This window comes from Zootoca vivipara, chromosome Z1 (genome assembly GCF_965207765.1).
Source record: "Zootoca vivipara chromosome Z1, rZooViv2.hap1.1, whole genome shotgun sequence".
NCBI classification, from domain to species: Eukaryota; Metazoa; Chordata; class Lepidosauria; order Squamata; family Lacertidae; genus Zootoca; species Zootoca vivipara.
This window is the reverse complement of record NC_142583.1, coordinates 43379474-43523652: the sequence shown is the minus strand read 5'-3', so window position 1 is coordinate 43523652 and position 144179 is coordinate 43379474.

Below are 144179 nucleotides of genomic sequence, written 5' to 3'. Positions count from 1 at the left end.
GACTCCCTGTTAGACACAATCTAATGTCAAGAGGGTACAGTCAGTTTGGAGGCAAACACAGTCAGGGTCTTGTAGCACATTAAAGACAAACAATTTCATTAAGTGCTATACTCAGCTCTCTCTCTCTCTCTCTCTCTCTCTCTCTCTCTCTCACACACACACACACACACACACCACTTGTGGTAGAGGAATAATGCAAAAGGTGGAAATACTGGAAGTGAAATAAAAAAATGTACTCTGTGACAATTCAGTTAGAGCTCAAAGGTAGGCAAAATACCTATGCATAGTATTAATCCACAAGAGCAGTGAAAGGTGAAAACACAGTCATCCTAACATGTCTGAGTAAATTAATCACTGTAATAAGCCTAGAAACCACTGTCTCTATTCATGCCCAAACAAATGGAACCAAACTCAGTTATAATTCAGCTATCTCATATTCTTATATCCCTATGAAAATCCATTGTTGGAGAATAGCAACAGTCAGGTCAACAGCAGAATGCCCTGGGAAACCAAATAGATTTAAGCTTCAACTGAATTTGTCAGTCTGCCTCCCCCCACCCCATTACATTGCCATTACTTCCTATTTTTACTCACTTTAAATTGGTATACATACTGTATACCCACCACGTGAGGATATCACTTCATGTACCTGATGAATGGGTTCTAGTCCACCAACAAGTTTCAGGCCTACTTAACTTCAGGAAGGTGGTGATATGTACCTAGAATAGTTTGGATTTGATATCCCGCTTCATCACTACCCGAAGGAGTCTCAAAGCGGCTAACATTCTCCTTTCCCTTCCTCCGCCACAAAAACACTCTGTGAGGTGAGTGGGGCTGAGAGACTTCAAAGAAGTGTGACTAGCCCAAGGTCACCCAGCAGCTGCATGTGGAGGAGCGGAGACGCGAACCCGGTTCACCAGATTACGAGTCTGCCGCTCTTAACCACTACACCACACTGGCTCTCTACCTAGGAACTCCCAAGTGTGTGTGCTTCACAAAATCACAGAATTGTGGAGTTGGAAGAGATACCAAGGGTCATCTAGTTCTAGGGTTGCCATATTTCAAAAAGTGAACACCTGGACACAAAAATTATTGAGGTTTTCCCTCTCTTTTGGTGGGAGGAGGGGCAAAGCTTTTTTCGGTTTTGCCCAAAAACAACATTTCCAACATGGATTGCCATACATCTGGATTTTCCCAGAAATTTCAGAGAATTCCACCTGGACACTGTTTCCTGGAAGTATGGCAACTGTACCTACTTCTACTCCTGGCAATGCAGGAACCACATCTAAGTAATCACTGACGAATGGCCATCTAGCATCTGTTTAAAAATGTCCAGTGAAAGGTTTGAAATGAATCAACACCTATGTGTGAAAGTGAGACTCTGGAAGAGGTTACTAAACACTCTTAGTTGCCCTTACCCCCTTCTAATTCACCCCACTCCTCCCAATTTATATTACCTCTGCATGTAGAGAAAAAGCACAATTAATGTGCTGTCTACACACAAAGATACAGTTAATAGAACCTGCCAGGGGTTGGAGGAGATCTATCAGGGAAAGTTGTTTCACAGTAATCTTCATAAGGTCGAGTGTTTTGTTTTGCTTTTTGTTGTTGTTCTAAAAAAGAGGAGATCCTAATTGTTTATCCCTTGCTTTCCATCTAGTTTGGTTATCATGTGCTTTGTCTTTGGAAATCAAATTTCATTCAGATGTGTACAGTTAATTAGCCAATCTGAATGTTCAGCTAACAAATAAGAGTGTAGCTTTTAATAACTAGGGAAACAGCATGTTTGGGACAAATTGGAACTAACGCTTTCCAGCATGTTTTGTCTTGTGCAGGTTTCTATGTACTTTTCTCATCTTCTTCCTTTCCTGCACTAACCTTATCAGTATAAATTATGTGTTTAGTTTATCTGTATATTCCAGATTGAATTGGTGGAGAGTTATAAGCTTTATCGGGGTGTTATTGCTCCCATGTTGATGGATCTGCCTGGGATTTTGTGGGATGTTGGTATTAGTTGCTGGTAAGTGTTATGGGGGCCGGGGAAAGTGTCTGTGGTTGGATTTTTAATGGGTGTGTTTGCTGCACCTGCTCTTTTCTTTGAATTGTTTTCTATTACACCTTTACTATAATTTAATGTGGTTTTTTTGGGGGGGGATAATTAAGAATAAAGGAGAGAAGCTATGTTGTATCCATTGCCACAGACACTTTGTCCAGTGTCTATGATTATAGCTGTACATGTGAAATCTTCCGTGCAAGCTTTTGCATGTATAACTATAGGCATAAGGCCCCCCCCCCCTACAGACATTCATGAGGTATGTACAGTGGTACCTTGGGTTACAGACGCTTCAGGTTACAGACTCTGCTAACCCAGAAATAGTACCTTAGGTTAAGAACTTTGCTTCAGGATGAGAACAGAAATCATGTGGTGGCGGCACGAGGCCCCATTAGCTAAAGTGGTACATCAGGTTAAGAACAGTTTCATGTTAAGAACCGACCTCCAGAATGAATCAAGTTCTTAACCCAAGGTACCACTGTATGGGAAATGAGAGTGCAGCCTTAGGAGTTGAGCTACTCACTTTTGCCTCCTTCCTTGTTCCCATATTCAACATGCAAGTGATAATGTCTGCACAGGGCTACAGTTGATTACTGTTACAGATCACCCCAATCTCTGAGCAATAAGATACAATTATAATTTTATAATTATTCAGGGGTAACAGTGCTTACTCAAGGCTCTGCTTGCTTGGAACAAAGGTCAGCAGAGACTGTGGTGGTTTTAGGATTTTATGGTTTTATTTACACACACACATATATAACCTGAGAATAAGATGCAGGGGCTCACAGCATTAACAGCCCAACAGATCTTGCTTCTTTGGATCCAGCACAGATCAAGCATGTATTGTCTCCAGCTTCCAGACTGATTCCAGCTCAGCTCTCTCACACAATCACTGGCTGTTGTTCTGCTACATAGCTGCTATGAGGTGGGTAGAGGGAAGACCCACACATTGGTCTGGATGGTGTATCATCACTTAGCTATATCTCTTGCAACTTACCTGTAGCTCATTCTTTTGGAATGCTGATGAGGACACATAAGAAACTTGTCCAAGCAGTTCAGCAGAATCCTATATTAGATTCTAATCCTCATTGTGCACAGGAACCCAGGAATTGGAGGAGACTCAGCTCATCATCCAGACTGCCCCCCCCAACTCACAACATCATGTTTCCTGACTGTGTTGACTGACATGCCTCATTTTCATACAGTTGTAACCAAGATAATAAACATATTACTTAGAAGCCTCATTAAAACTCATTGCTTTTCATTATGTAGTAATAAGTAACAATACTTTTTCATGTTCTGTATCTGTAAACAGATAGCAATAAATTTCGACCTAGAGCTCTGCTAATATTCTTTGAATTATGCTGATAAATTTGACAAACACCTGGCCTTTTAATCTCATGAATAGCTAAATACCATCACACTTCTCGGTAACAGTCTTGCTTGAACTATCCTGCTTAATTATTAGTCCAGATTAGTTGCATATTACATCTTTGCCCTTGTGATGAAATATGACAGATACAAAATGAAGAATGGATTGGAAATCTCCTGCTACCCTAGGATATAGGTTTTGAAAACAATATTAACATTCTCCTACCACCAAGATGCCCTTAAAACCAGAACACTGCCAGTCTTCTTCATTGGATTATGTTTTCCTACAGCTCATATCCAAAGAGAATTTATGCTGAACTGCTAAACTATGTAGCAGACTATGAATAGGGAAACCATCAGAAAAGTAGTTGGCCTCATAAAGAGGAGAAACCACAGAAATATCCCCAAACCAGTTTTCCAAGACTTCTGACCTAGCCTAATATCATCATATTATGTAGTCAAACACTCTTAAACCACTTACTGTAGGGGTGTTCATATGTTTTATTCAGCGAGTGAGCTGTGTGTATCTGCATATACAAATAGTTGAGCTGTACACTTATTCACATGTAACAGTCAACATGGGTACAGTCTGTACATGTGTACACAATAGTTGAGCTATACAAATGGACAAGTATATTCTCTTTCACACAGACACTTTCACATGTATAGTACAATACACCTTTAGATGTTTTAACACTCCTCTGTTTGTCGTCCTGGTCTCCTTAGGGAGGAAGGGTGGGATAGCAATTTGTTTAATTGTTTGTTTGTTTGTTATGTGTAATAGTAGAGACACTTTCTACCCCTTTTCACTACCCATGTTAACTGTAACAAGCCTCGTTACAGGGAAGTGGGGGAATCTACTGTGATAATCTGTGTTTTGTTCCTAGTCCCAGAAGTGATGTGATTTATGGATATGTTTTTCTACAAATATGCCTCCCAAGAAGATCATCGAGGCAGGGTAGAGACCAGCAGAACCCCATCATTGGCTAGAGGGGGAGAAGCTGCAGAGAGCTTGCTACTCTAGTTCCTGTCAGATAGAATAGTTTGGTCCAGCTGCAATTACAGAGCTGATGGGAGGAACAGTCTGGCCTCTGCCATGAACTGGAGAACACTAGGGGTCTGCACCTCTTGACTCCCAGGAAGAATGACGGAAAGGCCAAACCGGCATCATCCATTAGGCAGTGAAGGGGTAGCTGTTCTGATGGTTGCTTTTCTCTTCCTTCCCCATTACCTTTTACTTTTTGTGTTTTGTCTTAGAAAATTATAGGCATTATAATTATAATTATAGGTATATATTCAATAATATATGTATGAGTTCCCCTCACTTTTAAACCACAAACCTCTTGTTTAACTACTAATCTCTTGTTGAATAACTGCTTGTCTCAAAATAATAAAATATAGTTTTACATTGTTTTATATAAATATAGTTTTATATTTATATTGGAACTATAGTTCCATTATATAAAGTTCAAATGGATCTTGGACATTCTGTGCTACAACACAAAAAGACAGATCTTAAATTAACAAGAGACAAGAGTGCCTGAATGTTTTTAGAAGTATTCCCCCCCCCCAACTCGAACTTAAAATGTTCCCCACCTCTGCTAATCCTGTGGAGACTTTTAGCCTGTATGCATTTCATAAGGTTTGTTGCCAATTTCAAAAATGCTAGCAGTGTTCTGAGGGTTACATTCAAACTTGGCAAAAAAGCGAAGTATTAAATGGCTTGGATATTACGGAAGTGACTGATGGCAAAAGCAATAATGAAATTTGTAATGTGGAATGTAAGTTGCTTGAATGCTACATCCACATAAAAATAGTTGGAAAGAGAAAAATGCTGATCTCATCTTTTTAAAAAAGAAACTCACTTAAGGGAACAAGATGGTATCAGTGCAAAATCACCTTGGGTAGGAAGGAGTCAGCAAAATGGTTATACATAGTGGAGAGATATTTTTAAAGCATGTCAAGGATCTGAGAAGATAAGATACACAGGATACAACAATTTTCTCCTGTGCTGCCATGTGAATATGGAAAAATAATAATACAATAGAGGTTAACACATTACATGGGCTTTATTTCACCTGTATTTGCTCTGCATTGCATCGTGCAGTTCTCCTAACTAGTCACTTAAAATAATACAAAAACCATGCACATCCGAGCTAGCAGACCAGTGGTTTGATTTGAAATAATACAATTTCCTATGTGTTTCTCCTCCTCCTCTTGTTCCTGCACTCTCCTCTCCCATTGTGTGCCAACTCCATCACAAGAATCTAGCATGCATGGAGCCACACTTACCAATCACATCTGAACTGGGTAACTGTGGTTTAATGTTGATTAATGAACCAGGAAAATGAGCCAGGACAGATCAACTGCTGCTGCTGTTCTTGAAAAAAGTGGATTTGAACAACCATGATTGAAGTTTATTATTGGTATGCGCAGTGTGGTGAACACATGGTGTAGTGATATAGAATACCCTATATACTTGAGTATAAGCCGACCCGAATATAAGCCGAGGCACCTAATTTTACCACAAAAAACTGGGAAGACTTATTGACTCGAGTATAAGCCAGTTCACACCACAAACCGAAGGAGGAGGAAGGAGGAGGAAGAAAGGGTTGCTTTCAGGCTGCTCCTTCCTCCTCCTCTGCCTTTGCCACTGTCGGAAATGCGCTCAGGTGGGACCCTCACTCGAGACATACGGTATTTAATACTTGTGAAAGTTTGATATTTTGATAACTCTGTGACAAGATCAAAAATAAAAACAGCAAATAAATTTAAGATTATTATTATGCATTAGTACTCTTTCACAGTTTGGGCTTAGAATAAATTACTTTTGAATTAAAACAGCGATGTGCATAAGAAAGGTAATTTATCATTTAATTAACATCCTCAGCTTCAGAAGTATTAGCAGATTTGACTATTTCTCTTTGTTAATATGGATTGCTGTAATCTTGTTCCGTGCCCAAGAAGTGTGCCTGGTTTGGCAAGGTTTTGCCCAGTATCTTGTTTGTGTGATGGGCTCATGGGGAAAAGGCTGTCCCATGAGTCCTTGCAAAGGGGAGGGGAGGTTGCTTCCCCTGGAGCTCAGGGCCATTTGCCTTGAGAGCTTCCCACCCTCAGGTTAGGGTCTTCACTGGGCAATTTGGAGTCACTAGTTGACGGGGTCTGAAAGGATTTTTTTTCTCTCAACCTGATTGACCCTTGGTTGGGGTTTCTTGGCCTTTTTCCTATTGAAATTATGACCTTCCTTTGTTAAGTGAAGACCATTGTTTGTATGAGGGTGGAAATGACAGGATCAACATAGTATATGGGGGCACCCCATAAGGGGCCTGAGGGGAGGATAGACCACGACACCCCCAAGCTCTGGTTGGGGTATCTGCTTGGTTGGAATCTGCACCCTGGTCCCCCAGTGAGACATGGATGCTTGCTTGGCTTGGCTTGCACCCCAGCAAGGTTCAACACTGGCCAGGTTCCATGGAACAGGTTTGGGGCAGTCCAAACCTGGCGGATGCTTCCATCAACATTACACTTGTGGAATGATGAACTGATCCTGGGACACAATGCCGTGCCAACTCTTACCTTGCCTGCTGCTGTCAATAAAGATTGGGCCTGATGATCAGCCATGTGGTCTCCGCGTCTGCTTCTGGTGGCCATTTTGGTGGAACAGCGGCTAACCTTGACAATCTACAGAGTCTGGGAAGTGTGTCCTATTGAAGTGAGTGGTAGTCTCCACCCTGAGGTCCTACAAAAGCTTGGACTGAGTTGTTGTTCCAGATTGCCTTGTAACCTTGGTAACATTTAAATTTGCAGGGAGTAATTGCTTCAGTTCCCCCTTCTACAATTAGGTCATACAGGAAGGTTGTGACTGAATTCTTAATTTTCTCAGGATTTTATTTCCGCACACAGTTCTTGGCCTTGATCTTGGTCAGCCCCATCTAAAGATCTTGCACTTCAACACTTTGCACATTTTTTTTTACGAATTGGGCACACAGCAATGAATCTGGAGTCAGGTTGCTGCAATCTCATTTTCGGGGAATTCCTGTTTTCTCGGGACCCTTGTTCGACAGGAAAGCTTGTGAGGGTTGAAGCAGACTTCAAACCCCTAGCGCAGTTGATCAGAGGCTGGTCACATTGATCCTCTCAATATTGTCCATACAAATGGAGATCACTTAGTTGGTGTAACTGTCAGAGCCTTTTCTGGAATGCCTATGGAGCATCTGACTTCCTGACTTCCTGACTTCCTGCAAAGGGGGAGGAGTCTGATATAGTCCTTTGCCAATGCCTAAACCAATACCGCTCACATTTCTGTAATCAATAAAGTTGTGGCCTAAAATTTTGCCCGATAACCTTCAACCAAAATTCTGTGTCAGTGTGAATTTTATTCTAACGAGGGGCTGGTTGGGGGGCCTTGCCACACAACCATTGTACAGTCGGGTTATTTTGCTGCTCTCATGATTCGCATAATGCATCTGCCTGGGCAAAAGATCCCTCCCTCCATGCTTTAACAGCATTGAGTGGGTCCGTGTAGAAAATTTGACAACTATAAGCAAAGCTATCTTTTCCATTTTGTGCATAAATAATGTACCAAATAGCTTCCTACAAATTATTTCAGAAATACAGTGGTACCTCTACTTATGAATAACTCTACTTATGAATGGAGCTCCGTCCGCCATCTTGGATGCGGTTTAGATAGGATTTTTTCTACTTACGAGTTTTTAGATAGGATTTTTTCTACTTTCGATTTTTTTCTCCCAATGCATCCCTATTGGATTCAACTTACAATTTTTTCTACTTACAAATGTGCATTTGGAACGCATTTAATTCGTAAGTAGAGGTACCACTGTATAGACTCTGCAATTGTGCCCTTGTCAGATGTTATTTGCAAACATCACTTAGTAGCTATGCATCATGGAAGTGTCTCTGTTTTTGCACTGTATTGATAATGTATTGGAAAAATAAATCAGAAAAGAACTTCAGGACTCCTACCAAAACCTTTTACTGTATATCTATTTCTATATATTTTTTAATATATATATATATATATATACATTTGAAGCAGAAAGCATGACTTTGTTGTTTCACAGAAGATCTAATATTAGAAGAGGCATTTTCTTTAAGATAGTCCTTCCCACCTGCAACTTATATGAGTGTGTTTGTGTATATATATATTACTGTCTGTATTATTGGGGCATATTTTAGCTAGTAAAAGGCTTTAAGACTGAAATCCTTAATAGGGTTGCCATATTTTGAAGAGCAAAAAGGAGGACACGTTTTCCCACTTCTACTTTTAACTGTGGATTGCTATGACGACTCTCATGTTACATACCCATGAAAAAGAGGACGTGTCCTTGAAAATGAGGACATATGGCAAACCTACCCAGTAAGCCTCGCTGAATTCAGTGGGACATACATTGGGTTAGATCAGTATCATTATGTAGCAGACCAGTGAATTATTCCCTCTCACAGTGAAATTGAGTGCTCTTATCTATATTACTTCTGCTATAGCATCGTACACAGCACTAAGGCAGAGAAGGCTTGTACCTATCAGACGTCTTATGTAAGAATAATCTACCTCAATAATACTTTTGGTCCCAACATTTAGAATCTACACATAGTGCTGTATATGGTTTGCTCTATAAGAAATTATTAGTTTCTGATGGGGAGCATAACAACTCTATACAACTTTGCTAACTAGGTGCAGTACTAATTTTAAGCAGCAACACATTCCTCCTAATTCAATTTATTGTTAGAAGCATAAAAATGAAACACACAGAGACAAAAAACCATCATTCATTCAAATCATTTGGATAAAGCCTAAATTCTCATCCCTTCTCTCTCTCTCTCTCTCTCTCTCTCTGCATAGCTAATGTTCGGGTGCGATGGGTATTTGCTGTTAGATTATATTCGGACCAACTTGCTCTTTGTTTGATGCAGATGAACTTACACCAACATTTACCCTTTCCGAGCCTTAAACAAAACAGCAGGACTCAGGAGGGCAGAAATATAAACTTTGCAAATGCTAAAGGAAGGAAGCATCTGGCAAAAGTTTTTTAATATGATGCAATAAAAAAATGTCCTTCTAGATTTTTTTAAATGTGAGGAAAATATTCAACCCCCCCCCCCAAATGTGGATAAGTGTTTACTATAATGAACCACAGCAGGACACATTGGTTTTTCAAGGAAAACTGAAACAGTACTCAGCTATATTTTAAAATAAATTCTTTTTGGGCCACATGAGTCCTACATTGTCCACTTACAATTATCCATTCGTACCTTCCAATCATTGATATACACACACTTACTGGAATCTCTTGCACATCATGTCAATCCATCATACCCCCAGTTTTACAGAATTCAGAGAAGACCAAAGAGCCACACAATGTGCTCTGTAGTCTCACAAGGACACATGGTTTCAGATTGCAAGAAGTCCATTCCCGCTAGTCTCCCACAACTCTGGAGCTGGGTGCATTGCTGATTCCAGTCAAGGATGGGAGGAGGCTAGGCTGCTTGGCATGCTCATGCATGCACACTGTATGTGTGGGGTGGCCACCACAGCTTTATATGACTTGACTGCACCCCCAAAGAGTCCCTTTCTCTGTTCTATTACATGCTCAAGGGTGGAATGTGTGAACCGAGGAAGCAACCTGAACTCTTGTGCTTGGGTTTGTAGGCCCACTATCACCAAACAATTCAGACAGTTGGCCCATCTATCCTTCTGACACATAGGCTGTGGACACTGTTGCAGCTATGTGGGAGTTTCTCTACCCTGTAAAGAATAGGTAAAGGTAAAGAGACCCCTGACCATTAGGTCCAGTCATGACCGACTCTGGGGTTGCGGCGCTTATCTCATGTTATTGGCCAAGGGAGCCGGCGTACAGCTTCCAGGTCATGTGGCCAGCATGACTAAGCCACTTCTGGCGAACCAGAGCAGTGCATGGAAACGCCGTTTACCTTCCCACTGCAGCGGTACCTATTTATCTACTTGCACTTTGAGGTGCTTTTGAACTGCTAGGTTGGCAGGAGCTGGGACCAAGCAACGGGAGCTCACCCCATCGCGGGGATTTGAAACTCCAACCTTCTGATCGGCAAGCCCTAGGCTCTGTGGTTTAACCCACTGTTGCAGCTATGTGGGAATTTCTCTACCCTGTAAAGAATAGACAGATGCACTTTTGCCTGGTATTGCCACTTGGGGACATGCAATGATGAGGTTGTGACTGGCTACTTTAGCTTGTCCTGCAATCAGTGGTTGGGTTGCAGTTCCTGCTTTGGAAGACATTCCTTTTGACTGTTAGGGACTTACAGTGAACCCCCCAGTAGTATGTTTTCAGAATCCTGTCATCTGCCTCCCTTTCCACTCCCATTTGGGCAAGTGACCAGAATTTCAACATTCCCTGGTTGATCTATATTATTTTAGTCAATTTCACACTCTGTGGCTGATCAATGTTGTATTAGTCAATTTCACACTCCTGTTGCTCTATATTGTACTATACATTTATTTTTATATAGACAAGTTCACTCTTCCCCTTCTGTGACCAGTTATTTTTAGACTATCATTTGCCCCCACCCCCGACCTTGATTCCTTGCGCAGGCATTATTTGCATTGTTCATCAGTAAATCTCCCCTTTTGGAGGGAGGTGTTGAATGAGTCCACAAATTGATCAATTTAATACAGTTGCTTGGGTGTCAGATTTCTTTATACAGTACATGGATAAATTTTGATTCCACTGAATGATATATCTCTTTTAATTATTTTATTCATCTCTTGATCATATATATTTCGGAATACCAACTGGCATCATAATGGTGCCAATCTCAGAGGTGTGTCTTCCTAGGCAATAATATACCCAGGCAGTAATGTGAAATTCAGGGGAATAAGCACCCAAATATAATTCAGTTTTCCTGATTCACGGGACTTCTCCTTATCTTCCTCACTAGAGGCAAAGGGCCCCAACTCTTAAGATGAAAAGATCCTCAAATGAGAGGTTTCTCTGTTGTGCAATAAGTATATTCAGATTTACACCGGAAGCTTGAAAACATTAACATCTCTCTTTCACTGACATAAATCCCAGGTGGAAGATGTTTGGAATAGAAAAGTCTCCTGCCTTTCAGGGCTTGGCAAGTTCTGAAAGGTGACAGCGGGTTTTCTTTGCACTTCTCTGCCAAAGTGACTTCGGAATATATTAGCAACAGATCTGAGGAGGCTTTTGTAATGCACAAGAGTAGAATAGGAAATGAACTGTAAATATCTCTATTGTTGTTAACCGGGCCACAAAGAAAACCTACCGTACAAGTCCCCTTTGAAAGCCTTACAGATAACATCTACAATGCTTCTGGAGGCTGACAGCTGAAATGTTTTGTCATTTGGGGGCACAGATTAATACTGTATGAGCTTAGCAACCTGGGTTCATTTTACAGAATCAGCCAACTCCATACACATCAACTCACCCACTTGAAATCAACCAGTCTCCAGGTGAAAACAAACAGTATTTAGAGTCTTGCTGGAAGCATATACATGCATTTTGACACATGCACAAGAAAATAAAGGTGTCTGTACAATGCAAAACCTTTTTTTAGGGACAGAGTGAAAAAGAATATAAGGAAAAGCTTTAGGAGTGTTCAAAAGGCTGGGGGTGAACTTTAGAGGCCTTAAAAACTTGAGAACATCTGTCTAAAGGAATGTCTCCATCTGGAAACCCAGCCAGATGGGCAGGGTATAAATAAATTAAAATTATATTATAAATTATAAAATTATTTATTTATTATTATTATTATTATTATTACTACTACTACTACTACTACATGACCCTGCCCATTCAATAAGAAGCTTTTGCTTTTCCTGGGCATTAATGACAGTTCATGGTGCCCTTAGTTAGTGGGGTGTTTTTAGTTTTTACTGTGACTATATTTTTTTATTGAGTATTGTTGTGCATTTATTGTATGAAACACTTTAGTTTGTGTGTGTGTGTGTGTGTGTGTGTGTGTGTGTGTGTGTGTGTGTTTCTCTCTGTGAGTATGTACATGGAGGTTTACTAGATTCCAGTGAATTTATAGGCACAAATTCAAAATGCTACCTTCAAATCACATATGTTTTAGGTGACTATCTAGGTCACCTAAATAGTAAAAGCACAGCCTGGGTACCTGAGGAATCACCTGTTCTGAACACTACAATAATCTCTGACAGTGGTAGGTAATCTTTTTCATCTGGACAGAGAGGCCAAGGGGACACATTTGGTCATTGTGTCTGTGGTTCCCCATCCTTGATCTAGGTGGCTGTGCTATCTGAACCAAAGCAGGCACTGTGTTTGTGGGAAATGCCTTCTCAAATGGGATGACCCATTTACGGAATGTTCTCCACAACAAAGCTCATTGTCTTTTTGACCAAGGCAAAGATTTCTTTCCCTCCATCTTTCAATCTGTGATGTAATTACTGTTTTTGTTTGATATCTGTCCACCTTGGGAATCTTTTTTATCCCTTTCTATTCTTTTCTTTTCTTTCTTTTCTTTGTATACTGAAGTGTCAGATATAATTGGTTGAAAAATAGATCAGAATGCAACAAGACTGGTGAGGTATGAGATAGACACCCATCCAAAGAACTGGCACAGACCAGAGACAAAGTGAAACTTTGCATCCATTTTTAAATTTAATTTTTAAAAAATAAATATAATTTTAAAATTTGAATGTCAGTGTTGGAATGTTGAACATTTTGAAATGTTGCTTCTGAAATTCGACTTTACCTTTGACAGGAACGCTAAAAACAGAAAACTTGGGTTGAAGAGAATAATTTGGGCACTTACAAATTTAGTCATGACCCCCAAAGCATATAAATTGTAATCTGAAGCACCTGCCTTAACATCTACCCCATGTAAGTAGTAAACAAACACATTCTTCAGTCTCTGTGCTAATTCCCAATATATCTTCTAATGCTTCCATTTTCATTCAGCCTTCAGCCTAGCCTGCTTCCCCTTACGTTTGGGAGCAACTCTGATGCTCAAGGTATTATGAGGCAATGGCCATAATAAACACTGACCAAGTGTTTTCCGTATATGCTGTTATTTAGGACAGGAGATTGATACACATACTGATTTAACATCTATTCAGAGTTTCCAATTGGAAAGGCACCTTTTAAATAAATAAATAAATAAGCCATAAACTAGGTCAATCCACTGACACCGCTCTTTTCTGCTCTTGAGCAAGTGATGAAAAGAACAATCATTCCCAGAGGTCATATCTATATCAAAGTGTAGCATTTGGCACCTGCCTTTATTGAAAAGTGTCAGAACAGACTAACACAGAGTGGTGTTAACCATCTGCTCCATGTATTAATGTGGAATTGAAGTTCTGTTTGTGAAGAAGAATTAATAATGGAGAAAGCAACCTCAAGTTGTCCCTTCATTCTCTGATCCTTTTAAAACCAGAATATAGTGAGTGCTAGAGGGGGGGGGGGGATATGCCAACCTTAGAATTTAGGCTTATTTCTTATTTTAGTCTTAACAAAAATGGCACCGGGGGTGCTATTGCACTCATTTCTGCTTATTGAGCTTTCCGTCGGTAACTGGTTTGCCATTATGAGAACAAAAAGCTAGACTAGATGGGCCTTTAGTCTTATTCAGCAGAACATTTCTCACATTCTTGTGTTCACAATAGCTGAAGACAGACTTCTAATGTTCACTTGTGATATCTTTATGACAAAAGATGTCATAAGCAAGCATTCAAAGCAGTACCTTCTTTAACGAAGCTACTTCTTCTTTTCTCCATTAGAAGGTGTCTGTAAGATCAAATAGCCTTAAGCAAGTGCATTTAAAGAGTCCCCTGCGAAGCAATGTAAAACAAACAAGTCAAAGGGTTTTGGTTTAAATGTCTTCATTTCCAAATAGAGACACAACTCACACTTTTTGGGTGGGTGATGAAGAGCACTTTACACTGAACTGGGTGGCACTGAGCAAGACATGATACACCACACTGCCATGCCGACACATTTTTGCAGGGAAGTGAAAAAGCCAGCTTTCTGTTACTGTTGTTCTCACTCTGAAATCATTATCATAGTTTCCCTGAATAGAGCACTAAAAGATGTCTTTCCTCTTCTCTGATTGTATAACCTGGCAGATTCTATAATTCCACAGGTTTTCTCAGTTGTTACTAAAAGAATGCTCACAGTTCTGTTATGGGCTCTTTCTTCCAAAAAGTAGTGATCTCTGTATAGAGCTCTTCCCCCATCCGAGCTCCACAGCAACTGCAAACACTTAGCAGGGGAGATTCATCAATCAATTACACACCTTTAAACAGCAGAGTTAATGGAATTGATCAGAGATAATGGAAGGCAGTGTGTAATTCAGCACCTTTTTGTGTGGCACACCAATGATAACTTGTCAGCAACAGTGCTAAGAAAACATATGCTTTGACACTTTAAAGACTTTCAGTTAGGTCAATCAATGCACTTCTCATGGCATAAAAAGAGCTTGTTGTATGTTACTGGCCCAGTATAGGGTGTTGATATAAATATGTCGATGTAAAAAGCCCTAAATGGCTTGGGACCCAAGTGTCTTTTCCTTTACCAACTGACCTGAGCATTGAGACTGGCAGAGAAGGACCTTCTGGTTATTCCATCACCAAGGATTGCTTGCTATATCGTGATATGGGATAGCACCTTTTCTGGGGTGATGCCCCAAGTATGAAATTCATTGTCCCTAGAGATGCAATTAAGCCTCTCCACTGATGGGCTTGGGGCACAAAGTACTAAAACACAGTTGCTCACCCAGGCTTTTGGTGGAACTGATGAAAACATGTTTCGGTGATCTAAAGTGGGTCTTTCTTTTGAGTAGAAACCTTTGAGCTGTAATGGATCAGAACCGCATAAATATTTTTATTGCCAGATAAATATTTTAATAACTTTACATGCTACTTTGCTGCTACAAATATGTAAAATCTTAGAGGATTGGGGTCCTTTTTTCTTCCCAAAGGCTACATACCCTCAGAGGCAACCTTCAGGTGGGTGGGGCCAGATGAACTGGTGGGTCAGCCGGTACTGACCTTTACAGTAGGGTACATTCCAACTACACAGAAGTCAGATGTTGCTACACTCACATACATGCTACTGATCTCCTCACAACCCATTCAGGTAAACAAGAGGCAGGTAAACAGACACATTCCAGCCAGGAAAAAGCCCTTGAGGATGACACAGAACAGCAGTGTTGAGAGATGTAGCGTGTGGATAGGAACCATGCACTAGAAAGGAGCTTGCCTTGGGAAGAGTCCTGAGGGCAAGCAAGAGAGGTCTGGAGGCCTTTATAATGGTGCTACCTTCCACCTCAGTGGGATGAATAAGATTTGAGGTGGTGTCCTATGATTGGCCATTGGAACACTTCTTGTTTAGGCTACAAGCTTCTTTTCTTTTTAATGGTGACATATAGTGTGGGCAGAGAGGGAAATGAAATTTCAGACCCCTGGGGACCACTTGGAGGCACCCTTGGTGAAAGGCACTCAACCAACTACCTCCAATTGCCAACTAGCTCCTTGGGACTGCGTTGATCAGATGTTCTGGAGTCTTGGAGGCTTCACCCTTCTAAACACTAACTAGTGGTAGCAGGATGAGTGAACAGGTGTTACACTGTGGTCTGAACCACTGAGCCTCTTGGGATTGCTGATCAGAAGGTCGGCGGTTTGAATCTGTGCAATGGGGTGAGCTCCCATTGCTCTGTCCCAGCTTCTGCCAACCTAGCAATTTGAAAGCACACCAGTGCAAGTAGATAAACAGGTACCACTGCAGTGGGAAGCTAAATGGCGTTTCCATGCACTCTGGTTTCCGTCATGGTGTTCTGTTGCGCCAGAAGTGGTTTAGTCATGCTGGCCACATGACCTGAAAGCTGTTTGTGGACAAACGCCAGCTCCCTCGGCCTGAAGCAAGATGAGCACCGCAACCCCATAATCACCTTTGACTGGACTTAACTGTCCTTTTTACCCTGTTATGAAAGACATGCATTAGTCAAACAGCAGGTGCTGTGACTAAGTCAGCATGGTTTCACCCATCTGAGGAGACAGGGAGTTTACATTCATACCCTCTCATCTCCTGGAGTTAGTTACACCTGCTGGTAGGAATTTAAATTATCAATGAAATGGCTGCAGATGCTGAATCAGCTTAAAAATATGTGGCCTTACATCATATCTCCATCTCATGTCTTCATTGTGGAGGCAATAGAGAACATATAGCTCACACTGGTTCACCACTGTTGCATATATTATACATACCATCCAAAGACTATCCAGCTATGATCCGCCTGAACAGGGTTTATACACTTGTCCATGAAGCTGTAAAGATTTGCATGTGAAGTTTTGAAAAGCACAACAGTAAACCCTATGTGATCGTTGTTTGCTGGCTTATCACAGCCTATGTCTACATTTCATACAAAAAGGGGGGGAAATGGAGCTGCTTGTTTCCAATCCATTCACTTGAGAACTGCTATTATTTTAGATCTCGAAAGTGATTTTTAAAAGACCTCATTTGTATTTCACTGAGGTATATTAACAAGCCCAGTGCTACTTTATAACCATCAACTCCAAGGATGTTTTTTAAAAAGTCTTCCCACTGCTTTACCCTTTATACTGTGAATCCACTGGGAGATAGTTGAACTTTTGATTTTATAAAAGTTCTATGCTAATTCACGCCTATAAAAATAATGGCATCCTTGGAAAGATAAGATGTCACAAAAAATCAGGGGCAAAATGGTGACAAAAATCCCTGAAGGAAGCATACAATGTGTTTTTATTTTGTGTAAAGCAGATATGGTCTCTTTTTATAAAAGATTCAAGATTAAATGTCAAAATAAATGCCAAAGGAGATCAAACCACCGAGGAATGTTAAGAAGGACGAAAAGCTTGTTCAATTTTTCTTATTCTTGGATGCTCCAAATAGCCGTGTTGTGTATAGTTAGCTATTCTTTATTTAATATGTGTAACAGTCAGTGACCTTTATGCTTTTTTTCTATGTTCTATTTCATTTGCACAATATATATTTGCATATGTAATTGACTTATTGTATAGGATTTCATAAAGGAGCATTGACATTTTCTGGGCCACACTGTTTGCTAGGCAGCATGCCATGATAACACAAACCATGGCTTACTAGGACAATGCAAATGTGTGGACTTCTGGGGTGATATGCAGCTAACAGTTCTGGTAGTGCATGTACTTTTGGCTTTGCATTGGACCTTCCCCTTTTTCTCCTCTCCTGTCCTCCCCATACTCCACATCCCCCTAAATTAGCTCTAGAGGCATGGGGGAACCTCCAGAACATATTTCAAGGCAGCATTGGGAAGAGAAGTAAAGTTCCATTGTGAAGACAAAAGGGCTTACAGTAGTGGAACTGGATAGATACCATCCTTGGCTACAGCTCCTAGAAGGGAGGAGAAGAGTTAACCAGGAGCCTGGGTTTGGATGAAATGTTAAGCCTAACCTTGGTTTAGGTCAGCATGGGAGTAAAAAAGAATAAAAAAGAGGGATGAGCAAAGCATCTGTGGCCTCTTCTTCAGGAACCGCAAATTCTCACTGTCCAAGTAAACCATGGTTTGGATTACCATGACATGTGAACCTAGGCCATTACCTCTCTTGTCCTTTTTCTTGCAATATATTTAACTGGTAACAAGCATCTGATAAAACAATGTCTAGGGATATGCAAATTACACTGTTCCTATTTATTGATCAAATATATTAACTAGATCTAACCAGATATATTTATTATATCTAGCTATCCAGGCATACCATTTGTTAGATCAACGTCTTAGTTCAGACATCCCCAAACTTCAGCCCTCCAGATGTTTTGGACTACAATTCCCATCATCCCTGACCACTTGTCCTGTTAGCTAGGGATCATGGGAGTTGTAGGCCAAAACATCTGGAGGGCCGCAATTTGGGGATGCCTGTCTTAGTTCATGCTTAGTCATGCATTTAACCACTCGTGACTCGTGTACCTGCTCGTTCCTGTAACTTGTACAGTAACTTGCCTTTTGTACTTAAAGCCTTTGGTAGAACAATTCAAGTTCTTCAGCTGATTTGAAGAGGCATCCAGTACTGTGTACTGTTTCATATATTTATTAATATTTAGCCAGTACTATCATATATTGCATTGCATTGTGTATTCCACACTATCTATTTGATCTGATAAAAAAATTCCTTCAGTAGCACCTTAAAGACCAACTAAGTTTATATTTTGGTATGAGCTTTCGTGTGCATGCACACTTCTTCAGATACACGAAGAAAGCTCATACCAAAATATAAACTTAGTTGGTCTTTAAGGTGCTACTGAAGGAATTTTTTTATTTTGCTTCGACTCAGACCAACACGGCTACCTACCTGTAACTAGAACTATTTGATCTGATGTTAGCTTTTAATTTCACATCATTATTTGTGCTGAAATAAACTTCCATTTGTTGGAGCAGAAGGCACTTTAACTAAATATGTCCCCAAATCATTATCATGTAGCTGAAGAATTTGGTTATGATGGCAACCAGATAATCTTATGCACAGTAATCGAGAGGCTCTAAATCTGACCTTGGCTGCACTTCCATAGGATCACTATTCCAGTTATGGATACTACCAGTCTATTGCTTTCCTTTTTCCTTTTGCCTCTAAATCACTTGATTTATCTTGTGTGCCAATTTACCTCCCCAAGAGTGTGATTGTTTTACGTTGACCATTAATCTCTGATGTGACACTTTGTCAAATGTATTATAGAAAATGTGAGCACATTAAATCTATACAATTTTCACTGATCTGTCATGGCTGTAATACTAAAAAAAAAAATCTCAAGAGATTAGTCAGAGTTGACCACTTTCAAGTAAGGGCTTGGAATGGTTTGACCATGTTCTTACCATGGCTTCCAAGAATGACTTCAAAAATGGTTAAAAAACTCCCAGGGCACTGCTTTGGTGAATTTTGACCTATAGTTCTACTAAAAATTGCACTCATGAAAACTGATAACACATATATGCATTCCAGCCTTACAGTTATTAAGTAATTAAGAACTTGATTCGTTCTGGAGGACTTAACCTGAAACTGTTCTAAAGTCCAGATGTTTTGGACTAGAATTCCCACCATCCCTCACCACTGGTCCTGTTAGCTAGGGAACATGGGATTTGTAGTCTAAAACATCTGGAGGGCTGAAGGTTGCCTATGCCTGAGCTAGATAATTTGTGGAGCAGTGATAGAATGCAATGACAAGTGGTATTCTAAAGTGACTGCTTCTATGTATATTCACACACACAAATTGTAATCACACTTATTTTGGCTCTGTACCAACGCTGACACTTCATTCACAGAAAGCAGAAATTGGAACATATGCCAGTTCATAGAAACAGAGGTGAAGACGAGCACTTACTGCAAACTCTGATAGCAATATCAAACCAAGGCAGTGTGTCAAATGCTGGTGACCTGCCTCATGTTAGATGTATGTACAACATAAGCATATACAAGAAAGTGTTACATGTAATGGATACTAAAGCAATTACCTGCGTAATACCAATACTTGAACTCTGGAAGGGAGAAAATAAGGTGGAGGAACCACCTTTGCCCTGCCAGGTGTGTTTCAGCTTTGTTCCTTTTATCATTGGTCTTTTGTGTCCATTTGTCTTGCTGAAATCTTGCTAACCCATTAAGACACCTATATACCTTACAATACTAAAATTATCATATGTTCTATGTTAAGGTTACCAGATTTTTTTTTCAATGAATCCGGGGACACTTTTCAACTTCAATGGATTTTGTCTGGGGACTGATTTGTTAATCTGGGGACAGTCCCCGGGAAACAGCGATGTCTGGTAACCTTATTCTATGTTGGTATAATTGCCCTTGAAGTATCCCATAAGTATCAACTAGTCCAGAATGCAGTGCCTTGGTTGTTTGGGACAGGATATCTGAATAACTGTCTTCCCCTGCATAAACCTGCTTGCTTAATTGAAGTGCCTGTTAAATGTTCCCTCAACCCCTTTGCTTCAATAGTCAAAACCAGAAAAGGGCTTTCTTAGTCGTCATGCCTAGTCCCTGAAACCCCTTCCAAAGAGAGGCAAGTGACGTCTTTTCTGTTTAGATGAGCTTCTGGAAAGACATTCACTACTCTTGTCTTCTATTTTTGTTACCTTTGTAATTTTTTATTGGTAGTGTTTGCTTGTTTGTTACTGACTTTTGAATATATTATCTGTCTTCCACTTTTAGGAGAGATGGGCAAAATAATCCTGTAGATAAATAAATAAGGCATATAATGTACCTACCTGCACTGAAAAGTATGTCATCATGTTATGACTCTGACACTAAATCATGTCTAGTTTTTCGCATTTAATAATAGACAATTTTCATTGCGACCTTAACATGTGGGGAAGAGAAATTTAAATCTTTCCTTTAAAGCCAAGATCCTTAACAAAAATGTCCTCTCACGCTGCTGTTGGCTTGGGTGGGGGGGAACCGTCCTGTTATTAAATAAGAGTTCATAAACTTGATGCAATTTCAAATGATGCTTTTAATGTCAGGCGCAACCTGGTCTGGATTATATCATTACTTCAACTTTTCCTCAATAATACATGTTCCAAAGAAAAAGCCCAGCTGTGTTCGGTCATATAAAATATTTGTTGAAGATAAATGATGGTTAATTATTAAGAGAATTGACATTTGTAATTATACATTAAGGCAAAGAATTCTTTGCTGACAATAAAGCAAGTTGAAGTTCCTTGTTAGGTTATGTTTTTAATCAATTATTTAATAAAGAGATGGCTAAGCTAATAATTTGTAATTGTTCTATTAAAATATATGGCTATGCAAATCTGAAAGAATGGAATGCCATGGTCAGCAAATGTTTATAGACACATTTCATGTTACAATTGGCCATCCTAACAAACAGTGTGCTGTGCATAACAGCATGGAAGGTGGAATGCTTAAGCATATATACAATCCTAAGGCTGTAAGTTTCTATATCTCCTATAACAGTAAATGGGATTCTAGCAGGAGTTGGGAACCTGTGACCTTTCCAATGTGTCGGACTCTAATTCCCATTAGCCCCAGCCAGTTATTGGTCAGGGGTGATGGGAGTTGTAGTCCGCCAACAGGTAGAGGTAGATTAGTTGTCTGTTGAATGTCATGAATGGAAGACAACATAAATCAGGAGTTTGTACACCATATGGATGTTTTCTGATTAATCAGAAAGAAACCCATATGCTCCAGTGAGGCTATAGAGTCTATTTATGTTCACACATTGCATTAATTGCTTGAGCTTACTCACTGTGTCTGACAAGGAGCAAAACAATTACTCAATGGTATGTTAAGGATTTTAAACCATTTAGCTTAAAGGACACACAGAACAATAGTATGTTCTGCCTGCAAGATCTAATGTTGTTTTGGGACTACAATGGTGACTTTATTATGCCGCCATAGAAATAAGGAGACAGAGCAAATTAGTTAATGATTAGTACATAGCAAGGCTCTTTGGGCTAGTTCATATTGCTCAATTTCACCCTATGATGGTCTGCTAGGGATCTGCAAGGGAAGAATAAGTGAAAGTGAATGGCAAATGAATGGATTTTTGTCTTCTTTTGTTACATTTAAATGTTTTAACATTACATTCATTTCAGTAATTCATTCCTTGGAATTCTATTGGTTGTGTTTCATTCATTTTATTTCTTCCTCCCTCCTTCTTCTTTCCTGTTTGCTTTGCCACTGCCTAAAGCAGTTGCAGTAATTGAGCTAATCTGGGTAGCCACTCATGGCTGCCATTTTAAATAGTCATGTCTTCTTCCAAAGAATCTTGGGAACTGTACTGAGAATTGTTAAGAGACACATATTCCCCTCACAGACCTGCAATTCCCTGGGAAGAGGGATTGTTTGTTAAACCCCTCTAGGACTGCACCTTTCTGAGGAGAATAGGAGTCTCCTAGCAATTCTCAGCACCCTTAACCAACTTCAGTTCCTAGGATTCTTTAAGGGAAGTCATAACTGTTAAAAGTGACATGATACTGCTTTAAATGTGCAGTGCAGATGAGGCCAGAGTTGACCTTTCATCATCATCATGTCATTCCCTTTGTGTCATAAATATAGCTTCAAAGGTGGATGTACACACCTTAGGAATGCCATTGACGAAGTGGTTTATAAATTCTTCTAAATAAATAAATCAGTTGTGCTGCCTGATCCTACATATCTAGAGCAGAACTAAACACTTCTGAAAATTTCAGTAGGATTTTCTCACAGGGCACAATGCACAGGGGACTATCACCTTTTGCACTTTGGAACTGTGTTCTTCACCTGCCGAGAAGACTGACACAGCCATTAGAGTTTGCAGGCAGAATAAATGTGTTGAGAGAGGTGATGCCTGAGTAAATAACTGCCTTTAAAACATGCTGACACTTGCATTTATTTTCTCCCCATTGTATCCACATTCTGCTCCTACCTTCATAATAATTGCTTTCATTCATTTGGCTGCTGCTACTGACACACCAGAAGGTTGCACTATCAAAAAGTCTCAAGACTTCTTCCTGGATAATGTGGTGTCCCTCCTTTCCCCTCCAACTATTCCTATCTTAAAGAATAGAGCAGTAGTTGACTGAGAATTATATCAGGATATAAACCTGTAGAGTAGACGATACTTTGACAAAGGGGCATTGGCAGCACCGGGGAATGACATTTTCTGCTGCACTTATTGATGTTCAAAATGGAACACACAGACAGTTCGTTCTCGAGAAAGCACTGAACTTTTTAGTATCACCTATAAAGGCTGGTGATTGGTAAAATACTTCATTTTTTTCAGTGATGAATATAATGAGAAAATTAACAACTATTGTCCTTTGTTTTACTTGTTTGTGCTGCTTGTTTTACTATTTTAATAAGAGCATGTTTCATTCTTTGAACTGTTTCACAGGCTATAATTTTACCATCAGTAGAGGAAGGAATGCCTGGGGAGGCTTTGTTAATGGAATCAGACTTATTCCACACTAAGATACTTATAGAACCAAGGTAGCCAACGTGGTGCCTTTCAGATGTTATTGGACTCCAACTCCCATCAGTCCCAGCCAGCATAGCCTATGGCAAGGGATGGTGGAAGTTGTAGTCCAGCAACAGCTAGTGGAGACCCCAGTTCTATATGCCTTTGTTTGCCTTAAGTTCACTCAGGGCTGGCTCACCCATTGATCCTAGTGGCGCCATGCACCATGGCGCCTGGGGGCTCAGAGGGCACAGAGGGGCACAGAGGGGCGCCCGAGCAAGTGGGGGAGCTGCGCGGCGGCCTCCCTTTTCCGCTCTGCAGCGCCCACCTTCTGGCGTTTGTCGCTTGCCGCTGCTGCTGCCTGGTCCGGCGCCGCTCCGGCTCCGCCTCGGGCCGGCTGGAAGTGCGCGTAAAAGGCGACCAGCTGCGCGCCCGGCCCAGCTCTGGCTCCTGCTGCGATGGCGGCAGCGGCTCTGGCTGCGCTGCTGCCGGTGCCGCAGTAGAGCCCCATGAGCAAGACGCCCCGCACCGGCAGCTAGGCCACGGGCACCACCGAGCTGTCGTGCGCAGCTAGCGCCTCACCCAGCAGCTTAGCCAGCGGCGCAAGGCCACAAAGACATCCCCACCGAGCCCCATGCAGCTCCCGCCGCCAAACTGGAAGGACTGGGGGGGGGGTCCAACTCTGGGAAATGGGGGGGCGCCGAAGGGATCTTCGTACCAGGGCGCCGGGTATGCTTAAGACGGCCCTGAGTTCACTTAAAACTAAATTTAAAGACAAAGAAGACAACTCTGAGCATTAAGGGGGCCTGGGCAAAGTGTAGATGGGGCTGGGGATTCTTAGATGCTCATATCTTGCTTCGCTCCTGGTTCAGCTGAGTTTTGGAACCCGTTTGGATGTGCATAACAAGCAAGGAAATTAGGAGCATGAATGATACATGCTTCTGCTTTTTCTGCTGTACTGTCCAGAGCAGGACAGAGATTTCAGCACTGGCAAAATGCCTAGAAAACCAGTGTGTGTGCCACTTTGGGTAAACACAGGAAAGTTGAGTATTTCATAGTCCTTTTGGTACTAGGGGGAAAGACTGAACACAGATTGCTACATCTAAAATAGGACAGCAGCCCAAATACTAATGAGAAATGAAGGATGTGATGATGAACAACAGCAGTGATCACAGGTAAATGCTATGTGATAGTCAAACATCCCAATTCAGTAGATGATGATAGGTAGTTTTATCCTGTCATGCAAAATAAGTCTTTATTTACAATAAAGATCTGATTTGTAAACTCAGTTTGCATTTAACATACTTCCAACATCATAGCCAGGAACAAGGTGCAGCGTTGTGTAAAAGTGTTAGCTTATCTTGTTGGCTCCATGCTTCATAGATCACCGGCATGTGGAAGAAGCATCCACACATACAAATTACAACATTTCCATTGTTGGAGTAATAATAAGAAATAACACCCAATATAGGGCACATGTGTGAACACATTCTTAGAATGTCCTTTTGGAGAGCAGCCAGGATTTTGTGCATATGCAACAGTTAGCAGTACCACTCAATTTTACTTATATCAGGGAATTATTTCTAGATGATACTATCATTATCATTCTGTAAAGAAAACCCCCCCTTTGGCTTAAGATGGGAGTTAAGGCACTTAAAACATTAACTTCTCCTAAAAGGCATGAAATATATAACTTAAGCAGCATACTTTAACTTCCACACCATGTAAGCAGCAAAGACTACAGTCTCTCTTCTTATACTCACAAATTAGGTTCCATGTACAGTGGAACCTCGGTTTATGAACACCTTGGTTTATGAATGCCGCGGACCCATCTGGAACGGATTAATTCACTTTCCATTACTTTCAATGGGAAAGTTCGCTTCAGTTTATGAACGCTTCAGTTTATGAACAGACTTCTGGAACCAATTACACCCATGCTTCGGGTTGAGTACGCTTCAGGTTGAGTACTCCGCGGACCCGTCTGGAACGGATTAATCCACTTTCCATTACTTTCAATGGGAAAGTTCGCTTCAGTTTATGAATGCTTCAGTTTAAGTACTCCGCAAACTGTCTGGAACAGATTAATCCACTTTCCATTACTTTCAATGGGAAAGTTCGCTTCAGTTTATGAACAGACTTCCGGAACCAATTGTGTTCATAAACCGAGGTACCACTGTACACATATTGTGGCTTGGTCTCCAAGCTTGACACTGAGCTGGACGATACTTATGGATTGTAAAGGTAAAGATACCTTCTCCTTCTTAAATTGAGTCAGAAGTTTTGATATCATAAATCCTTCTTGTCAAGATGCAGCAGAGAGCAGTCTACCTGCCAATTTCTTTGTTTGGGCTACAATTGCTTGATTGGGTGGTTATTTATGCATTGTCAAAAAAAGAGGTAAAAAGAGGACAGATTTGCATAACGTTTGCATATACTAATTGTCATAAACTGGCAGGACCACAAGGAGGAGGAAGAGCATCCTGGTGACGGGTGTAGCTGGGACTGGGACACACTGGGGCAAGCTGGGGGTGGGGAAGGAGAGGTTGGTGTAGGAAGTGTTTGTGGGGTGATGGAGGATGACAAGGGGATGGGAGTCAGTGCACATGAACCAGAGCAGCAGGACCTATCACTGTGTTGGGATATTCCATTCCCAGGAGCAGATGTGTGAGATTGTTACATGTCACATGTCTGTTTACATTCCTGCACAGTCTGCTGGGAACTTCCTTTATGTACAGCTTTTGCTTTTGAGATTCTCTCTGAGGAGACGAAGGAGAGACAACATCTTTGTCCTGATTTATGCTTAATAAATCTGCTTGTAATTATGCTTTTGCAAGCTTCTCCATGCCACTTCTGTTCGTGCAGCATGCTCTGCTAATTTAGTGTGCTCAGACTTCTGAAGTCTGAGTCGCTGGCTACGTTGCTCCAGAGATTGGGAGATTGTCCAGCATGTCGGCTGGAAGGGCATGATCCAGCTGGGGCCTAGCCAGCTGGCCTCTCGACCCCCTCTGGATGGCAACACACTGGATGGCTGGGAGCGAGGGAGAATGGGTTTGTTGCACAACAGCACCAAATCAACTGTAATTATAAAACCTAAATTCGCTGGTACATTATTGCATTTTACCTGAAGATAGTGACAGTCTGGAAGTGAACTTAGACATTAATCCTGCTTTCCATACATAAGAAGTGCTTTCCTTATAGTGGGAATTGGCCACTTTCCTCCCAGCTGTGTGGTAGCAGTCATCTATCTGTGAACAAGCGGCCCCCAAGCAACATTGCTTTTCTTGTGTAGAACACCAGAGAGCAGCAATTACTTAAATGCATTTGCTCTAGCATTCTTATATATCAGTGAATCACAATATCAACCTTCTATCTAGGAAACGGGATTTCTCCCCCCACCCCACCCCATAATATTTATGGTAAATATCAGAGAAAATTGGCAAAAGCCATTTCCATAACAACATTTATCTAATTCTGTTGTGAATGTTATGGTTGTTTACACATCTGCATGTTCCTTTCTTGAGTGATGCTACTCCAGCTAGCACTGTGTGGGCTGTGTCCCTTGGCAGTCAGGAGGCAAGTAGGACTTCCATTTGCACCTGAGTAAATGGGAAAGAGCAAGCTGATTATTTCTGACAGTCTCAGAAGTGAAGAATAGACAAGCTGACAGATACACACAAATTTCATGTGCAGCTCCAAGCGAGCTGAGAAAAGTAACTGACACCTGTGTTGACTGTGTGTTAAAAAGATCAGTATCTTTAGATTGCTTTAGCTATATGATGACCAGAATGTAAAATGAAGGGAAAAGCCATGTATGTTATTATTACGTATTGCAGCATAAACATGGTGCTCCTTTATGCAGCCATACTGTTTTGGAATATATGTAAATGCATCTTTCCAATAACCAATATGTTGGGTTTTGGTTTTTTTACAACAGCAGCAATGTCACTCTTCTTCCACTGTCACCCAAGCGTGCTTACAAATCATCTTCGTACCTCTAGAGCTGCTGAAATGTTCACTTCCTGCTTGCAAAATATCCAAAGCTGGTTATTTAAAATCCCTTGGAAGTTAAAAACCATATCTGGGTAGAGAGATACTAAGTTCTGGATATACTTTCCTCAGAGATCTTATAATGTATTTTAACTGCAGGAATCTTCTCATCATACATTAATTATGGTCTACAGATACAATCATTACCATTAAGCAATAACAATGCAAGTAAATTACTTTTATAATCATGTACATCAGAGTTTGCTGACAAAAGTCATGCAATTTTTATATCCGCCTTTTCTGCTTATCAGATTTGCTTCACCCTGCTGGGGGGAGATGTGTTTTTCATCTTTCCCTTGAACAAGGAAAACAACAACCATGTTTGAGGTCTTTCTTAATTGTTATTCAGAGCGCCTACATTTTGGGATGGACTAATTACAAATGGAGCCAACTTCTGGATGAGCAGTTAGTTAGTTTATAGTTATTTTTTCTTCCTCTGTGGTGCTAGGCTTCTATTTTTCATAGCACCAAGGTGATAAAACAGGAATGGCCAAATCTGTCAATTTTGGTTTCTTTTTCCTACCTTAAGTTCAGTTTGCCCCCAAAGCTACTCACACTATACCCAGTCTCGTCAGCGCTCCTCCTCTTCTTCCCAGCATGCAACAGCAACCCATCTTCTAGGAAGCTAGTTTGGCAGCTCCACCCCACCAAGTGAGTCGCATCTGCTTTGTCACATTTCTGCACCAATGCATATTTTTGTGCAATTTAGTGTTTTTCTTTTCAATAAAAAAGGTCTACGTGACAACTCAAGTGCAGTTTTATTCTTATATAGACATTTTAATGTAATTTTGTCTAATATATGCAATTTTCCATAATGCAATTGGTTACGATGATTTCACTAATATATGCACACTTGTACACATTTGTCTATGTGTGTGTTGGAGAACTTCATCACGAGATTTGGAGAAATGTGAATTTCAATGAATAACTGTGCTTCATGTATTGGTTCAGGCGGTATGAAATAGGTAGGTTAAAATCCAAGCAGAATAAATTTCTCTCTGATCTCTGCAATAAAATACCTGGAATGCTAAGAAGACATGTAGTTCTAGATGGCCCTCTCCAGTATCCTTTTTCTTTGTGTACTTGCAGAAACATCTCAGACCCCATATAATTTTTTGGGGGGTGGGGCCGGCGCGTGTCCCGGAGGCATGGCGCACCGTCTGCGGTGGTGTGGCACCCAGCGCGGGTGGGGGACCAGCCGCAATGGCACCCCTCTGGGATCGCGCTGCCGGGTGCGGTGCACTCCCCCCGCATTCCTCTTCCTCTGCCAGTGCACCAATGGGACACAGCACACACACCCTCCACCACCCTGAGAACACCCCTTATTCCTTATTTTATCTTATTCTTCTGTAGATTTCCAAAAGCAAAAGCACACATCAATAAACAAATTTTAGAAAGGGGAAAGATTATATGTGGACACACAAAGCATTTTTTAAAAAACAACCAAGACTCATTCAGCTTCACTCTGTTCCCACTTTCTTTCTGTCCTTTGCCTTCCCCTCAGAACCATTGCATCCCCCAGGGCTGGGCCTCGGAGGTGGTGGCACCTGCTCCTCTTAACTTGCTCTCCAGCAGATGCTGCAAGCTGCCCAAGGGAGGAGGCTGGCAACAGCAGCTATGGAGAGGCAATGGGATGCTCCCTTGCCACCGGCACCTCCACTGCTGCCTGGGACAAGTGCCGGCTCATCCTCCTCCCCGAGTTTCAGTGGCGGTGATGGCGGGGGAATTGGGGACATTCCAGGATCGAATCAGAAATTGAGATAGCTGTCGTAATTCTGGGCTGTCCCTGGAAAATCAGGACACTTGGACAGTATGCTATATCAGTTGTTAGTGACACAGAAAATGTTTGTCTTATTGAGTAACAAATATAACAGAGCCGGTATAAATTACATTCTGCTAGAAACTAATTTCACAAGATGAATCTATGCCTTAATAAGGATATATCCATTTATTCAGAAGCAGTTTTCTTTATGCTGATGTAATTTGTTATGAAAAGTGTGTGTTTGTGCGCATGGACATCTAATTTATGTAGCAGCATGTATTAGAAGACTAAATTAAATGACCCAGTCACAAAGCAATAATTAATCAAGAATTATTAGCAAAGATTACTTCATCATCCTCTGTAGGTAACCATCATATTAGAATAGCATCACATCAAATTACTTAGATGTGGCTTCTTGAATCAAATAGGTATGCTCCCTACTCACAAAACATATTTAATATAACATTGATCCATTACATCTATTCCTTTGAAACTTCCTGAGTTGTATGACGCACACATGCTTAGAGTTTGGCAGGCCTTAAGAAATTGAAAGAGAAAGAGAAAGAGAAAGAGAGGAATTCTAGGGTTGACAGTCCCTTTCTGATTGCTCTTATGGTTCATATTTGATGTGTTGAAGTAGTCTCCTCATCCGTATTTATAATGTTACTAAAGCATCAGGTTTGCAGTTTCTGTGTTTGATTGTGCCAATTCTGGGCTAAAACCTATCAGACAAAAACTAGAATTTTGATTGATTGATTTTTAGCAAAACAAATAAAACATCCAATTATCTCAGGTGTCATTAACAGCCAAAAGATTTCAATATTAAATTTTCTGTTTCCCCTCAAGTATGGGATGGGAAACAAACATATTTATATCTGTTTTATTTATTTATTTTAAAAGAAGCAATTACAATATAACCCCTACTAGCATAATATAATATAGGAGGCACTAATATAGGGACACAGGTGGCGCTGTGGGTTAAACCACAGAGCTTAGGGCTTGCCAATCAGAAGGTCAGCGGTTCGAATCCCTGCGATGGGGGTGAGCTTCCGTTGCTCGGTCCCAGCTCCTGCCCACCTAGCAGTTCGAAAGCACGTCAAAGTGCAAGTAGATAAATAGGTTCCTTCCAGCGGGAAGGTAAACAGTGTTTCAGTGTGCTGCTCTGGTTCGCCAGAAGCAGCTTTGTCATGCTGGCCACATGACCTGGAAGCTGTATGTCGGGCTCCCTCGGCCAGTAAAGCAAGATGAGTGCTGCAACCCCACAGTTGGTCACGACTGAACCTCTGGACCTAATGGTCAGGGGTCCCTTTACCATATGTGTGTGTGTGTGTGTGTGTGTGTATGTGTATATATATATATATATATATATATATATATATATATATATATATATATATACAAGTTATGTGCTATTTTATATCTGCTAAGTATTCTAGTGCTGTTTTTCAGTAAAGGATAGATAAGTATAGTGAATAAACAAAACATAAATATGAATGGCTAAAAAAAGTAGCTCAATTTCTGCTGGCATTAAATTGTATTTCTGGTTCCCATGGGCTCATGCACAGTTCCTCTGCCCATTTTTTGAATTAGTCCCTCTCACAACATAGCCTGCCCTGTTCAGGACGACCCCCTGACCATCAAGAGAGGTTGTTGGGAAGCTGCAGCAGCAGGAGGGGACAGAAAAGATCAGGAGGCTGCTCATGCAAACTTTGGATGCTGCCCCATATTGTTTAAATGGTTTCTTTCTATATAACTACTGTCAGTCAGTCTGCCAGCTTTTATTGCTTTTGGCCAACCATCTGAGGAAACTGAAAATCCCAGGTGACCACCTGTCAAAACTTAACTGACAAGTGACTGATCCAAGGAAATCTTGCATGTGCAAGAGTATGAGAACTGAATTTGTATGAGTAGGGGGAATTCCTTATGAACTGTGGCAACAGGAACCTCTCCACGGACTGCCTTCTCCCAACCTTTCAGCGGAGGGGGAAGGCCATGCTTGCTGGGAGCTCCCTCTGGACCCTGCAGAACAGGAGTGGGGCATTGGTGGCGCTGCTGTTGCTGGATGACAACTCCCATCACCCCTGACCAATAACCATTCTGGCTGGAGCTGATGGGATCTGGAATCCAATCATATCCAGAAGGCCACAGGTTCCCTACCCCTGAATCCTATTTGACGAGGAAGTGCCAAAGTGACTAGTCAAATACTCAAAGCTTCATAACGGAATCAAATGGAATACTTAACACATGGGCTTTTTTTCCTTATTTAAATATGATTTAAAGCTTTAGTAGATTCTCAGCAACTGTTTTCAAAGACTTTCCCCATTTAAATAATGGATTTATTTTATTCTCCGATAATTCAAAGTAATCCCTTGCTTTGCAGTTTACAGTTGCTGTAGCCAAGGTTAATTAATTAGAAATATTAAAGCTGGGATTAACACTTGCAACTGCTTCACAAATCATTTGCTTGCCAGAACTGGGAGCTGCCCAATGATTTTTTTTCTCTGTATATCTAGAAGTTTGAATTTATGTTTTAAAAAGTACTACATCTAGCTCTAATACTAATATGGGGGCATTCTCTTAAAGGTGTACAAGACTATCATAAATTAATTTTCCATAGGGGTTGAAGAGATGGAAATAAAAAATTAACAGCATTACTCTCCTATCTGCTCTACCCAGATGAGGTTAGAACAGACATCCCCAAACTTCGGCCCTCCAGATGTTTTGGACTACAGTTCCCATCATCCCTGACCACTGGTCCTCTTAGCTAAGGATCATGGGAGTTGTAGTCCAAAACATCTGGAGGGACAAAGTTTGGGGATGCCTGGGTTAGAAGATATGGAGAGTGGACATCCAGGGCCTCCTTCTGTTAAAGGGGAAATGGCACTTCACACATGATTTCACTTTCTCTCAGCAGTTCTCTGCATTGCAGCATCCCACCCACCTTTGGTGGCAGTGCAGGCACTGTTGTAACTGTTCAGGGGAAGAACCAAGTACAATTTTGGGGAGCCACTTCTCAATTGGCTGGCATAGCCGGGTTTTAGTTCACCTTCTTTGCATTGCACAGAATTTGATTGCTAAATTCAGCCACGTCCCTAAGATTGTAATGTAGAACTCCTCCAGGCAGGGTCAGTGTGGGTGGTGCACATAAAATAAGTTGGGTATTTGAAGCTGCATTCACACAGCAGTTTATTCTATTTCCCTGATGTTCCCATAAGTCACTTCTGGAAAACTAATGGAACATCAAGCATGTCGTACCCTCCAACATATCGCAGCCCAAAACAGAGCCACACATCTTCTAGGCAGCCCTCCTGGGTGAATCACTTGGCCTGTGTGAGAGCACTGTTCCCCCAAGCACACATTTTGGAGCTCTGCAATCTCACACATTTTGGGGCGCTGTGCTGATAGGTGATTAATAACCCTAGGGCATCTAGGAGGTTTCATGGCTGAGTAGGGATTTGAACCCTAGTCTCCTAGGTACTAGTCCAACAATCTAACCACTAAAGCACACTGGTTCTCAAATTATGGCATACCATGTTTTCTTTCTTTCTTCTAAAAATATTCTCTTTTTTCCATTCGTGATCCAGCCAGCTATGCTTACATGCCACTATATTTGTTTCTACATACTTTATTGTCCATTGTTTTTGTTTAAGGAGAGAGAGTTTGTATCAGAACAGGGTTCTGAACTATTAGCAATCTAATTGGATGCAACTGTTAATTCTTCAGTATATTTCCCCTAGAGAGTTCATACAGAGGCAGTTCAAGATCCCACCTCTCCCCAGTGAATTAGTTTAAAGCCTTCTATTTCTGAGCACACATATGGAAGAAATTGTTGATTGTGTTTTGTTTGTTTGGTGATGCTAGTGATGTTTCCAGGACAATAGTAATTTTGAATATGAAGAGTCTTGCCTACGAATTAAAACCATGTGTGACTTAATAAGCTTATGAACAGTGAGCAATATCAGGTGACAGGCATTTTCTAAACTAGAGAAAGCAGCTCAATTAAGAAGAAGAAAAGCTCTGTAAGTTTTCCTATGTATAAATGATTATGCTTATATCTGGATACCAAGACGTGAAATTTCACAGTATAACTACAGAAAAGAGCATGGTTATTAAAGGAAATATAAAATTTGAACCTTTTCTTTTTTGACACTTGCTGAAATCTCCCTGATTTTATGCCCGTGAAATATGTTGAAACTGAAGTCATTTCAGCCTTCATTTTATAACAGCACTGGTGCATATAATCAAATAATGGATACACTCTTCTTGAGCTAGGACTGGAGAAATTGTTTGATGGGTGAAAACGAAAGATATAAGCACTCTGTCAGTAAAAGGCGTTTCTCCCTGGTTGCTTTACACTAGTCACTTTCTCTTGCTTTTAACATGTCAGATACACAGTATTGTAGAAACATTGAGGGCATCCATATTAAGAGGCTCTTTACAAGGATATCCAAGCAGCCAAACACTGCTCAAGATCACTCAAAATTAAATGCCACTCTGCACAGTGGGGCTTGCTACCAAGTGTACCGATTTTCACCTGCAGCATTCCGCCTCCTCTGGCCATATGGCCCCACATCCTGGGAGCACCATTTAGGCAAGGGAGGGAGGGATGTGACATGCAGTGATGTCAGGAATGAAAGCATCTATGTCATGGGACATGGCCACAGGGTTTAAAAGTCCCTGCCCAGCCCTTGCCCAGACCACCCTCAGGATTTATAGTTGCTGTGGGACTGACTAGGATTTTTTTTTTGCCTGTCCAAAATTTGGCTGAATTGGCCAGGACTTTGTTTCCTACTCCATACTGAAGACTGGAAATGGTATGGGTTTAATGTAAGGGTGGGTGTTGTTAATAGGATAATTTGGTCACATTTAAAGCCCTAAATGGCCTTGGTCCAGTATATCTGAAGGAGCGTCTCCACCTCCATCATTCTGCCCGGACACTGAGGTCCAGCACCGAGGGCCTTCTGGCGGTTCCCTCGTTGCGAGATGCCAAGTTGCAGGGAACTAGGCAGAGGGCCTTCTCGGTGGTGGCGCCTGCCCTGTGGAACGCCCTCCCAACAGATGCCAAAGAGGAAAACAACTACCAGACTTTTAGAAGACATCTGAAGGCAGCCCTATTCAGGGAGGCTTTTAATGTTTAATAGATTATTGTGTTTTATTTTTCTGTTGGAAGCCGCCCAGAGTGGCTGGGGAGGCCCAGCCAGATGGGCAGGGTATAAATAATAAATAATTATTATTATTATTATTATTATTATTATTATTATTATTATTATTATGGCATGGTATTGATGAACTTACTGTGTGGAGGAAGGGTGGGTATTAGCAATTTCAGGAAGTCCTACACTGAAATATAGAGATGGTAAGGAGATTCCTTTGCCCATTTCAATGGACTGTTTCAGTGAGAAGCTCTCAGGTCCACATTATGCTGAAATTCTAAATCCTTTCTAGATCAGCTGGTCTTTACATGGGGGGGAAAAAGGCTATAGCATTATAGAGACAAACAAAAGGTGGTGGAACATTGATTATCTCCATTGGGTTGATGCCATGTGGATCAGAGAAATTTTCCCCAGTCACTACAAATATTTTTCCCCACCACCAATGTCTCCAGTGGCATGCTGAAAAATCCCCAATGGGCTTGGTTTGCAATTGCCCATGAATAGCTTGCTGCAATGACACTGCTACAATAATAGTGACACAAAGCACATTTAATGTGGCAGCTACTCATGTGTGTGAGCCCATAGGAGGATAAAATGGGCACAATTATTAAGTTTTATGAATTTTGCATATAATGATGAGCAAAACATGCCATTTTATGTGCAAGTCCATGTTACATTTAGCCTTCTACTGACTAATCAATTTTGCTCTGATAGGCACTTACTGTTATCCTTCACATGCAACTATAAGGTTAAGATGGCTAGCTGGGTTGAGAAATGACTGCTGTCATAGCGCCGGGGTGCAGAATCAATTTTGAAATGAAAAAGAATTACTATGTGAATTACCACTTTAGAGGAAGCACTTTACCTCTAGGATTTCTTTAGCTATTCTTAAAATATAGTCATCAGCCTCACTATAAACATTATCTTTCTTACTCATGAGTGTAACCTATGACAGGTTTCAATATAGCTTGCCAGAGTGTATTTCTCAGAAAATCTTCAACTCAACAAGAGTGAATTTATGCAGGTATCAGATACTCGCAAGGAGTTAAAGGGGTGAGAAAGATGTGGAGAATGGTGACATACATTTTCCTGACTTCTTGAATTACTGTCTGGATTTTGCTTAATACAGTAGTTATTCCACTTCCAAATGTACTTGTATTGCTTACTCTGTCTGATCATTTGGACTGAGGGCCTTGGAGTTTTGGACTCCCTATGGTGGTAAAGAATGTGTTTTCATGAGGTTCAGGAAAGATTCATGGGCACTCATTCAAAGCATCCAGTTCCTGAAAGATGCCAAGCATCCAAACTCAGCCTATGTACAGTCTCTCTTCGTTGCGGAAAGAAGTGATGGTAGGACCAGTAACTGTGGTCCACCATCTGCACAAATACGGGTGTCATAACAGGTGTGATGTCCAAAACCCATTGTAACAACAGATGCAATGTGGCCTTCATTCACTTTTACACCCACTACTTGATGTTTGCATTACTTTCAGAATTTTGCAATGCCTTTTTTTCTTTGAGCAATGGCTGTAAGAAGCAGAATATTTGTGTTACAGGCTAGGATTTCGCAGAACCTCCACACATGCTTTGTGAACCAAGAGGAAGACAGTGTAACCTTTTCTGTTGAACTAGGCTGTATTGAGTCCTGATGGGACATCATTTGCCTCATCTCCCAAGAACATTGCAGCCTCTTCAGGCTGAGAGTTTAATGAAAGAGAACAACAAACTAAAGCATTGCTTGTCTGATGAATTAACTCTTTGAGATTTGTTTGGGAAAACTCCCAGTTCCCCCTGTGTAAAATGAAAAGAATGTTGGCTGTGCACACCAACATCTCCCGAGTGAGAAATTTACTTAAGAAAATATTAGATGGATGGAACCTTCAGGCTAGATTTTCCCCAAGATAAATAGAATTGGAGGCGGGAGAGTGGAATAGTCCTTTATCAAGTGCCAATCCCAGTGCTTCTAAACTTTCATGGACTCATTTAAAATATAATTAATTTGTGCATAGAATTCTTCTGCACAATTTGATCCCAGAGAAAATGGAAAACGAGTCTATTTATCATAGCCTTGCATTTCCATTTCATATATAAATAAATATGGATAGCTAATGCTATAATTATTTTCAGATTTCAAATAGCTTCAAGGTGTGGCATCATAGTCAAATGAAGAAATGAAGAGAGAATTGACTCTCTCTGTGTGTATGTTTTTCAGGTGAATGCCTGAGTTCATAATTTATTAGACTGGTCTTTCTCATTACATTTTGTACTTTATAATTCCCATTCTTAGACTATCAAATAAAAATATACGTTGTGCAGACTATTAATATTCAGATGGAACAGTATGCAATTGTGTAGTTTTAGTAAGAATAATGCTTCAGTGTTCATACAATTGAAAAGTGATAGACAGTTCTGTTATCAAATTCAGTAGTAATTCTGGATAGCTGAAGGCAAGGAATGCTACATACAATAGTAATTTACTTATTAAGCCTTAATTAATACATTGTACAAAGAGCTACTGCTTCATGAACACTGTTTCATAAATGCACTGTTGCAAAATAGCACATTGGAACTATCAAATAGGTCCGAGAAAGTGATGGGCAGAGTATTTCTATATTTGCACTATGCAGGGACTGAAGACACCATGGTTCTGTGCCAGTGGAATGACCAGTATTTCTTTTACATGCTTATCCCAGGTGGAATGGGGAAAACCACCCAGTATAAAATGCCAAAAACTTGCCAGATATGCCCATAGCATGTCTGATAACATTTCCAGCACCAACCTATCTGGGACTTTGCAACTATCCACACAGAGAGGCAGTCAATGAGTTCATGATGATGGGGACACATACCTAGTGTACGCCAACATAGAACCATCCCCCCAATTAATTTCTCATGTTTCAGATAGCATCATAGCCAAATGAAAATGGTACAAAGTCACTCTTTGACATTGTGACCTCAAAAAACATTTCCATGAAGCCAAAAAGAGGAAGGAGAGAAGCTGACTAATTTTACAAGTAATGACTAGAAACTTTTATCTAGGGGGATGAGAGGAATCTAGCAAATGGAATGAAGCAGGTATTCCAAATAGTATTTCTCCAGGATTGCAATTTTGGAAAGCAACATACGTATTAACAGATAACTCTGCAGATTTTTTTTTGGGGGGGGGGGAGGCAGGGAAAGATGTTGACAGATTTCAAAGCAGTTTTAACAGCCGACCATAAAATCAATTAGGATATAAAAACTATGTGGAGGAATCCAGTGATTTAGAAGGAAACCTATATTTGTACAGCCCTATGTGCATAGAGGTTTTCAGGATAAGCAATCACTCGGAGTAGCCAGGGCTAGAATTCACATCTGTATGCAGAGGAACCCTCCTTCATTTTACTGCTGAAAGCACAGTTACCAGAGGGCATGACCTATGGGCAAATGGGGGGGGCTGCCACTAATGGCCATGACTCCTCTCATAACATGGGGATATGCACATCTCTTACACTACGTGTTGGAAAATAATACACTGTTCAAACTTTGAGGGGGGGGGGTCTTTTGTGTGGGATGTGTGGGAGGGAAGTTCCTCAAAAATTGTCTACTAGAGAAGTTTCTGCAAGTAAAGTTCAAATTAAAATGATATCTGAAAACGTAAAACTCTACTCTTGTCAGAATGCATCACTACCTGAAGTTTTCTTATAACAATTTTTATAAATTCATTGTTAAATCATATTAGTGCAGACTTTTGTTTACATAAAAATGTAATTGTCTTGTTCCAGCGAGGCATTTTTCTTTGTAAGTTGATGGGAAATGAAAGTTATATTTCATTTTTGCTAGCTTTTCAATATGATTGATGTAAACCTTTAATGTGTTAATTTTACAAAATGAATTCATATTCAAATAGATGGTTTTGTTAAGCAAGAGGAACAGTACCAAAGATGCCATAGTGGAACATGAAAAGGGGGGTGGGGATGGCAGGCTATTTGAATTGCTGGTCCGTAGAATATTTGATTGCTCCAGCAAATTCTTTTCTTTAAAAAGTTATAAACCGAAGTAGTCTTTTGCCAAACAAACTGCAAAGAGAATAATTATTTAATAGCACAGGAACTCATCTGATCGTAGTAGATGATTAATAAATAAGTTACCATGTTTGGTCCTGTTCTTCTTTCAAGGAATTCACAGCAACTTCCCAAATACTTCTCCCCATTCCTCCTCCTCTCCGTTGTGAAAACAGGATGCTTCACTAGATGGACTGATCCAAGAAGACTCTTATAAAATTCTTATCAGAAAGTGGTCCAAGGTCACCCAGTGAACTTCAACAGGTGAGGGAAACAAGCAGAACATCTAGGCCAGTGCTCTCAATGCTGTTGGGGAGCAGCACTGCCTTGTGCATATTGAGCCTCATTTTCCCCCCCATTGGTGTGAATAAATAAGTTTGAGTATGTACTTTATCAGGCCATGATTCCTCATCAGTTCACCATTTAAGCACCCCAACACCCACTTTTAAAGTAGCATGATCATAAAAGGACATGTCCAAATAGTATGAAGCAATTCCCAATTAACAGTTTCAAGTTGGAGTGGTCAGTCATCTATTATACCGTATATTTAAAAACTCTAAATTGGAGCAAAATATCATAGATCTCAGAACTGTCAGGCATTGCAGGTTTGTCATATCACAGTAATGACCAAATTGCAACTACAGAAAGAAATTATACTGAATTAGCCCTTTTCTTGACATGCTCTAAAGATTGTAATTTCATGGTGTTTGGATGCCATTCTCAGGACCTTCTGGTTTTCTCCAATTTTGCAGTCATGCTTCCTGTTGTTGTCAGGCGAATATAATTGTTTCTGGGAAATTAGAAAGGAGGCAAAAGGGGATATGGCAGTATTCATCAACACATTATTTTGCATGGCAAATTATCCCTGAATCTATAAAACTCTGGAATTTCCTTGAATAGCCATTTTGGTTTGTTTGGTTAGTTGTTGTTGTTTTTTAACAATCATAAAGGTAAAGGTAAAGGGGCCCCTGACCATCAGGTCCAGTCGTGTCCGACTCTGGGGTTGCGGCGCTCATCTCACTCTATAGGCCGAGGGAGCCGGCGTTTGTCCGCAGACAGCTTCCGGGTCATGTGGCCAGCATGACAAAGCCGCTTCTGGCGAACCAGAGCAGCGGACGGAAACACCGTTTACCTTCCCGCCGGAGCGGTCCCTATTTATCTACTTGCACTTTGATGTGCTTTCGAACTGCTTGGTGGGCAGGAGCTGGGACCGAGCAACGGGAGCTCACCCTGTTGCAGGGATTCGAACCGCCGACCTTCTGATCAGCAAGCCCTAGACTCTGTGGTTTAACCCACAGCGCCACCTGGGTCCCTACAATCATAACAATATGTTAACAATCATAACAATACTTCAATACATTTTTCATCTTTCGGCCAGAAGGTGGGTTAACCTGTTTCTGGAATACCTGGGAATGAGAGCCAGCCATGCCTTCCTTTGCAGACTTTTAAAAGAGTCTGCTTTGCTGCTGACACCTCCCAGATAAAGAGCAACCCAAATCCTGGCCTGGGAGCAGTGGAAAAGTGGATCCACCACCATATCTGAAGCTCTGCCACTGACAGCGTCAGAATGGAAGGTGGGGGTAGTTCTCTCTCTCTCTCTCTCTCTCTCTCTCTCTCTCTCTCTCTCTCTCTCTCTCTCTCACACACACACACACACACACACCACATTAGTCCTGGCTAGCAAGGGCTGACTTGGTCTTTCAGATTTCAGCTGTGCCTGCCATTCTGCTCAATTCTCTTATTCTGTTAACAGAGGTTTATGTTTCTGAAAAGAAGATACATTGAAGCAATCAAATTGGACAGTAAAGCATGCAAAAATGTATTTTATGCCATGTTATCATTGGTGTTTAGGAATGGGCCAATCTGTCAGTTTTTGTTTCTCTGACTGAAGCTTTTTCCAGTCTTCAGTTGACCACAATTCCACATCAGTTTGTGATTTTTATTTTATTTTTAAGAAATAGTCCTCATGAAAGTTCATCATGATTTTTGTGAATTTTTCCTATTAGACACAATGCATTTGGGGGCGTTATTTTCCCTACCATATGCATTTTTATGCACACTTTACCCTAGTATAAACTTTTTATACAGGTTACTTGACAGGAGACCTGCATTGCAAAATTCAGAGAAGTATGAATTTTGAAGGATGGCTGTGTTTCTCTTTGTGTGTTGTTGCAGAGAAGACACATTAGGTAGACTTACCTTTAAATGCAAACCAAACTTCTCCCCCACCCCTACTGCTGTGTCATTTGGTTTGTTACAAATGTGTGTGGAGGAAACACATCTGGCCTATCTAAAGTGTGGGAACATCCAGGAGTCACTTGTTAAAATTAAGTAAAAATTGTTGTAATTTCATCCTAAAAGTTGAAACATTCCTTGTAGTGCAAAGCCATGTCCTAGGGGTGTGATTATCTCCTGATAACCATGGCTCCCTCTTCTGCCTTATTGCTAATTAATTTAATTAATTAAGGAAACCTTTCCCCAAGTGGACTTGATTTAATATGCAGTATGTAATTAGCATCTCTTAGAAATGTAGATGAGATTATTTTCTTTACAGTTACACACAGAGACATAATGTGTAACTAACATTCACAGACATTGTTCATGACCATTTACTCCTTTATGAAACATAAAAATGTGGGAGGCCTTGGTGGAATCGTTTAGGCAGTGTAGAGGCCTTGCATTTCCAATGCTTGGTAGGTCTCATGGGGAAATTGCACAAGAGGGGGGAAAAAACACACCTTTCCATGATATAGGCCTCATCTGATATCCTTCTATCATGCCCTTCCTTAAAAACTTTCCATTCTTTTAAATGGTTTGCTGAATCTCACAAATTCCCAATCCATAGTTGGGCACTGGGATGGAATTCTCTGAAAATCTCAAGATCAAGCTTATCCACATATGGTTTTGTTTTTTCCTAATTCCCACCTCACTTCTTAATGTTGACAAGAATTAAGGCTTATTTCCCAAATTCTGCTCAAATATGAACAATTCCCACATAGTACATGCACTATTATACGTGTCACATTTATACATACTAGGTTTCCTTACAAAACCAGCACATTAACAGATAAAGACAAGAATGTGTATAAATGAATGGTAATATGTAATATATATATATATATATATATATATATATATATATATATATATACACACATATATAACACCACAGAAATATAATACACCACAGAGATTGCCTCTTTCATACATTCCTATACATATACTACTTGTATTTTTTGCATATATTTTTATGTATAATTTTGCTTTAAATTAGTTGGGCTTTTTTTAAAAAAAAACTGGAGATGTTTGATGCAAGTGGTGGTCTGGTGAGAGCAAAGCTTGATTGGGTCTTAACCACCCAAATCCATGTATAAATCTTTTGAAAATAGATTTGACTATGATATAAATTCAGTGTGGCACAATGTCTGCCCCTAGTTATGCAGTACTGAAATTTTAGATAAACTTCCAAACTACTCCAACCACCATGTCTTAATGGAAAACAAAGTGTAGGCATAATAGCTATTTCTTACTTTCTGGGAAGCTTTTCCAGGGTGCTTTTAATTGCATCCTTTTGGTACTACTTGTCCCTAAAATTCAAAACTGCAGCAGTAACCAGAAGCACTTTTCATTGTCTTCACGTCATAGCTGCCAAGTTATCCCTTTTTTTAAGGGAAATTCCCTTATGCTAAATAGGCTTCCTCATGAGAAAAGGGAAAACTTGGCAGCTATGCTTCACATAATGAAAATGCTATACCTTTCTCTCAGACAGAGACTAAGAGAAAATTGTTTGCCATTCACGTCTATGTAATCTTGAGGCTATATCACTGTAATGCAAAGTATGGAGAAACTGTCCTTTATGACTTGTCAACATCTTCACTCGTTGCAAAATATTGTAGCAGCATATCTGCTAATGAGTTGGTAATAGGGGCAAATGAACTTCACTATGTCCCCAGGTTGCCTTGGATTAGCTCAGAATAAGCATCATCCCCACTCCTAATTTAAAAATGGCTGTATATTCCAAGCCAATCTGATTTAAATTGGACCCCTGCTGACCTCTGATTAGAGGAATGTTGGGATTTGTTTCTCCCCTTTCTGCTGTTGGTAGTCTTAGAAATCCTTGCCATTTGCCCAACCACAAGTCTGCCTTTCATTCACCAACTTCCGTAACTCACCCTGCCTGCGTCCATGTGGTTCCTGTGTATCTTCAGCAATAACAGCAAGGAGGGAAGTTTTTTTCTCCCCCAGTGCTGACACTGCTCCTCTCCTCATGCTGCTTGAGTCATGGCCATTACGAGGTATGGCAGGTCCATCTGGTTAAGTATTGACTGGTTCAGCTTTCCGGGGTTTCTGATAAGGACTTTTCCAGCCTTACCTCCAGATTGAATTTGGGACCTTATGCATAGAAAGCAGGTGCTTCACCACTGAGTCACAGTCCATCACTAGGTAGATTCTGTGAGAAGAAGAGGAGTTGGAGGTGAGAGAGAAAGGTTGGTGATTTTCTCTTGACAATGTGAACTCTAGTACTATTTGTGTTTTCTCCTATTTTATGTCTTTCATACGCCTTGTTAGTTTTGGCTTACAAAATACTTTCAGGGCAGTTTTATTTGTTTGTTTGTTTGTTTGTTTATGACACATTTAAAAGGTCATAGATTGTTTAACCAGCCCAAAGCCTGGTTGAAGAGATGAAAGCAATTTTCCCCAGGTGCCTAAAAGTATGTAATGAAGATGCCAGGTGAGCCTCCCTAGAGAGAGCATTCCACAAAAGGCCTGTTCTCAGGTTGCCACCCTTCCAACCTCTTGTGGAGGGGGCAAATGATGAGCACAGGGTGCAGGGAGAGAAGGTCCTTGAGGTGTTGAGGTTCTGATCCATTTACAGCTTCATAGGTCAAAAGCAGCACTTTGAACTAGGCCTGGAAAGTCATTGGCAGCCAGAGCAGTCAGGCCAGGACTGGTGTTATATGCTCAAACCTTATTTCCCTGGTGAGCCAACCTGACTGCTGAATTCTGCACCCGCTGAAGTTTCTGAACAGTCTTCAGAGGCAGCCCTACATACAATGCATTGCAGTAATCTAACCTAGAGGTTGCCAGACCTCTTGGCGCAGTGATCAGTGACCCTCATACCTATTACTATGCCATTACACTTCTCTGTTCTTTTATATATACAATTTTATGTATTTTCTTTTATATATGTTTTCCTTGCAATAATCTTGAAAGAGATTAGAATAATTTTATTTACATGCAACCAAACTTGCATATTAACTGCCATCCTTCATTTCACTGTTTCTTTCTAAATTGGACTCTCAGTACTGAACCAACTCCATTCCTCTGATACTCAAATAATCAGTTAGATGCTTTAAATTGTATTTTGCTACTTAGGATCCAGTCATTCTCTGAAAAAAAGTGTATTGAATGTTAATAAGTAAAGGCATAGATTTGTGGGGGTGGGGGATGAGGCAAAAGTTTAATGTTCACCATATGCTCTGAGGGAGTGGAGTATTGTATTCAGATACATATTGGGCATTGGTTATGAGAATGCTGAAATTTGGGATGAAAGCAAATGACAGGTGTTAGTATTGTGGGAAAGAAAATTGGAATATGTTCCTTTATGTTGTGGCAAAATATAGTAGTGCTTCTTTGCAGAAAATGAAAAGTGGAGAAATGAATCTGATTATGGACAGTGACATTCTTTTTGATCCAGAAATATTTGTGGTAGGTGACCTGATCAGTTCCTTGAATTTAAATGAAGCACAAAAGGAATTCCTATTAAAGGCAAAATTGATAGTTATAGGAATGAGGTTATAGAAAGGAAGATTTGCACTGGTATTAAGCATAGCTCCTTCAAGTAAGTGACCAGATAACTTTATAGATAATCACTTTTTGCAGAACAAAGGCAAGGAGGAAATGTGGCAGGCTTTTACAACAATATATATCTTATATATATATATATATATATATATATATATATATATATATATATATATGATTTAATAATTGCAGTGAAGGATACTATAAAATCAAAATAATATTTTTATCTAACATTAAAATAGTAATAAAATGACCCTATCCTACAATATATCCTTTCAGATCAAGGACACTGATTTCCCAGGTGTTTAAAGTGATATTTAAGCTAGAACTGATTAGTTTCCTAAACATGTTGTACTGTAATTTGCCACTAAAAGCAATTGCTTTGGTATGCATTGCAGGACTCCATATCCTAGTTCAAGGATAATTGGAAGTTGAACATCTACCTGTGACTGAGCTCTGTAATGAAAACTTCTAGACGGAAATCTCACTGGCATGCTCCGCTAAGGATTTGCCTACACAACATTTGACGCCATGAGATAACACACAGCTCACCACCATGCAGAGTGGCCTGGCAGGCACTTGACAACTCCTTTTCCACCACACTTTTGCTGTCCCAGAAAGAAAGCAAATGCAGAAAACATATCAAGCCATTGAACAGATCTGAGGTCAGGAAAAAGACAGGAACAGTTTAAATTTGATCAAAAGTTAATATACTGTCTGTTAGGGAGGGAGAAGCATATAAATGTTTTTCTTCACATTGCATTTTTTAAATAAGATTGGTGAGATCACTGTGACTCAGATCATAACATGTTCTCCATTGAGAATGGCCACATGTTTTCTTGTTGACTGTACTAAATCTATTCAAATTGCTTTTAGTTTTTGTGCAGTTCCTTTTCAGAATTGTACTGTTAGGACACAGAAGAAAGGGCATTGCTTCCAAAACTGTACCCACTCCCATTTTTCAGAAGGAATCTTTCCCCCCCTCTCCAAATGGTCATATAAACAAACTCCTTCATGCCTTTACTTTTGGAGAGGTCACCGCATTGACATGAGGCATGTCCTGCCCTCAGAGTTTATGAATTTCATGGGTTTCTATAATGATTGATTAGGTCATGAGACTACAAGTGGAGTTCCTGCTTTCTTTCATCCAAGCTTCCATTGCAGTGTAGTTTCAAAAATGTCAGCTCAGTTTTTGCCATTTCCTTTTTTCAAATAAATTTTTATTAGGTTTTCACGTTTTTATACTCTTTATCTCTAACCAATTCAAACATCAAATTTCAAGGTTCTCTGAACCATCAGACTCCCTCCCCTCCCTCCCATGGGTTCAAATATTAAAAGTTTAAGTTTTCTGCATCTTATGCTTTTTCCAACTATTGTATATCCCTAGTTATCATAATCAAGTTCACATTACAAATGTAATTACAATGCCAACAATGATTTTAACTGTTTACAGTGGTTTTTAAAGTAAACTATAAATTTACTTCAGTCTTTAACAAATACTCGATCCTCTTGGTTTCTGATCTTCCCCGTCAGTTTTGCCATTTCTGCATATTCCATCAATTTCATCTGCCATTCTTCCTTTGTTGGTAATTCTTCTTCTTTCCATTTTTGGGCTAGTAACATTCTCGCTGCCGCCATTGCTTACATAAATTTTTTTTTATCCTCTCTTGGTATTTCTTCACCTATTAAACCTAAAAGAAAGGCTTCTGGTTTCTTAACAAATGTATTTTAAAACATTTTCTTTAATTCATTACAAATCATTTCCCATAAGTCTTTTACCTTATGACATGGCCACCACATATGGTAAAATGTACCTTTTCTCTCTTTACATTTCCAACATATATTTGATTTAGTTTTATACATTTTTGCCATCTTACTTGGTGTTAGGTACCAACGGTACATCATTTTCATTTAATTTTCTTTCAATGAACAGCATGCAGTAAATTTTATTTCCTCTTTCCACAACTTTTCCCAAAATGAAAGCTGGATATTATACCCAAAGTCTCTAGCCCAGTGTTTCATCACTGCCTTAACTTCTTCATCTTTCGTATATTATTCCAACAATAGTTTGTACATTTTTGATAATATTTTCACCTTATTTTCCAACAGATCAATTTCAATTCTCAATATTTCTGTATTAAACCCTCTTTTTTATCTACTTTAAAAACATCATTTAGTTGGTGATACTGTAACCAATCTGTTAATATTCCTCTTATCTCTTCATTTTTTTTCCAATTTAAATTGCCATCTGCAATTCTTTGTAGGTGGCCCAGTCCCCTCTCATGTTTATTTTTTAACTGAAATTGCTTCCAATGGGGATAGGGACCATGGTGTTCTTCATTCTAATAAGTTTTTATATCTACCCCTTACCTCGTGGGTTGATTTCCTTATCACGCGGTTCAAGAATTCTTTGCGTACTTTTGTTTTATCATTCCTGGCTTCCAAGATATTCTATTATGTCAATTATATTTCTTATATTATCTTTCATCTGCCCGCCAGCTTCTGCCATTTTCAAACTGCTATCACCTCCAGAAGCACATAGGGGTTTATCCAACAGAGTTGTTCCATTCCTGCAAGAAATTCTGCTGGAAATCTGGAACTTCTTCTACCTCTTCTTTTTCTACCCTCTAATATGTTTTGGGAGCTTCCCAACCCCTCCAGAGAAGGTTTTGGGAGGACATTGGGGGCGCATAGGATTAAGAGAGAGAGGAGAACTTCTGTTGTGCAAGCAGAAGTCATGGTATAGTTTTATTGGGTACAACCCATAGGTGACAAATTATGTAGAACTAGGCACTTGCATACCAGGAGACACTTTGTCTATTTTGTTTTATGGAGAGCAAGTAATTTAAGCAAAATGACAGACAGAGAGCGAGCCTAAAGAGTTGATAGTATAACAGTTGGTTCTGTTGAGCTTCCATTACCAAGGGAAATAATGGTAACAGATGTTTGGTCCCTTGGGTTGGATCCAGGAAGAAGAAGAAGAAGAAGAAGAAGAAGAAGAGGAAGAGGAAGAGGAAGAGGAAGAGGAAGAGGAAGAGGAAGAGGAAGAGGAAGAAGAAGAAGAAGAAGAAGAAGACGACAATATTTCTAACCTGCCCTATATTAAATGATTTCAGGGTATGTTACAATTCATGGAATGACAATACAACATAAGCCATGATAGCACACACATACACAAATCAATATTCCACACAAACTCTGATAAACAGTAGTAAAATTAACATAAATATTTCACATACAACTGCAGCTCAACTCCTCCACCTTCTTTCTTTTTTTAAAGTGAATAGGCATTGCACACATGAAGGTCATTACACAGTAAGGATACTGATACTGATTTCAATGTATCTTCTCCGAGGATACTATATTGATTTCAATGTATCTCCTGCCCAATTGTGTGTGTTGGGGATGTAGTTGAATGCTTTCATGACAACTAAAAGTGTGTGTATGTGTGTAGCAATGTACAGAACCACAAGAAATTCAGAGGGACTGCATAATAACGAGAAGGAAACAAGGTGATAATAAGGGCTAAATCTTCACTGATGCATGTACTTCAGAAACTCTTTGAGGTTTCTTACTGCAGTACTGGATATGACAAAGAAGCAAACCAAAGTACAGTATCTGTAAGTTTTGAAAATGAGAACCCTAGAGCAGGTGTGGAGAACCTTTGGCTCTCCAGATGTTGAAGAATGACAACTGCCACCATCCCCAGCAAGCATGCTTAATGGCTGTGGATTATGGGAATTATAGTTCAGCAATATCCAGAGGGCCACATCTGCTATATAATGTTCAACTGATGGGCCCAGTTTCAATGCCCCATTTCCCCCCTTTCCTTTCTTTCCTTTAATGTTTTTTCTCATCAAAGCTAGAGTAATATTTCCTTTAAACCAAACACGTTGTAGTGAACCCTGGCATTCACTCTTACTTTACATTTGGAAGTTGGCTCTCTCTCTCTCTCTCTCTCTCTCTCTCTCTCACACACACACACACACACACACACACTATACAGTCTATCATTGTCCTTCACTTTCTATAATTCTGTACAGTAATTTAGAATTCAGTTGATTTCTGCCATTGAAATAACTGACAACTCTTTTAAGAACAGTTAAGGAGCCACCAGAGGGCACTAGAGAATGAGACATTGTGCCAAGAACCTGAAAGGAAATAGCCATTTTTTAAAAAATAACTGTTTGTCATTTCAGGCCCACTAGCTGTATTTTAAAGGAAAGAAAAGCTTGGCCTCCAAACAGAAAACAAAACCTTTGTATATACAATTTCCTTTATTTTCAAAAGTGAACATATATGGAGAGGCAATGTCCTTTATTTTTTGGGGAGTTGCGGGAAGAAGCAAGTTGTATTTAATTTTGGTGGGACCAGACTTTAGCTATAATATGTCAAAAACCAACTATTCTCAGATTTTTGTATCAGAAAGCATTGGAATAAGCATAATAAACAAGACATTCCAAACCTAAATGGGTGGGTTTTGTCCATCTATGTTTGCTTGTAAGAAAAGTTCCTGTCTCTGCACACTGTTTTGGATCAGATTAGCTTCTGTAGAAATCAATGGTTCTGAATTACTGATCTTCTTGAATTCCTGGTGACAATATCCAAGCACCCACCCACCCCCAAATGTTTTCCATTGTCCTAGTTGGTAGTGATGGGTGCAAGTTGCTTTGTGTGGAACTGCACTTAATTAGCTGAAGGCCCAATTAGCTCTGACACTAAATACACCACTGGCAACCACATCAGTTGAAAAAGAAAACTTTAGCAGGCACAGACCCCCAATTTTCCTTGAGACCTTGGCATACAGGGAAGAGAGATTTAATGCAATGTATGTCCGCCGCTACTATGCCTGCTACTAGTCCTGGGGTGGGGGTGGGGTTCACTTTCCTTGACATCTTGAAAGTGGGTCACTTTCCTTGACATCTTCTCTTCCAGGGCTTGAAGTTTATTTAATTCATACATTGTTTCAACAGAACACTCTAAACTGTTTGCAAATCTTAAAAAAGAAAAGAAAAAAGGAATTGATATAAGAAAGGTGCTATGAATCCCACATTCAAAACCAAGCAATACTACCACTGCTACTAATAATAATTCCACATTTTAAGTGTCATCAATAAATAAACGTTTCTAAAGAATGTGCATAATCAGAAGAACTAATAGGCCCCCAAATTAAATCCTGTTCAAAAACATGCAACATAATTGCAATACAATGTATCATTACATACCATAAATATCACCTCAAACCCCACATTTTATAATCACCAAAAAACTTACCCCCACATTCACACTACAAAAAACAATGGAAATTAATAAAAGCTGTGAAGGAGGTTTTAGTCAGAACTAGAAGGGGGAAAGGAAAAGGTTAGTCTTCTCCTCCCTGATCACTGAAGTACCAGTGGAAATGTTCCTAAGTCCACACACTTCCGATTAAATGCCTCTTTTCAACTGATGTATTTGACAGTGACATCCCTAATTTTGCCGTAAGATTGTGATTATTTGTTTCAAGAAGGGCTCTCAGTTTTTATGTCATGAATACAGCAATATAAGTTAACTGACATCTAGGAATGTCCATTTTCATCCATATGGCAGGTTTTATTAATATCATTAGCTTTTGGACAATGACTGAAGAAGGAATGGTGGGCAAGTGATGATTATATGTCAAGGGGCTTGTGTATGTGAAATGAGATATTGAACTAGTAAACAATAAAGTTTTTACTTAAAGGTGTTTTTCTTCAGCAGAAGAACACGGGGGAAATTTAAGATTCTGAGCTTGTAATAAAAGTACATCTAGACTGGAGCTCCGGGAGATCATACTGATTTATCCTTTAGAAAGCTCTCCCGAGTGAAACAGCAGTGTATCTCTCAATTAACAGGAGCATTATTAGCTCAAATGGTCAGTATCACTTGCATTCACTTGCTGAGCATCATCTTTCCAGACACAAAATGAAGACAGGTTCCCATGGACAAGATAGCATGTGATACAGTAATTAAAAGCAGCATCCTTTTGAATGCAGACAAAGGAACTACAGTACTTAAAACTGCCGTCTTTGGCAGAGACCAATTGTTTGCCATTTGGTGTAATTTCTAAGAATGGCACCAGTTGCTCCATTGGTTTACTGATTTTAATATGCGACTGCTGCACTTCTTGGTGCAAAAACACCATGAGGTCTGTGGACAACTGGTGGTTCACAAAATCTATAAGTAAATAAGTAAATAAATTTTTATAGAGTGGGAAATAAGCACACTTGGTTCCTGTTCCCTGAGCTTCTTTCTAACTTTCAGCATGGAAGTTCACATCTCACCAAGCAGTTATTCTAGTGACTGATAGAATTATAGAACTGTAGAATTGGAAGGGACCCCATCTATCTATGACAGATGGCCCTGCAACCTTTGCTTAAAAACCTCCAATGAAGGGGAGTCCACCACCTTCTGAGGTAGTCCATTCCACTGTCAAACAGCTCTTACCGCCAGAACGTTCTCTTCGTCAGTCAGAATTGCAGGAACAATATCTGGGAAGGTATCGAATACCTTGTGGCTTGTGGAGTCAGATGGTGATGCAGTTTGCATCAGGCTCTCTAAAAACCTTATATGGACAGAATATTAAGAAGCTTCAATCAATCTCTCTCTCTCTCCCCCCTCCCCCCCCACCTGCACTCATTAAATATCTATGCAGTACAGTGAAGTCCGGTCCATTTGACCAAATGAAGGAGTACCCCACAGACCTAAGTTAGATTTTATCCAGCCTCCCCTGGCATGTCCTTACAGTAAGTCCAGGGGTAGCACTGTCCAATACCTTCCTTGCCCTTAGTCTTAGTTTCACCCTTGCAGAACTCAGAAGGCTGGAGAATGGGGACAAAATCACACTTACATGGATCTGCTTGATATTGGCTCTGGCCAATCTACTGTTAGTCTTCCTGCCTTCTGCCCTATCAGTTTTGATGAGCACTGGCCATCAGTAATACAGCACACTAGGTGAGGAAACAGGCATTACTTTAGACATTACTCATGAGTCATTTGCACAGGCTCTCTTAATTTGCACAGGCTCTCTTAATACTTTCTGTAAGATATGAAAATTCAGCCAGTAGATAGTCATCCCTCCCAATCCGAGGAATGCAAGGGCCAATGGTAGTTTTGCTCCATATGTGCTTCCATGCAGGGCAATTACGCCCAGTGGTGCAGGGGCTCAGGTGAGTGCAGAGAAGGCAAGAGGAGGCTTCATTCCCTATGCTGCCCTCATGGGATCTTGCAGGACTGGTAACACCCTACAATGTATTGTGAGAGGATTCAGGGCCATTTCCCATTGTAAGGTTTAGCCCATCTGCCCTCAGTTTTAGACCATACTGGCCAGTGATTGAGAGGGCCAGAAATATTATTTTCTCTTCCAAGCACAATTCATGCTTGGTTGTTATGTTCTCCAAGCTTCCCCTCAGTTAACTTATTATTTATGTTAGGCAATTGAAAACAATTATCACAACTTGGGGGTGGAAATGAGTGACTTAGAGGAAGAATTGATTCAAGGCCTGCCCTAGGCTTAGGAAGGGCCCCTGACTGGCTGGTTTATCTCTCACCATTACTTGCACCATGCCAGATTCAACACTGGCCATCTCCAGGTTGTGGGTAGGGGGAATGTGCTTTCCAACCCCAAGCAAAATGCTATTCCATTAGCAAGAGGTTGGCTGGAATAAGAAACTGATCTTTATTCTACTGTCATGCCAACCCTGCTTGCCTTCTATTTAATAAATACAGTTTGTGGCCTGAATTTATGCAACACTGGTTTTGATTATGAGTTGTTTCCATCACACTCATGAGCCACAATCAGCCTGCCTGGGCAATTGTGGGAGTTATCCCGAAAGAAGTAGGTGAGATTCTTTTCTTGACCTTTAAGACAACCTCGCAGAAGGGAGCAAACATGGTCTCTTGAGGCTACAAAGCTTATGAAAATTTAATCTACCTATGAGCCAGAGAGTGTCAAATAGCATTTTGTGCTTACATCCAAAAGAAAAAAGTTCAATAAGGTGAAAATTCATAGATCTTCACTTGAGCTTGTGAAGTGAGTTAATTTCGAACCAAACTGAATCCTCATGGCAAAGTTCATATCCATCAAACCTGTCTCTTATCTTATACTTTTGTTGTATCTGTCAAATTCAATAGAAATATCCCAATTACTAGGCACTTCCCATGTATCTAAGGGCTAATTAAGATAAATGCTGACTGCTTGTCAGTGTTGACTTGATGGAAGTAACTTGGATTTGGTCCCTTTTTATCAAGTAAGTTGAGCAAGACAACAATATCTGACATATAAGCTTGCATCACACATTTTTGCACTGGAAATAGGAAAAAATAGGATTTAATGTATCATGAAACAATGATACAAAACAAAGTTTTCAAATAAAGAACTGATAGAAATATATTTTCTGTTATAATTTTCAAGATGTTGACATGTTTCTTCAATGATGCATTCATATCTACAGTAAGACTCCTAGACTACATCTGCTTTAGGAGATTCACTATGGCTGGTTTTGAATCATGGCATGAGTCTGTTACATGCCACGTTACTCATCTTTAACCATCTTCTTGCAACTGTCTGAAGTTAGTACAACAAATTGAATTCTGATTCCTAATTCTGGTTTTCTGAAGATACAGTCATACCACTGGTTACGTTCACTGCGGGTTGCATACATCACGGGATACGAACGCGCTGAACCTGGAAGTTCCAGAATGGGTTACTTCTGGGTTCAGTGATTTGTGCATTCACAGAAGTGCCAAATGACATCATGTGCATGCGCAGAAGCACCAAATCATGCAGCGAGCATGTGCAGATTTGGCGCTTCAGGTTGCGCACTGGTCAGGTTGTGAATGGGGCTCCGGAGCAGATCCCATTCGCATCCGGAGGTACCACTGTATATGTACTTTTTTGCAGAAACTGGCATGTGTGGAATGTGAAGTGCTAAGCTGAAGACACGTGAACACCCCACAAACAAATAGGAATGAATGTTCAGTATAGACCGGACATAATCTAAACTCTGTGTAAACTTTGTGCAAGCAAGTCAAAGTGTATTCTCAATAAATAAATAAATAGGTCACCTGAAGGATGCTAGAAGCTATTTTTCCCCCTTTTTATATATATCTAAATGTAAATATTATTTAACTTATATGCAGAATTCATCGTGTGAAAGGCTGGACTGGATGAATCCCAAGCCAGAATTAAGATTGCCGGAAGATATATCAACAACCTCAGATATGCAAATGACACAACTTTGATGGCAGAAAGTGAGGAGGAATTAAAGAACCTTTTAATGAGGGTAAAAGAGGAGAGTGCAAAATATGGTCTGAAGCTCAACATCAAAAAAACTAAGATCATGGCCACTGGACCCATCACCCAGAGAAGGGGAAGAAATGGAGGCAGTGAGAGGTTTTACTTTCTTGGGCTCCATGATCACTGCAGATGGTGACAGCAGTCAAGAAATTAAAAGACACCTGCTTCTTGGGAGAAAAGCAATGACAAACCATGACAGCATCTTAAAAAGCAGAGACATCACCTTGCCAACAAAGGTCTGTATAGTTAAAGCTATGGTTTTCCCAGTAGTGGTGTATGGAAGTGAGAGCTGGACCATAAAGAAGGCTGATCGCCGAAGACTTGATGCTTTTGAATTATGGTGCTGGAGGAGACTCTTGAGAGTCCCATGGACTGCAAGAAGATCAAACCTATCCATTCTGAAGGAAATCAGCCCTGAGTGCTCACTGGAAGGACAGATCCTGAAGCTGAGGCTCCAATACTTTGGCCACCTCATGAGAAGAGAAGACTTCCTGGAAAAGACCCTGATGTTGGGAAAGATGGAGGGCACTAGGAGAAGGGGACGATAGAGGACGAGATGATTGGACAGTGTTCTCGAAGCCACGAACATGAGTTTTACCAAGCTGTGGGAGGCAGTGGAAGACAGGAGTGCCCGGTGTGCTCTGGTCCATGGTTACGAAGAGTTGGACATGACTAAACAACAACAAAAATGTATGTTGCTGCTTTTTGTATACATAAAGATATTTCACCCCCTAATGTTGCTATTGATTTCTTAAGAGTAAGCCATTTCATAATTATAATGCAGGTGTGATAAAGCCACCCACAATAACCCAAAGAACTTGAATTGATAGCATAAAGCAAGTGCATTAGCACAAATGAGATGTGGACTGAGCTTCTAAAGAGTTTCAGAAATTATCATGGAGATTTTATAAAAACAAAACAAAAAACAAACCTGAGCTATCTTCATGGTTTTAGAAACGCATTTCGTCATTGATCCACTTTTCGCAGGAGGAAGATAAAGCCACAGTCATAAAGTTTCATGTTAATTTGCTTAATAATTCTTATGCCATTAGTATCAATTTGTAGGACAGGCCCATCTCAGTTCTGCACAAAGCTATCATTCATACCTAAAAGCCATTTGAAATGATTTATAGTTGGTGAAAGGAATAGGAAAAATACATTACATCTTTTAACATTAATTTTACATGTTTTGACTTTTTATGACTAATTCATCATGCATGTTTTATAACAAAACTTTTTAAAAAAATAATATCTTGCCAAATGTATTCCACTGAAGCACAGATTGTCACAATTTTTTTTTTATTACAGACTACAATTTTATTAACTTTATACAAACTGAAGTGGAGTTTTAGACAGAGTACTGCACAATAATTGATTAATCAGTGCATTTTACTATTCATTGAGATATTTGCGGATTAATAAATGGAACTTTGATTAGTCAGAGCCATTTACTGGTTTTTTGTGTGTGCCTTGCCTAAACTAAAGTACAATCTAGTCCTCATTAACATCACTTACAGTGCAATACTTTACCTGTCCACTCAGAAATAATCTCCATAGAAGTCAGTGGGATTTACTGTTGGATATACTGCAGGGTTGCAACCTTAATATTTAGAGGTGCATCAATTTCAGTCCCCAAATTGGCCTCAGAAAGGCATTTCTCTGATGACATATCTTGGGAGTGAAATTGGCTTGAAAGGTGACATTGACCGGACATTGACCAGACCTTCAGACACAGGTCTTGCTTGTGTAGGTGGGTCAGCTATTGATTTCTTGGAAATAGAATCCTGGACTTGGTAAAACTTTGGCTTGATCCAGCAGTGCTGTTTTTGTGGCATTAGAAACAACTAAGAGTCCTGTGGTACTTTAAAAAGTAACAGCTTTATGGGACAATAAGACTATATGGACCAGAGCCCACTTCATAAGGGGATCTGCATTATAGCAATTCACTGTATTATATTGCCCATATTATGTCAATTTTCTATATACTGTAGTGCCTCTAGAAGCAGCCAAACCTGACTGCGTCTAAGAGAGAGGTGGTGCATCAAAACTCCCTCCATCTACCGGTATTTATCTGATACCTGCAGCCATTTGCTTCTCTCAGAATTTTCTCCATCGGCACCCATTCCACCGGCTTTTAGCCAAGAGAGAGGTGAGAATGAGAGTCTGCCCCCTCCATTGGCTTCGCTGGACCAGCTGCCATTTGGCTGCGCCCCTTGCAACTTTGTCTCCTCCAGTGACCATTCCACAGGATCGTTACATAACTTGTTTATGTAACAGTATGATACTTGATACATTTGATACATATTTGTCCCCTCCCCCCCACTTTTCTTTTTGTATTACAAGCCTTACATTCCAAGCTATCATCGTTAAATGTAAGCTGTTCTGAGTGACTTGGGGTAAAGAAGCTATACGAATACAAGTTAAAGTAGCTGTGCAACCCAAACTACCCACTTCAGCCCAATCCACTGGACCAGAAACTAACACACACACCCCAGAATAGGGGAGCTCATTCACACAGCCTAGAGGGGATGTTCTGTCTACTGGCAATCTGTTTGGTGGAGTACCCAAGTTGGAGCAGGGAACGAGCATAGTGAGAGAGCACTGCTGGGCTGCCACATCCAAACCCCTTCCATCAGATGATGATCATGCCCTCTCAACTGGGCAGATTCCCCATCCTTTAGATTGCTCTGCCAGTAAATAAGTAAAACTTGAGTTTTACCTGATGCAGAAGAGGACCTTATGCTGCATGGAATGTTATATTGGATGGGTATTTCAAACTGCCTTTCTTTGCTCAAATTTGCAGTATTTACATTACTCTTTCTCTGTTTCATTTTGATAATTATCTTCCTTAATTCATCCTTCTCTTCAGTTAATTTTATTTTAGGTGATTTTCAGCATGGCATAATAATTCAATTCACTCAACATTAGCACAGTCCCAAACTTCGGTAATATACATATTCATAGCAATATAATCTATATTCTCTTTATGGTTTGCTGTCAGGCTGTATGTATTTCCTGCCTGTGCAGGGAAGAAAAGAATGTCATTCTGTCAAGATCCATTATGCACCCTTTAATGATTGTGGCATATTCTGGTAATACATTTTTCCAATGGTGTATACAGGTCCTATGATGTTGAACTCATTTATTTCAATTTGCAGGAGTGCATATGAGGATTTCCCACCGCTCCAAATGTTACTTTTGCAATGTGTCTCTCCCCTTCCTCCTCCCCAGTCAGTGTCAAGGTCACTCTGGTAATGCCAGAAGTTTCTCTGTGTTGTTATAGAATTAGAATCCACAGAAGAATTGCCATTTGTTTTCTCTATGAGTCCCCAGACTAGCATGTCACAACAGACTCATGGATATCATAGGTTCTTCTGTGTCATCTAATGTTATCGTAACATCCAGCTCTGCTCATATAAGGACTGTCACATGTTTCTCTTCTTCTACTCTGTACCTTACAAGAGGCCTGTGAATTCCAATTATACCAGAGATGGATTCAAATAACTGTTGGCATCTGTATTGTCAAAGGGAGAGTGGCTATTCTTCATCCTAGAATGCCTTGCTGCAAGCTGGTCTTTTCTACCCCAGGAATTTTGTAATCTTATTAACCAAAGGGCTTATTTCTGAGTAGAGATGTACACAATGTGCCAAAGGTTGGGATGGAGATTCTGTTGATTTCATATTCTCTTATTTTCTCATTTTCCCCCAATGGTAAATTCAGTAGTCCACCTTTCCACATCTGTTTCTTATTTAAGAAGAACCTTTAAAAAATCACCAGCATTTTAGGGTGCATTTCTTCTAATAGGCGCTTGTCTGAATGCAATTCTGCCTAATTGCCTAACCGACCTTTCTTTTGTGATGGTAAATAATAATAATAATAAGTAATATTTATTATTTATACCCCACCCATTTGGCTGGGTTTCCCCAGCCACTCTGGATGGCTTTCAACAAAGATTAAAAATACAATAAAACATCAGTCATGAACAACTTCCCTAAACAGGGCTGCCTTCAGATGTCTAAATGTCTGATAGTTAAATAAAAAAATTCATTCAGTAGCACCTTAAAGACCAACTAAGTTTTTTATTTTGGTATGAGCTTTCGTGTGCATGCGCACTTCTTCAGATACCTTCATGCACACGAAAGCTCATACCAAAATAAAAACTTAGTTGGTCTTTAAGGTGCTACTGAAGGAATTTTTTTATTTTGCTTTGACTCAGACCAACACGGCTACCTACCTGTGTCTGATAGTTGTTTATCTCTTTGACATTTGATGGGAGGGCGTTCCACAGGGCGGGCGCCACTACCGAAAATGCCCTCTGCCTGGTTCCCTGTAACTTGGCTTCTTGCAGTGGGGGTGGAGATGCTCTTTCAGGTACATTGGGCCTAGGCCATTTAGGGCTTTAAAGGTCAACACCAACACTTTGAATTGTGCTTGGAAACGTACTGGGAGCCAATGTAGGTCTTTCAAGACTGGTGTTATGTGGTCTCGGCGGCCGCTCCCAGTCACCAGTCTAGCTGCTGCATTCAGGATTAGTTGTAGTTTCCGGGTCACCTTCAAAGGTAAGTTGTTTTAAACTGTTTTCAATGTGTTTAAATGTTGTAACCCACCCTGTGACCTTCAAATACATTTCTGCAAAGTACATTTCCACGATAGAATGCAATTTAATATGCTATTTTTGCCAATATATGGATTTTATGCACACTTACCCAGTTTACACATTTCTTGGCTTTACAAAATTTGGAGAAGTGAAAATTTCAAAGGACTGCTGTGTTTTGGTTCTCACATTGTTTTATGAAGTCCAAAATAGATCAGTTCACCTTGAAATGCCAAACTTAATCAAGTTTCTCCCCGAACCTTAACTTTGAGTCTCTGAAATGCCTTTTCCGATGTATTATAAATCTGTTACTGAGGCTGCCATCATGCATAGCAATATCTGTTTCATGAACTACTTTTAATTGGCCCTAATAAAATCATTTTTTACTATCTCTTGGGAATGGGAGATGTGACTCTTGTGTGGTGGCTGACCGGTTTGGCTCACTTGTCAGTTAAAAGCAGCATAATGCCTCTGTGATGGCTCTTGGGAGGCAATAATAATAATTTAGGACAGTGGTGCCATTTGTCATTTTTCATGTGTTTATTTAATCTCTGGAAATGGTTTTGAAATGAGATGTGGGCAGACTTAGGGCACCAGATGATTGTCTTTTACACAGGGGCCAATAAATGTCACTTTCACCTAATATAGAGATGCACTAAGTGAAATTCATATTTTATTTATGACAGAAGTTTTGTTCTTTTCATCATTCAGTGCTATGGACAGCTTTTAGTATTGTAATTTATTTCTTTTTTTATTAATTGATTTATTGGATTGTTTTGATATTGTAGCTGCTTTAAAGTTTTGGAGTAATGGCCTTTAAATTTTCAAAATGCAGCCAAACTGGGAAAGAGACTAATGGACAGACTTCTATCCTCGCTTCCACAGAAAGCCCACGTGCATCCTTTATAATTAAGCACCTTTTTTAGACACTTTGGTGAGTCATGACATATGATCATATTAATTAACTGCCTTATACTGAGTCAGACTATTGGTGTCACTAGCTGTGACTAGCAGTACCTCTGCATTTCAGGTAGATCCCCACCCCACAGTCCTTGCTGGACAAACCAGAGATTAAGCTTGAGGCCTTCTATATTCAAAAGAGATGCCCTATCACTGAGCTACAATCCTCTCCCCAAATATTCCGTACTTAGATATGAGGATAGGATACCCACGTAACTAAGAGACAGAGAGCTGTTTCACTTTCTTAAACCCATTAATGTTCCTTTGAGGAGCACATATTGCCTATAGATCAAATAACACGAAAACCACTGGACAACATAACATACTATTTCCCACCAATATGGCTAAAAACTGTCTCTTGGGTGTCAAGAATCAGTTTATAACATTTGGAAACGTATAAAACCTAATTGTGTAATAGCCAATTCTAACACTACATCTTTTCTGATGTTACAGGCTATCCATTTGCTGACTCAATATTTTTTTTAAATGTGATCCAGGAGCACTACGACACTAAAACAGGGCTTAGAAATGGAGACATCACAGAGGACAGACTCATATGTGTGAAATATATCTATACGCCCCCCCCCACCTACTTAACAGCATTAGAGAGCATGTTTTGTCCTATGTAAATCATGAACTAACAACATACTTTCATTCTGTACTTTCTAGTCACAGAGGACAAGACTCAATTTATGGGAGACACTTAAATTGTGATTACAAATGTGCTGACATTCTAAGAACCTTGCTTCATGTTCTGTTTTATGCTAGACTCTCATGAGACTTCTCCAAATTGCAACAGGACACCATGTCGGATAAGCTCTGTATCTGAGGATGTATTTTTTTATGATCTCAGATCTCATTTTGATGTGGATGTCCTTCTAACCCATAAAGCATACTGGAAGGTAACTCACCCAAATATTTATTTTGGTTTTTTTAAAATAGCATATGTCACCTCTGAGGCATGCTCTATTTTACAAAATACCTAGATAACTTACATATTTCCTTAAGTAAGGGCTCTGGATATGAATCAGGATATGCATACAGTCTCTGAAATATAGTTGCCTATAAGCATGTGAGCCAGTGGTGGCTCAGTGCCATTATTCCCAGCGACAATGCTGTGCTCATCAGGAAAAGTTGGTGGAAGCAACAGCAGTGAGGTTGAGGGACACAAGGACACTGGCACTTGCAAGGTCACTGCTGCTCTGGCATTCTCCCAACTTCACTGCTGCTTCACCTGCCCGGACACTGAGGTCCAGTACCGAGGGCCTTCTGGCGGTTCCCTCATTGCAAGAAGCCAAGTTGCAGGGAACCAGGCAGAGGGCCTTCTCGGTAGTGGTGCCCGCCCTGTGGAATGCCCTCCCATCAGATGTCAAAGAGAAAAACAGCTACCAGAATTTTATAAGACATCTGAAGGCAGCCCTGTTTAGGGAGGCTTTTAATGTTTAATAGATTATTTCATTTCATTTCTGTTGGAAGCCGCCCAGAGTGGCTGGGGAAACCTAGCCCGATGGGCGGGGTATAAATAAATATATTATTATTATTATTATTATTATTATTATTATTATTATTATTATTATTCACCTGCCCCATCTCCATCTGGATGAGTGCTGTGCCATCACTGAGAAGATGTCATTGCCTCTACCAGCACCTACTCTGAGTCACAGTTGGCTGTAAGGAATAAAATGGAGCTGGCCTTGAGTCCTTTTGGCCTTCTTTCTTCTCTCAGCTGAGTGGCCAAGGAGAGACGACCAGGGAAGGGCTGTGCTTGGTGCCTTGGCCTGTTCTCTGCTGCCCTAGACCCGCTGCAGCTGTGGATCCATCTCTGCTGAGCTGCCGCCAAGCCAACCAAAGGGTTACAGCCACCACTTCACCAGGATCTCAATGAGCTGAGAGGGTGAACACAACAACTGGCTGGTGACCTTTGTGAGCAGCAGCTGCCACAGAGGTGCAGCAAGCAAATACCACCTGTTGCCTCCCATGTGATGCCCACAATGAGGTTGGGGGGCTCCATCCTTGCCTTGTCCTGGGTGCTAGCAACACATGCTATGCCACTGGTGCCCTCCAATATCCAATAGACTCAGACAGCATGGCCAATGATGGGAGTTGCTGTGGTCCAACAAAATCTGGAGGGCATCATATTGGCAACTTCATGGCTCTCCAGCAGTTGGCATTTATGAGCATGACAGACTGCACCAGAAAACAAACTGGTGCCCAGTTTAGCTTCTTTGGTCTTGGAATAATACCAATTGAGTGGCAGCTTTCTGAACCAGTTGCAATGTTAAAACAATTTTCATAGATTGCCCCACATGAAATGCATTACTTTTTTTTTGTTTTTGAGGTAAACACATACTATTCTTGTGTGATGATTGCACCAAATGGTAATATAAAAAACACTTAAGAATTGGTCTTCATATCTCATTGAGAGCTGCTTCAGACAAGTTTTATTTTCAGACACCATATATTTCTGTCAGGATAAAATTGGTCTTTTTCTCAAGTTACAGTTAACGGAAGATACCAGATTAGTTGCCCTCATTCTACTATTATTACCAAAATGTTATAGCCTGTGTAGCCACCCTGCCTGTCTTTATTATATTCCTTTTACTTTCTTCTGAAAGTAGACTCTGGTAACTAAAGTGGCATTCAATTTGCTGTTCCTGTAGTGTAAAATTCGCTCCTCTGAGTAAGTATCTCAATACTTCGCTGCATAGGTCCTCATTTTGAATTTAGGAATAAGTTTTCTTTAGTATAACCTTTTGCTGATTCTGCACAGTATGTGAATTTCATCTAGAGTTATTATTTTAAATTTTATATGATTCCCTGTTGGATAGAAGCAACTATTTTATTGCTCACTGAAAGGTGATTTCCCACTCCTCACCCCAGACAACTTTTCATAAGATCTACATGAAGTGAGTTGCCAGAAGTCTAAACCTGTGGGAATCTTAGAGCAAAAAAGTAGGAGATGGGACAACACACTGAACTTAGAATGGGGGACACTTTTTAGGGGAGCATAAACTTGTTATTTATTTACTTACTTACATGTTTGACTCTTTATATCACCCTTCATTACAAGTTATCTCAAGCTTTGTAAATAGTGAGACATCTTTCATAGGAGAATTGCTTATAGTGCTCCTTTGGATGAAGGGTGATTTATAAATATCCTGAACGAATGAACAAATAAAGCTCTTGTTCAGAGTTGGGCAAAAAGTTGTGAAACAAAATATGATTTTCCATCACATTGTTGGTTATTCTACTATGCCATGTCCCATGATTCAGTGACTGAATTGAGAAAGAAAGCAGTTAATCACTTTATAATTCATTTCTAAGATCTCTTCTTCTTTTCTTTTAACTCTATAATTAGCTACATAGTGTTTTTTTCAGCTATGTTTTTTTAAAAACTGCACAAATTTCCATTAAATTATTGTACACCAACGTTTAAGAAACATTGTAAACATGTGTCCATGTCTACTATAACAATTAACACGAATCTTGTATCTCCTCTCTTTTTGTTTTTACATTTTCCCTCTTATAATTCTTACCTGACTGCATAAGACGCAACAAGTTTTAAGAAATTATCCTTTCTATGAAGTTCAAATATAAAAAGGACAAAGGGAGGTGTGAAACTGTGGGTGTGTGAGCATATGAACTAGTTCCCCCTGTCATCAAAGATTATATAGACTGAGATGATTATAGTTCAACATCACTCAACACATCATCAGACATCTTATGTCTGAACAATTCACTCTGTGCTTTGCTATATTTCTTATATAATTATATAATTACTTACATACTGTCTGAAAAGACTAGCACGGAAGTGTGAGTTTATTAATAGCAGTTAAAATGTACATTGCACATTATTGGGGAAAGTATTTTTCATCACTTATTTTGGAACAGTTATGCAAATTTAGGGATCCTGCCATTGCCCCCATTGCTCAGAATAAGGAAAGAATATAGATGAAAGGTCACATCACCATTGATTAATCTATAAAGAACCTGCAGCATCTAAACCTAAAATAAAGAAGTTATCTGAGGGCTGCTCTAGATTGAGGAGACTGAAGTACAATCCCTGTATATTCTCATAAGGGTAACATCACCCTGCCTCAATCCTCCATACCATTATAGCCAGAAGGGGACATTTCATTGCCAACTCACTGTGAAGGTGAGCAGAAGGGGCTCTTGTTATCCACCCTACACATGCTGGTTAGCATTCAGCGCAGTAAAGGTTACTGTGCCCAAGAGCATCTGTCAATATGGTAGGGTGAAGTTGATTGCTCAAATGCTGTTCACTTGAAAGGTGCCTTCAGGCATTTGCCATGGCAATGATACAACTGACTTCCCTACACGCTCTAAGTTAGGACAGTAAGCTAAACAGCTGCATCAAATCCATCCAAGCCAATTCAATATTTGTATGAAGTAGGTGGAAAAGGAGCACCCCCAAAATTCAACACTGACATCCCTTTAATTCCATGCCACTAAATGAGGCCCATGTGTGGGCTGCTGTGTCTGAAGGAAAGAAGCCAATCTGATGGTATGACATGTCCCAAATATGGTCACACATGCCTCCTTTCCATTGGCAGCCACATACCGCCCCACCCCCACCCCCAATAGGAGCTGGAAGGTCTCATGGACTTCAACCCAGCAGTGAAATTTGGACAAAATGTTCCCATCTGAGTGACAGAGGCATGAATTTGTGGAAATTAATATTTTAAATGCAAGTTCAGGAAGGAGTTATTCAAGCTATTATAGGCAATGAGCAATGTTCACAATGTTCTAGAACGAATATAGAATATTTCAAGAATATAGCAGGCCATGTGTCACTTTTTCTAATGTGAACATTTAGTTTTTATATGTTTATTTTTGTAGCTTAAAAAAATAAATTTAATAAAATATTTATCTTACGTTTCACTTGAAAAAATGATGGGGAAAGATTTTGCCTTGCGATAACTACCATTTTGTTCGACTTGAGGGGATATGCCTGAATTGGGTCTGGTAGAGCTATGTACCCCAAACTTCTCATACCTAATTCAGATTTATTCAACATGCTGGCACATGCCATTTCTGCACACCTTCCAACCAAACAGTTCTGCTCTTCAAGAATGAATAGCAATTACTAAGAGAAGCCAACATTGTTTGTGTTTTGCATTTGCTCGTGTTCCCACTCTGTCTCCTGGTTGGCGGGGTGCAAATAGAGATGTCTTTTTGTTCCACTTGGAACAAAGGTCCAGTGCATATGTTCCTACCATGCATTAGCTAGCATGCCAAGGGTCGGACAGAGTGGTGTCTCCTTGAGCCAGCCTCAGCATTGTGTAGCATGCTGGTCCCACCCCAACATCTGCAGGGACAGCTCACGTATTTGGGGCCCCTTTTGACTGCCTTTTTAATTTGTCCCAGTAATGATGCCCCCCCCCACACACACACCCAATTTCCTTGCAGGTACAATAGATAAAAATGTAGCAATAGTGATGTAGAAACCTGAAGATCTCCAACTTAAAATAAAAATTATCCCCTTGTTAAATAAGTAGTAGTCTCACAGGATCTGGGATATTACTGTTTAGATAGGTTGCACATCTACCCCCCCCCCAATTGAAAGACTCTGTGAGTGCTAAGGCTGCACATACAATTCAAATTTATGTGCATTTGTCTATTTTAACATATTTATGTGTTACATTACATCTTTGCCTTGCTATAGAACTGTTTGTCTTCTAAAAAGTAGAAATACTCACTCATAGAGATGGGGAATTCTCGTATAAATTTTGCATAGCTTTTTAAAATCATATAATTAAAAAAAATGGAAGAAACCCTCAACTTAATTAGGGAGAAGGATCACATTTCAGGTTCCCTAGTTTCACTGTGAAGTAAGACTTCTTGCTACCACGGTAGCATGACATTCATTATTCATGCAAATTAATATCCTGACTGTGCTATGCTAGAGTCCCATTATGCGCAGCAAGTCTGCTTACACTGCTCCTGGTAAATAATACCTTATTGTGGAGCTCCACCAAGATGCTTGTAAATATTTACTGCCCCTTTGTACTTGACCTGCTCAATAGCAAATGCAGCAGGAGATTGGTTGGGTTTCCCCCCCCCCACTTCCTCTCCAGGTTTTTCTTCAAATTTCTGCACATATACTGATTGAGCAGTGTGAGACAATTTAAGCCTCTTTCCCTATAGAATTCCTAAAGTTGCCTTTAATATAAACATAATTAAGGTAATGTGTAATATGCCCTCAGTGAAGGTTTTGCTCTTTGAAGCACTAGCAGAAGCATTCTGAAAAAAGCAAAAGCAATATATTAACTTTGAGGACCACACATAGTACGATTCTTGTGTGTTGTGAGGGCATCTTCTGTTCTGAGCCACCACAAAACTCTGGTAGCACAATTTTTTAGGTATGCACGGGTAAACATAATCCAGCAGAGGTGAATCCAGCAGAGGTGAATTGTAATAATTAATATTTTCACTTCAGATGTATTGGAAGTATAATGTCTTTGAAGCTGCCCACATAATGACTACTGTTTGTGGTGCTGGTGGTAGTGACTCCTCTCTCTCTCAGTGTGTGATTAGTATCACAGTTGCTGGCCCTGTCCTTCTGTGTTCATTGAGTCTTGTGAACAGAGCATACTTGCACACAAACTCCACTTGTGCGATTATATATCCTGCAAAAATGTTGTGTGTACATGATTCTGGTCACATGAACATGAGAACATAGGAAAACTGCCTTATACTGAGTCAGATTATTTCTCCATCTAGCTCATTGTTTTCTAATGTGGATTTTAGACATTGCTTTTCTCCCTACCTGGAAATGCCAGGAACAGAACTTGAGACTTTCTAAATGCAAAGTAGATCTTCTAGCACTGAGTTATGGTCCCTTCTCAATCATATCGCCCAGCTTCAGGGTGGCTGGAAAGTCTTCTTGTCAGGAGTATGGGCAGGAGTCAGGCTCTGGGGCCTGTAGTGCTTTGCAGGACTGGGGCATGCCTCAACTTGTGCTGGAGAAGCAAGGCGTGGCCACACAGGTGAAGTCCTCAGCTTGTGCTGGAGAGGCAAGGAGTAATCACCCAGGTGAGGCCACTTGAGATCTCACTGCACCTGGTGGCAGGAGCTGGGAGGGATAAAAGCCCAGCATTTCCCTTCAGCTCTTTCCCACAGCAACGCTATCCCTGCCTGGTTGCATCTGGCCTCCTGTTCCTTGGACCCTTGCCTTGTTGCTGCCGTGCTTCTTGGACCCCTGCCTCGCCTTCGCCTTGCTCCTGCCCCGTGGACCTTCGCCTTGCTTCTTGTTCCTGGATCCTTCGTCTTGCTCCTTGCTCCTTGGACCCTTGCTTCGCCTTCGCCTTGCTCTTGCCCCGTGGACCTTCGCCTTGCTTCTTGTTCCTGGACCCTCGCTTTGCCTTCACCCTGCTTCGTGCCCCGTGGACCTTCGCCTCTGCCTTCGACCCTGCTTCTTCACCACCATCTTGCCTCTGGTCCTGACGCCCGCTGACCGGACCGTGACACTTCTAGGACTTGGACTACTCATGGATTCCTAAGGGAAGCCAATGGCTGCAAGACAACTTTAGAGCAGTCTAGAAGAGCAGTCTAGAAGGACAGATCGTGAAGCTGAGGCTCCAATACTTTGGCCACCTCATGAGAAGAGAAGAATCCTTGGAAAAGACTCTGATGTTGGGAAAGATTGAGGGCACTAGGAGAAGGGGACGACAGAGGACGAGATGGTTGGACAGTGTTCTCGAAGCTACGAACATGAGTTTGACCAAACTACGGGAGGCAGTGCAAGACAGGAGTGCCTGGCGTGCTATGGTCCATGGGGTCACGAAGAGTCGGACACGACTAAACGACTAAACAACAACAACAGAAGAGAAAAGTAGATTCAATGATAGTCCGATCAGTTAAGGAGCCTCATGAATTCATGGTAGGAAACTGAGGGTTCAAACACCTTGCACAATGATTTATCAAAGAATAATTTTACAACTGTATCACAGTGCTAGCTTAAATAAACCAGACTTCTGCTTTCGTTCCTCTGTCAAGTTGAATGGAAAATAAATTTCTATGTGGCACAACTTGCTTTTTTTTACAAATTTTACGAGCTGCCTCATTAAAGTTGCTAAATAGAATTGATATATATTGCAAGGTTGCTGCCCTGCCTAAATTTTGCAGATTTTATATTTCACATAAATGGATCAGGTGGTAGAATGCCCACAGCTGACTACTATTTCATCATCATCTGTTTATTGTATGCCACTTTCCCACAACACTGTGTCCAAGTGGCTCAGAACATGGAAGAAGTATAACAATTCAAAAACATTAGAAACCATAATTATTTATCACAATATCAATAGGTACAGCAAAAATCAATCTGTTTATTGTGAAAAACAAAACAAATACAATACAAATATCAGCACAACACTAATTTAACATCTTAAACCAAACAACCTTGTATAAAGGTAAAGTAGGTAAAGTACAGGTAAAGGGACCCATGACCATTAGGTCCAGTCGTGACCGACTCTGGGGTTGCACGCTCATCTCACATTATTGGCCGAGGGAGCCGGTGTACAGCTTCCAGGTCATGTGGCCAGCATGACAAAGCCGCTTCTGGAAAACCAGAGCAGCACATGGAAATGCCATTTACCTTTCTGCTGTAGCAGTTCCTATTTATCTACTTGCATTTTGACGTGCTTTCGAACTGCTAGGTTGGCAGGAGCTGGGACCAAGCAACGGAGCTCACCCCGTCACAGGGATTCGAACCGCCAACCTTCTGATCAGCTAGCCTAAATACTTAAGTGAAGCTAAACAGTAGCGAAAACAACACCAGAATAGTAGCATACAAAACATTGTCATCTTCACCACTGTTTGTGCTCGTGATAGGTATTCTACTTGATGTAAAAAAGGAAAGGAATATCAAGGAAGCCCATAACATTCCAACACCATTCACATGTGTCCATGATGAATCCCAAATCTGTCACAAATAATTTGAAAACAACCATTCAATGGTGATTAAAAAGTTCAGGTTGTAAAGAGATCAGTACCAAATCTTTTTCATAACTGCAACACATACTTCCAATTTAGAGTTTTTGAAAGCTATGCTTTCACAGAACCATGGAGTTGGAGGGATCTTTGTATGGCACTGTTCAGTAGAGGAAAGCCAGAGCTTGAGCATCTGCCAACAGATGGCTGTCCAGCCTCTGCTTTAAACACCCTGGAACTGGATGTATTTAGCCCCATCTGCTAAAGCATACCAAAAAAGAAGAAGTCTTAAATTGGGATTTGAATATGGAAAACAAAATGTAAGGTACCTAGAAGATTAGGAAGCTCTGTTTCACACATGCTTTCTCCTGGCATTGGTTCCTCTGAGTCTGGCAAGCACTTGCTGCCATTTAATGAGATTGTAAAGTATCCCTCAGCATTTTAGTGATACAATTCCTTGCTTGCTTTCCTCCTTGGACTTGGAATTGTTTATTTCTTCTTCTCATGCTCACCTTCTCCCTGTTGTGAAATAGTAAAACAGGCCAATTGCAATAAAGATACAATTTGGAATAAAGTGACCTCATTGCATTACTTGTATATGAAGTAAGCCTGGGGAATATGAAAAAAAATTATGAGACTAAGGAGAGTGGGGAAGGGGAAACCATTAAAGCCTGGAAACACTTGCAGTGTGCCACTTATCGCACACTGTGACAGTGATAAATTCCCTCAGTGAATCTCAGGTGCCCTGTTGTTATCTTTAACTGTCTTCTGGCTTGTCAATCTTCTGCTTCCAGATGGTATCAGTCATTCGCACAGGCAAAACCTTGCTTAGAGGGACTTACACTCTGTGCTGGTAATAGGTGCTTTATCTTCCACAGGATTATTTGCACGCTGCCCGTGTAGATTTTTACTAGAGAAGCATCTTTGATTATCTGACCATTTATCTTTCCAACGCATCATGTTGGAGACTGAATTACCAGACGATGGTGGTTCTTCTGTTTCTCTGGCTTTTGTAGGAGGGTAATAAGCTTGTGTTTTGGATCTGAGAAGGTGAAGGGTGGACGTAGGAAAAGGGTTTGTAGCTCAAATCATTTAAATTCCAGCAGTTCCACACAATAAATTATACTCTCTTATTGGAGTTTTGGCAGTTGACAAAAAAAAAATCATTGTCAGATGGTATGTTGCCACCCCATCATCATAAATTACTAGAGGAAGTTCATTCTCTCAGACTCTTTCAAGCTGAGTTGAATCATAGCTGAGTTGGAAGGGACCCTAAGGATCATGTAGTTCACCCCCCCTCTGCCCAAAAAGTGCAGGAATATGCAGCTGTTCCTTACAGGGATTGAACCTGTAATGTAATAGCTGCTGAATTCTGGAATGTAGTTACTCTATTTTGTGATGTCCTGGTAGCAGGAAAAAACCTAAGGATTGGGATAACAACAGTAAGACAGCATGGGACACCAGATGTTAACAATATGAATATTGAAGGAACTATGAACAGATCACTATCTACAGTGAAGATGTCTCATTTTGGATCCACTCTAAAGTGTAGCCCTCAGATGGCTAGAAACATTATTTTAATATAAGGGTGGAAAGAGAGAAATTGTGATTCTGAAGCAGCCGTTTATGGCAGACATAAAGATGAAAGACACCCTGAGGATGTTATTGGTGACCACCCATATGAATTTAATAATAATATGCATGGAGCTCAGGAAAGTGAATCAGTTGTACTTGCTGTCCCCATCCCTCTTGCTAAATCCCAGGCAAACTAGGTGACTGCAGAACAGGCAAAATTGGAAGCTCGTCTCAGGATATTTTATGCATATCTATTTTCAAGTGTGAACTTCTCCCCTCTTCCCCTTTGCTCTAAGGCAGGCATCCCCAAACTTCGGCCCTCCAGATGTTTTGGCCTACAACTCCCATGATCCCTAGCTAACAGGACCAGTGGTCAGGGAAGATGGGAATTGTAGTCCAAAACATCTGGAGGGCCGAAGTTTGGGGATGCTTGCTCTAAGGGAAAATGCAGGTGTCCAAGTAACCAATGGGAAATTGCCTGAAACCTTACTCCAGTATAAAGCCCAGAACTTTACCAGACATTAGAAAATGTAGCAGAAAAACACACACATATGCTACATTTTCATTAATACAGGTGACCAAGCCAATCCATGTTAGAAAATTTGGTTTGGGGTAGGGGATACATTTGCCACACGCTCTCCCTTTTAGAAGAGAAGAAGTCATCTCTTTCATGGGGACGCACGTATGTTTGGGATCTTCAAGAAAATGTTACAGTATATAACAGGGTCCCCGAACTAAGGCCTGGGGACCAGATGCAGCCCAATCGCCTTCTAAATCCAGCCCGTGGACGGTCCAGGAATCAGCATGTTTTTACATGAGTAGAATGTGTCCTTTTATTTAAAATGCACCTCTGGGTTATTTGTGGGGCACAGGAATTCATTCATATTTTTTTTTCAAAATATAGTCCGGCCCCCCACAAGGTCTGAGATACAATGGACCGGCCCCCTGCTGAAAAAGTTTCCTGACCCCTGGGTCACTATATAATGTTTGTGTTCAGGGTTAATACTAAACAGCTACACATAACTCTCTCTGAGGGGACTTCATTCTGTTCTCTCCCCCTCCCCAGCACCTTGACACTCAGCATTCTGTGGCTTTACCACTAATTTCCCCCCTAAAGATGTACTTCTGCATACCTTTTTGCTCCTATGAACATTTTTATACTTTCTTCTTGCTTTTCAGTAATCCTGTTTTGGTTGGCACTAACTAGCTGAGCTTGCTATGAGTATATATGATGCTATTAAAACAACCATACTCACATTGAAGTCTCTGTGTCCTGGGTAGGCATGTATAAGATTACATTGTTAACCCCTAACATTTTATGTGCTATAAAGTACAGGGCTAAGGTGAGGCATGCGCATCTTTACAGTGCATAAGTTATGTGTTCAAATTCCTTCTTTTCAAATAGTTAAACATTTCTTTAATATTCTATGCTATCTGCCTCTTTTTTTAAAAAAAAAAAATCAAAGCCAGCTGAACTGATTTTGAGTTTCTCAACCTTTGGCTTTCAAAAGAACAGGCAAGAACAGCACCCAAAAGTGTCATTCCTGGAATTTGTTTTGCAGTGATTGCAATTCTATTTTTCTCTTAAATGCATTGACAGAAGTGAGAGGGGAAAACCACAGGAGAACATATAGCAGATTTCTTATAATGACATGAGGGGGGAGAGAAATAACTGAAAGCTGTTTTTCATGTCCTCACTAAAGAAACAAGATCCAAAGAATCACACAAGTAAACAGCAAAATTCATCACGGTTAAGTTTTGCTTTGCTTAAATTGATCTTAAATTTGTGTTCTGCTTACATGCAACAATGCAATAAAATGTTTACTTTTTTGGTCATTGCTATCATGATCTGTATTGTGTCATTTCTTGGTTGCTGATCCTTCATTAAAAACCTTCAAGGCAGCTCCCAAATTAATTGCAATCACCCAACAGCTGTCTTCTGATTTTGTCAGACTTTCTGTTACATTTCAGTGTGCTTTTTGGATTATGTCGTCTTGCACTGAATGTGTGTAATCCATGTCTGCATTAAAGGGATACTTGACCGCATTTGGTGTAAATAACAACAGTTTAGTCTCATGAAGGCAACTGGTAAATCAGCTTACAATTAGTTTGCTTCATTTTACCAGACTATTGGTAATCCACATCATGCTAAGGATCACAGCCTTTTATTAAAAGCAACATTGCTATTAGTCCAGTCTTCAGTTCTGGGTTCTTGATATTTACAGAATGTAAAATGTGCAGAAATTGCAGCATCCATTGCATTATCAACTTACCAATGAATGAATGGTTGAAAAAGCCAATTCCTGAGAAAACTAAGCATAAAGTGATAGATTTGCAGCATTGTGGCTTATCAGCAGTCTTAATCTGATAGAAAAGAAAGTTCCAGATGGGTACAAACACATTAACCACTACCAGAGAAAATTAAAATCAAAACAAAATAAATCCCTCTTAAGGTTTTGTCACCAGTATTGTTCTTGTCAACAGCCCTGTTCCATCATAAGAAGCATGAGTGAGAGGATGTGCTCCTTAGTGTTTTCTAGAGCTGGAGGAGAAATTCAGTTCAGTTTACATTTAAAGGTGAATCCATCACTTTCTGAAACAGTATGAGAACCAAAACATAGCCAGTCCTAGTCCTGCTTTCTGTGAGTTTTCAACTAGAGATGCTCAAGACTGAATCCAGCCTTTATGAACAAAGCTCTATCCGATGGACCCTCCCTTAAAGTTGTGTCTCCCTTTCTCACACATAACAAATATTCTGAGGGCCCTTAAGTGTAAAAGTGCCATTTTCAAAGGAGATAAAAGGTGGCTAAGAGCAGGCACGAGAGTCCCTAATGTGCTAGCTTTTTTCCTCATAAGTGCAAAATTGACCTTATTTTGGAATGCTTTATAGCAGGCATCCCCAAACTTCGGCCCTCCAGATGTTTTGGACTACAATTCCCATCTTCCCCAACCACTGGTCCTGTTAGCTAAGGATCATGGGAGTTGTAGGCCGAAACATCTGGAGAGCCACAGTTTGGGGATGCCTGCTTTATTGTATAATCCAACCCTATTTGTTCAGAAATATTTGTTCCATTTAATTCAGTGGAACTTGCTTCTAGGTTCGGATTGCAACCTAAAGCCATTACATTTCATGATTTGTATGTACAAACATTAAAGCCTTACAGTGTCCTAGAAATTATTCCTTGACCACTTTGCTACAACTTCCCAAACTCTGTCCTCTCTCCATTTGTTTTTAAACTCTTTCTTAATATATGTCTGCATGGGAAGCTTCATTTCATCACTTTCATGTTGAATTTTTAAGTGCAGAGAGATTTGTCTTCAGGGTATACTTTTAGTCCCTTATACTACATAAAGGAGTCCTAACATTAAGCAGATGCTGACCTTATGTGTTTGTTCCACTGGAAAATGCACAAGAAATAATCTTAAGTAGATAAGCTCTTCCTGAACTTTCCCACAAAAAAAGAAAGATATGTTCTTATGAACATTCTGAACCCTGGTGCAAAAGTAGTCTCCTTGCAGTACTATATTTCAACACAATCAAACACATCTGAGTGCTGGTATAAAATATCAAGTAAATAAGAGATATATTATTTGCTAGTAGAATATTCTAACTTTGGCTGGCACTGAAAGAACACAGTAACTTTCTTGACCTGCAAATAAGACTTGTATGTATATGTGAGGGGGAAGTGGAATCATACTTTAAAATGACAAGCCCTGCACACTGACATGCACACAGTAATCACAACTCCACAGCAGCTGTGTGTTTCAGTGTGAAGTACAGGTGTATAGATGTCCACAAGTAACAACAGCAACAATTTATTTGGATGTCACTCATCTGACTGGGTTCCCACAGCCCCTCTGGTGATTCACAGCAGGGAGGGGGAATTACTCAGGATTCCTCATTTGAAGGAGCTTTACAAACACACACACGATGCTCTTTCACACTGATGGCAGAAATGTGGTTTCCATGAGTGTGGTCAGTGCATGTGCATGTAAACTCCCTCCTATGTCAGTAGAATACATGAAAGCATTACTATATTACCTGCTGGATCCCCATAATTCTGTTTTATCACTTGCCTCTTGAGTGCCCTACCCAGTCTTTCTCTCTGTTCATCTAAAAAAGCAAGTTGATCAGTTAACAAATAATCTCTCCCACTGGGGTTATAGTCTAAAAATACAGATGGGAACATGGTCTCCTAACTTATTTTTTGCCTTGGATTGGAAATTTAGTATACTGTTCTATGGAAACAAAGCTATCGGTTTGGAGTTTGGACAAATTCAATGTACAATCAGTGACAATTGGAGGTAGCATGTTTGCGAAGCAGGGTCAGGTGATCTGAATGTGACAAACAGCATGCTAATCCTTAACACATGGTGGCTCATCTTGTTGGCATTCTTCCTAATACTCTTGGAGCCTTAAAGATATAATATAAATTCGTCTGTATTGCTGGTAGGTTTTAATACCTTGAAAGGCGCCATCGAGTAGTTAATGGAGTTCCATGGATTTAAGACGGAGTTCTTCATTATACCCAGACAATTTAGGTTGGTCTTAATGACACTGCCTGGAAAGTCACCTAATTCTTGACCTACTGCTAAAGTTGCATTACTCTTGTCTGGGGTGGGGAGATATTTATTGTGTTTAAGTGTGGGCTAGAGTGCAAAGAACTGCTGGCTTATGAAACGGAAACACTGGATGTTAATTGGAAACACTGGACGGAGATTCACACACAAAAAGGTTCTTCCTTTTCAAATGTAATTTTGCTTCATAAACCACCACTGTGAAGTTGTGTAGTGTTGTTTCTTTTTACTCCCTTTATTGATATAGGTATGCCTCTGATTTGTTCTCAGGGGAATTGCTGTGGTCTACATTATATGAAACATTGATGAGTAAACATTTACTATTCATCATTGGATGTCTATATAACCAAACATTCAGCCAATTCAGATGTGGATAGCATGGGCAGGTTACTAATTTAATTCCTGCTCTAAGGGTGTCAGGCAGGGATGTATTTGAGCCTCCTTTCTTTTTGAATTTATTTATACATTATTTGGCCCCTTGTCTCCATAATGTTGATGCTCATGCCCCTCCATTGTCTAATGTCAGAATTCCTCTGCTCTGCTCCCGTATGTGTTGACTCTGTGCTGCTATCACTGTCCAGAATACACTTACATTGTTTATTACCGTATGTACATTTGGGACATACTACTCTGAGAGCCAGTGTGGTGTAGTGGTTAAGAGCGGTAGACTCATAATCTAGGGAACCGGGTTTGTGTCTCTGCTCCTCCACATGCAGCTGCTGGGTGACCTTGGGCTAGTCACACTTCTCTGAAGTCTCTCAGCCCCACTCACCTCACAGAGTGTTTGTTGTGGGGGAGGAAGGGAAAGGAGAATGTTAGCCGCTTTGAGACTCCTTCGGGTAGTGATAAAGCGGGATATCAAATCCAGTCTTCTTCTTCTTCTTCTTCTTCTTCTTCTTCTTCTTCTTCTTCTTCTTCTTCTTCTTCTTCTTCTTCTTCTTCTTCTTCTTCTTTGAAAATAGTCTACCAGGGCTTTTTTTTCAGCCAGAACTCAACAGAACTTAGTTCTGATCCCTGTCAGGTGGGTGCCATTGCCATTCTAAGAGAATGAGGGAGGTGTGCATGGTGAATTCTGGCACCTCTTTCTCTAGAAAAATAGCACTGGGGTTTACTAAAGCACTGAAGCAATACAAATGGACTAAATGGTGATATATAGAGCAAACTTCCCATATAGATATTTTGGCATACAAATGCAGCACTCCTGTTTTTGGTCTGGACGACATACAGACCATAGCTGCCAAGTTCTCCCTTTTTTTAAGGGAAATTCCATTATGCTTAATAGGCTTCCTCGCGAGAAAAGGGAAAACTTGGCAGCTATGATACAGACAGTTGATTCAGCAAATTCCAGTCAGCAGCTTCTTCCAAAATTCTTCTTTATGCAAGGTAGCCATTTTATGCCTTCTCCCTTGGTCCAACCTACTTACGGAATCTGCATTTGAATCTTAATGTTTAATTTCCAAGTAGAAATAATTAGTTTGTTTTTCGTAGGAAGATACTGGGTTATCTGATGGTTACTGTATCCATAATGTGAACTGAAGGAGGGTTTTTGTATTCAGCACACATGAGGATATTGGGAGAAGGCTTGTGTGCATGTCCCCATCTGTTGCCTTCCCTAAACCCACAAGCATTTGCCCAAAACTTCCAAAAAGTGTTTCTGTTTACATGAATTCTAATTACAGTGAAAGACAGAGCCCTTTCCACTGTGATTTACTTTTCTTATTGAAATAAGGAGGTGGAGAAACATCTTCTGCACCTCATTTAGCAGCAGAATCTTACTTCTTAGTGATTTCCCCCAATGTAATGTACGGAAACCTCTCATTTAAATGAATGAATGGCTTTGTTTCCGGGAATGAATGATAAATGAGCCTACCTGATACGCCATACTAACTAATGAAATTTCAAACCTTGTTTTGAGAGCTACAGATTGTTTATTTCCCTGACTCTGATTACTAGAAGAAGAAGAAATCGGGGCAACATATTTGAAACTGGTGCAACAAAATGAAAAACCTCATTGATATTTAATACACAATGTCTTAAAATAACATTTTTGGAGTATAACTTTTAAAATCTACAGCTGCTAGGTTAAAAACAGATGCACAGAACTGTATTTTAAACTTGAATTATACATCCAGATTCAAAGATGAGTATCTCCAGTGGCAGATGGTATTCTGGGCTGTCAAAAAAATTGAAAACTTGTAGTGTTGGTGATGGACGCCAGTTCTTATTCTTAATACTATGAATCAACATTTTGATTATTTATGAATATAAACATGTAGTGGCATATTACAGCCAGTTCAGATTGTTAAACTGCTCTAAGCATTCATGCATAAGGATTGCCAATGTTCTCAGTATGGCCATATATATACGTCAAAGGTGCTGAGACCCTGTCAGGATTAGGTATGGGTTGGCAGGTTCAAACTGAGCAGAGGAAGCAGCAAAGTGGGCAAATTGTTGGAACTAGAGATGGAGGTTCTTGCCCTTTCATCCCTCCTAAGCAGTGGAGAGCCTTACGGGGGTGGGGGGTGGGGTAAGGAGGTGGCTGTGCTGGGGATGGCCGAGCTAGTAATAGGAAAAGCAGGGTGTGGCTTTGACACCAAGGACCAGGCGCCACTTCCATAGATGAGAACAGACTCACCCATCTACGGCAGAGTGTACTTTATGAACTTTCCATTTTTGCAAGACGAGAGATTTGCAAGTAAGCTCACCACACTTCATATTAAAAAGCTTGGCAAAGGGGGCATGGAAACTTATTGGGAAATCTATGTTGCAGACAAATTGCGTATGTTTGTACCCATCCCCTTAGATCCCTAACAATAATATGCAATTCACTTGTCATTTATAAATTATTTTTAGCTATCAGCTTTACCATCTCAAATTCTATGATTCTATTGTTCTGTGTTTTCTGTCCTGACAATCTTCTTAGGCTACCTGCTATCATTTATTCCATCTGTACATAAAGGAAAACAAAATCCATATTGTACTGGTTCATACTGGAGAACATGAATCTGGAGAGAAGCCTCCATGTGACTATAGATGTTCTAAGGGACTCTAGCTTCCTTCCCATCCACCTCCCCTTTCAGTCCCTTGTATTTATTTGTTCACCCTGCCTCCTCCCCAATCTACAGCATATTTTCTTGGAAGGTGGATTTCAAAGTTTCCTTTGTAGAAACAGCAGTAGGTGTCCTGATAGTCGCTGCACTCTGGTGACTAAAGATTGTGTGTGTAACAAATACACCAATGCTAAAACAATATGGTGCCCTCCAGATGTTATAGACCACAGTTGCCACCCTGACCAGCTAAAGTTGATGGAAGCTGGAATCCACAACATCTAGACAGCACCTCATTGGCTACCGCTGAGCTGAACAGTCATTTCAAGGATTTCCTTTCCCATTTTACATCCAACCTTTTAACCCCATCAGACTCTTGTTTATTATGAACATCACAATACTTATGCAGATGAGATTTTGCTTGGGAGCGTGTGTTTATACTTGTGTGTGGTTCCATTCTGTTCTGTGATGTTAAGTCTTTTAACCAATTGAGTCAAACGGAAATGAATGATTAACGATAGGTGGAATGACAACCAGCAACGATTTCTATGCCACTTTTGTCAACCAAATGGGTTGCATTTTCTTAAAAAAGGAATTAGGGAGCAGAAGGGAGAACACACACTATATAAATATGCACAAGAAACTGCCTTCCAGAAAGCAGCTGCTTTGCATTTGTTTTAGAAGGGGATAATGATCCAGTAAGGATTTTATCCACTGGAAAAGTATAGAAGGCATTATAAAAGTTAGTAGAGTCTAGACAGTGAATTAAGATAGTTGCCCTCAAAAGCCTTTGACCCCAACCTTAAGATGTTAATATCTCCTTTGAAATACAGAATTAAGCTGTTGTTATTTTATATGTGCTACCTTTAATATATTATTAGCTGAAGGAAGTGGCACAGACCTTATTCTATATAATTAGGTCCATATGCAGACATTGAATCACAGTGTTTCTTGCTTTTATAGTAATTGCTCTTGAACAACCAGGAGTAACAAAAACTCTCACAAAAGTCAAGGCTTTAAAAATGGAGGGAAAACTCCATTGGTTGTAGGTTTTGTTTTGATATATTTAGGGGCTTCTGCCTTGTTCTTATTTTCTTTGATACAACCTTAGTTCCCCCTCACACTGTTTATTCATGTTAACCTTGTGGTCCCCTAAGACCCTAAATCCTTTTCATGTGTACTACTAGTAAAAGAGGTTTCCCCCATCTTATATTCGTGCAGCTGGTTCTTCCTGCCTAAGTGCAGAATCATATATTTGCTCCCATTTAAAGTTATTTTGATAATTTGGGCATAGGTCTCCAATCTGTAAGGTCATTTGTATCTCAATTTTATCTTCTGCGGCAATAGCTACCCCTCCCAGTTTGGTGTCATCTGCAAATCTGAAAAGCATCCCCTCGATTTCTTTATCCAAGTCATTTATAAATATGTTGAACAACAATGGGCCCAGGAGAGAACCCTGCAGCCCCCCAATTGTCACTTTCTCCCAGGGTGACAAGGAACCATGAATGAGTACTCTTCAGGTTTGGTCAATCAGCTATAAATCCAACAGCTACCTAATTCAACTGACATTTTATCAGTTTTCTCGCAAGAATATCATGGGGTACTCCATAGGGCTTACTCCCATGTAAGTAGGCTAGGACTTCAGCCTGTTGTATGGCTCATGCTTCATCACGGAGTTATTGTTGGATAAAAATGAAATAACCTTATATCCTTCAATGTGAACCTCTTAGAGGATCAAAAGATATGAATGTGAATAATACCTAACCAGGAATGGTGTGTATTTATATTTCCTCCCATACCAGTTTCCATACAATTAAGGTTTTTAATATTCTGGTTTTTCTTTGCCATTTAAATGCAGAGGATTACCTTCAAACTTTGAGAGATGCAGAGAAGCTTGTGCTCTGTAATATTGTTTGCAACCACTTCTTTGCTAAAGAGGCAATCCATTTGTATAATTAATCAGTTGAAATAACCCCAAGGATTATTTCTTTTCCCCACCCCAGAAGATACCTTTTGTTGTTCACAAAGTAATGAAAACATTTCATCAAGGTTTTCTGTTGTGATTGATGGTCTTTGTTGAATTTGGTTGAAGGTATTATTGTCTAAGCGGTGCCTTGAGCACTTTATTCACTTTCATGGGGATATGAAACATCACTTTAATTCTTTACTAGTAACAGGTGTTTCCTCTATAGGAATCCATTAGCTCCATGTTTTTAAACAATACAAATCTGATCTTTATTTTAGGCAGGAATTAAAAAAAAATTGAAACATTGAAGCTATGGAAGACAAGTATTCAAAGACTAAAGGGTAAGTTCATAAACTGGTTTTTCCCTGGCACTATCAGGTTTTTAATGATTGTGTGAAGCACAACAACAAACTTGATGTACATAAACTGCACATTTTAATGATCTATTGAATAGTTCTTTCTAGCAAAGGCAGGTGGTGAAAAATTAGTGATTGTTCCTACAGCAGGTTTAGATGTATAAAGGCACTAAGATAAAAGCTGCCTTTTGCATGAGAATGATCAGTCTAGCCCAGCGGGTTTTTTTTAAAGAAAAAGAAGGTACCAGTGTTCACCATGAAGTTGTCACAGTAAATCCCGCACTATTAACACGTTGGGGTGTGTGTGTCAAAGAACCCTTGAGTACCCCCAGAAAAAAGCACTTGAAATCTAAAGCAATTAAGAAGGTAGAATGAGACACGGGTTCTCGAATAGCTTGAAGAGGCATTCAGGTATGTATGTATAAATAAATAAAGCAAGCCAGTCAAACCTCACTGGGTAACAATATATACAGAGCTCAGAAGTAAAATTAGCAGTTGTAGGGGGGAGGAGTTAGAAGAACAGGAAGCAGGAGAGAGGGAGCTGGAGATGGATAGAGAGGCAAGTAGGTCCTGTAATTGACTGTCTGAAACATTGCTAATAACAAGTTAGGAGTTGCTCATTTTTTAATACAGACAGGGTGATATGAAACAGATTGAACAAGGAGATCAAAAAGTATGCAGTGTAGCTGATCCAAGTGGTTTCAGCACAGTGATCAGCACTGATTCCAAGCCCTGCTTTCCACAGGGATCAGCTTTGCATGGTTGTCTGACTGAGAGCTTCCAAAGTGAAATAAAACCCAGCAGGGCATTTGGAATTTGGCACAAAATTTAGAAGGAGCTCAATTCTTGCCAAGAAACATTCAAGAGTATATTTTACTCCTCTATAGTCAAATAAGTACCTACCCCACATAAGACATCATACATAATGTTAGATGTGTGGCAGGTGGGCATAACTTAAAGAAAATGACCTTGTGGTCCAATTTGGGACCCCTGCCAAGCTTAATTAGCCATCTGCTGACAAGACTGTGTGGATGTATCAAACATTTCACCCTTTCTCCATCACAAAGGGGGCTTGCTTCACCCTAAAATTCAGTTTATACATCTGTAAAACCCCGGTGCTAAAAGGTCCACTAAATTGTTATAAGAGTTAACAATTACAATTCCATATATACTTATCTAATGTATATGTTAAGGAGGTGCTGAAATATGGTCAAATATGGTGTCTGCCTAAGTTCCAAAGGAAGATGACTCCACATAAAGGGTACATCTTAGAACTGATTACACCTCTATTGACTATGGCACCATAGGAGACTATCAGGGCAAACAAGGTAAAGTCTGTACTGAAACTTGGCCTGAAGCTAGACTAAAATTGGTCTAGGTAATCAATTTATTTGTACTATGCCTAAAGTTGGTACACCACCACCTTGCTAAAAAAAGAAGAAGTAGTAGGTATTTGTGTCTGGACAGTAGTTATTAGTACAGTGTGGTGTAGTGGTTAAGAGCGGTAGACTCGTAATCTGGGGAACCGGGTTCGCATCTCTGCCTCTCCACATACACCTGCTGGGTGACCTTGGGCTAGTCACACTTCTTTGAAGTCTCTCAACCCCACTCATATCGCAGAGTGTTTGTTGTGGGGGAAGAAGGGAAAGGAGAATGTTAGCCACTTTAAGACTCCTTCGGGTAGTGATAAAGCAGGATATCAAATCCAAACACCTTGTCGTCGTCTTAAGGGTTCAGAGTGAGTTTCTTTTTCTTTCACTTGTCTCTTTCAAAGAGGTGTGTACTGCTAGGTACCACCCTCATTATGAGGCATTCACTGCACCCAGGAATCACTTGCTGTCAGCTACCTTGTGTCGTCAGCCACAATAGTCAAGGATCAATAATACCACAAAATCTGACCAGGTGGTACTGGATGCCTCTTCCAGACCTGTGAAACAACTGTGTCCGGGACACTATGAGGTTGAGTGACATTATCCTCAAAGTGCATAACAAATTTGCCACAGCTACTGCTCTATCTAAATAGGGATAGTTGGAAGTTATGTAGTAGAAAGTACTGGGAAACGATTCTCAGTCCTAACCTAGTTCACTTAGAAGTAGGTTCAACTGATGTCAATGGGATTTATTTCCAGGTGAGCATGCTTACGATTGCTGCCTAAGTGTGTTTAGGATTAGGACACCAAACTGCAATCCACAAAGAATTACGTGTAACTGCTTGAATTTAAGCTGCTTTGTACTTCAGTCATAAATATATTTCCTTGGAGTGTATCCCCTTGATTTCAACTTGATTCAGACTGATGTGTCCGTGGTTTGGCCTCTAAACTTTTGAGAAGGTAAATAACAAAACTGTGAACTACAAACTGATAATGAAAAGGGGTAAACAAATGAAGGTGCTTCCTGAGAGGAGCAATTTTGGATTATACATTTGATTAATGACATGAGCACCCTTGACCTCTCTGTTAAAGTGAAGAATAATATGCAATTTGTGAGCCAGGTTTGTTCCCCAATAGGATCTACTTTCTTTCTTTTGTCCAAAACAGCTAGTAAGTTAAATAAATTCCTTGACAGCTCCAGAAACTTAATGTTCAATTAAGAGTTCAATATGAGTTACAGCAATGAATCACAATGCATTAAATTTTTTATGGCTATGAATACCATCAGCCTTTTAACATCAGAGTTACCTGTAGGCAAAGCTCATAAAGACATATGCTTGCCTTGTACTCTCATTTTCCCATTGATGTTAACGTTGCTGCAAAGCATGACCTTTCAAAAACAGTTAAATTGAGACTTTGTGCATTTGGTCCTTTCATCTATTTCCAGTTCTTTCTGAACCAAGTGCATTAGCAGTTATTTAGGCACGCTGGGAGGAAATTTAGACCAAAATTAAATTCTTTGTTTATATGCCATTATAATACTTTAAAGATGCAGCTGTTGAGGTTGTTTCCTCTTCAGACCTTTATAAAAAGGATTGAGTGTATCCTCAATACCAGCTTTTCCTTTTCTTTTCAGAATTTCAGTGATAAGCATATATATGATTAATTTTAGTATCTTTACCATGCTATAAGATGTACCCAATTGGCTTTTAAAAAGATATGGAGCATTGCTTTTTATTAACTAAATGGACATATTTTACAAGATGTCATTACATGAATCAAATGAACAAATTCCTAGGAAAATTGCCACAGTTTATTAATGGTAGAAAGAATAAGTCTGAACAAAAGTACAATGGTACATATTCATTTTAGTGATGTAAATGCAATTCTCTCTCATGAATTTCCAACCCTCTGTTCATATATGTACATAGAACTGTGTACACTTTTTTCAGCTACTCATGGGTGGATGACAACAACAACAAAATCACCTACCAGATTTTTTTTGGGGGGGGGGTATTAACCAAATATTTCATGAGGAAATTGCTGCTTACCACATCATATCACATTGCATTGCTCCCAAGGAATTCTGGGGAAAGTTGCTAGAAGAAAGTACTGCATGGGGCAGAAGAAAATACTAGTGATATGTGAGTAACACTTAAATTTGCCCCCCCCCCCAGACATTGGCGGAGATGATCAGTGAAATGATGGTTAGGAATTTAGAAGCATAATGTGCTTTGGAAGTGATTGATCATGGTATTTATTACTTAAGAAAGATTTCTGAAAGAGCTGGTGTTCAAATAAATATATTGTTAATCCTGTTTGTTTTTAAATATGTGGGAAGTTATGAGTCCCATGGAGATTTGGCACATGGCCTTATACATTTTTGCAAAATATATGCTATCATGTAACAATATGATGAACCCTTCCTTAGGGAGTCTTGCTGCAACCTCTAATGCCTGATTACCACTTGCTTCAAAAGCCAAGCTTACCATGCAAAATGATACAATTGGGCAGCTCTTAAAGCAAACTTTATATGAATCTCTACCACAATACATTTTATATGTCGTTTTGACTGTATTGTACACATTTTTGCAATGAATTTTACTTAATATAACACATTGCTTGTTATTTTCATTAATATCTTCATTTTTATTTACACTTTCCTCTAAAATATGCATCTTTGCAAATATTGTTTGTTTGGAGAATGGAATGACATATTTGAAGGATTTGAAGGATATCTATATTTCACCTCACATATTGTTTCGAGAAATGCATATTTGATAGAGTTGGCTTTAAATGTCTACTGAATTAAATTCCTACTCCTTCCCTATGGTTTATGATTCTGGATCCCCCTACCTCCAGAAAATTGTACAGTAGTAAAAATTACCAGAGTTCCCAATTCAGACACAATAACAAACTCCAGTTAGTTTAAACCAGGAGAATGGGGGAGCACTTCAACCCAAGGCTCCATACTGAATCTTCATGTAACACCACGTAAAGCATGTAGATAATGGTTTAGCATCATGTCTGAAATTTGCCACAGTATAATAATGACTGTTGGAATCCTACCTGAGTTGAAGCTAATGACTCAGTTTTTAAAAAACTAATTTTAGAGCCTAGCTGTCACATTATTTCGTAGGGACACAACTGAAAATGGGAGTAAGAAAGACAATGATTTTTCGAGAAATTAATACATTATGTATTACAATGTGAGAGCTGGTGTTAATGAGATACAACTGTTGTGATACTGAGAATGAACATTTAGGCTTCTTAAATGTGACTTCTCAAGCTTGCTGGAGTGTATAATTATCAACTGGATGATCACACATTTGACCGAGAGGTCACAGCTACTACAGTGCAGATGGCAAATCCAGTATTGCACTGTAGTAATAAGCAAATAGTAACATGACAGCACAAGAGTAGAGGTTATAATGAACTAAGCAGCAGTTGTACTCCAGTGATGTTAATAATGCTCCTGGTTTTGTGTATGTTTTGAAGACAAGAGACAGGCAATGTAACAGATGGTGTTACCATGTAAGAAGTTCCTTCCGAATCATTATAGTCTTCCTGTTCCATGCTGTATGACCCTTTAAATCCATCTGCTCTGCTTACTTCAGTACTATACTATTCTCCCGTTGCTCGGTCCTTGCTCCTGCCAACCTAGCAGTTCGAAAGTACATCAAAGTGCAAGTAGAAGCGGCTTAGTCATGCTGGCCACATGACCTGGAAGCTGTATGCCGGCTCCCTCGGCCAGTAAAGCGAGATGAGCACCACAACCCCACAGTTGTCCGCGGCTGGACCTAATGGTCAGGGGTCCCTTTACCTTTACCTTTTATTCCATATTAACTCAATCTTGTTTGTTTTAGTGGAATTCTGTATTGATACTCTTTACTACATCAGGATTCACTTGGCACATTTTTTTAAAATTGAAAATTTGGTTAGTTACAAATTACTGTTCCTGTTACACAGTAAGCAAAAGACCCTTTCTTTTCTTTTCTTTTCTTTTCTTTTCTTTTCTTTTCTTTTCTTTTCTTTTCTTTTCGAGGTTCTACCAAGCAGAACATAGGCCATAATACATGGTCAGCTGGTTGGCTATCAGAGGCTCAACACAATAAGCTGGTCCAGGACTGCAAAATTGTAGGCCTGCGTCAAGCATCTAGCAGGATGAAACAAATAGCTGCTGGGCTCCCTTCAGAATCACAGTTTCAGTTGTACAGACCTGTATCTTAGGGCAAACATAATGGCTTTTTTCCAGCTGGAACTCACCAGAACTTACTTCTGGCATCTCTCAGTTGGGTGCTTATGCCATTATAAGAGAACAAGCGAGGTGTTTGTGCTAAGGTCTGGCACCTCTTTTTCTAGAAAAATAACACCGATCATTTCTTAGTCATTTTTTTTTTTTTTTTTTGCCACAGGCAACTCAAAGCAACTTACAAAAAAGCAGGATTATCCAGCATGTTGAAGGGATGTTTCCACAACAGGGTAACTGTGCCCCTGAAGGACCAGATGTGCAGCCTGGGAGTCATTTTGGACTCACAGCTGTCCAGGTTGGCCTTCATGGCTCTGTGGGATCTCCTTACTTAATGCATTTGTGATCTTCTGTGTTGTGCTTTCATCTTTCTGTGCTTGCACAGGTGACAGGGAGCCCAGGTGAAAGTGACAAAGAATTGCTACTAACTACTATGCTAGAGGCCTCTGTGCTCTGTTTCCAGATGCCATATTTAGTTATATATGAGTGCATGGAGTGTGCACCTGTATCATATTGGCAGCACACTAGGCTACAACAATGGAGATTTTCAATTTCAACGTCAATCTATTTCTGAGTCTCTCTCCTACTTAGCAAGAAGCTCAAATGTTTTCATCAGAAGCTTATTTTGCTTCATAATTGTATCTGCGGGATCATTTTTTAAACACTTTTACATCAATTCAACAATTTTTATGACTACATAGTCATGATTTGCTATTGCTTTACACCATCAGCTTAGGGCAGAAATAAGATATCTAACTTTCTTATATATAAAATGTATTTGCTCATAAAGATCTGGGGACTTGTTTCCTCTTTAAGTAGAATACGGTAACCTATAGATAAATGCATTCATGCTCTTGTGATATCTGGGATAGTTTACTGCATTAAGGAGTTTGCAAAGACATGCAAACAACCATTGGTTCACAATATCCAAGTATTTATTTAGTTCTTGCATTTGTATCTAAATGATGGAACTATCTCCCTAGGCATGTTCAACTGGCACCTTTGTTACTACCTTTTAGGCAACAGGCAAAGTCCATCTTGCTCTCCCTGGCTTTTAATTAATTTTGATTACCTTTTGGGAAATTTGTTTTAAAGTTTTTCAATCAACTGGCTCATTGTTCTTCTTGTTTCTATTTTTTTACTGCATTATTTCATCACATTCTGATTTTGTAAGCTGCCTTGAAACATATGCAGGGTATAAGCAGGATACAGAACCCTGAAATAAGTGCATTTAGCTTTAGAACTGTTCATAAACAGAGCAACACAGCAATTGTTGTGCTATTACTGTGACTTTGGCACATGATAAGCCACTTCCCACTGTGCTAATAGCTGACCACAGCAACATGACTTGATATGAGTTACATATCCATTTCCAGTCTTGGCAGTGTTCTCTTTCACCATTGAAAAATGCCTATTTTAATGAACTTTGATTCACAGTGGAAATTGGGAAAGCCAAGTGCTCATCAGTGTAGCTGAACTACACTATGAGTGCAGGATATATTTGAAAAGAATTTTGTTCAAAGAGTTAGATACACTCTTGATATCTTATTGTGTACATTCATGCACACAATTCCTGTTACTTGACTACCATTTGTTTCAAAGAAAAAAATTATAGCTTGGGATATATTTGCAGAAAATTTTGTTCAAAGAGCTATGCATTCTTGATTGTTGCGTGTATGAATACTTGACAACCACGTGCTTCTAAGGGAACAAATTACAACCTTATCAATAATATGATCATCTCCCAACAACTAGAGACATGTTTAGGGCTAAACCAAGATAATTGATTTCCTACAAGTGGGATGATCTTTAAGGATGGTCCTGGTTGCGGGCAGGCCCCCAGGCTGGTTCCTCCCCCCCCCCCTGGCATGGGCTGAGTAATGCCATAATGCCAGGGTGACACCACGATCACCCCAGCTTCTTGGCCAATCACTTTTGTGTGGGGTGATATAAAAGTGGCAGCGTGATGCGTGTCACACACCTGCTTCACACTGCCGAACACCCACCCACCCGCCCTTTGTTTTAGATATCCTCTGGCCTTGCTTTGGACTTCGGTTGGTTGCCTGTCTTGGGATGGGGGCCAAATAGGAATGTTTCCATTTGGCAGATTGGCACTGGCCACTTGGTTTTCGCCTACCTCTTAGCAATTGTCACAACTTTGTAAGGTTTGGTGGTTAGGCATTGGCTCATTGGTTTGTGGGGGAGGGGAGATCAGCCATTGCCTGTCCCTCCATTGATCAAGGGAATTCCATTAAAGGAATCCAGGGCCTGGATCTTGTCTGAAGTCTGCTTAAGGCGCTAGGGCCATGCCAGGCTTCTGGGGAAACAGATGAGAGCTACAGGCTGGTTCCCCCGATGTGGCTTCCTCCTTGGGTGGTTTGCCCATACTGACTTCCTGCAAAGGGGGCAGGAGTCTGATATAGTCCTTTGCCAATGCTTAAGCCAATACCTCTCGCATTTCTGTAATCAATAAAGTTGTGGCCTAAAATGTTGCCCAATAACCTTGAACCCAAATTCTGTGTCAGTGTGAATTTTATTCTAATGAGGGGCTGGTTTGGGGGCCTTGCCACACAAGCACCTTTGGAATCCGCAATAGCAGCTGTTACGGCAGCTCTCCAGTGGAAACAGTCATCACTGTGTATATGCTAAGGGGAAGAAAATTCCAGGAGGTGATGGTGGAAGAAGGGTGCCTCTCTTGCAGCTCTATTGAGGTTTTTGCTTTCTACCTGCACAAGCATCTCTGCCACTGCCCCAGATCCAGACTGCTGGCTTCAGGCAAATGTACCTATTGATTTCTGGTTTTTGAGGCATCAAAGATCTTCAGATTTGGGAGAGAAAGTGTGGGACTGCAGTAGTTGGAGGAGTATGCTGCATGGCTAAAGGGTATTAAAGGAGGCAGGAGGGGTTCACAATCCACATTAAGCTAAGGTATGGACAGGCCTCCATCTTGAGGCAGACACAATGGTCCATCTAGTTGAGCATCTTTCCAGGATTTCAGGCAGGGATTGAACCTAGGATATTCTGCATGCAAGGCAGATGCTATTCCTCTATGCTATGACCCTTCCAATTGATTTTACTTGCTTGAAATTTATATTGCTGTTACGTCGCTTTCAGACTTTTTTTGATACAAAGTGACAAACAAATGCAATAAATAACAACGGTAACAAAAACTGTAAACAAACTTTGGAAATCGTTAACTACGAACCTTATCATTTCAGGAAGACATGCTTGGTGAAATGTCTTTCAAAACATATTCTTTGTTAAAAATGTGGGAAAGTTATTAGCACAGCTATGGCCAACACCATTTTCCCCAGGTATAAGGCAAGCAGTACATCCATCCCTTTTCATAAGTGCAGCTGTAGATGTTGTATATGCACCCCATGGTTCCCACGAAGTGATTCTTGTTTGAATTCATATTAAATGCAAAACTAATTAGTCAGCTCACTGAATTCTCTCTGCAGCATTAAATGTATTTTCATGCAAGTGTTTACAAAATGTTTATCTAGCTCCCATGGAGGCTTGTGACCTGCATGAGAAAATGTGAATCTTATACTTCTATTTAAAAAACCATCACCAAATGTAATTTAAAAATATCTTGAGTGATCTGTTTTACTTGAAAGATAAATAGTGAAATATTCAGAACCTTCTTTTGCTCCTTCACTTCTACATCTTACAGTACATTGAACATTGAAATTAATCTATTTCGATCATCCGTTTGAGGAAAAGCATCCTTTTCCATCTGTTTTCTGTGAACCGTGCAAGCAGTCTTTTCTCCCTCCCTCTGAGCATCACGTCCTGCCTTTGCTTTCTTCGCTTTTTGAAGGTTAGTGGCCCTGATTAGGAAAGTATTATCAGATGAATAGTTAGGGTTGTAGCAGCTATCAGGGGCAGGGTATAGAAACGACTGGGGGACTGACTTTAACTGGGGTCTCAATAACAGGAAATAAATTGGTTTGATTTCAATTAGTGAAAAAAGTGGTTGTGGTATTAAGTTCTGTACAGTGAGTTTAATAGTGTTGGATATGAATACTGGTATATGAATAGGTTATGGGCCTATGGGGCCATCCCTACCATTATGTCAGAGTGAGGCAACTTCCTCAAGCAACCATTGCTTGGGGGGGGGGAGGAATAGCAGCTCCAAGTTCTTCCCCCTGAACTCTCCCAGGAGCCCGAGGCTGCTGGGGAAGGAACCAGGGAAGGAGCCTTAGACATTCCTTGCAACTGTCACAAGGAGGCAATACCTACAGGAAGAGTTGGTGTGATCACTAGGTCTGCACTATTTTTGTTTCTTTGAACAAAGAGTTAACTTCTCTGACACCAGGTCTGCATCTACACAGCTATAAAAGAAGTTCTTAAAATGCTCTGGGGGGACGTGATGTTTTAAAGCTCACAATGGAAAATTCCATAGAGTTCCGATTTCAGCTCTACAGCACCATCTGGTGTCAGAGTGTTATAGAGCATTTATAACGTTTTATTTTTACTAATGTAGCTGAGTCCCAGATGTTTTATTGCTGTCCTTCCCTTGGCTCCATCTCCTGACAATAGGTACACCGATTGCACATTCGTTGAAATAGCGAGCACACTCCTATGAAATCCAGCCTCCACCATCTCACAGATTTGGGCCAGTCACTGTCTCTTAGTCTAACCTTCCTCACAGGATTCTTGTGTGGATGAAATGAGGAGCTTTGAAAGCAAGTATGCCACCTTGAGCTCCTTGGAACAAAGGGGGGGTTTAAATAAAATAAATAAACAAATATGGAATAGATGGAGATAAATCATATTTTTAAAAAGTATAAAGAAGATCTATCTCAAATAGAAAAGTTGCTTGTCAACCAAAACAAATTATGGCTCGGATAATCTGGATTACAGTAGCCTATGAAAGTTTCATTGAGAATAAAGTGATAATGTTCAATGATTTCCTGTGCGGGGCTAGTGGTTTTGGGTTTCTTGTCTACCAAACAACATATCTGTAGAATCTCACTTTACAGTACACCCCATGCCAGAGAAAAACTGGCACAATTTTTTATAGATCTAAATCCTATGAGCCAGTCAGATTCTGAATTTCAAGCCCTTCTTTAGCTACCCATTTTAAAGAGCTGTGGCACAAACTTCCCATCACAACATTGTCTCTTGAGTTGCACGTATTCAAGGTCCTGGTGATATGTTGGTGTCAGTCTTTGTGTTGAGAAAGGCATTTCTCTAATCTCAGTGGTGCAAAATATGACATATTTTGTTCTGCTTTAGCCTGGGTTCTAGAAGTCTCTGAGCTTTAGTGATTGCCACAATGTGCTTTGGAGTTAAGACCAAGTGCATATTTTTCAGCATCCTTTCTGAAAGTGTGAATTTGAAAAGTTGAGCAAGTGAAAAGTGTAATGTGATGAACAAAAACTTTCCCTTACTGACTGTTTTTGATGTGTGATGCCAATGCCACTTCTGATCTCCCAGACATACATCATTTCCCCCTTGCACTTAGTAGCTTGAACCTGTGAAGTTAAGAGAGCAGAAGTGGATGCCTGAGTCATGGAGCACAATTTACCACTGGCAAATAATAAGAAGTCTTTCTTTCTGCCAGACTTTAACCCTAAAAGATAAAACTATATTATTACCTAAAATAAAGAATGGATCACATCTCAAAACCTGGCAAGTAAATGTTTGTTCTTCTGAATAGGAATTGTGCAGTTCCTGCCATTACTCATTCTTACAGTATTCTCAGTTATACAACTGTGGGTTCACCCAGAAGTCTGCATTCAGAATAGAGATTTACAGATCTGTCACTTTAGGTTTCTCTATTTCTCTTCCAGTCCTAAATCCAGTTTGCTGCATCATTTTGTGATTTTTAAAAACATTTACATGAAATCTCAATGCATTTTATGTGCATTTTTCCGAAATACACACTTATGGATGCCATTTTCCCCAATGCACAGATGTTTCCAAGCATTTCTGTACATTATTTTTACTAATACCCCCCTTTTGCTGCTCTATTCTCCTAATATACACTGTACTGTATACATATTGGGGTCAAAAACTGCACTACAAAATTCAGAGAAGTGTGAATTGCAAAGTATCGCTCCATTTCAGTTCATGTATTGGCTTGGAAAGTGTGACTCAGATAGGATCGCATTAATATATATGATTGACTTTGGCCATCGCATTCTGCACCTGCTGGAGATTTTGTATCAGATCCAAGGTCAGTCCCACATAGGACATTACAGTAATCTAGACTTAAGGCTACCACAGTGGCCAAGCTCTTCCTCTTCAGGAACAGTTGTAGCTGGCAAACCAGACAAAGCTGGTAAACTCCTAGCCATAGAGGACTGTTGCTGTTTTAGAGTCGGACACGACTAAACGACTAAACAACAAAATCTCTTCTGAGAACTCAGAACACATGGGCATGCAAATACAGATGAGTTGTGCTGCATGGAGAAATTCATGCTGCATGCTGAAGCACTAGCCACTTAACAAACAGATAGAGAAACTGAGGTTTGGAGAATGTCAAGGCTCGGCTGTCAGAGAGCAAGGCAAGACAATGTAGATGGTCACAGAAGTCAAAGTGTGACTGTTTTTGATATGTCAACAGGGTAGCACTGGACAGCCCAATTCTATGACTTTGTGCTTGAAACTGAACCTGTATCCAGCACTGGTAGAGCACTGAGGAGCATTATATGGGACCAGGTGCACAGCCTGGGAGTCATTTTGGACTCACAGCTGTCCATGGAGGCACAGGTCAATTCTGTTTCCAGAGCTATCAGCTCCATCTGGTACACAGGCTGAGACCCTACTTGCCCGTGGACTGTCTCGCTAGAGTGGTGCATGCTCTGGTTATATCCCACTTGGACTACTGCAATGCACTCTACGTGGGGCTACCTTTGAAGGTGACCCGGAAACTACAACTAATCCAGAATGTGGCAGCAAGACTGGTGACTGGGAGTGGCCGCTGAGACGACATAACACCAATCTTGAAAGACCTACATTGCTTCCCAGTATGTTTCCGAGCACAATTCAAAGTGTTAGTGCTAACTTTTAAAGCCCAAAATGGCCTCAACACAATATATCTGAAGGAGCATCTCCACCACCAACATTCAGCCCAGACACTGAGGTCCAGCTCCAACGGCCTTCTGGCAGCTCCCTTACTGCGAGAAGTGAAGTTACAGGGAACCAGGCAGAGGGCCTTCTTGGTAGTGGCACCCACCCTGTGGAACACCCTCCCATCAGATGTCAAGGAAATAGACAACTATCTGACTTTTAGAAGACATCTGAAGGCAACCCTGTTTAAGGAAGTTTTTAATGTCTGGTGTTTTATTGTATTTTTATTTTTTTTGGAAGCCGCTCAGAGTGGCTGGGGACACCCAGCCAGATGGGCGGTGTATTATTATTATTATTATTATTATTATTATTATTATTATTATTACTACTACTACTACTACCCAAGAGGCCTTTCCAGTGTAGAGAATATTGTGGTACTGTCTGGCAGCTTGCACAGCATGCTAAACATTATTAGAGACTTCCCCACTTGCTTAGTACTGGCGGAATTCTATTCCAGCAAAATGGAAAAGTGACAGTTTGTTTTCCCCTGGAGTTTTAAAGGCAAGGGAGACACAAGTACATTACATATTATAGTAGGTCCTTGAATATCTGCATGATTTATCAGGTAAGACAACAGGAGGATTACACTTGCATGGAAAAATGAGGGCACTGTAAGCTGACCAGGACGCATTCTCACTTACCATCCCGATGACCCTCTAAGTAACTGGGGAGGAGCTGCTAGCAGGTCAGATTGCATATTGCTGCCCATAGTGACTGTGCATGGGGGTTTAGGAACCTCTGATATTTCACCCTTCACTAAAGAAAAAGCTGAATGTGCACTTTGATGAGCAAGGCATGATGATATAATGGCCATAGAAGAATGATGGTCATATATGGCTTACAATAACACATACTAGATGCTATCTACACAGTATTTTTACTTGAGCAAAGGATTTTTGTTTTATGACTGTAAAAGACCTGAGCAATCTCTGCCCATGTACTGTATATTCAGGTGTTTCAGGGCATTGAGAATAGCACCTCAATCTTCGCAAACCCATAGTTCATTGGATGATTATCTGCTTAAATTAATGGCCAGATTCCCTATGTATTTGTGTGACTATATAAATATCTCCTTAGCATTTTTTTCTGTCTCCAACCAATATCTGAACAAAGGAGAACGTACAATAATATAGATCCTCTCTTGGCAGATTAAGGCACATACATAAACCTGTTTAAAACCCTGTTTTCCAGGTATAAAATAAAGTTATTGATGTGCTTTTTCCTTGATCAGGTGTAATGGCTGATCATTCTTTACAGTTATTTGCTAACTGTTAAAACAGACTTCTAATGAACCACTAAGAGTATTCCTGGGTATTTAGCCAAGTGTTTAACCTCTTTTAAGTGAGCCTGTGCAAATAGATACATGGTAAATATTTAAAACCTCATGAATAAGCTTTGCTCTAATCCCTATCAACAGACCTTGGATGTGAAGATGGGAGTATTATGCACTACGTTTTCTTAAGTGTTGCCCTTCTAATCCTAGCAATGATGATGTGAAAAAAAGGTGGTAAGGTCTTTGCTAAATCAGTAGTGGTTTACTGTATCCAAAGCTGATGTGAATTTCTGATTCCCCACCCCCAGCAAAAAAAGTGATTACTTAATTCTGAATAGGGGTTGTTATGTATAATCTGCATACAAAATATGTTATTGACTATAAGGGGAAATGTTATGTAAAAACATAGTCACTACTACATTTTATAATAGTTAATGCTATGTTTTAACTATCCAATATGTGTGCTCTTTTTTTCTTTCTTCATTTTATTGTAAGTCAGCTTCACTAGGTGACCTTGAGAGTTTTCTAGTTATTTGGGAAGAGGGAGAAATTTTCTCCTTCCTCCATTCTGTTCATATTATTCATAATATTAGAAACCTCTATCATGCCCTTACTAGAATCCATTTCATTATAAGTGTTACCCTGACCTGACTGAAGAACTTTGACAAGGGTGGAAAAATGCACACTGTGATCATGTCAGAACACAGCACAAGTGACTATATATATTTTTGGAGAAATGAAAGAACTCAGCATACTTTTACAATATTTTCATGGCAGCCATATGTTTGGCATATTTTGTATAGTTTCATCCTGAGATACACAGTATAGACAGTTTGGGACCTGTAAAATATTACCTCTTTGAATGATAGCTTTTGATGTGGATTTTTTAAAATTGCAATTTCTAATATTGACGTGCAGTAGTTGTGCTCACCTTCCTGAAAATGTTGGGTAAGGCAAAGATCATGTATGTGTGTGTGAAACAACTAAGACTTAGGAACTGAAAAAATAGCTCAGGTAGGATTGCTGAAGTGGTGAAAGCATGCACAGATAGATATCCCATTAAGGTAGACTTACAGTAAGACTTGTTCAAATTCCCCCAGTATTGAATTATACTCCTCAGAAGGAAAATGGATTCCAATGAAGAGCAAGAGATCTGAGGTGTTGCCCCGTCTGCAGGGTTTGTGATGGCTCATTCATGTAAGTCATATATTGCAGTTATCAAGAGCAAAGTTTGAACATCTGATCTAGCCATTTGATTCTGCTTCATTCCAGGCTCTATGAACAAACGTCAGAATGAATAAGCAAGACACAAGTTCTGGACTGAAATGGGCTACAACTATAACTGTCAGGATCTCCAATATAATGTTTAAATTCTGTATTCGTACATCCAGTGTGGATGTATCATGAAGGATATATATTGGTGGTGATCAGTCACCTGCTGCTTTGTCTCAGTATATGGGTGACTCCACTTTAGTTATGAATTCTCCATCCAAAGATGCAGGGAGAGAGGAAAGCTTGAATTACCATTACCACCATGAGTCAATAAGTCCTGGGTAGATGAGGCAGGCAGGCCGGCAGGCCTTCAAAGGATTCACAATCCTATATTCTCTCTGAGAAACTGGTCCTTCACTGTCCAAAGATTTTCTCAATTTGTTAGTAGAATATTATATAACCCATATGCTGCACTGTCTCTGATAATTAAGGGCTATTTCTGATTTCTATGCATATCTTGGACACATCAGGTGACCTGATCTTGCAGTGCATGGCCAGTGTGGATCAAAATGTTTCTACTCATCCTCTGCAAAGGCAAGAGGCCATGCCTGCATGATGATGGCTGGGAAGACAGGTGATTCAGTGTTAGGTACCAAGTGTGTTGGAGATGCTGGGATTTTAAATAGTGTTTGCTTGCATTCTTTTGGATGACATGCATGAGGCAAAAGCCAGCAGATCCTTTGTGTTTTTTTCTTCTTACACATATGTTCAGGTATCCTGCAAAGCTACTGCCACCCTAGCTAGGTAATGCTTTTTTAATCAAAGTTGTTTATAACTTGTTAATTCTTGAGACGCTAGTGTCAATTTTTGGACTGAGCAGTACAGCAATGAAATACCTTGGTAACCTACATTAGCACTAGATAACACCTTGGGAAGGTGAGGATCCATAGGGTATTCCTGAAGAGAAAATGTTAACTTTAAGCACTAGAGTCATATAGGTGTTGATTTCTTTGTGATGGTGTTGCTGTCTGGTGACAATTTCACCTTCAAGCAGTACTTATTGTGGGTGTGAGAGCGAGCATACACCTGCTTTGTTTTTAAGGACTTTGTTAAGGTGGAGTATTCATTCTTCTTCCTCCCACAATTCAGCCCTTGAAATAACTGATTCAAAATCAACAAAGTTTGTCAATGTAAAGAACTGCAAACTACTTTGATCTGATTGAACAAATTGATCTCTGTGGGTGCTCATTGGAGTTGGCAATAAATCTTTGCCTTTGCAACTCTCCTGTTCACCTCTTGTTACTATATAACAGCTGAAGGGAAAATGTGTAGCTCTTACCTTTCCCCTCATTTGAAACAAAAGAGGTTCTAAACGATGAGGGAGGTCAAGAGTTCATAAGCAGCAAGCGAGATCTTGAAATGAGATAATGGGTGTGGGCGAAAGTCAGTTGTATTTATAGGTACTTAACGTGTGTCAGTGTTCAGATTTCACATCTGAACTAATTTTACCTGAAGGGGGGGAAAACCCCAAGGCAAATGGCTGCAGAAAAAGGTGTTATTCCAAAGCTGTCTCCCTTTTGTGATACATATGTTATCCTTTCTGGGTCAGTGGAGAGGACCTCTCCTTTGACCCCAAAGTGACTGGCTTTTCTTTGTCTAACACAGTTTTCCAACTGCCTGCCAGCCTGTTAAATAGGTTTCCTTATGGGGTTTTATTTCAGTGCCTTGCCTGTCAATGTTCTTTCTTCCTCACTGGTGATGTGTCCCGGCCATGTCAAACTTCGTTTCCTTTCCATGTGTTAGACCACACACGCCCTCCACAGTTCTTCACCCAGCAATAACTGAAGTTATTCTTTATCTATCCTATCTGTCAAACCATTTTATTGTTTCATCTTTCAACGGTTACAAGATTTTTTCCCTTGGTTTAAGAATGGCTCTTGCTGTTACACATCTTAACTTTGATTACAAGTCTTAATTTAAGTATACTGTATAGTGCTTTCTTATGGATGACATAAAGTTAATGGCTCTGAAATATTGTTCATTTCAGTGCAGATATTAATATTCATGTGTACAGCCCATTTCAGTGTACACTGGTTTTTCTTATTTCAGTTTTTGTCACAGAAAGTGCTTAAGGCAGAGTTGTTTGCAATAGTTTGGCTTGATTCCCCCCCCCAATATACTAATCGTGCAATCTTATGTACATGTACTCAGAAGAAGACATGGTAAGTGGGTACAGGATTGTAGCCTTGATTTATTATCCATATGAAGCCTTTCCGATTTTAATTATATCCAGACACAAACAAATATGGTAGCTTTCAAGCTATTTCTCATAAATGGTTCATTCTGTACACAGCAAATAATCACAGTATTAGCATGCTATTGTATTTTCCACTATACTTAGAAGTCTATGCAAACTCATTTAGGTATTTGTAGTTGTTAAAATACCAATAATAATAATCTGCTATACAAGTGGTTTTCCTTCTTTTGGTACTCAACTGAGTCATTTACTATTACATAATAACAATGAGTGTTTTCCAACTAAGTCATACTCTGAGTAAAGGTAAAAGGTAAAGGGGCCCCTGACCATCAGGTCCAGTCGTGTCCGACTCTGGGGTTGCGGCGCTCATCTCACTCTATAGGCCGAGGGAGCCGGCATTTGTCCGCAGATAGCTTCCAGGTCATGTGGCCAGCATGACAAAGCTATTTCTGGCGAACCAGAGCAGCGCACGGAATCACTGTTTACCTTCCCGCTGGAGCGGTACCTATTTATCTACTTGCACTTTCATGTGCTTTCGAACTGCTAGGTGGGCAGGAGCTGGGACCGAGCAACGGGAGCTCACCCCGTTGCAGGGATTCAAACCGCCGACCTTCTGATCAGGAAGCCCTAGACTCTATGGTTTAACCCACAATGCCACCTGGGTCCCATACTCTGAGTAGATCTATTCAAATAAATAAACAAGTAATTTTAGATTTATTTCAGTGCATCTTCCCTGAGTACAACTAACACAATATCGCCTGATATATTTCCATTAGTTATCAAACTGAAGTATGAAGATAAGGAAGCTTATCCATTCCAATGGAAACTCAGTGTACACTCCAACAGCTAGTGTTCTGATGCTACAGTCTGTACATACATGTCTAATTTTTAGATAAGAAAGGTTATGACCAGAGCTATGAATTCGATTAGCTCTGTTATGAACACATAGTTTCAGTTCAGACCTATCACAGGAAGTCGTTTTCTCAGTCCAATGAAGTTTTCCAGGAACTATAGCAGGCTTCCTCAAACTCGGCCCTCCAGATGTTTTGAGACTACAATTCCCATCATCCCTAACCACTGGTCTTGCTAGCTAGGGATCATGGGAGTTGTAGGCCAAAAACATCTGGAGGGCTGAGTTTGAGGAAGCCTAAACTATAGCATCAGCAGGGATCAACCAAGCAGTATTTAATCGGAGTTGTGTAACTGTGTCTCAACATACAGTATCTTAAGCAGTATAATTACAGGAGATGGAACAAGGATTTATGGGTAAACTGTTTCTGTATAACTTTTTAATTTTTTCTGAATTGCAACCAGCCCACGTTCATCACTAGTTGTTATAAACAGTCTGACTCTACAGCCTGATGCATTCTCAGCCTAGATTTCCTTTAGCACTAGTAGTTCAGATTTCAAGGAGTGTCCAGTCTACCAAGACCAGTCCTTGATTCAATAGTAAACTTAATCAGTATCAACTGAGCTGATTTTATTTCTGTCTTAATGAAAACCTAAGTGCAGTTCTGTCTCCTGTTCTGTTTAACAGTCGTTGACAGCTACTGAACCTGAAGATGGATCAAAGCCGACATTTTTGTAGAGCACTGAACCAAACCAATAAATGGCTGCAGCTGGGACACATCTTGTGGTTGTGATGCAGGAAACATCTGTGTGGTTTCTGTGGCAAATAACTTTAGATAGCTAGTTTTTGCTTTAAATTGTGTGCAGGTGACAAGGCATAAACCACTTGAAAGAGCTGCCTACTGTTGTCAAAAGGAGATTTTGAGTAATTGTTTCGAGATACGGTTGTTAGATCCAGGGCAGCTGGGAGATTAAGTTCACCAAGCAATCTCCCCAAGGCCCTGACAGGTAGTATTCTTTACATGCCACTTACCTGCTATGTGTATCAACTCTCCAGATGAGCATCTGAAGCTTTGTGCTAAATGATATGAAGAAAATGCTACCCATGGTGACTGCTTTGCCTTGGGTTTAGCAAAGGATAGGATACTGTTAGGGTTGAATGACTTCTTCAATTTGAAGTGGAAAATGGGCTGCAGTTAATTAAAAAAAAACCTGTATTGGCAAGATCCCATCTAGAAATGTTGCCAAGTAAATGGCAAATCATATAATTTCCCCCCTTTTAACAATAAACCAGGATACTTCCCTTTAGGGGTACGAAAATGTGTTTTAGGCATATACCCTCATAAGCACCCTAGAGAGCTAAATGTTATAAGAAGTGAAATGAGTCAAAAGAAGTTCTAATAAGGAGATGAACCAAGAGCCAGGGTGAATGTATGAATCTATAAGGAGAATTTTCTATGTTATGCCTACCTGAGCATTATAAAGATGATGCCAACCCTTCTAATTTAAGCTTATTTATTCTCTTAGACTAGAAAGAACGATCTCCAGAGAAAATAAATGTTCAGCAAGAGAATGTGCGTTTTGCAAATTAAATAGAAAAGCACTGCATATTGTGAAATATTTTGGTCCAAACACACTTTTAAATGTAGCATCATATTGTTTTCCATATGAGACATTTTTCAAATATGATCTCCTGCTGAGAGAGATCATTGTATCTGAAAAAGCAGTGGAAACCTGTCAATAATACCCATATGTCCTATAAAATGTTTTTATTTCTTTCATGGTATGTTATGCTTCATCAATTCTCTTAATCCTAGCTTCAATTCACGTTGCCATTCTGAAACAGCTCACTGAGCAGTAATTTATCTCTTGGCTGGGCATAGCAACTGCAACTACAGGTTATTTTGGGAGCAGGGATTTGCATTGCATAAACTGTATTTTGAAAATCATTTCCAAATGAGATTAATTTGTGATAGGGAAGGTAGTCCTCTATTTTTAGAAAGCAGCCTCTAAGCCACTTGAGGCCGACACTTGAATGCTTTCTCAGGTATCGGGCAGAATCTTCATTTGAGGATTAGAGGAGGGATGCCACAGGAGAAAGGAAAAGACGTCTCTCCCTATTTGTTTTAATACGTATTTAAAATTGGCAATGGAAAGATAATGACAGATTGCGTCCTAGCCAAATATTTCAGTTGTGCTGCAGATGACTTGTATTTCTTTTCAATTAGGCTGACTGCTTTAGCATAGGAAGAGATTACTGTTCCTGCATGCTGAAAAGATATTAACAATTAAAATAGCAGGAGAATGGGGGGCTGGGTCATGTACTAGAGGATTATTGTTGTTTTCTGTGCAAAATGGCTGGGGATTCTCTTTCTATCATTTTAATGTTTGTCATTAAGCAAAGATGGTTACATGACAAACAGCTACAGTTATTATGCATTTTTATATAAAAAGGGGGGAGCAGAAATATTTGCATATTTGCTATGGAAGCAGAACAAAATTAGGATGCCTTCACCAGTCAAATAAGGTGCATTCATTAGTGGCTACACTGATGGCTACAGCTTGGGCAAAGCAGACTAGCCCAACAGTTTCACCAAGCTCTTGAGTGCTATTTCCTTCAGCATTGTCTGAGCATCAGTGAAATGGCCCACACAAAGAGGTAGCATGGATACCAACTCTGAGGGGGACTGGCTATATCTGCCAAGTGGCACTGGAGAAGCACATCAGGAATTCAACCCAGAGCAGCAGATTGAGTTCTGACTCCAACACAGAGGTACAAGTTCATTCCATTCACAGCAGCACCAGAGGACAACCCAAGCCCCACCACCATGGCTAGGCCTGAATCACTGACACAGCAAGCCTAGAAGACTGTTCAAGACTGCCAAGGCAGGCCCTCCAGAATCTATATTCACAGGGCCTGCACAACCTAAGAAACTGCCATCCTTGATACCAGGAACCTGCTTCCCCGTGTCAACCTGTCAACACAGACTGTGCACTCAGAGAGAATGGTCAAAATGTAGATGTGCTCCAAGGCAAGATCTTCTCCTTTAGGCTTTTAATTCTTTGAGAAACTTGGTGGACCTTTGTTGGGTGGATGAGAGGCAGAAGTTCACACCCTCATTTCACTTTCAGTCTTTGTGAGAGACAGTTGCTGATATGGAACTCTTTGCTGTGTTATACACTATATATCAAAAACAAGACAGGTGGTGCTTTGCTTGACAACATTAAAACTCCTTCACCTTGTAAGTCCTTCTATACCTTTAAGACAACAAACAGTCTAGGGTAATTGGTGTATTGATCTGCTACCCTCACGGTAAGAGCCTCATAATTGCTCTTCCTTTGAGGAGCCCCCTTTAGACCAGGGTTGTCAGTGTGGTGACCTCCTGACAGGAGTGCCAACTTAGCCCCACAAACATGGGTGCCATGCAGCGTGCATGGCCCTGGCACCATAATTTGTGGATTCCTGGCCCCTTTCTAAGGAATTTTGTGGGTGCTGGGGCACCCAGGGCCCCAGAGATTTGGCACCTATGCCTTCTGATGTGGTTGAAATGTGACTCACATCATCTCTCACCATTGACCATGTAGGTTAGGACCAATGAATGAACAACTTCATGAGGGCAAAACATTGGCTATTCCTGCCTTAAATGTAGTGAGGTGGATAAAGGAGCCATTGAAATTCATTTAGCCTCTTTACAAATGTCTAGCTCAGGGGATCCCAAACTAAGGCCCGGGGGCCGGATGCGGCCCAATCGCCTTCTAAATCCGGCCCGCAGATGGTCTGGGTATCAGCATGTTTTTACATGAGTAGAATGTGTCCTTTTATTTAAAATGCATCTCTGGGTTATTTGTGGGGCATAGGAATTCATTCATATATTTTTTTTCAAAATATAGTCCGCCCCCCCCAAGGTCTGAGGGACAGTGGTCCGGCCCCCTGCTGAAAAAGTTTGCTGACCCCTGGTCTAGCTCATTGAAAGAGGAGTCACTTTTAGGGAGACTTCAAGCTGACAGAATTCAAAATGTTAAATGTTATGCTCCTAATTCTGAGTCAAGGTCAAGCTCTCTTTGGGCTTGATTGCAAATGCTTCACCCATCATTCCCAGCCTGTGTCGTCTTTCCCCCAAGCCAAAAATAATAACTAAATAAAACTTTGGAGGACTTTGTGGGAGGGAGACGTAACAGGCAATGAAGAAGGCTCACTTCCACAGTTGAGAGGCCATGAAAGGTCATAAATTGTCTACATTTCCTGTCATGGATTGTGGGGATTTAGTGACAGAAAAGTAGCATTCAGCAGAAGACTTTTGACGGAAAATTGCATACAATTGGTAGGCATTACCAATAATGTGTGGGATATGTATCACAACAGGGGGAATGCCCATAAAAAGAGAGAGGTTAGTATGGAAGTGGATAGAAAGGGGGGGGGGCTGGGGAAATCTCTTATACAGTACATGATTAATGCATTCTAGTGTTCAAAAACATTTGGTGCTACAGTTATATCTTATTCTGAAAGGGAATTAACTTCAGCATCTCAGTGTATCAGCTATTATGATATGTCCTCAGGCAATGTCCTGAGACTACTTACTCAGGGAAGATACAGCTATCTTCCGGCAAATCGTCTGTGTTGCCTACTTCCTCACATCATGTTCTATGACAAGTATCTTGTTAGGAAATCTCTTCATGGTTAGCATGTATTGAATAATGCAGTCAAAGAAATGAACCTGAGCCTCAAAGCATTGGCTCCTCAGTTTACATTCATTAGTGTGGCTGCAAGGTAGGAGTTTTCGGTGGACTTGCAGTATTTCATGCCTGCTGAGATTCAAACACTGGGAGATTATTAAGAGACACAGCTCACAGCAAGTGTGCAGCTTCAGAAATTCAAGATATATATACTGTTTAATATCGGGTTTTCCACCAAAAATGGAACCCAAGCACTGGGGTACAGGGACCATGGGCTGAAACAACGGATATGAAAGAAACAATGAATAAACAATGGCATTCAATCTCTTATAAGAAGCTTTGGGACAAGCATCCCAGCTTGTGAATTATATATTAACATAATATATTTTGACATTGCATAATTGAATTCCAAAAACTTCAGGAGATAGGCCACTTTTGTGCAGTTCTGAAGCCCGAAGCCCCTGTTCTGTCATGGGCTTTGGAAAAGAATATTAGGAAAATGAAACACAATGAAATGTATTTGACAGAAATGAAACTTACAGAATAATGTTTGATAGCAAGTCATTTATATTTTGAATATGAAACTATTTTTGCACTCCTAGTGGAAAATGCAAAGCTCTGTAGTGATGTCACAACTTCTTGTTGTTGGCATCCATCTGCTTCAGGAGACAGTGGAGGAGTGTGCCTTTGGGGGTGAAGTCAAACCATTGGAGAGTTACTGAGATTGCTGTGGCTGTAGAGACTGATATGGGAGAGACATGTTTTGTTGCAGCTGGGGCAGATGAAGGCATCCAGTTGTGCTGTTGCAGATGCACCATGGCGTTTCTTCTCTCTATGCTCCTCCTAGTGGTCATTCCTCCTCTGGCCACATGGATACACAATGTGACTGACTGTCTCCAGGCACTGTGGTCCAGGCACTGTCTCCAGGCACTGTGGTCACCTGCAAGGGATTCCCACAGACATTGCAAACCTCCATGTCTCATTTGCAGACATCTTTGTAAAAACATAAGAGGAGAAGGAGTTGAGGAAAAATTGAAATACTTGTAGTTTCATACAACATAGATTTTTATGCAGTTTATAAATCTAAAGTATTTGTATTTCATTTGTACTCTGTTTATACTTGTGTCTTTTCCTCTAATAGCAAACTGAGCTGCTGTGTGCTGTGACAAGCGTGTAGCCCAAAAAGCAGAGGCACTGAGAAGTGAGAGAAGAATACAGATGCTTGAGAAACCTCAACACTGAATGGAAGGCAAAAATATTTAGGTGAGAACCCGACAACAGTGCATTGAAGAATGAGTGTGGCCAGTTGCACAGAACACCAACCGCCTGTTGGGGATGGTGAATGGAAAACTGAGAATAGGAATGAGGTGTCTTAGACGAGAGCACAGCTGGTTGGCTGGGTAGCAAAATGAACAACAGCACTGCAAACTGTGGTACCTGATGTGACAATGACACGTGTATTTAAAACAATTCTTTTTGGTCCACAATGTCTATGGGTCTATCTAAAGTAAAATAAAAAAAATTCCTTCAGTAGCACCTTAAAGACCAACTAAGTTTTTATTTTGGTATGAGCTTTCATGTGCATGCACACTTCTAAGTGTGCATGCACACGAAAGCTCATACCAAAATAAAAACTTAGTTGGTCTTTAAGGTGCTACTGAAGGAATTTTTTTTTATTTTACTTCGATCCAGACCAACACGGCTACCTACCTGTAACCAGAACTATGGGTCTATCTATAACTTTTATGTCTTTATTGACTGTGACAACCCCCCCTCCCCCCCAAAAAGTCATGCAGAGACACACATTTTGTGGATACTCCTCAGCTGCAGGACTTGCTTCCAGAGAAATCTAAGCTTAATGAGGTTTTGGAAGTTCATTGTGAACTGAATGGTATTGTAGTAGTGAAGAACTCCCTTTGTGAAATGGCTATTCATGGCTACCACCCGCAGCAGCTGGCAAATTGTTTTCACACTGCAATTTAGTGTACCACTTGCAATAGAAATGGTTACCTGCTACTATACACTGTAGTCATGTACTGTACAGTTTGGCTCATTGTCCTATTGGCACAATGTAGCAATGCCTATAGATATTATAACCTCCAGACCAGTTCCTAGAGGTTACATAGTGGACTGGTTACCTGAGTGAAAGTTCCATTGAACTCAAGATAATGTGATTATATTGTAAGTGAGCAGAAAGGTCTCATGATATAAGTTTATGGTATTTTTAATCCCCCCCCCCAACTCTTCTAAACCTGTTGCAATTTTTCAATTCTTCCCTGGAGAATATTTGACAAAATGTTCTCAATTTCACCCACAAATAGTTTTGGAAGCCATGTTTTGCTCAGCCGCAGTCTATTTTGAACACTCATTTAAGCTATGGGAAGTGGGTAGAGCTAGTACGATCTCTTCCCTTCCAACTGCTAATCCAGGTTTTTTATCACAGCAGTGCTGATGTCACCGTTTGCTCCTGACACACTATTAGCTTCTAAGCCAGGGATGGAGAACCTCAGGCCCAGGTGCCAAATGCAGCCCTCCAGGACACCTGAGCACCAGATATGCATCTCTCCCCCCCCCCAGCCACATATCTTCAGAAGCCCTGCTTAGCACCCTCCTTGGGTGTTTCTGCATGGCTAGAATGTACCTTGAAATCTAATAATGCTTATTGCTTGGCTGGATAGAGATGGACATGTGAGTGCATAGAAACTAGCTTAGTATGCAAATGTAAAATTGGGAAAGGCTGTAGCTCCATACCGTGCATCTGTCCCAGATTCAATGTACAGCATCTCCAAGTAGGCAAGGAACTAACCCTATTTGGAAGCCTGGAGCTGCTGCTACCAATCAGTGTAGACAATACTGAATTAGATGGACCAATTGAAGTTTCCAGTGTTCTGAAACATTTACTGCCAAACTTATTTTGCATAACTAATGGCTACTGAATTCTATGCATAGCTGCCAAGTCTCCCGTTTTTGCAGGAAACCCCCGTATTTTAAACCGTTTCCCGCTGGCAGCTCGGATTGGAAAAAATCCTGGAAATCCACCAGATTTCCTACCTGCCATTTTGGGTCCTGGCGCCGCCCAATTTCCGGTGCCCAGACATGTGTAGCACAGCACCGGAAGTGGCTTCTAAGCATGTCCCTACATAGAAGCGACTTCCGGTGCCGCTCCGCCCATGCCTGGGCACCGAAAATCGGGCAGAGCGGCACCGGAAGTTGCTTCTACGCATGTCCGGACATGCGTAGAAGCAACTTCCAGTGCCGCGCCACTGCTGATCCCCCATTTTCAGTGGGAGACTTGGCAGCTATGATTCTATGTGTAATATAATATTTAGGAAATGGCCCTGTGTGTTTCCTTGTTGCTTTGTTCTGTCTGAATAGATTTTGTTTTATGTCCAGCTTTGCTTTAAAAATCACATTGTATGCTGATAGCTAAAGAGACAAAATGCGAAAAGTACACATTCAGAATGGCTTTCTCAGGCAAAGCTATTAAATGCTAATTTGAAACGAAAATGAACTGAAGGAAATGTTCTCTGAAAAGGCTTGAGAACTACTTGTGGAAATGGGTTAAGAAATAAACTATCTCACCTTCCTGTCATCACCGAAACAAGTGCCAAAACATATGTTTAGTATGTAAAAAGCAAAAGTACCTTTCAGTAAACTGAAATGGAGGAACGTGGAAATTGTTGCCTCAATTAGAATGTTGTCGATACCAGCTTAATATCAATTTTCATGTTTTTTTGAGATAAAGGGGGAAAATAACAGTGGCCCATCACCCACTAGAACAATTCCACTTACTAGATTTTAGAGTGGGTGTGGGGAACCTAAGATTGGTTGTGGGGGAATCAGGGTCCTCAGGGCATCTCTATCTGGTCCTCAGCAGTCACCTCAAACCACATCCTTCCCCAGATACACCCACTTTCCCCAGACCACTCCCCTCACTTGCCCCACTTTGCCACTTTCCTGTGTGTGTTTTTGCTTTTCTGGAATGTGTAAAAAATCATCACCTACATAACTGTGTTACTTGAAATTCCTTCAGGTTACTTCAGGGACTTCCTCTCTTCATGTGGACTGTTTTAAAGATATACATTTCTTACATTTTACAGGACAATTCTGTACATGTTTACTTTGAAGCATGTTCCACTGAATTCAATGGGGCTTGCTCCTAGGTAAGTAGGCATGGGATTGCAGCTGTGATCTATATAAACTCGTTCTATTCCTAGCCCCATGGAGTGAGTTAAGAGGAACAGTTCATAAAGCAAGATGACTAATAAATGTCACTTGAGATCCATTTCCACACAAATCATCCCTACAGGAGGAAATTGTATACGATGAAACTTGGAAGATTTGTTTGTCTTTTTTATTCAGAATAGGGGAATAAAAGCATGCGGGTTTGTTATTTTTTTAAAAGAAAATGCAGATTTGAAGAGCCTTACCTTGCAACTGCAGAAAGGCAGTCAAGGTAACCATGGGAAGAAATCAAGGTCATGCTATGTCAATCATTCTGCCAGGGTAAGCTTTTCAGCTTGCCAGATAATAATAATGATAATAATAGTAATAATAATAATAATAATAATAATAATAATAATAATAATAATAATAAATGATAATTTTGTTGTTGTTTAGTCCTTTAGTCGTGTCCGACTCTTTGTGACCCCATGGACCACAGCACGCCAGGCACTCCTGTCTTGCACTGCCTCCCGCAGTTTGGTCAAACTCATGTTCGTAGCTTCGAGAACACTGTCCAACCATCTTGTCCTCTGACGTCCCCTTCTCCTAGTGCCCTCAATCTTTCCCAACATCAGGGTCTTTTCCAAGGATTTTTCTCTTCTCATGAGGTGGCCAAAGTATTGGAGCCTCAGCTTCACGATCTGTCCTTCCAGGGAGCACTCAGGGCTGATTTCCTTAAGAATGGATAGGTTTGATCTTCTTGCAGTCCATGGGACTCTCAAGAGTCTCCTCCAGCACCATAATTCAAAAGCATCAATTCTTCGGCGATCAGCCTTCTTTATGGTCCAGCTCTCACTTCCATACATCACTACTGGGAAAACCATAGCTTTAACTATGGTTAAATAATGATATTTATTTATTTATTTATTTATTCCCCAGCCACTCTGGGCGGCTTCCAACAAATAAAATAAAATAAAATAATCGATTAAACATTAAAAACCTCCCTAAATAGGGCTGCCTTCAGATGTCCTCTAAAAGTCTGGTAGTTAAAATCTTTTTGACAACTGGTGGGAAGGCATTCCACTGGGCGGGTGCCACTACCGAGAAGGCCGTCTGCCTGGTTCCCTGTAACTTGGCTTCTCGCAGCGAGGGAACCGCCAGAAGGCCCTCAGCACTGGACCTCAGTGTCTGGGCAGAGCGCCTGGAGGTGGAGACGCTCCTTCAGGTATACTGGACTGAGGCCATTTAGGACTTTAAAGGTCAACACCAACACTTTGAACTGTGCTCGGAAACGTACTGGGAGCAGGTCTTTCAAGACCGGTGTTATGTGGTCTCAGTGGCTGCTCCCAGTCACCAGTCTAGCTGCCGCATTCTGGATTAATTGTAGTTTCCACATAGAGTTTCCACATAGTTTCCACATAGAGTGCATTGCAGTAGTCCAAGCAAGAGATAACTAGAGCATGCACCACTCTGCCGAGACAGTCCGCGGGCAGGTAGGGTCTCAGCGTGCGTACCAGATGGAGCTGATAAATAGCTGCCCTGGATACAGAATTAACCTGCACCTCCATGGACAGCTGTGAGTCCAAAATGACTCCCAAGCTGCACACCTGGTCCTTCAGGGGCACAGTTACCCCATTCAGGACCAGGGAGTCCTCCACACCTGCCTGCCTCCTGTCCCCCACAAACAGTACTTCTGTCTTGTCAGGATAAAACCTCAATCTGTTAGCCGCCATCCAACCTCCAACCACCTCCAGGCACTCACACAGGACCTTCACCACCTTCACTGGTTCTGATTTGAAAGAGAGGTAGAGCTGGGTATCATCCGCATACTGATGAACACCTAGCCCAAACCCCCTGATGATCTCTCCCAATGGCTGCATATAGATGTTAAAAGGTTAAAAGATGAAGTGAATGCCCCCTCCTTCCACTGCATGCTGCTCTGGGGGTTTTCCTGACCCTCCTTTTTTCAGGGGTGCAAAAAGAGGAAGGGGGAGGCCCCATTGCTCAAGCAGAAGTCCTTGTACAGTGCTTGCACTGACAAGACTGGTTAAGTGAATCATGCACCAAATTTCTAAAGCCTTAACAGAATATATATTCCATGGTCAGGACCCAACTAGATGTAAACACAGGAGTTAAAGCAACCAGGGTGGGATGTTTAATGAGATTACTGCCATAGCACTAGCACTAGAGCAGGCATAGGCAACCTTGGCTCTCCAGATGTTTTGGAACTACAACTCCCATGATCCCTAGCTAACAGGGCCGGTGGTCAGGGATCATGGGAGTTGTAGTTCCAAAACATCTGGAGAGCCAAGGTTGCCTATGCCTGCACTAGAGTGTCATGGGCCAGGAGTCAGCTTTGCCTACTGAACAGCAGCCAGAAGTGGGGAGAAGGTGGAGTGACTCCACCTGCAGCCTTCAAGGACCCAGAGAAGAAGGTGCTGATGAGAACCAGCTGGCTTCAGCCTTCTTAAGCAGAGCTTCCAGCAGCAGTTAGATGCTGGTAACATTGTTTGTAGTTCTTGTTCCTACCTTCCTGCTTCCCGCTCATCTTGACCCTTGACCACCATGATTCCCTGATCCCTGGACTATCTGACCATGAGGACTGCTGCTTGCCTGACCAGACTGGACATGGCCTTGGATGCTGACTTTGCCTTCAGGCAAGTACACCTCAGATACTCTTCTTGTTGTCTGATCTCCCACTCCACTGAGCTCAGCAACAACATTGCGACATAGGGTAAGCATGTGGACACATTGCAGAGAATACCTCTATATGAAGGCTGGTCAGAAAGCAGTTCTCTCTTTGAAGTGCTGTGCAAACCATATCTAGTTTATAGATAAAGAACCATGAGAAGGAAGAGCAGGTGGGTCTTAAAGTTGCCCATAAATAGTTAGCATTTGAAACAAGAACATAAGTCACCAGGTCACAGCTGTCTCCACTGTGGTGAGATGTAATCCATTTCTAATTATACTGTATTTCTAAATATTCATCTAGCCATATGCAAATTGTATACAAAATCATACCTTTCTTGGTACCCTTTTTGGCAATGTGTAAGTGACCAGCCTACATGGGGCAGGGGAGATCAGACATTTTCTGTCTGTTTTTCTAAATTTTCCACACACCATTTTCCTGATATTAATGTTAGCAAGTCACCTCAAACTGCCCTGTAGGGAAAACATGTAAGTATACTTTCCTCAGTGGACAGGATAAAGCAATGGATAGGCAATACTGACCCAAGGGAATATTGGCATGGGGGGGGTGGAGGTTAACCCATCCTCATGCTACGTCATTAGTTTGAAACTGCTTTTTCTTCTGCATGGGTATCCTTTTCTAGCTCTTTTTCTATAAAAGGAGGTGTGTATGTGTGTGAGAGAGAAACTAGTGATTAAAGCCCTTCCCCCAGAACAGGAGTTAATTAAGAGGTAATTGATCTGTAAGAACACAGCTTTTAATTAAAGGCACAGGGTTGTTTTTTAAAACTTTAATTATATTGTGCCCAAATAGTCTTGACCTTGGTGCTGACTTGACCCCCCTCTTTCCCAGTAAGTGGCAGCATCAACCACTGCTGGGAAGCTAGCCCAAGTGGGAAAGCCACTTCTGACCTGTGGAATGTATTACTAGAGCAGTCAATACAACATTTTCCTGTTGCCTAGAATGGGCACACAGGGGAATGTGGCCGGACAAGGAGGACTTCCTGTCATACCTGCTCTGGAGCATCCTTCCCTTGTGTGTGACCAGGTAGAGGGGCATGACCCTAGCTGACCAGATAAAAGGGCTGGCCATGCAACCATCTCTCATGGACTCTTACTCTTGGATTCTCACTCTTCTGGCTGTTAGTCAGTGCATGGCTCAACCTTCACATAGGATGGCGCCCACAAGCACAAAGTCTGAGATGTAGCTCAGACTTCTTTTCACTGCATGCACAAGATAAAGCCTGCCTTTAGATTACTGCTGTCAACTGAATGTGAGTAAAACCATATTCTTACTTTTAAAGAAGATTGTGTTGTGTTATTAATTTAAGAGGGAAATAAATGGGAAACTTACCTGAAACTATCCAGCCTGGACAAGCCAGACTGAATTTCTTAATTAAAGGATTGTAATGAATAATCAACTTGCTTCCAATAAGCTCAAAGGGAATGTGCTCTGCTGTTTACTCACTAGCATGAGTGAGGAGGGGTAATACCAAAACAATATATCCTCTCCTACCTTCCTTCTACCCGCTGCCACCAATTACTGAGTAGGTCTCAAGAAGCACAAGAAAATGGAATAGTAAGCACCAGTATTTATAATAATAATAAATAATAATAACAACAATAAATAATTTATTATTTATACCCCGCCCATCTGGCTGGGTTCCCCCAGCCACTCTGGACGGCTTCCAACAAAATATTAAAATACAGAAATCCATCAAACATTAAAAGCTTCCCTAAACAGGGCTGCCTTGAGATGACTTCTAAAGGTCTGATAATTGTTGTTCTCTTTGACCTCTGGTGGGAGAGCATTCCACAGGGTGGGTGCCACTACCGAGAAGGCCCTCTGCCTGGTTCCCTGTAACTTGGCTTCTCGTAGTGAGGGAACCGCCAGAAGGCCCTCAGCGCTGGACCTCAGTGTCTGGGCAGAACGATGGGAGAGGAGACACTCCTTCAGGTATACTGGATCGTATCAGGTATACAGGTATATTTCCTAGATTTTCCATAAAAAATATGAGTGAATAAAGTATGGGTGGTTAGCTGCATAGAAAATGGCTACTATGGAAGCAACCAGGAAGTTATACTGGCATCTGGGATGGCAGAAGTTAGTTGTAATGGTATGGAATTATTTTATGGGATAATTGTGTAGTTTTCCAGTTCCCTATTTGATTATACAACTCTGGATACTTGATTTCAGTGTTGTCAGAAATAGATATAATAGTCCAGATCTATAGAAGTACGGTAGCTTATGTGAAAAGGACAATTATGAAACATCAACCACATACAGAATTTTACCAAGCAAAAAATCTTTTTAGTAGACATTTTTGGATCTAACAACCATCGTTGACCTTTTCCATTGTGCTAATCCCTAAAGTCTTAGAATTACCCTACCAGGTAATTGCACATGCTATAGTTCAAGTAACTCCACTTACCTTCAGGTACAGTGTTTATAATGGAGCTTTGCTGTCAATACTACAGTGTGGTGTTAAGCAAACACAGAAATCCCCATGAGGCAGAAACTGCCAGTGGAGAGCCTTTTATAAGCAAACAGTTGGAGAAAAACAGAAATGTTACAGCCGCTGTCTCAAGTGTTTCACCTAGGGCTGTTCTGGTAAATCTTTATTTTTGACATCTCCAGATCATTGGTTCCAAAGTAACTAACACAACCAACTTAAAGAGCTGCTTCATGGTAGAAGGTTGTGCAATGGATTGTATTATCTTGCTGCTTCAGCACAATGTTATTTGTAGCAATGTGGTTAATGGAAGCACCCATGCAAATATTTGGCACTAAGATGTAAAACACGGTGGAAAGCATTCACATCTGTCAGCTCTTGAATTAATGCATCACCTTTTTGGGGGGAAAACTGTTTGGCAAAACTTGATTAGGTTAGGCTTTGGGAGCCCATTGTTATAATTCACATTTATATTGGCAAAAACCTTTGCCTGGCAAAAGACTATAAAGACTATAAACCCCAGTCAACTTAATGAGTTCATAGGCGAAAAGAAAGAGAAATAACAGTAACAATTTTCGGGGGAGGCTCAGCAGGACAGAGATCCTGTATATTCAACAATTTTATTGATATTGGAAGTAATAAAAGGTTTAACAATAAATCAGTGTGCAGAAGCATGTGGTTTCAGCTATATGTTTTGTTAGATGTTGCTTTGGCTCATACAATTGCTCCTACCTACTCTACCCATATAAATACATGCAAGCTTAAATTCTCTCACTTTTTATCCCCAAACCATCACACACAGCAATGCTGACCCCAGTCTATTCCACTAACCTTGCCACCAGCCAAACACTCTCTCCCACACCCAACTCCAACTATCTCCCACCAGCATTGTTGCCATCTGCTCATGAGAAGTAGAGATGTCTGCAGAGCGAAAGATTATTTGGCTTCTTTTCTTCCTTCTTCAGTCAATTAATAGGAAAGTTGTAAAGTATCTGCTTGAATCTAGGTCATCAGATACTCCTCTCTCTGATGTATCTTTACTCCTGCCCTATGACCATGCTTGGTATGGGGCAATACAGGTTGTGTCATACCCTAATGGAAGGACCCATACACCTGATTCAGTACAGCAATACATACGGCTGGGAAATAAGGTTCTGGTCTTGGCCACCAACACTCGCTTAATAGTTAGAGGCAATCAGGGAGGCATTGAGCATATCGGTAATTATTTCAATGAGCAGCAGCAATGACATGTTTTAGAGCAGCAAGAGCTCTGAAGACTCTGTAAAGAGAGCTAAGATACATTTAAGCTTCGGCTATTTACTTTGATTCCTAAGGACTATAGAGGGGGAAGTACTTTCACAATTTGCTAAATGTATGGTTGCCCTCTGCATATGGAGTGCATCATTTTGAGTTAATTCTGGAAAGTTTAGGCTTTGAGAACTTGGGGAAGACCTTTCAGTTGACTTTGCTGTACAGCAGCGATCTATACAGACCCTGGTTGGAAGGGCAGCAGCAGTAAAAATAGGACCCAAGGGGAAAATGAAATCCAAAGACAGCAATATACGTCATGCAGTGAGCTATTTTTTCCCTTGAGAGAAAATAAATCCAACCCCCTGTTAGCCTCACAATTATCTGGCATTGGTTTTTATTATCTATTTGATTTGAGAATGAATGAATGAATAAATAAATAAATAATAGAAAGAGGCACTGCTATTGTGCAGGCAGCAAAATACCGGTCTTTTTGACATCTGATGTGCAAATCAAATGCTTCTCATAAACTAGCAATATAAAAATATATAGTGTTTACTAGCATAAGAATGCAGAGTGTGAATCTAAGACAATTATATATCATGGTTTAACCAAAAAGGTTTTAAATTCCTTTTCAAAGTACCTTTATAAAACACTGGCACATTTCTGAACAGACTTATACATTCTTAAATCCCATTGTAATCAACAAGATATGCATCTGTAGAACTATGTTTGCACACTTTATTTTTTACATTAGCATCAGGAAATTGTGCATAAACAACCACATATTGTTGGGGAAATGTTTGAAATGTGATTTTGCTATGCAGCTGGAATATGAAAGATTGGTTTGGGTCACAAAGCAAGATATTCAAAATACTGTGAAGTGCAGTGTGGAATTTTATTCAGAGATTTGTTTGCATAGGTTTTAGCACAAATACCAACAAGGTTATTAGCATCTATTGACCATAACATTGTTTAGTGTGTAAACAGGAAGTTTTCTTGCTTCTAACATTTTCCAGCCTTAGAAAATAAATGGAGGAAAAAAGAAAACAAATGGAGACAATATGGCTAAAACAAACAGAAAAGTATGAATTAGGCTGGAAATCTAGGTCTGGTTATTGGAAGCAGCAGATTAGATGTTTTAAAATGGAGCACTTCAGGTTGCTGGTAGGAAATCACATGACTGGAATGCTCCTCCATGCAAAAATTGCACATAGAAAATTAGGTGACAGAGGGGGAAGGGTTCTACAGCTTAGTTAACTATGAAGTCATGTGGGGCAATTTTGCTGGCTGCATTTGAAACACATGGCAGCTTGCTTACAACTTTCCATATATTTCAAGAAAGTTGTAAAAGGCAGAATATAATATTGTTACAACTGATGGCAAACCATGCTTTGTTCAATTTCTAGTTAATAGTGCAGAATGGTTGACTTTTGAAAACTAATGATTAGAAAAAGTTAGATAGCAAGGGATGGGGGTGAATCATGACCAACATATTTCCTTATATGTGCCCATTAGTGCAGGGTTATTTTGTTTTTTAAAAACAAAAACCCAAATGAACACAAACTTCACATAGAGTGTGATCAACCCTAGCCTGGGGGTAGGGGAGTCTTTAACTCTTTGCTAACTTTATGGTCCTGGTCTGGATTGCTCTCATCACCAGCAACTGTTTACTGCCCTGGGGGTGGCAGCTCCCATTGATGAATGTTTCTCTTTCTATGCAAATTGCTGGGGGCGGGAATCTGGGGACAGGCAAAGGGACTGTGGTTCTTCCCCTCCACCATTAGGGTTCCAATCTAGATTGAGGAAGAGCCTTCTGGCCATTTGTATTTTATAAAATTTATGCTTAAGGACACAGGGAGCTAACATATAATCCAGTTTAGGGGTGCCAACATGAATAAAATATTGGGCGGGCAGGTAAGCCCCACCATAACCAATCACGTGATGCAATGTCTATCAGCTTTGGGGGACATCCCCTTCAAATAAGTTATTGGGGAGGGTGAAAGGATCTCAGCCCTAGGAGTTGGTTCTTATGATAGTTTGTTTTTGATTGCTGGCTGGGTTTTATTGGTAAGGCAATGGTTTGTTAGTATATTTCATTCTCCATTGCTGGATCATATGATCCTATGTTTACTTTTCTATACTGTGTATGGGAATGGAAGTCAGTCTGAGATACTTCCGCTCTTTGTTCTCTGTCTCTCTTCTGAGGCAAGTGTCTGTGTGAGAAGACGCAGCTCACCGCTCCTCATGATGCTTTTGTTTTCTTTGCTGTAAATGAAGACTCTGATGCTACATATCCGACACAATCTTGCTTTTGCTGAACTCTGCTAATGCGTGCTCACATCTACGGATGTGGGTCGAAGTGTTTTACGGGACTGGCCCAGAGGAATGTCCCGATATGGTTGTTTTAGTTGTGTGTGTTGTCTAGAAAAATGTTCTTATTAGGCAACTAAGAAATCAAATAAAAAAAGTGAAATGAATTAAATTACAGTCGTAATAAACACATACAATGACAACTATGACTGACATATGCCACCTCACCCCCACCCCCCCAGTATGTGCATTTTGAAGGAAAAGATTACGGTGATAAATTGAACAATGCTGCAAAGTAACACAAGTATCTTTCCTCACTCCAAAGACCCATAGGTTCTCATCTCCTTACTGACCTGAATTTCTAAAGATTTGGTAGTGACAGCCCAGCTGTGACCCATATTATTCTTCCAGTGATTCACTTTCATTACTCTCTAGGCATAGTATGGGCTCCGGAGAACCTTTCAAATGGAATATAACATACAGTCCCTTTTCATCCAATGTTTTCAGGATTATGCAGAAAACACATATCAGAATTGCAAGTGGTTGAAGAGGGCTTCATTATTTTATTTTTCAGAATGGTTACTCAACTCCTCTCAGTTATTTAATCTCCTTTTTGAAAGGTTGGTTGTGGGTGATTACTATGCACACATGACATTCTTTCTGGCTCAAGATTGGCCTGAATCTTAATAATTAATTCTAAGGCTACACGGCCTTCAGACATGCCTAGCTCTGCAGCATCACAATACATGCTAAGCAATGAATTTAAAAGGAAAGTCTGAATGTCTATTTGTGACAGAGGAACATTGAAAGGGTAAATGATGCAACAAATGGTACTAGGCAAATCATAACCCTCTCCATTAGAGTAGCACGTGGCAGCTCTTCACTGAACCATTAAGCTCCCAGAAATAACAGTATTCTAGCAGTTGTGATTTTAAAAAAATATATATCAAAAAATCCCTGGTGTTTGAATCCCCATAAAGATAGCCAAGTCTGATTCACCTCTCTCAAGAGCTCAGGGGAAAGAAATGTAATGGTACGAAAAATGGTAACCTGATAATGATGATTTGACTCTGAATTCATTATTAAAACTGGCTGCAGGTTGGAGGGATTTTGTTATGCTGTAAATGTTTGGTAGGTACTTACGGCAAAAAAGAGAAAAAGGAGCAGCTGAAATATCAGCTAGTTAAAGCATTAATTTGTTAAGCCTTTGTCTTTCGAAATACATGCAGAATTAAATATTGAATGGTAACCTTTAAAAATATGCCTATGGATACAGGCAGACAAATAAGAATGAGGCTGTTGAATCATATGTATATACAAACACACACACACACACACACACAAGCAAATACAATATCATACTCTATAATGCACTGTTTTGTGGTAAATGCAGGATATAGCTACAAGAAATTCAGACACTGATTATTTTAGGTTTTATTTCCTCTGTGTGTGACTGTGGCAACATTTCTGAGATGGCACAAAGACTGGGTTAAGACTTTTTGCTGCCTGAAGCAAAGGCACCCCTCTACCATACACAAGACCCAACTGGCATTTTTCTACAATAGTGGCAATGGGACAAGGTCTTCCACCACACTTGGGAGCAGCAGGTTAACTTAAAGTTTACAAAGCAGGCCATATGGCACATACAGCCTTGCCTTAACAATAACGTAATTTATGAATCAGAATCCCACAAGGAATGCTGATGTGATGATATACTGTATATGTGTGTGTGTGTGCATTGCCAGCTCATTTTTGTATATTTTTGTTTATAGCATTAGTTGCAACAGGTGTCATATCACCTTGATATAACTTATATCATTGTTCTCTCATAGCCTGGTATAATTATAATTTGTGAGCTCTTTTCCACAGTATTCCCCAGGTTTCCATAGGAATATTACCATCATTTTTCTGTGCCCATGTTATCATTGAATTGTTAAAAAGATAGAGAAAACAAGTTAAGTAGTAACTAGTTCCATGTCAAACAATGGTGTGAAAGGGTTGTCTCTATCTAAATTCTACTCAGAGTAAAGCCACTGAACATTATCTGGGTTTACAGCGAGTATGACTAGCATTGGATGACTGGAATTAGATACAACACAATGATGATAATAGCATGCATCTTTATCCTAAACTCAGATGTAGCACAGTATGTAGAAACCAAGAAAAAAAGACCTAAAAGCACTGACTCCTCACTCCCACCCTTTCACATCTCAGTTTATTTACTAGAACATTGATATGAGGTGAATTTTGTAGATATTGATTTGTTTTTAATTTTGTGGGACTAAATATTGATGTTAATGTAAGTTTCAGGCAAAATGCAATCAAGTCATAATGAAATAAATCATAAAATCAATAACGTCTGAAATAAAATCATCATATCATAAATCATGATTCTGTGAAATGATACTACATGTAATGAAGCACTGAATGTGCTTATTTGATGGTGTGAAACTTATGATTGCTTGTTTATCATAGCACATGCTACAGGGCATATTGCTTAATTGGGTGAGTGATCATTTTTTAAAACTCCTGGGCTTTTATGAGTTGATTTTTCAATATCATGTTTGAAAGTCCAAATGGAATAAGGTAATAAAACATACTAAAGTAAATGAAGCATAGTAATGAAATAGAGTTAGCATTCAAATCAACAAATCTATTAATGCAAGAAATCTAGATTTATGCTAACCACTTTTGGAATTGATGGCCATGATCCAAAGAGCAGGGCAACTAGTTCCATATACCCAAGTTGGCTTGGACCATTTCCAAGCATCAGTCCTATGGAGGACCATTTTTCAGACTGAGGACACTCTCCAAATGCAGTTGTGTTAGCCAGAAATAGTTTCCAAATGGACTGAAGGAGAATAGCTATTAAAAGCCTCAAATGGACACAGTTATGGGTATGCAGTGATTACAATATTCTTCTTTTATCCGTAGTGGTTTGGAAGATGACCAATCTGTTTCATATCCACTCTGTACTGTTTGAGTTATCTAATCTGTCATATTAAATCTGAAGCTCTGTTTTCCACCCATTGACTATAATGGGGGATCTACAAAACTGCTATCTATTTTTTTTCTTCACATAAGTGGATGGAATTTGCAGACAAAAGATTCCCCACTTGCTGCCAAAATTGCATAGCTGCCAAGTTATCCCTTTTTTAAAGGGATTTTCCCTTATGCTGAATAGGCTTCCTCGCGAGAAAAGGGAAAACTTGGCAGCTATGAAATTGCATTAAGCCTGTTAAATTTCAGGCTGATTCATCTGTGGGTAGGAGTACAGAGGGGAAAAAACTTTTAAAATTTGATGTCTGTTTTGGATGTAAATAGCAAGCATAATCACGTATTTTTAGGTTGGAGGTGCAAAATTTCAGGAAGATAGGTGCTGTGGTTCTCTTTTTAAGGGCAGAGTTTACCAATTTGAGTGGGAAAATAAAAATCGTATTCCCTCTAAAAGGACTTTTTGTTAATAGGGGTGGGGGTTAAAACTGGGGAAATAAGGGGGGTACTTTTGGGAAACACAGCTGCAAAATTGCAGACACTTCCCACCCCCCTCCTACCTTACCTCTTCTTAGGAGTAACCTCTATAGAGAAAAAAAGAAATAGTGTGTTAGTGGTTTTTAAGGGGAAGTAGCAGGTGAACCCAATACCCTAATTCTGCTGCTTACATACTGTTGTCACAGTCAAACCTCAGAGGAGAAGGATGACCCCCATGAAGAACAATATTGTTTATTTACTTCAAAATCCCTCTCCCAAGCTACTGTGATTGGAGTGAACTGGGAAAATAGTGCACTGAATTTTAAGTCAAATTACAAACAAAAACAAAATGCCATTTCTATCCACCTAAACTCTGGACATATCACTGGTCACTGGTTTCATTTGCTAGAAAATAAAAGATATTTAAAAGTTTCCACATTTAACTTGGAGAGGGGAGTGAAGCAGCATAACTAAACAGAAGGTTCCAAACTCCCCATTTCACATCAACCCTCCTTAGTAATGGTGTGATTAAACTCAGGAATGTGGGAGTTTGCCTCAAATCACCTCAGTTTCTCTCATAATTCAGATCTGCACACAGGTGAAACACATATTGTTAGACTAATAAAGCTTATGTACTGAAAACTGTTGACTGGAAATATCTGCATTATCTCCCAGGTGTCTTCTCAGCTGACACAGCAAACAGTAAGGGAGCTGACCTGGAGAGATCCCTGACTCCGAAATCAACTTTACAGTATCTAATGATAGACTTACAGCTGTCCATGGAGGCGCAGGTTAATTCTGTATCCAGGGTAGCTGTTTATCAGCTCCATCTGGTATGCAGGCTGAGACCCTACCTGTCCACAGACTGTCTCGCCAGAGTGGTGCATGCTCTAGTTATCTCCCGCTTTGACTACTGCAATGCGCTCTATGTGGGGCTACCTTTGAAGGTGACCCAGAAACTACAACTAACCCAGAATGCGGCAGCTAGACTGATGAGTTGGAGCAGCCAGTGAGACCACATAACACTGGTCTTGAAAGTCCTACATTGGCTCCCAGTACGTTTCCGAGCACAATTCAGAGTGTTGGTGCTGACCTTTAAAGCCCTAAACGGCCTCGGTCCAGTATACCTGAAAGAGCGTCTCCACCCCCATCGTTCTGCCTGGACACTGAGGTCCAGTGCTGAGGGCCTTCTGGCGGTTTCCTCGTTGCGAGAAGCCAAGTTACAGGGAACCAGGCAGAGGACCTTCTTGGTAGTGGCACCAACCCTGAGGAATGCCCTCCCGTCAGATGTCCAGGAAATAAACAACTATGACTTTTAGAAGACATCTGAAGGCAGCCCTGTTTAGGGAAGTTTTTAATGCCTGACATTTTAATGTATTTTTAATCTTTTGTTGGAAGCCGCCCAGAGTGGCTGGGGAAACCCAGCCAGATTGGCGGGGTACAAATATTTATTTATTTATTTATTTATTTATTTATTGAACATGATAACTTGCACTGCCACTAACATCTATATTAGAGACTTGGGTAAGATGTAAGCTCAGAGTTCACATGCTTTTTCAGCACTAGTCCTCTTCAGCCGCCTGAGCCTTAACTATGATCTTCAGTTCTAGCTTGACCTTCAATGATTGAGAGGGTCCTCCACATTTAAAGGGCACCAGGCTGCTTTAACTGTCATCAGCTGTGATGGAATGAGGAAGATTGTGGTTCCACTGTGGATTCTGAGTTGGATTAGTCTGATTCAGAGGAGCACAACATGACCACAGACTGGCACAATGGGTTCCCTTTGATCTCCTGTTTCCAGGTGAGTTGGGATACCTAGAGCTGTCCCTGAGGGCAATTTCCTCTCCCATTCTGTATCTCTAGCTTTATCTTCCAAGGACAGAGAGTGGAACCCGAAGGCCATGATAGTAACCCGGTCTGTACCTCCCAGATTAATGTGTGGGTCTGAATTCAGTTATCAGCCAGCTTTTTTGTTTCCTGAATGTTCCAGGGCAATTCTTGACTGGAAAAAGGTAAAAAAAATATTTAAAATGTATGTGGTAAAAAGACAACAACCCACCAAGTTGGACTGGATGGCCCTTGTGGTCTCTTCCAACTCTATGATTCTACGTTTTTCAACACAAGCTTAATTAATATTTAAATGTGATTTGTGCAGTTTTTAAAATATAAAAGATAGCAGATCAATTGCAGAACCATGATAGAACAGACTTAAGGGTGAACATAGTACATAGCTGACATGCACTGGGAATGGACTGTTTTGCATAAGAGAAGAGTCGGGTTCTCCTCTTCATAATTACAACAACAATAAAGTAAACAACAGAACCAAAATAAGCTACTGTAATACACCTGCTTCTCCCTGCCACATGTTTCTTCTTCTTTTAATAGTTGTGCTTCAATTTACTGCTTACATCTAACACTGTTATCCCAATTGGGAGATAACACACGAGATGCTTAGAATCAATTTACACTTTGTAACATAAGCAATTTATTTTATTTTGATTCTCCCTTTTATGAGTTCTATCCATTCACTGAAATGAGCAAAAGCGGCAATTGACTTTAATGCTTGTTTTTAGGTGCTTAGCTAGCTGATCAATGAATTCCTTAGCTCAGTGTTCAAGGTCCCTTGCCAACACAACTCCTGTTATTTTACTTCAATGGGGGTTAAGCAAGTGAGGGTTTAGTAAGTGGAGGACTGGATTCCTCATTCTTTTTGCTAGCACATTGAGGTTCCCCACTCCGTAATGTAGATGTATATCCCTTTGTAAATATTCCTTCTCACTGCTCTGTATCAATATTGCTCTGTCTTTATATCTATAACATTGTAGGGGACACAGTAAAGCACAGTAAAGCAACTGTTAAAATGTGTGGTCAAATGATACGTGATATTTATTGTGTGAATTAGCAACAGTGGAGAAATTCTTCCTCATGCAAATAACAGTTTCAGGACAATAGAGTGTAGATGAGGGACAGGGCTAAACTCTCTATTTTCCACAGTTATATTATTCTTTCCTTGTGGTGACTGTTGTTGATAATTTATATCCCACTCTTCCTGCTCACTAAAAACTTCTTTGAAATAATTCCAATACAGAGGCAGACTGGGAAGGATTTTGACTTAAAAGGCTTCTTGAAAGAGGAAGGTTTCTGATAGGTGTCAAAAAGGCAAGAGATAGCACTTGTCTAATACTTAACGAGTTCCTGCCAACCTAGCAGTTCGAAAACACGTCAAAGTGCAAGTAGATAAATAGGTACCGTGTGCTGCTCTGGTTTGCCAGAAGCGGCTTAGTCATGCTGGCCACATGACCAGGAAGCTGTACACCATCTCCCTCGGCCAGTAAAGCGAGATGAGCGCTGCAACCCCCTAATGGTCAGGGGTCCCTTTACTTTTAATACTTAATTATTTCCGTGGATGTGTGCAGCAACAATAAAGAGGCAATTCCTGTAATGTATGGAAGAGGCGCCTGATAATCTGGTATCTGCATGTGGCCCTAATCTGCAAAGCACAGTGATTAATAGGGTGATACAAGAGTTTACAGGGGGGGGTATTTTATTTTTTGCTTTTGTTTTTTAATGCTCCTGTGAATTGCAATCACCCAACCAATTTCATATCTAGTTTGGACTGAAGGGGCAATGATCATTTCAAAAGTATATCACTCTGTTCTTTTTCTGAGTTTGAAAGGGTTGTGAATTGCCTTGTAATGTTCAGTACTGCGTCACGGTACTTGGACTGTGGAGACTTCAGTCCACGCCACAGTTCAATCCTGAATTCACTGTTCAGATCTCTGGATCTGAGCAATGAATTGCCTATCAATAAAATGGAAATATTAAGAAACTACCTCAGAACATTGTGGGAAGGAAAGATTTGGCTACAATCCAGAACAGATGATCGGTGCATGAATCGGGTTTCTGCACCCTGAAATTCCCACCTGCCTTTCAGTTCCGACAGTGCTGATAACCAGTGGAGTGTAAAACCTTTGAGCCCAACAACCCTCCATCATTTGCATACTGATGAAAGTGCTGATCATCTGTTTGACAAGGAATGATCAGATGCCCCTTTGTGCAGCCAAGTACCTTCAGCGGCCACAGATTTTTATATAATGGTTTAAGGGTGCAATTGAGATAAATTTGTGTTTGCGCCCATGCCCCATTGACATATTTATTAATCACATTTATTTCAATGGGATTTTGACATGTTATTTTCTCTGGATTCTACCATATGCACACTAAGTAAGTGCTATAAGAAGTATTCATTATCATAATTTGACACATATTAAAAAGCTTGAAAGCATTTGTAAACAACCTCGGCATTTAACCTTTGTCGCTTAGAAGCAGAAACGATAAAGCAGATGTTTGAAATACTGATTAACTGTTGATGATAAGTACCAATAAAATTTTCCGACTGAATTATTATTTAGGGTACAGGGACTAGAATGCTTAAAGCACTATCATTTACTCTGTTCAGGCTTGAATTGCCATTCCACCATTAAAATTTTTGGATGAGGGTTGGTAGGCCCAATATCCTTCTTCAATGATAACTTTGACCATGTGCAGTACATGAAGTTTTGTGATGGCGGAAATGACAGGAGGAAATTCTGCAGATTATGAATTCAGTTTACCCTTGTCATGTGATTTCATTATATTTACTATTAGAGAATTACATTTGAGCTATAACAATCCAGAGCAAATGTAACTTTTGCTCTCAGGATGTTCTGACAGCTGTAAGGGATTTGTCTCCGGCCATGTTTGACAGTATACAACTTAAATTACCTTACAACCACCATGTAGGAAACTGCCTTATATTGAGTTTAATCACTGGTCAATCTAGCCTGGTCATGGCAGCAGTGAGTTGGGGCAGTTTGGCTCTGCTAGTGCATCCAAGCAGTGGCAGAGCTTCATGCTCCAGCACCCGGGGCAAAGAGCAGGCGGGGGCGGGGCTGGCACACGTCCCGGGGGCGGAGTATGCCACCCGCAGGGGCGTGGCGTGCATTCTGGGGGGCGTGGTGTGTCTCCCGCATGGGCATGGTGCATGTTCTGGGGGGCGTGACGTGCTGCCTGCATGGGCGTTCTGGGGGCATGACGTGCCACCTGCAGGGGTGTGGCGCACGTTCTGGGGGCAGGGACAGCCATGATGGCACCCTACCGGGATCGTGCTGCCCGGAGTGGCACGCTCCCATCGCCCCCTCTTCCTACACGCCTACATCCAAGATGCCTTGACCTTACCACTGCCCTGCCCTACTCCCACACTATCTTGATATTCAATAGCAAAACCACTGCCAGGAGGCCAGATCTGTAGTGTCTTCCTTTAACCACCTGCTGCTCCTTCCTGGGATCTATCATTTAACTTTAAAAAAAAACAAAAAAAAACCTGGAGGTTCAATGCAACAAAAACAAAGCACACATTTGTAGGCTTCCCTTTTTTCCCAACACCACCACTATAACTACCAGCAAATAGATATTGGGGCGGGGGATTGTGATAGGATAGACACTAGATTAGGGACGCGGGTGGTGCTGTGGTCTAAGCCATTTAGCCTCTTGGGCCTGCTGATCAGAAGGTCGGCGTTTCAAATCCCCGCGATGGGGTGAGCTCCCGTTGCTCGGTCCCAGCTCCTGCCAACCTAGCAGTTCGAAAGCACACCCCAAAGTCTAAGTAGATAAATAGGTACTGCTCCGGCAGGAAGGTAAACGGTGTTTCCATGCGCTGCTCTGCTTTCGGTGTTCCATTGAGCCAGAAGTGGCTTAGTCATGCTGGCCACATGACCTGGAAAAAGCTGTCTGTGGACAAACGCTAGCTCCCTCGGCCTGTAAAGTGAGATGAGCGCCGCAACCCCAGAGTCGTCTGCGACTGGATTTAATTGTCAGGGGTCCTTTATCTTTTTATTTTATTTTAAAGACACTAGATATTTTAGGCTTCTCCAATAAAGCCACCTAGAAGCCTCAGTCCCCTCAGCTGAGATCCGTATATGTAAATCTAGGGATAAAATACCACTACACTTTCTTCTCGTCCCCACAAACAGAATTCAAATGATGTACCTCTACCACAATGCTAGATGTAATATCACATAGTGAAAGAATCATACTTATTCAATAATGCAATAACAATATAATCATTTTCATTGTGAAAACACCAACTGCCAAGCCAATTCCCATATCACTGACAGTATACAGTTGGAAAGACTTCACCATACACCATATAATTTATTACTGCTCAAAAGAATTGCTTCTAAGTTTGGTCTTGTAAATTTCCTGGATGAGGATCAATATCACTTGTGTAAAGCTACAGTTATTCTGTATAACTACAGTGCAAGTCCTGTCAGAAAATGTTGTGTGTATACAGCCCTAGGGATATCTTTGAGTAGCACTTTTCATTTGGAAAGCCATTTTTGTTGTGTGTATGACTTTTGGAGTGGCTATCCAAATCATTTCTGTGATGCTGGGTATACTGTGAAAACAGGCAGTGAAAGCCATTTTAAAACACAATGAATATTTTCTGTCCCTTTGTTCAGTTGTGTTGCTATGAATCATAGAATTGTAGAGCTGTAGAACTGGTGGCGATCCCAAAGGTCTTGCAGTCTATCCTCCAGCAATACAGGCATCACAACTAAATACCTGACAAATGACCATCCCACCACTGCTTAAAAATGTACAATGAAGGAGAGTTTATCAGCTTCTGAGGTGGACTGCCTTCAAAACAGTACATTGTGCAGAAGATCTTCTCTTTACCTTTCTGTATTACATGCATGAAACTGAAATTCAAATCAATCTATTCTCCAGCTAAGAGATGGAGAAACAGTGGTCCTCCGGGATGTTGTTGAAGTCATCCAGTTTACTTACCAGAAAATAAATCTTTGTTTACTCCCCAACATGCATAATTTTTTGTCACTTCATGTCTAACATACCACACATATGCAGAATATTCAGAGGAATGGTCAGGCACGTGTGGATATCCCATAGAACAAAATAACAATTATTTCCACTTTCCTCAATGTCAGTGCAGTGTGATTTTTTTCTTACCAAAGCTCCTCACATCAAATGCTCTGTTGCAAATGAATGCCTTGTTCTGTGATTGAGATGGAGAATGATATTCATAGTGGACAAGCATAGCCATGAAATCAATTGTTGAAGGATAAGCTCACTTATCAGTGACCCTATTTCATTCTGCCTATCAAACTGCTTGCATTATCCTCTGTCTGAGTTTTTCATGCATTTTGGTATAGCTATTATAGAGGAATGAACTAGTTATGGCTTATGGTAATATGGCTGTCTTAGTTCAAGCAAGTGAAAAAGATACTTTATCTTTCTAAAATGGAAGGCAGAAGGAAATCTTTATTCCCCTTCACCGTGAACAGATGTGGCAGGCACTGGTCTGGAATAAATTTCCTTTCTCTTTTGTATTGTCTTATCAACCTTGAATTGGTTTCTAGCAGATGATCTGGCTGTCACTCTGGAGCGCATCTTTTTATTGATGAAAAGGAGAGAAAGTCATTAGTAGTAATGCTGGTGAAGGTGCATGTAATAGAAGAAGCCCAGAATGAAAAACACAAATAGAATATTAAATCCAACAACTTGTAAAAATGCATGTGTCACTGAAAATGAGGTTGCCACACAGAGAAGTCAAGATACTGGCTTAAAAATCTGGCTTCAGAAAGAGTTATGGTAGATCCAGTCGAGGAACATTTCCAGACTTTTCACTAGTATTGTATTCTCCTGTGTCATTATGTAGTCTTCTGCAGAAAGCCTGTCATACTGAACCACATCCCATTCACTGTTTATTTCCATTGTTCTGAGGAAGTAGGGGAAACCTGTAGCCTTCCAGATATTATTGGACTCCAACTCCCATCAGCCCCAGCCGGCATGGTCGATGGTTATAGGTGATGGGAGTTGTAAGCCGGCAAGATCTTCTCATCCTTGCTCCATAGTGAACAGTGTGAGGAAAGAGGAACTTGGCAAGTTTCATAGCATCTGCAAAAATTAGAAATGGGCATGGCTTCTGAGAAGGTGGTACATCAGCCCATTTATTTGTGTCAACTAGTAAGATGCTCATGAATTACAAATTCCAGAGGGGTGGCACTGTCAATTTTTAGGATATAAATGTACAAGCTTAAGGCCAAGTGGGTGTCTTTTCCTTAGAACTTATTTTTTGGAGGTAAAGTCACATCATCTGCAGAAGCTGCTAGCTATTTTGCTGCATGCATTTGTGAGTATATACCTTGACATGTCATGTTATCCTTCTATTTCTGTACCGGGGATTATTCTTTATTATAATAAATTCCTTTTATGACCTGTTTCTGGTGTCTGGTGGTCATTGACCTAAATGGCAATTCAACAACTCTGTAAGCCCAGCCCTGTAGAACACTTGAAAGAGCTTTTTGCAGGTCTTTGCTATAAATCAGATTTAAGGTTAATCCTTAAATTAAATCCTTACAGATATAATGTGAAAGTTTAGATTTCAGATTACCTGATTGCTTCCTTTAAAAGAGTCGTGGAGGTGTCAGTTTTTTAACCAAGTAGTGTTACTGCTTGTGCACAGGGCCGGTGCTAGGGTTTTTTGCGCCCTAGGCGGGATCACCTTCTGGTGCCCCCCCCCGGCCAATCATATTTCAAACACAGTGCGCCAGCCCCCCAGCCCAGGGGTGCCCTAGCGAGCGTGGGAGCAGCACGGCCCCGCCGACGGCCTCCCCCCTCCCTGCACACCGCATTCTTACTTAACCTGAATTAATTCTTCTCTGCTTCTCAATTTCCTTTCCAAAGAATTAAGTTTTGTCTGTTTATATGCAAGGATCAGCAGGAACACAAAGGCCAAAATGCACAGAGACCATCTCATACAGAACAGGACGTCCTCAAATGTCATCACATCTGACAGATTGATGCCTTTAGGATTCCCTCTGTCTACTTGGGAACAGGCTGCTTTCAGCCTCCAAGAAAACAGCTTTAAGTTAGCACATGGGGAGAGGCCACAATTCACCTCCAGTTCTTCCCTTGAGATATTCAGAACCAACCAAATTGTTAAAACCTTTTGTGCATCAGAAACAACAAGTCCAGGTTCTTGTTTATTAAAAAGATGGAGAGTCTATACATGCCCCTTATACTGCCGAAGCAAGATTTCACTTCCCACCATAACACCTTTTTGTTTACTTCTGGAACACATCTCAGGTTCAGAAAGGAAACAAAACAAAACAAAACAACAAAACAGCACCTTTAAATCTACCTCTGCACACAAAAAGTTATTCCCCCCAATATATTTGTTTCCTGTTTGGATGAACTTGGAAGGCTTCACTAGTATATTAGTAGATTCTAAAACAGGAATCACAAAAGCAAATCACCAATGAATACTTCCAGACTTTTTTTAAAAAGGAAATGAGAGAGGAAGGAAAGGAGGGTATTAGCCCGGCAGTTCAGTTGTTGGCTCTTCCCTTGCCAAGGAATCGTCCTCCCCACCCCACCCTGTTATGTCAAGAGCTCTGGACATACCCGCCCACTAGCCTCTCAGGTAGAGACCAGCAGGTGAAGGGGGTAGCGGCTACGGGACTGCAAGACACAGAAGCCTCTTTGCTTCTCTCCCCCCCCCCCCCACAAGCACTCGTGGTGCGTTTAGCTCTTAGCTAAAAGCTCCCCGCCCCCAAACTTAATCCCTGCGGGTTGAGAAGATGGGGGAGGGGCCGAGCGCTCAGTCACAGCCCCTGAAGCTTTTTGCTGGGCAGCCCAACAAAAACAGACGAGAAGGTTGCTTTGCCCGAGTCCCGGGGGGGGAGGGAGCTCCCCTCACTCCAACCCCACAGCCGCCCTGTGGTTCGTTCGGCCCGGCTCCGTAGTGCCGCCTGGCTCGAGCCCCACTCACTGGCCACGCCATACTCGCCGCAGGTGGAGACAGCGCCACCCCGGTGTCGGCGGATGCCGACTCGGCGGTGTCACAGATGCGCCCGGTGGGCGCCCAGCGGCGCACCTCCTGCTCAGGGCACGCCTTCCTCTCCACCGCAGCGGGCGGTGCCATACTCTGGGTGCGCAGCCCCCCGGCCCCATTCAAGGAGGAGGAGGAGGAGCTGGCCGCCAAGGCAGCGAGCATAGCTGCCAAGTTTTCCCTTTTCTCGCGAGGAAGCCTATTCAGCATAAGGGAAAATCCCTGTAAAAAAAGGGATAACTTGGCAGCTATGGCAGCGAGCGCAGGAGACGCGGAAGGCATGCCCCTCCCCAGGGCGGCTACTCCAGCGCCGTGGCCCCATGAGTGCCTGTTGCAGCCCAGAGCTTCCGGGCACCGCGGCAGGCGCTCTCCTGCCTGCCTGCAGCCCCGGCGGCAAGTTGTCGTGCTCTTGCTCCCATGCTGGCGGAGAGGGAAGGCGCTGCCGGAGCCCTCGCTCTCCCTTCTGGACATGGTGGGCGGGCGAGCAGCGGGCGGCGAGGGTGGGGGGCAGGCTGGCCTTAATTGTAGCGCTGGCCCTGCTTGTGCAGGGGGGTGATACTATGTTATATTTTACTGGTCTAAATAGTCCCTTGAAGCTGCTATTCCCTTTCAGAAATAGTGAAAACTTTATTATTATTATAATGCTTTTGGTGAGTGGTTAAGATGGGGTGGGGGTATGGATAAAGAATAAAACCCCACCAAAATTCTGATTAAAAAATAGTACTCCCAATGGCTGCTTAGGGGACAAATGAAGCTACAGTCCCTGATTTCTCAGATGACTGATCTGCCATGGTCCTCAGAAGTTTATAGAAGTGAGTCAAAGGAAGCTATGGAAGTAGACAAGGCCCCTATAGTCCTTGAGACACATATAAGGGCAGAATAGCCTCCTTGGTTGAAATCAGATATGCCTTAAAAAAACACTTCAAAAATGTGGATTTTGGACAGCATAGTCTAACAGAGAATATTTTAAGTGTAAACCTAAAAAGTTATTCCTTAGATTTAATTTTCTGGGTTCCTTTAAAGAGCTGTAGTAGGGAAGGAGCTAAAGTTTGGCTTGTGACCATCAAAGGGTTTCCTTGAATTTGGTACCTGTGATATAGACCATCCTGTGCATTGCTGGTGGGGAAACTTAACAAAGATTAACAACAGGTTGGAAAGGGGAGGGGAGGTGGTGATGAGGTACCTGTCTCCAACAGATGAAGAAGCAAGTAGCCTGATCCTTACCTGGTTTGTTCAGAAGTAAATACTGCAAAGCTCCTTGCAACTAAGACTTTGACAAATGTGTTGAGGTCTGAAACACCTGTTACTTTTAGAGTATGTGTTCAAATCAGTCGTCTTACACATTTGCGTGTCCAGACTCAGAAACCTCCTCCCTAAATAAATTCACACATGACTCAAATTTTGGTTTGTTTTTTGGCAGAATTTAGGCCACAACTTTATTGATTACAGAAAGTGAGTGGTTGCATAGGCAGGCTCTGGTTTGACTAGCTCCATGCACCCTTGCAGACAGCACTGATCCAGGGCACCAGCACAGGTCAGTCAAGGTGAACACCTGGATAGGTGGAAACCTGGGAACAAGCTATGCCCACCACCCAGATGTCCCCCTGGACACAGGCACAGGCACAACTCCCTCACAGGGTTGGCCAAACCATTTGAGTCCCTGGATTCCTTTAATGGAATACCCTTCACATAGGGATGGCGAGACTGTTCTCCCATCCCTATCACCTGAAACAGTGCCTATCCACAACCTTACAAGTGATGATTTGCTACGTGGCATGGGAAACCCAAATGGCACCAGCAATCAGCCAAGTGGGGAAAATTCCTACCGTGCCCCTGTCCCAACGACAGATGACACACGACGGCATAGCAAGGTCATATACTACAAGCCCTAAAAATAGGGAGAGGTGAGCGGGTGTTCCGAATGCACGTACCAAAAGAGGAAGCTCTGGGTCATGTGCATGGGCATATATAGGTCCCTCAATCCATTTGGACTGTGCCCCATTGGCCAGATTGAACCCAACATCAAGGGATCTACCAATCGGATGTTGTGGCTGACCAATCTTACCCACCCACAACACAGGGTGTCAGTTTCCAGGTCTCACTGCAACACTCTTTGAGGGAGGACCCGATTTAATAAATAAACATGAGATGAGAACTGGATCATGTCCTCAACCCATGCCCTTACAATGCTTACACATTCACTGGCAATGCATTCCCTCATAGTAACCATGCCTGTGGGGCTAATTGCAAACTGATATGAGAAAGTAAGGCTCCCCCATTTAAGAGGGAACTCTGGTCAATAAGAGTTCCTGATCCCTTAAAAGAGAAGTATATGTGTTCACCTGTATGAGAGTATGCCCTCTTTCTTACTAACAACAACTGTATGCCGTCTGGGAAGGGGCATAACTAGTGGACTCTTCAGCATTAGAGATGTGACTTGCAAATGCAATTCCTCTCCACATGAGAGCAATTCATCTGAATTGTGGGCAATTCTGTGTGAGGGCAATTCATCTGACTTTTATAATCTGTAAACAATACATGGCTGAGAGGTCTTCGGCTTATTGAAACCAGTGAGGCTTCCCAGGAGTCCAATGATGCTAAGCCAATAAGAAAATACCAATGGAATCTGAAGATAGATAAATGGATATGAACTGCTGCATAATCCATGAATCAAGTTTTGTGCTTAATCACAGAAATCACTTAATATTATTTATCCTATTCTCTCCACACTCTCTCTCTCTCCTCTATATTTCTAAGCAATAAATCAAATGACATTACAAGTAAAACCCAGTGTAGCTGAGCACATTGAAAAGCAATCAAAATCCTTATATAAATAAATGTGCCATAAAAGGAACCTAAGAGAATATTGCTAATTGAAAGCAAATCATACTTTTTTATTTTAGATTAGACATCTGAGATTGTATGTAACACTGTGATGTGGCATTTATTTTAGGATTATAAATGATATTGAATTCTATCATGGGGTCACAGGCTCCACATTATTATTATTTTCAATTTCTAATCTACGAGCTACCCATTTTCTCTGAGATTGGACAGGTCCGGTCCTATTAAGATTTTTGACACAGAAGGTCAGGAACTTCATCCGTATTTTTTTGTTATTTTTATTGTGCTTTTGTCAAACGTTTCTCAGTCATACAGGAAAACTGAAATATCCAATAATAACAACTTTAATGGTTTTCTGCTCATGAGGCATGTTACACTTCTCTTCATTTTTGACTCACTCTGTGAATAAACAATGGTCTTTTAACCTCTTCTCCTCTAGCGTAACTAGACTGGGTATGGAAGGGGGAACTTTGTACATGAGAAGATTTCACACACTTGCGCCATGTGTGTTTATTAGGAACAACAGTTTATGCAGGACATACATTGACTTAATTCAGCAGGGAAAATAACCTCCGGTGGTTGTCCAAATCCAGCAGGCAGGATACAATATATAACCCCTCCACACATACAAACATAGAAATAAATATTGTTCCCATTTTGTTCCATCACTAAGAAATGGCAATGTGTAAATAGGCAAAGCTGTGTGGGGCAGTGAAACTTAACCATGGCTTCAAGATAATATTCACAAGAGGGAGAATGTGTGAATGAAGTCAAGGACAAGAATTTGATCTTGGCTGCCTTTGATAGTTTCCATCAGTAGGGTTTCCATTAGCCATAAAATTTGGTTTGCCCTACTCCTGTTCCATTAACAGAGTTTTGAAATGTGTCATGGAAATATAGGAGGCTGGCATATACTGAGTCAGACCATGAGTCTATTTAGTGCTGTATTGTCTACAGCAGGCATGGCCAAACTTGGCCGTCCTGCTGTTTTGGGACTACAATTCCCACCATCCCTGACCTGTTAGATAGGGATGGTGGGAGTTGTAGCCCCAAAACAGCTGGAGGGCCAAGTTTGGCCATGTCTGGTCTACAGTAACTGGGGGCACCTCTCCACAGTTTCAGGCGGAAGCCTTTCCAGGAAATACTTTGAGATATGGAGCTTTAACATGGACATTTTTTGCATGCAAAGCATATACTCCACCATTCAGCAATAGCCCTTCCTTTTTTTTATAGCTAAATATTAGCAACCGATGACAGCAGCAGTCAAAACTTCCAAACACTGCTAAGGGAGGGCTGCTTAGAAGTTGGAAACTCACAGCAGAGGGTATGGGCAGGACACGACAGGACCTGTATGCCAGTTCCAGATTGTACCAGGTGCCATTTTGTGACAGCAGTGGGACCAGATTGAGATCCAGCAGACCATGGGCTGCCTCAACTCCACCTTGGCCTCTTAACGCTTTGCGAGGCTTTCTTCAACCCTTGCTGGCAAAGACACTGCCCACCTATTCAATGGCTGATGGGAGGCTGACTCAGCCAGTGGACCTCCATGCAATCCAAACTCCCACAGCATAAGGGGGAGTCCATCTTCAGTCCAATACAGAATCCTTGCCCTTGTGTACTGCCCTTTCCTATCCTGTTGAGTGATTTGTGGCTGCTTAGAGGCCTGAAAATATAGCCTCTCTCATTAGTGTTCAAGTGACTGGAGAAGCTGCAGTTGAATAACTTCTTAAAGAAGGGGGAGGAATGGGTCTGGAAACCTTACCTGATTCTTCCTGAGTGCCATCCTGCTTTCAAAATCTTTCTAACAGGCAGGGAAATATCAGTTTGGCTCTTTAGGTAGAGAGAATAAGGAAAAGATACACTATGACTTCTCTCTCTGCTTATAGTGTTGTGTGATTGCCACACAATCAGAACAACCCACACAGCTGGAATACTGATTAATAAATGAGAGGCACTGAGAGGAATATATTCCAATCACTCCGCAGAGTTAGCAAAACGAGAGGAAATTGATGGAATAACTTTAAACAACAGGGAAATTTGAGGAAATTACAATTTGCTTATGGATATCCTACCAGCACACACAAAAAGGGCAAAACTTGTCCAATAAATAATTCATGGTGGAATATTTGCTCAACCCTAACTGATTTTTTCCCTTTTTATTTCCGTCATGAAAATAGAAGCACTTCTTATTAGCATAGAATTGAAAATGTGCTTTAAATTAAATTACCTCTCATTATGCATTCTGCAGTTGACCGTCTCCCTAGGATGGGCACAACACCGCTTTCCTTGTTCTGCAGCTGTCCTTCCTGTACCACATTGTTACTATTGAAATATACTTTTGTTTTGCATCTGCATACCAGGAGTCAATCAAAAACTATTCTTTGACCTGGGTGCCCTGTCAGTTGGAGGTGGGGGTGGAATATCATTTCTTCTGCAAGCACCATGCAAGCCTTTTTCTGGTTTTGCTTGCTAAATCTTAGTGCATAGTAGTAGTCACAGAATGAGTAAGTAAAAACTAAAGGACCCCTGGATGGTTAAGTCCAGTGAAAGGCGACTATGGGATATGGAACTCATCTTGTTTTAGGCCAAGGGAGCAGCCGTTTGTCTACAGTTTTCTGGGTCATGTGGCCACCCTGACTAAACTGTTTCTGGTGCAAATGGAACACTGTGATGGAAGCCAGAGTGCATGGAAACACTATTTACCTTCCCACCGCAGTGGTACCTATTTATCTACTTGCACTGGTGTGCTTTTGAACTGCTAGGTTGGCAGAAGCTGGGACAGAGCAACAGGAGTTGACCCTGTTGCGCAGATTCGAACCTCTGACCTTCCAATCAGCAAGCCCAAGAGGCTCAGTGGTTTAGACCACAGCGCCACCCGCTCCCCTAGTTATAGAATAGGCTGGTGCTGATTCCCTTTTCTTTTGATTGCAGAGTATCTTACTGCATCTGTACTTAAGTGAATGCTTTATAAGCAGACTGTAGATGAACACAGCATCACAGGCTGCTCACCTCTGATTTAGGAAGACCCCAAAGCCAAACAGGAAACTTTTATATCCCTTTGTGCTAAGGAGAGCCAGTGGCCATTCTGGTTGAAGTTTTAATGTCAAGGGAAATGATCTAACCCTAATTCTACTGGTCACCACATAGGACAGTTGTGCTCAGAATTTTGAAGAGCTGATTCTTGATCCAGGAGGTCCTCACAATGTTTAAAGACAGAATAAATTTGTGTTTTTGTGTGTTCATACAATGTTCTTGGAAGGTATTGATCCAAAATGACCAAAATAACCAAATAAATGAATTATTTGTGTACTCATGCTAAAGTTTTGAGCACAGTAACTTTCTGCAATAAAGCATTTCAACATAAAGTCCATTTCCTTTCTATTCTTCAGTTGTCCTTGTCGTTTTGTTCTTAACACAAAGCTAGCTGGTTCTCCTTATAATTATACTTGTTAAGAAAAGAAATCTATTTTTATCCAAACACAGGCTAAGCTTAGAGGTGTGCAATTTCACGTTTCAGAGCAGAACTTTAGGATAGTTTGGCATAGTTGTTGGTATACATAATTAGCACCTGAGCAGAAAAATTGGACCTAATTGAAAATGCCACATTGAAGCTTATTATGCTTTTCATGGATGAGATTACCATATGCTCTAGAACTGATCTGTTGATGAAAATAAAGATGGCTCAAAGTGGAGATTTCTGATAAATTATAAATCTTTCCCTTGAAGCATATTCTCCTATGAATGTGATAAATCTAATCTGGTGGGACTCGTATGAGATATTAGGAATAGTACTGCATTGGCTGACAAAACACATTGCTGGGAATTGCACCACAATACTAAACAGGCAATTACTCATAGATGCTCTGAGAAGCTCGTTGTCTGCCAGAAATGGTGTAGGTAGAGAGATGTGTGCTATTTTTGTAATCTATGGCCTACTACGTTACCCACAACAGAGACTAATGGCCTGAAAAAAGATGATGAGCTCACTAGACAGCAATACACTATAGTATGCAACTTTTTGTCAATATGGCCACCCACTTAAAGCAGCAAATAGTAACACAGGGGATAATCAATGACCCATCTACTGCAATGTGATCTTCCAAACATCAGGAAGATTACCAAAGAGATTCAGGAAGGAGGGACAGTGGTAATATTGCTACAGTTAGCTGTAATATATATTGTAATAAAGCTTTTGGAAGTGATTGACTGAGCTTCCCATGGAACATAGGAAGCCGCCTACCATGCCAGACTATTTTACATTTATCCCAGTATTGTCTACTCCAGGCATAGGCAACCTTGGCTCTCCAGTTGTTTTGGAACTACAACTCCCATGATCCCTGACCACTGGCCCTGTTAGCTAGGGATCATGGGAGTTGTACTTCCAAAACATCTGGAGAGCCAAGGTTGCCTATACCTGGTCTACTCTGACAGCCTTGGATCAGAGTCTGGCATTGGGAAACTGTGGTAGCTCAGTGGTAGAGTATCTGCCTTACATGCAGGTTCCATCCCCAGCACCTCCAGGTTGGTGTCAGCTACATTCCTTCACTAGGGACACAGGTGGCACTTTGGGTTAAACCACTGAGCCTAGGGCTTGCCGATCAGAAGGTTGGTGGTTTGAATCCCCGCGACGGGTTGTGCTCCTATTGCTTGGTCCCAGCATGTCAAAGTGCACATAGATAAATAGGTACTACTCTGGGGGGAATGCAAACGGTGTTTCCGTGTGCTGCTCTGGTTCGCTAGAAGCGGCTTAGTCATGCTGGCCACATGACACTGAAGCTGTACGCTGGCTTCTCTTGGCCAGTAAAACGAGATGAGCACCGCAACCCCATAGTTGTCCACGACTGAACCTAATGGTCAGGGGTCCCTTTACCCTTATCTTTACATTCCTTCACTAACAGGGAATGAGAACACTGACATAGAGAGAGAGCAGATAAAAATGGAATGCAGAGGGGTGGGAGAAGCGGCAGGGAGCAGCCGTGATGATCTCTGGGTACAGGGATAACAGAAGAGCGAGAGGAGAGGTCTCACATTTGACTGTCGGAGAGCTCCCGCATTTGCATGTTCAGACCCAGAGACCACCCTCCTAAATAAATTCACACTTTACAAAAAAAATAGTTTTTGTTTTTGGCAGAATTTAGGCCACAACTTTATTGTTTACAGAAATTAAGTGGTTGCATAGGCTCTGGTTCGACTAGCTCCCTGCACACTTGCATGCAGAGCTGACCCAGGGCACCAGCACAGGTCAGCCAAGGGTGAACACCTGGATAGGCAAAAACCGGGAACAGACTATGTTCACCACCCAGATGTCCCCCTGGACTCAGGCACAGGCACAACCCCTCGCAGGGTTGACCAAACCAATTGAGTCCCTGGATTCCTTTAACGAAATACCCTTCACAAAGGGATGACGAGAGCGTTCCCCCATCCCTATCACCTGAACCAGTGCCTATCTGCAACCTTACAAGTTGTGATGATTTGCTACGTGGCAGGGGAAACCCAAATGGCACCAGCCAATCAGCCAAGTGGGGAAAATTCCTGCTGTGCCCCTGTCCCAATGACAAACGACACACGACGGCATAGCAAGGTCAAGTGCAACAAAGCCCTAAAAGTAGGGAGAGGTGAGCAGGTGTTCCAAATGCACGAGCCGAAAGAGGAAGCTCTGGGTCACGTGCATGGGCATATATAGGTCCCTCGGTCTGTTTGGACTGCGCCCCATTGGCCAGATTGAAACTCAACATCGAGGGACCTACCAATTGGGTGTTGTGGCTGGCCAGCCTTACCCACCGACAACACAGGAGGTCAGTCTCTAGGTCTCACCGCAACAAGTGCCCTTTATTAGGGAGGACACGATTTGTGGGAGAGACCCAAGCCATTACAGTTGGGCAGTGAATGACCCCTGTCTGAAACCATAGGAAACTACTATCAGTGCAAACAATGATAAGCTTAATGGACCAATCACCTGACTCCGTATTAGGCAGCTTCTTATGTCTCAAATCTGGGACTTTCACATAACCTGCTACCTGATTCCAGAACTTGTTGCATGTGAAGCATGTACTCAGCAGCCCTGATATCATAGAGGCATAGTGCAGAGAAAGCACAAGAGTAAAGAAAGAGCCAATAGAAGAAGATGCAGGGGACTGAAACATTTGGCATTGCAAATGTGGATTTGGTCTTCAGAACATGCCCAGATGGAAGTTTTGAAGAGAGACTAAGTGTACACATCTCTCTCCTGCAACCTGTGTAGGCTGGCATCACCAGCCCATGTGAGAGGTTTCTCTTCGCCTCTATCTGCAGCACAGATTGAAGGGGTAGAGGATCCTCGCTAGCGATCTACATTGAGTAGAGCAGCTACGTAAGAGCTCAAAAGGAAGTATGTCACAGTTTGCAGAGGCAAGTTTTGTTGCTTCACACGCAGAGTTTGGAATAGAAGACTGAAGTAGAAAGCTGTCATGCAACATTTAATATTTTAACATGGAAAAGCTAGAATATGCCTGATAAAAGAGCAACAACAACAAAAACATGGTAGTATGCTGTTCAAGGGGCGGGGGAGCAAATCTAAAGTTGCTCATTGGATCTCAGCCATTTTCTTTATTAAATTTGTCATTATGGAATATTAAAGTTCACTGAGAAATTTCTGCACTCAGCTTATACCTGACCTTTCCCTTTGTCCTAAGCTATGTGTTAATTATTGGATTGTCCTTTACTTAATAATGGACTTCATCCTATCTACTCAAAACATATCCAGAATCCTCTTTTAGGGTCTAGGAACCTAGATAAGAAGACTGCTAACTGTGAGGCAATATAGGATATTAAATTTCATTGGTGCATTCATCCCTCTGTCCTTAATATATTTTTTTGCTTTAGGATATTAGATATTGTTGGTCATTGAGATATAGCTGTACAGTACATTTTATTACTGACTCTTTCCAGTTTTATTTAAATCCTAATCTCTTGAATCCCATCCTCATGGGTGCACGACATGAGGCTCCACCTCAGCCTTCGACAACCTGGTGCCTTCAAGATGGGACTGATGTGAGTTGCAGGCCAGAACATCTGCATGGCACTGAGCTGGCTAATAAAGGCTGTTCTGCATTGTGCACCTGACTCACCAAAGTCAGTAGGACATAATATGGCACTTTTGAATTCACGTGGGGATACACGCATGTCCATAAACTAAAACAAATTTGGAAAAAAAATCCTATGCGAATTAAATAATCTGATGATTAGAGTTCACCCACTGATATTTTGCAGGTTTGTTATTGTTGCTGTTTTAACTATGCCACAAGTAGACAATGAAATTATGAAGTGTCATAGACTCAGCAACCTTTCTCTGGAAAATGACACCCTGTGCCTAAATTTAAGCAGCTTTCTCTTATTGTCATTTCTGATCAGCTCCTTGAGAGCCTCTGTATTCTGCAAGAATCAACAGTAAAATGTTAAGTGTTCAGTCATTAAAAAATCATTTGATATTCATTGAAACACTATTAATCATCACACATTCATTTGGCATTCATGGGGCTGTCACACGGCCTTCTCTAGGAGTTCAGTTATAATATGCATTAGCTAATGAGCATATAAAGCATTCCTGAATCAACATAGCAGCACAACATTTTTCTTATTTGCATTATTCATGTTCAGTAGATTTTAGGGTTGCAATAGCCGAGGCATACTTTTGGCTTTTCGGGGGGGGGGGAATTGAGGCAGCTGCTATCAATATATTTACTTATGAGAGCCCAACGATTTGTGTGTTAGCTAACAGCTGCCCTGCATGCCTGGAACTTTGCCATTTCAATGTGTTTCTGTTGTCAGAATTGAAGCAGAATGTACAATGCAGTATAGGTCTTTAGATCCATGAGTGCCTCTTTGTGGGCAGTCTGCTGTACATCATCAAGCTACTGATGCGATTTGCTTCTAAGTAAGAGGCACTTGCTTTCACAGTGCTGAAGAAATCTTTCAATATTTATGAATGTAGCAATCTGGCTTAATTGCGAAGAAGAATGCTTGTGTTTGCCCCCAGTCCTCTGATAAGAAAAGAAGCCTGATGTCCTTTGTTATGAAAAGCACATTCTGGATTCAGGCATATGACCCTTCCTGCTTGGATGTATCAACCAAATGTTTAGTGGTGACCTTTAGAAGCTGCCATTAATCCTTCATCTATGAATGGGGGGGGGGGGAGAGAGAAATAAAGGCTATTGTGCTTTTGCTAACATTTTCTGTAACATTTTATTTTCTCCTCTTGGTCTCATAGTGTGGCCGTGTTCCAGGGAAGTGTGCAAGTGTGGGTGTTTCCAGACTGTTACTATTTTGGGGTGGAATTCAGACATATACCAGCAAAGTCAGGTTCCATAATTAAAAGTTGATTTAGAGCTCCTGCACAACATAACAACTTCCCTGCTCCCCGTCCCCTGCAACCCTGCCCAGGCAAAAAAAAACAAAACTTATTGCAGTAAGGAAAGTGATTAGTAAACACCCTGAAAAGTGTAGGGTAATATGTTCTTAACACAACATCTCTGAACCTCCCTGCCAAAAAATAATTTTAAAAAATCAGAATGAATGCTCAATAATTATAAACAGCACATTTTGTCTAAATCTATCCCAACTTTTTGCAAACAAATCAGGAAGAATGCTAAGTTAAATAAGCTATTTGGAACCAGCCTAATTCTACCTAGCTAATAGGTATTTGGTTTTCATGATGCCTAATGAACAGGAAGCTTTGCCATTTTCTCCAGGTTGTAAAATCTTTGCAGCCCATGCATCAATCAAAAGAAGCCAGGACATTCTGGTTCAAAATGATCACTATTTACAGAATGAGCTGGTGCCCATTGCCTTTTAGCTCTGCCTATCTTAGAACCTGCAGACACAATGAATCTTATTGCGTGGACAGGCGGAGACCCCCCGACCCTGGGCGACACCTGCGTGGAATAATGACTAAAGACAAAATGTTATGGGATTAAAATCTGGCCACAGCTCTATTGAAATTTCAGATGTAGGTAGACCTTGGCTTAGGCATTGGGCATTTATCCCTCCTGGTCCCCGGCCGGGGATCTGGGGAACATCAGGGTTATCCAGAATGTGTGGGGATTGGGCTGAGAATTCCCAGGTAACTTCCGCCCACTATTGTGTGGGCTGGGCGATCCCTCTCCTTACCTGGCCAACTCTCTCCTGGCAACGCCTCCCCAGCTGGGATTGGGTAACTGGCAGAGGTAGGCGGCTACCTCCAGGGGCCCAGCCTGGGGGTGCGAATCCAGGCTGTACTGCCAGGAGCCGCATGAGATCGGGGTGGGGGAGGTGCCCCCCATTTGATGTGGGGAGTGGTCATTTTAGCAGAGACAGCATTATGTTTGACTGTCAGGAACCTGGCTTGAATTGTTAATGGGAAACCTTCATAACCTATACAAAATATTCTTCTGCCTACTCAAAATAGTCATGATGTTTTTGAAATCAAGAAAACCACACTCCCCAGCTTGGAAAACCCCACAGAAAGTAATGCCAACTATTTGCCCACTCTAAGATTGTTGCTAGTGCCCGGACTACATTAAATCAATCTTTCTTTCTTTCTTTTTAAAAGCTTTTGAAATAACAATCCGACAGAATATTGTATGGAGGTTATTAAAGATAAAACCTCAGAAAGATGACTTTGGAAATATTTATTATTACTTTGAAAATACACATTCATAGAGGCAAAGGGTAAAAATATAATTAAAGTGTGCGGGCTTATCTGTGTGACCTGGGCATGCTTATTTTCTTGTCTCATTTTAAGCATCACAAAGATGCCAGGAACTGATCCTCTGCTCTTTCTTGTTCACAGGCAGCATTTTGTGTTGTTAACAACTCTATTTGGAAATGGCTCTTGATCTCAAAACAAAACGTTAGCACAGGAAAATAAGAGAAATAAATAATAATTACAACAGCAACAGCAACTGCCATATGGCTACACAATTACTTGCATCTTCACACAGAAACAAAAACAAGACATTTCTAAATCTTTATTCGCCTGGAGAGATACAGACCGGGTAAACCTTCTAAACACCTGGGCATTTGTCTAAATTGAAGGTGGGGAACCTGTAGTTCTTCCAGGCTTCCCGAGCTATATGTCCCATCACCCCTCATGACTGACAATGCTGAATGGGTGTGTGATGGGAAATGGAGACCAACAATATCTCAGGAGTCCCTACTCCTGATTGAAATTGTTCCAGCCCTCAGACACGTCAGTGAATACTCCTTTTCACAGCTTTGGGGGCTGTGTGAAAGGAGGGGACTGAGATAGTGCCTGCTATCATGACTCCAGAAAGCAACGTTTCAGAAGTTTTATGGAGCATCTGAATAGACCCTTTGTGCATGTCGCCTGCACAGAAAACCTATACACATTCCATTTTATGCATATAGCTCTAGTCAGAACATCAGATGTGCAATCTCAATTCACACCCCACCTCCGTGCATTTGTTGGAAGTGCAAAAAGTGCTGCTGCAGTTTTATTTATTATTTGGAATATTTCTATGCCACAAGGAAAGCGTACAAAAAAAGAATAAAAACAGCAACTATATAAATACTCCAAGAATAAAACAGCAGAAGCAGCAATTAAAACAGAGGCATAAAAAATTCAGCGGAACAAACACAGCCATAATCTAAGCAAATTTAGATTATATAATGAGATGTCCAGTGAGATTTCTAAAAAGTTGGCCTCAAAATAGCATCAGAGCTTATGCTACATGAAAGTCTCTGAAGAAGGTATTCCAATAATACCCCCTTCAGGGCACAGGATCCAGAACATTCCTCTTCCCAGTTACCTATCATCATCATTTTGTGGTCTGACAAAACAGAGGTCAATGAAGAGTTTAGGCAAGCTCATAGGGTTAGGGGTTTCTCTTTCTTTGTGTGTGTTATAAAGCTTAGGTTTCCAATTGAACACAGTTCAATACAGGCACTTTGACAGACACAGGGGAGCCATTGCAGCAACCTATTTTCAAGGTATTAATATGAGAAGGTAGCACAGTGCAGGTAGATTAGGCCTGCACAAATGTGTGACCCACCGGCCACGGAGGACAGATGTGTTAGATCATTACTGTAAGGTCATGTAACCCAAGCTGGGAAAAGCAAATAAGAGGTGACATGTTAGGGTTGTCATGTGTCCGGAATTTCCTGGACATACCAGGAATATTGCACTCAGAAGCAGTGTCTGGGTAGAAATTGGTAAAATGTCCAGGAAAATCTAAACGTATGTCAGCAGTAGGTTTTTTTTTGCTGATTTTCCTTAAAAACAGCTAAAAAAAACAATTTTAGCTATTTTGCGATTTTGCCCAAAGAGTTCAACAACACTGTGTCAGGTTTCAGTGAATTCCGATCCTCTCCCCTCTCACGGCAGACAGCCAAGGAAGTAGACAAGGAAGCTCTTACCGATTCTTTATTCAATCTTCACAGTGAGAGGCCTCTTAGGTTAATGGTGTTGGTCCCACTGAGAAATCGTTTCCTCCCTAAAAGAGGGCAAGTGTTGTGGTGAGACCTGGAGACTGATCCCCTGTGTTGTGGGTAGGTAAGATTGGTCAGTCACAACTCCCGATTGGTAGGTCCCTCGATGTTGGGTTTCAATCTGGCCAATGGGGCGCAGTCAAAACGGATCGAGGGACCTATATATGCCCATGCACGTGACCCAGAGCTTCCTCTTTCGGTGCGGGCATTTGGAACAAGCTAATGTGTCCTCTGTGCAGCCGAGAGAGTGATTTACCTTCACCGGATTGTCCTGGTGATTTCTTTCCATTATCCCTTCCTTTCCCGAACCCATTTTAATTATTGTCCTTCTCCCTTCTTTGTAAATTTTTAGACCTTTCCCTTTCCTTTTCCCTCCCTTCCCTCTAGAGGGGCCTTCGGCCCCTGAGTGCTCCTGTTTGCGGAGCTTCCCCCATTGTAGTGGCAGTGCACATCTGGATCACAGAGTTCAAGGACCAGCGGGTCTGTTTCTGGTCTGATAACCAGGTTGTGGTGAGCATTTTGGCGAAGCAGTCATCCAGTAGAGTCTCTGTCCTTTTATGCACATTTGTGCAGCCTCAAGTTTAATATTGTATTTTCTGACTATTTTATTCCTTCCAGCAGCACCTTCCTCCAACCACTGCTGTAATTCAATACTGCCTTCCTCTTTTCTGGAAGGTTCAGGAGGAGGGGGGAAAGTCTCCACCATTCCTCCTCAGTCTCATCCCCCTCAGTCCAGACCCTGACACACTAGAATGCTGAACATCCAATGAAGCTGCATGTTGGAAGGTTGAGGATGTAGTTAAACTATGGAATACCCTCCTACAGGACCATGATGGCCACTAGAAGTGGGTTATACAAATGTACAGAAGACTATCAATGGCCACTAGCCATTATGGCTATGCTGTCCCTCCATGGTCAGAGGCTGTATTCTTCTGAATACCACTTGCTGGAAAACATAGGAAGGGGGGTTCTCTTGTGCTCAGTTCTTGCTTGTGGGCTTCTCACAGGCATCTGGCTGGCCACTTTGAGAACAGGATGCTGGACAAGATTGTCTGATCCAACAAGCTCTTTTCATGTGTTTATGTTATGTCTCTTTGGAGTATTCCAGGGTAGCAGCATGCTGAGGCACAAAGCCTAGATATCATAAT